General features: G+C 41.5%; 2 protein-coding genes across 3 annotated transcripts; one reads left to right on the top strand and one right to left on the bottom strand.

Annotated features, from left to right (window-relative positions):
• The first annotated feature begins 89,369 nt into the window (after nt 1-89,369).
• myocd (myocardin) lies at nt 89,370-118,831 on the top strand. Its single transcript, XM_063003398.1, has 13 exons — nt 89,370-89,424; nt 95,064-95,129; nt 107,849-107,904; nt 108,340-108,415; nt 109,373-109,537; nt 112,952-113,130; nt 114,262-114,363; nt 115,137-115,420; nt 115,502-115,655; nt 115,772-116,710; nt 116,796-116,939; nt 118,114-118,207; nt 118,245-118,831. The coding sequence occupies exons 1-13, from the start codon at nt 89,370-89,372 to the stop codon at nt 118,778-118,780; spliced, it is 2,850 nt and encodes a 949-aa protein (XP_062859468.1). The 3' UTR covers nt 118,781-118,831.
• Nucleotides 118,832-124,272: 5,441 nt separating this feature from the next.
• On the bottom strand, nt 124,273-143,820 carry map2k4b (mitogen-activated protein kinase kinase 4b). 2 transcript variants are annotated; one of them, XM_063002784.1, is made up of 13 exons: nt 143,531-143,820; nt 140,745-140,780; nt 139,261-139,293; nt 137,218-137,320; nt 136,955-137,129; nt 136,741-136,860; nt 133,026-133,145; nt 132,890-132,941; nt 131,898-132,025; nt 131,279-131,356; nt 131,020-131,168; nt 129,830-129,875; nt 124,273-126,838 (listed from the first exon to the last, which is right to left on the bottom strand). In XM_063002784.1, exons 1-13 carry the CDS (start codon nt 143,643-143,645, stop codon nt 126,725-126,727), a joined length of 1,269 nt encoding a protein of 422 aa, XP_062858854.1. In that variant the 5' UTR covers nt 143,646-143,820; the 3' UTR covers nt 124,273-126,724. The 2 variants fall into 2 exon arrangements, with proteins under 2 accessions (XP_062858854.1, XP_062858855.1); XM_063002785.1 differs by lacking the exon at nt 139,261-139,293.
• Nucleotides 143,821-144,179: the final 359 nt, after the last annotated feature.

Genomic DNA, 144,179 nt, shown 5'->3' with positions numbered 1-144,179 from the left:
TGAGAGGTAACCCCATTTAGGACGAGGAGAACTGCCAAATTACCATGTGAATTTAAATCTTGAGGTCATGAACGTAGCTGAATTTAACACTGACATTTTTTTCTCTAGCTAACGCTATGTCATCCATCCCCTTCGCTCCAGAGACACGCAGGTCTTAATTCACCACGAACAGCGTGTTAGCTTTGCTGTCACTGAGCCTGGAGATGAAGCCTGTCATGGGCATGCAGCCAACATCAGACACTTTAACCGAAACAGAGATCTGTGTTAAACAATAATATACTTCCCTCCCACCGGCTGTTGGTGAACCATTGCTAAACTAGCTACTCTAAATGATTAAAGACTTTGCACGGGTGACAATGAAATCATACAAGAAGCCCATAGTCCTAATATATATATCATCTGAAGCAGTGGTTCTCAACCAGGGGCCTAAAGGGGGGTCCCGTTGCATGTAATTGAGTCAAATAAGAGGAATCACATGTTTTGGGATGGGAAAATCAATAAGCTATTGGCGTATAAGGGATTACTTAAGCTGTCATGGGTCTATTTTGGATGGAATATATTAAAAATATATGAAAAATAGAATATATAAAATAAAATATATAAAATAGAATATAATAAAAATAGAACATATAAAAGGAAACATAAAATAGAATATATTAAATAGAATATATTAAAAATAAAATATATTAAAAATATATATTAAAAATAGAATATATATTATAGAACATATTAAAAATATATTTAAATGAGATTATATAAAAAAGAATATGAATTAAAAATATATAAAAACTAAAATATATACAATAAAATACATTAAAACATTAAAAATAGAATATACAAAATAGAATATATTAAATATTTATAACAATATAATAAAATAAAATAGAATATATTAAACATATATAAAAAATAGAATATATATATATAAAACATTAAAAATATATGAAAAATAAAATATATAAAAAATGTAGAATATATTAAATAGAATATATTAAAAATATATAAAATAAATTATAATAAAAATAGAATGAATAAAATAGAATACATAAAGATATATTAAATATATATTAACAATTGAACATATTTAATATAATATATTAAACATATATTAACAATAGAATATATAAAATAGAATGTATTAAAAATTGAATATATAAAATAGAATATATAAAATAGAATATATTAAAACTATATTAAAAATGTAATATATTAAAAATATATTAAAAATAAAATATATAAAAAGAATATATTAAAATATATTTAAATAAAATATACTAAAAATATATGATAAATATATAAAAATATATTTTAAAAACAGAATAAATAAAATAGAATATATAAAATAGAATATATAAAGTAGAATATATAAATAAGTAAATGAAATAAATAGCATAGCATAAACTTTTGTGCAAACCCTATTTCTAGAAAAGCTGGGACATTTTTAATGCAAAAAAAAAAAAATCTTTTTATAGAAATGTAAAATGTTAAATAAATGATTTAATATGGTAATAAATGTACATACAACAGTACTACAACTTATGAGTGAGTTTAGAATGGCCTATAATGAATAGTAAAATCTTTCAGTAGGCATTGCATTCCTCTTTTTTTCTCTTTCATTAGCTTTTAAATAACATTCCTTCACTTTGGGTTCAACTGTTCTTACAAACGTCTCAGGAATTCAGCTATAAAATCTGATTCAATCATTTTATCTTCACTATCTACATTCAGATCCTGCTGTTTTGAAACTGGTAACGTACTGGTCGCTGTACTGTGTAAGCCGCTGGCAGATCTATACCGAGGCCATGAGTCATAACCGATCGAGTCGAGAACACGAAGAACAGAAGAACAGAAAAACAGAACGCATTCCTCTCTTACATGCACCGCTGCGTCCAACAGAAACAACCCGCAGGAATAGGTTTAGCGCTATTTCGGGTCTGCTTATTTTTGGAAATAAAAGTGGTATTAAATTGTAGAATGATCAGCTCACTGGCTTTTTAAACCTGAAGTATGTGGTGACGTTACTGGTGTTTTTGTTCTGTACTTAATAAGGATTAACGTTGCTTCCATTTTTTATCGATTGATAATTTATTTCTAAATGTGATGATTTTGGGCGGCTCGGTGGCTCGGTGGGTAGCACTATCGTGTCACAGCGAGAAGGTCCTGGGTTCGATCCCAGGTGCGGCGGTCCGGGTCCTTTCTGTGCGGAGTTTGCATCTTCTCCCTGTGACCGCATGGGTTTCCTCCTGGTGCTCCGGTTTCCTCCCACAGTCCCAGAACATGCAGTCAGGTTCATTGGAGACACTGAATTGCCCTATAGGTGAATGTGTGTCTGCACTGCAATGGACTGGCGCCCCACCCAGGCTCAGAGAATTTCATGTTATTTAACTTTGTGTATGGCCTAAGTATGTCTATGTATGGGAATTTGTACACACACCACTGAAGTTGGTCAAGAAAGCCTCAATTGATGTTCCAGTTCATTCCAAAGCTGTTCAGTAAGGTTGAGGTCAGGGCTCTGTGCCAGCTTCTTGAAACTGAGCTTTTCTTCATGTCTTTTCTTCAATATATTAAAAAATAGAATATATTACATAGAATATATTAAAAATATATAAAATAGAATATATAAAATAGAATGTATCAAATAGAATATATTAAAAATATATAAAAATAGAATATATAAATTAGATAATAATTAAAATACATTAAAAATAGAATATCTAAAATAGAATATATTCAAAATATATTACCAAAAGAATATCTTCAATTTCGTTGTGCAAGTGTACAAGTACAATGTGCAATGACAATAAATGATTCATTCATATATTTAAAATATATAAAAATAGAATATATAAAATAGAATATAATAAAAATTTATTAAAAATAGAATATATATAATATAATATTAAAAATATATAAAATAAAATATATAAAATAGATTACAATAAAAATATATAAAAATAAAATATATAAAATAGATTATATATAATATATTAAAAATATATAAAATAGATTCTAATAAAAATATATTAAAAATAGAATATATAAAATATAATATATTAAAAATATTTAAAAATAAAATATATAAAATAGAATATATATGATATAATATATTAAAAATATTTAAAATAGAATATATAAAATAGATTGTAATAAAAATATATATTAAAAATAGAATATTGCAAAATAGAATATATTAAAAATATATAAAAATAAAAAAATAAAATAGACTATAATAAAAATGTGTTAAAAATAGAATATATGAGCCGCTCAGGTGGCGCAGCGGTAAAAGACACACGCTGCAACCAGAGCTGGATTTCGAAGGAGCGTCACGGTCGAGGCTGGGCGGCTATGGACAACGATTGGCCTGTTGTCCGGGTGGGGGGCGGGACTTGAGACCGTAGGGGATGCTCTCTCAGGAACGGGGCGGTTGCGCCCTCTGCTGGCTGGTTGGTGGCGCCTGTATGGAGACGGGAGGGGGTGTGGCGGAGTGTGTGATCCTCCGTGCACGGTGCTCTGCCACGCTACACTCGTCAAGTGTGGGTGATAAGACGGTCGATTGGCTGTGCACGTTTCGGAGGAGGCGTGGAACGGCCTCGTCAGCCCCAATCAGAAGCAGGAATCCGCACTACTGAGAGGATGATAGATGGGACGAAATTGGACGTGCTAAATTAAAAAAAATAATAATAATAAAAAAAAAATAGAATATATAAAATACATTATAATAAAAATATATAAAAAAATAGAATATATACAATAAAATATATAAAAAAATATATTAAAATAGAATATCATAAATAAATAAAATAAATAGCATAAACTTTTGTGCAAATGCTATTTCTAGAAGAGCCGGGACATTTTTAATGCAAAAATAATGTTAATAAATGTAATTTACTAACATTAATAAATGTTATTAAATTTACTAACATTTAATAAATGTAATTTACTAAATTTGTTAAATTTCAGTTAATAAATGTAATTTACAGTACTACACCTTATGAGTGAGTTCAGAATTACTTATAATAAATAGTAAAATCTAAGTATCATGTCTTTGTACATCTTGCTTTGTTCACAGGGTCACAGTCATACTGGAACCAGAAAGGGCCTTCCCTAAACTGAAGGGAAGTTGAAAGCGTATAATTTCCTTTATATAACTGACCTGTTGTGGAGTAATTGTGATTGAAACACATAAGTTCAATAATTACAAGGGGTGTCCCAGTACTTTTGTCCATACAGTGGTCAGCGTGTGAACGCCGGCGTCACTCCAGTCCAGGACACGTGCGATGCTCATACACCAGCGCCGGCTTGTTTGCCGCTCTATCTGTGTTTTGCATTCCCTCCAGTGGTCTCGGAGATCCTCCAGGGGTTTGTTTTTTTCACATATTGGCCATAAATTCTTCCGTGTTGAAGTAACGATATTGTTTTGTCTCGGGTTTCTCTGGCTGAGATCGAGGCTGAGAAAGCTCTGATCCTGGATTCATAGTGTTGGAAAGTACAACCGTTAGAACAGAACAGTGGTTTCGTGTTCCAGCTATTCTGGGACCGAAATGACCCACTCAGTTGCCCTAGTAAAAGAAGTTAAAGCAAAGGATCTTAATGAGGTGACGGGTCATTTAGATACAGTGTACCGATGACTTCAGCTACTCCTTCCAGTTCAGCGGGAGTCCAAGCGTAGAATTTCTCGAATGCCAGTTGCAGCCATGTTGCTAAGTTCACTCTATCTCTTGTAATCGGGAGTCATTTTACAGAATATAGGTTCGAATCTCGGCTGTGCTACAGGCCGGTCGGGCGTCTGCATGGACACGATTGGCTAATGTACCGGGAGAAGGAATGGATACTATAGTTTTTGGTTCATTAATTGTGTTTTTTACTTCATGTTTAATAAAGTTGGCGAATTAGATGATCATACAGCCTATTACCTAGTTGACTAGTTTAATAGTTCTTTGTCTGGTTAGTTCGTTGACCTGGTTTGCTTTCTATTATTAATTGAATGCTCGATTGGTTAGTTGTTTGGTCTGTTTATTTATTAATGTTTAATGAAGTTGGCGGATTAGATGATTATCCAGTCTATTACCTAGTTGACTTGAAAGTTGGTTGACTGGTTAGTTTAATAGCTGTTTGTCTGGTTAGTTAGTTGGCCAGTTGACTTGGATGTTGGTGGGTTAATTATCTGGCTAGTTATTGTTGTATTTGATGCTCCATTGATTAGTTGTTTGGTCTGTTGATTGGATAGTAGGTTGGTTACCTGGTCAGCTGATTATTCTGTTCGGTAAGATAAGTTTGCACATTGGGTTAATTGTTTGACTAGTTATTGTTGGTACACTTTTATTAATTGGATGCTCAATTGGTTAGTTGTTTAGTCTGTTGATTGTATAGTTGATTGGTTACTTGTTTAGCAGGTAAACCCTATTATCTAGTTGACTTGATAGTTGGTTGACTTGATGGCTGACTGGGAAGTCGGTGGGTTAATTGTTTGGCTAGTTATTGTTGGTTTGCTTTATGTTATGTATTTGATGCTCAACTGGTTAGTTCTTTTGTCTGTTGATTGAATAGTTGGTTGGTTGGTTACTTGGTCAGCAGATTATTCCAATAGTTGAGATATCAACAGCCTATTACCTAGTTGACTTGATGGTTGACTGGTTAGTTTAACAGTTGTTTGTCTGGTTAGTTGGTTGGCCAATTGGCTGGTTGATTAACTGGATGGTTGACTAGGAAGTCGGTGGGTTAATTGTTTGGCTAGTTATTGTTGGTTTGCTTTCTGTTATTTATTTGATGCTCGATTGGTTAGTTGTTCGGTCTGTTGATTGGGTAGTTGGTTGGTTACTTGGTCAGCAGGTTATTCCAATAGATGAGATATCAGATAAAGCCTATTACCTAGTTGACTTGGTGGCTGACTGGTTAGTTTAACAGGTGTTTGTCTGGCTAGTTGGTTGGCCAATTGTCTGATTGATTAACTGAATGGTTGACTAGGAAGTTGGTTGGTTGGCTTTATGTTATTAATTTGATGCTAGATTGGTTAGTTGCTTGGTCTGTTGATTGGATAGTTGGTTGGTCACTTGGTCAGCAGGTTAGGTTGATTGGATTTCATCTTATTTTTGGTTGTATTTGTCTTAGAGAAACTTGTCAGTCTGATTATTCAGCTCGATGAGGTTCAGGTGGCCGGGCGTGACATTCTATCACACACAGGACAACTTACGTGCAAACCATGTGCAAAAATGCATCAATTATCAGTTAGCTTGCCCCATGCTTCAGTTGAAGACGTTCTCTGACAGCGACGGATTCTTATTTTACCACTTCCTTTGGCGTACTGTCAAATGCAGCAATGACATTTCCTCTTTATCATTGTTTTTAAATGCAAACGCAGACGTACATCCTCATACACCAGTTGGCAAGCCAAGATAAGGAAGACTTTGGGACTTTGGGACTTTCTTGCAAGTCGGGCTCTATTTGTAAGCTGACTGCTATGGTTTATTAACATAGTATAAAGAAAAAACATACTTAAAATGGTTTGGTTTACCAGTTTATATTTTAGTTGTGCAAAAACGTTCTTCATTAATTCAGCATGATGATACGGGATCTGTGATGACGTAACTGTAGTCCTTAAGAGACGGTTGTTGAAAAGCTTTGGCGAATCAAATTTTAGTAAAGAAAGAGCATTGGAGTGGATATCCGTCCCCCAAGTGACGACCCTCGGTTCAACAGAGTTTCCATGAGTTCTCCCAGGTAGGACTTTCACTTCATAACTTCCTCTTACTGTTGTCTAAAAGGCTTCTTTAGATTGGTGTGTTGGGGTAATTGTGCCAACAGGGTGTTAAAATTATACAATAATAATTGTATTGTGTGGCAGGACCATGACAGGCATGAAAAATAGCATATATATACTGTATATACACACACAAAATAAAGTTAATCAGTAAGAATAAACAGATCACAGATTTTTCATTTTATTGGATTTAACAAAATGTCCCAACTTTTCTGGAAACCGAGTTTGTATTAAACTAAATTCTTTGCAGGTTAAACTTTCCAGTACAGAAGGTGCTTTCTTTGATTGTTTCTTTCTACAGCAGATGTTCTCTATCTCATGATCCTGCTATAAAAGAAGTTACTCTGTTAATTGCATTTGCATAACGTCTATATTTCTTCCACATTTATTTCAAATTTGTTCTTGATAAAAATATGTTCTTCATACCGAGCCTCGATCCGGTGGCCGCGGAGTACAAACACTTGCGGCTTTCTTGGCCGGACTCCTCGCATATTTACGAAATTAGCTCCCGACTGCGCAGAAACGAAAACACACGTGCAGTCGTGCAGTGTTTAGATCTTCTGATGGCCAAAGAAAACGCACAGTAATTAACAATTATACGAAACTTTTAGCTGTGATGGACATTTACTAAACTATGTAGTTACAATACAGTGAATATGCAGTAGTGGACTGTGTTTGTGTTCTACCCTCACTGTCCATTTTATCAGCTCCACTTACCATATAGAAGCATTGTAGTTCTACAATTACTGACTGTAGTCCAGCTATTTCTCTACATGCTTTGTTACCCCCCTTTCATGCTGTTCTTCACTGGTCAGGACTCCCTGGTGGTGGATCATTCTCAGTACTGCAGTGACACTGACATGGTGGTGGTGTGTTAGTGTGTGTTGTGCTAGTATGAGTGGATCAGACACAGCAGCGTTCCTGGAGTTTTTAAACACCGTGTCCACTCACTGTCCACTCTATTAGACACTCCTACCTAGTTGGTCCACCTTGTAGACGTAAAGTCAGAGACGAACGCTCATCTATTGCTGCTGTTTGAGTTGGTCTTGTAGACCTTCATCAGTGGTCACAGGATGCTGCCCACTGGGTGCTGTTGGCTGGATATTTTCGGTTGGTGGACTATTCTCAGTCCAGCAATGACAGTGAGGTGTTCACTCATACCAGCACAACACACACTAACACACCACCACCATGTCAGTGTCAGTGTCAGTGCAGTGCTGAAAAATGATCCACTACCTAAATAATACCTGCTCTGTGGTGGTCCTGTGGGGGTCCTGACCATTGAAGACCAGCATGAAGGGGGGCTTACAAAGCATGCCGAGAAACAGATGGACTACAGTCAGTAATTGTAGAACTACAAAGTGCTGTGTCTGATCCACTCATACTAGCTCAACACACACTGACACACCACCACCATGTCAGTGTCACTGCAGTGCTGAGAATGATCCACCACCTAAATAATACCTGCTCTGTGGTGGATCTGACCATTGAAGAACAGGGTGAAAGCAGGTTAAAAAAGTATGTAAAAAACAGATGGACTACAGTCAGTAATTGTAGAACTAGTACAAAGTGCTTTTATATGGTAAGTGGAGCTAATACAATGGACAAGGAGGTGGTTTTAATGTTATGATCGGTGTATTTGTTGTACAGAAGAGTTGTTATGGTATTAATCACCCTGACTGGGTGGTCATTCCTGCATTCTTCTCACTGGTTACATCTCCATCTTTCTCATTACTAATCTCTGTGACATCTCTGTATCCTCATCAGATCCCTTCCAAAGAGAAAGGACTGAAGATCCTCATAAAACATCACATTGTGCAAATACTACTTTTATTACCCTGACCTCTGTCTGACCCATTATTCCCATTAATCTTTGGTAATTTCTGCTCTGCTTAAGTGCAACGTCCATTCGTTTGCTGCTGTTGCGGCAACAAACGACCTCGTGGTTCAGTGCCTGCATTTCCTTTCAGCCTTGTGTCTGTAGCTATGGTAGCGACCGGACCGGACCTGACCGGACCGGGCATGATTATTACATAACGGGTTTCTGACTCCGGTCAGTGATTGTCATATGTCCGGGACGGAGATTAAGACTTGATTAGAAGTAGTTGTTATGGGTTTTATCTTTGATTTAGTTTTATTAAAGGCATCTAATGTAAGTTAATATAGAAACATTGGGCAAGAATGGGTTGCCATCTGTGAGGATTTGGCACAGAAGCTGATATCCAGGATGCCAGGTCTTGAAAAAAAAGGGTCAACACTGTAAATATTGAGTACGAGTTTAAATACGAGTCTGAGTCGAGTCACGAGTCTTTAGGCTAAAGTCCGAGTCGAGTCACGAGTCTTTAGGCTAGAGTCCGAGTCAAGTCACAAGTCTTTAGGCTAAAGTCCGAGTCAGGTCACGAGTCTTTAGGCTAGAGTCCAAGGCGAGTCACGAGTCTTTAGGCTAGAGTCCGAGGCAAGTCACGAGTCTTTAGGCTACAGTCCGAGTCAAGTCACGAGTCTTTAGGCTAGAATCCGAGTCAAGTCATGAGTCTTTATGCTAGAGTCCGAGTCGAGTCACGAGTCTTTAGGCTACAGTCCGAGTCAAGTCAAGAGTCTTTAGGTTAGAGTCCAAGTCAAATCACGAGTCTTCAGGCTAGAGTCCGAGTCAAATCACGAGTCTTTAGGCTAGAGTCCGAGTCAAGTCACGAGTCTTTAGGCTACAGTCTGAGTCAAGTCACGAGTCTTTAGGCTAGAGTCCGAGTCGAGTCACAAGTCTTTAGGCTAGAGTTCGAGTCAAGTCACGAGTCTTTAGGCTAGAGTTCGAGTCGAGTCACGAGTCTTTAGGCTAGAGTTCGAGTCAAGTCACGAGTCTTTAGGCTAGAGTTCGAGTCGAGTCACGAGTCTTTAGGCTAGAGTCCGAGTCAAGTCACGAATCTTTAAAGTTAAAGATGTATGAAATGCTTATAATGAATGCAAATACCTTTATACCTTCATAAATAAGTGGACACTTCTGATTTAAAGACATTCTCCAATGCTTTTCACTCACACACTTAGTCCATATCGATCAGACAGCTGGACGAAGCAAATTATAGAGTAGATTAGCATAAACGAGTCTAAGCTTGTGATATTTTGCATACTGGGCCAATATTTTGGAGCCTCTGTCTGTTCTGTGACTCCATCTCTAAGATGAATGAAGATTCATTTATGTTGGCTTGCAGCTCGATTGACAGCAGCTATGCAAACACGTCCATATCATTTGTGCTAACGTCCTTATCACACTGATTATCTTAATAACACGTTAATAGCACGTTGTTGCATATCCATGGTAACCGGTTCCAGTTAGAGAAACAAAGCTGAACTGGCTCAGAGGCCCAAAGTGAATTAATATCTGGTTCTTTATGATCTTTTAAATTGGGTTTCTGTGTTTAAGCTTTTCACGTCATAACAGGAGTTGTGAAAAATGACATTTTACATTCCAGATTTCTGCTGGGATTTCTCAGTTCATCCCTCAAGTCCTCATTAGGATTAGGACGCTTGTTCCATGTTGAAATTTAAATGGGGGCTGTGATTGCAAAGCACGAAGAGGTTTGTAACACTGATTTAAGGACGTAATCACAATATATAAATATAGGTGTGATGCATGTCTTTTAATATTCTGATATGATCAAAATGCCCCTCCCTTCCAGTGATTAGATAGATAGACAGACAGACAGACAGACAGATACATAGATAGACAGACAGATAGATAAATCAATAGATAGGCAGGCAGACAGATAGATAGATAAATAGGTAGATAGGTAGGCATACAGACAGGCAGATAGATAGGTAGACAGACAGATAGATAAATAAACAGATAGACAGATATACAGACAGACAGATAGACGGATGGACAGACAGATAGATGAACAGACAGACAGACAAGCAGGCAGACAGACAGATAGATAGAGAGAGACAGATAGACAGGCAGACAGACAGATTGATAGACGAACAGATGATGGATAGAAAGATGGACAAACAGACAGACGGATAGATAGGTAGGTAAACATATAGATAGACGGACAGACAGATAGATAGACAGACAGACAAATAGATAAATAGACAGACAGACAGATAGATTTGGCAATATATGGCACAGACAAAACAAAAGCAAAAAAAAAAAAATAGAAGTAATAAAATATAGCTTCTTATAAAGAGTATATAAAATATATAAGTATAGATATAAACTATATATTGACCATATTGTATTGAGTCCGTCCTATAACATTAAATACACAGTACGCTGAATAAATTACAGATTTTTAACATTTTAATAATTTACTGTACAGATTGAGGTCCCGAAAGACGAGAGATCAGATGCAGAATCAGAGCGAGTACAAGAAAACATGTTCAGATTCCTCAAAACATTTCCAGTAGTCATAAAGAGCCTGACGCTAATGTAAACACACATACACAGTGTACGATATTCAGCGTTGTTTCACAGAGAAGAAAACCATTCCTCCACCGAGGTTTACAGTAGGAGAAACAGAGTGAGCCGACGGAACATTCCTCTCCGCTTAGCCGAAGACGGAGAGTGTCTTCGGACGTGTCAGGTAACGTCTACGCTGGATTTAACAGCCGCGTGATTTGTGCCTTTGAGGTGCTTTGATGGAATTTGGAGCTTTTATGATTTATGGACGAAGTGGCAGTTTGAGACAGTTGTGTCAGACTTGTCAGGTTTAATGTCGCCTAGTGATGTAAACTCCAAAATGTAAAGTGTTATAGCACAGAACGTCAGGGTTAATGACTAGACATTAAAATTAACATTAAAATTAAAAAACAAAAGCACAAAAAGGGCAAAGATTCACAGCTGGAAAGCGTCTGATTGGGAACGGTTCTATTTTTTAGCATGATGATAATCAAATCCGGGGAGAAAACCAGCAGATAAAACAGTGGCACTCATGGGCTGACCTGTACAGACAGACATACAGGCAGATAGATAAATAGATACACAGACAGACGGAGAGACAGACGGACAGACAGACAGACAGACAGACAGACAGACAGACAGACAGATAGATAGACAGGTGAATAGATAAATAGTCAGAAAAACGGACGGACGGACGGACAGACAGACAGACATGGACGGAAAGATAAAAAGATGAACAAACAGACAGACGGATAGAGAGCTAGATAGACATACAGACAGACAGATAGATAGATAGATAGACAGACAGACAGACAGACAGACAGATGACGGACGGAAGGACGGACAGATAGATAGATGATAGACAGACAGACGGATAGATAGATAGATAGATAGATAGATAGATAGATAGATAGATAGATAGATAGATAGATAGATAGATAGATAGATAGATGATAGATAGATAGATGATAGACAGACAGACGGATAGATAGATAGATAGATAGATAGATAGATAGATAGATAGATAGATAGATAGACAGACAGACAGACAGACAGACAGACAGACAGACAGACAGATGACGGACAGAAGGACGGACAGATAGATAGATGATAGACAGATAGACAGACAGACGGATAGATAGATAGATAGATAGATAGATAGACAGACAGACAGACAGACAGACAGACAGACAGACAGACAGACAGATGACGGACAGAAGGACGGACAGATAGATAGATGATAGACAGATAGACAGACAGACGGATAGATAGATAGATAGATAGATAGATAGATAGATAGATAGATAGATAGATAGATAGATAGATAGATAGATAGATAGATAGATAGACAGACAGACGGATAGATGATAGACAGACAGACGGAGACTGACTGAATTGGCACTCATAGACTGACTGAATTGGCACCACACACTCCCGCATTCGCATGTTTTGGAAGGATGGAGGGGGCCCACAAGGGTGACCCATGCAGACATTGGGCTAGGGGCGAGTTTTGAACCCTTTTCCAGGAACCCGGTGCTGTCCGACAGCCACGATACCTCGTCCGCCTGGATGATCCTGTACAATACAGCACTTTATCAGCTGTATAGGAAATATTTGGGGTGCGGGGAGGCAGTGTACGTCCTCTTCGCTTTAGTAAAATCAGACCATTCCTGAAGTAGATTACATTAGTATTCTTATGTTTTATGAATTATCTAGCGCAGGTCCATTTTTCAATTCTAATCTCCCGTACGAAGACGTGAAAATAAAACCTCTCAGGGTTAAAAGCCTGCCTGACCGTTAGAAAGAAGATCTGGCACGAATTCTGTCAAAATCGTCCCATTTTATCAGTTCTCTTTCATAAGCCTGTGTAGATGTGGGCAACGCCTGCCCACCCAAGTTGCCTCACAAGCGGTTGTAGCAGTGACAATCTGGGACTCTTGTCTCTGTACATATCTCCAGCGACCTTAAAGTAAATACACTCCCTTTCTGGGGGGAACATGGAAACTTATTATTGCTCCAGATGCCTGGTCCATGTACTTTTTTTTGCGTACACAGATTTAGAATCCGCATGAGCGGCGGAACAGTGAATTATTGGATGATCATAACTAAGCTTGACGTGGAAAAAGGAGGCCGTCTGCAAACCGATATAGCTTCATCCTAACTGGTAAACATTAGTTTGAATAGAATAGAATAGAATGCCGTTATTCATCATATACACCGATCAGCCATAACATTAAAACCACCTCCTTGTTTCTACACTCACTGTCCATTTTATCAGAATTAATGATTGTAGTCCATCTGTTTCTCTGCATGCTTTGTTAGCCCCCTTTCATGCTGTTCTTCAACGGTCAGGACCCCCACAGGACCACCACAGAGCAGGTATTATTTGGGTAGTGGAACATACTCAGCACTGCACTGGCACTGACATGGCGGTGGCGTGTTAGTGTGTGTTGTGCTGGTATGAGTGGATAAGACCCAGCAATGCTGATGCAGTTTTTAAACACCTCACTGTCACTGCTGGACTGAGAATAGTCCACCAACCAAAAACATCCAGCCAAAAGCACCCTGTGAGCAGCGTCCTGTGACCACTGATGAAGGTCTAGAAGGAGGAGTGTCTAATAGAGTGATCCACCACCTAAATAATTCCTACTCTGTGGTGGTCCTGGGAGAGTCCTGACCATTGAAGAACAGCATGAAAGGGGGCTAACGAAGCATGCAGAGAAACAGATGGACTACAGTCAGTAATTGTAGAACTACAAAGTGCTTCTATATGGTAAGTGGAGCTGATAAAACGGACAGTGAATGTAATCTACTTTTCTATCTATTGCCATGGAAGACTGGTAACCTTCGACTCAAATTTTCTGCCTTTCCCCGAGCTATAAATCACAACCTCAGACAAGTATTAATCTGAAAACAAAACCCACTCATCAGGGCCGCAGCAAACAACTCACTGTCACATGGGTTTGCGTGGGAAAAACAAAAAGGGGCAGGGATCGTCACATGGGTCAGCCAGCTCCCAGAGGCTCTCTCTATCTCTCTCTGCGTTCACTCATTCAGTTACCCCCTTTCTCCTGACACATGGTCTGTCTGGGGCATCGAACGTGTTGCGTAAGATGTTGTGCTGAAAATGCTGCCCCTCCTTAAGTAATGGTAGAGAAAGGAAATAACCACAAGCTGTACTGGTTTGATGATCGTGATGGAGAGGTCTGTCTAACACGGTCATCTGAAATCAGTCATGGTGTTCAGTGAGGTGGAGATCTGATGACCAAAGCATGTGATTTACATCAGCAGTTCTAAACCTTTATAGCCCCCCTGGTTAAAAAATGTATGATATGATATTGTTCTCACACTTTGATCAAGGATGACTGTGGATAGCTTGGTATTGTTTGATTTTGGTTGATGTATTGGGTTTATTTCTGGTCAACCGGTGGTGGGAGCTTCCTCACCGGGGTCTGCTTCAGCAGGATCCGCATCAACAACTGAATCTGAATCATTTGTATGCCATCCATTGACCTTTGCACTTTAGAGGTGGGCGAATCAAACATTATATAATATCCTAATAGGCCACACGTATGCTAATAGCCTATTGATTTTACCGTCCCATCACTAATGATTTTTTTTAACCCTTGACAGTAAAATTCTACAGGACCGCTCTTATGGGCTTACTGAGGTCCCTTAGTGAGAAACACTGTTTTACTTTGTTGTCATACTGTACTGTACTGTGGACAGTGATACTGTGGAAGGGACAGTGGTACAGTGGTAGGGACAATGATACAGTGGTAGGGACAATGATACAGTGGAAGGGACAATGATACAGTGGAAGGGACAGTGGTACAATGGAAAGGTCAGTGATAAAGTGGAAGGGACAGTGGTACAGTTGTAGGGACAGTAGTACAGTAGTACAGACAGTGGTAACAGTGGTAGGGACAGTGGTACAGTGGTGGGGACAATGATACAGTGAAAGGGACAGTGGTACAGTTATAGAGACAGTGGTACAGTGGAGGGGACGCTGGTACAGTGAAAGGGGCAGTGATACAGTGGAATGGACAGTGGTACAGTGGAAGGGACAGTGATACAGTTGTAGAGACAGTGGTACAGTAGTAGGGACAGTGGTAACAGTGGTAGGGACAGTGGTACAGTGGTAGGGACAATGATATAGTAAAAGGGACAGTGGTACAGTTATAGAGACAGTGGTACAGTGGAGGGGACACTGGTACAGTGGAAGGGGTGGTGATACAGTGGAATGGACAGTGGTACAGTGGAAGGGACGGTGGTAACAGTGATACAGTGGTAGGGACAGTGGTACAGTGGTAGGGACAGTGGTCACAGAGGGACTGTGGTAGGGACAGTGGTAACAGATGGACAGTTGTAACAGAGGGACTGTGGTAGGGACAGTGGTAACAGATGGACAGTTGTAACAGAGGGACTGTGGTAGGGACAGTGGTAACAGAGGGACTGTGGTAGGGACAGTGGTACAGTGGTAGGTACACTCTTCACTGAGCCCTTGTCTTTTCTTTTTCTCCCAATTTGGCGTAGGCAGGGACCCCGGTTGCATCCGACACACGCCCCCTTTGATGCGTGCATGGTCCACCGACCCCTTACTTCAATGGATTTGCACGTAAGACCAGTCTCACCCATGGAGAGTCACTCGCTGATCTCCACGTTCCTCCACTAACCAGGGTCCTAACAAAGCGTCGAATACCCCACCCCCTTTTTTTAGTCTGATCTTTCCCCACCCAGCAGACTAGTGGCCAATTTCTGCCGTCTGCTGCAGGCACTGCCAGTAGTGTCTGCTAGAGGGTGCCCAAATGTCAAAAACAACCCCATTATTTTACATTAGCCTAAAATATATGCAGATCCACGGGACTATGGAACTGGGGACCATTAGCAAGTTTCCCATACACCCTTATGGGAAAAAATACCTTGAAACTCAACGTCTTTTAAACTCGATGCCACTCCCAGAACCCATGGACGTCGTGTGTTAAGGTACCACTGTAAATGTTTTGTATTTATCGCAATTAAACTTTCACTTTAAGGGGGAAATTAGACCCAGTGGAGAAGCCTGGCATTCAGGCCTGTACACACAGTTGCTGACACTATGGTGAAGCGAGGCTCATCTGACCATCTGACCTCTTTCTTCATTCCTGTAGACCAGCGCTCAGGGTTTCGCAGCGTCCAGATCACTTAAATCTTTTTCTCATGACATCCTAATCCGAAATGAATATACATGCCGCCGAGCATGGCAGGATGTTAGGTGATTAATTGTATAACGCAGGGCACAGATCATGTACAACGGGGTGCAGAAGTAATGAACTAGATCAATTAAGACTGAAATACGTTTTGTAATTATGTATCCCAAAGTGTGTGGACACCTGACCTTAACCTTGCTGGACATTCCATTCAATATAGAATCTCTCTTCTCACAGCAATAATAGCTATTACTCATTGGGGGGGTACAGTGACATTTATGCACAGTGACATTGGCATTCCGGAACAGGAAAGGGCCTTTCCAAAACTGTTGACCCTAAATTTATTTTGTACATATATTTTGTACACTTGTGAGCAATGTATGTAGAGGCAGGTAACATAATTAATAAGAAAAGTGTCCACAGTTGGAGCTGGAGAAGGAAGTGGGACAATGGTACAGTGGTAGGGACAGTGGTACAGTGGAAGAGACAGTGGTACAGTTGTAGAGACAGTGGTAACAGAGGAACAGTGGTGGGTACAGTGGTAACAGAGGGACAGTGGTACAGTGGTAGGAACAGTGGTACAGTTGTACTAGAGACAGTGGTACAGTGGAAGAGACAGTGGTACAGTGGTAGGGACAGTGGTAACAGAGGGATAGTGGTAGGGTCAGTGGTAACAGTGGTAATGACAGTGGTAACAGAGGGATAGTGGTAGAGTCAGTGGTAACAGTGGTAGGGACAGTGGTACTGTGGCAGGGACCAGTGTAACAAAGGGACAGTGGTAGGGACAGTGGTTACAGTTGTAGAGACAGTGGTAACAGAGGAACAGTGGAAAGGACAGCGGTCCATGGTAGGGACAGTGGTAGGCACAATGGTACAGTGGTAGGGACAGTGATACAGTTGTACAGACAGTGGTAACAGAGGAACAGTGGAAGGAACAGTGGTAGGGACAGTGGTCCATGGTAGGAACAGTGTAGAGTTCAGAGTTCAGGTACAGTGGTACAGTGGAAGGGACAGTGATACAGTTGTAGGGACACTGGTACAGTGTTAAGGACAGTGGTAGGCACAGTGGTAATAATGGTACAGTGGTAACAGAGGGACAATGGTTGGGACAGTGGTAATGATGGTGCAGTGGTAACAAAGGGACAATGGTTGGGACAGTGGTAATAATGGTACAGTGGTAACAGTGGGACAATGGTAGGAACAGTGGTAACAGTGGTACAGTGGTTGGGACAGTGGTAACCAACTGAAAGGTTGTGGATTCAAATTCCCAGCCACTGTTGGACCATTGAACGAGACCCTTAACCCTGTTTGCTTACAAACGGCTGCCCCTGCACTTAGAGCCCAGCTTCCAAAGGCGCTGGGACGCAATTGTAGCCTAGTGGTTAAGGTACTAGACTTGTAATCTAGGATAGGTTCAAGGTTGTCCTTGATGGGTCCTTGATCAAGGCCCTTAATTCTATTCTGTCCAAAATTATTCTGAACAGGAAATATGGCCTTTCATTTCCCTGAGAATGTCAATGTGTGGATTATTATCCCCTCTAGACTGTAAATATTACTCACATTTCAGATCTCAGGCCCGGTCCGATGCACCAAGCCTGGCATTCACCCTAGTGAAGAGCCCATCTGGGCCTGAGCTCCCAAAGGAGAACCAGAGAACGCTGGTCTTGCTTGTTTCCCAGCTGCCATTTCACTTAGTCGCAGTGAAATGCGAAGGATCTTTGCTTATTACAGCCTTTAAACCACCGGGTCCTGTTTGGAAGCTGAAGGGGGTTTCCCCCTGGTTCAATCCTCCAGAGGTTGCTCTGGTCAGCGTCCAGTTGTTTGTTTGTTTTCCAGCCCAGTTTTGATTCGTAGTGGCCAAAAATAAGTCGACACATTGTGTGACAGACTAAAAATGAACCACACCGAAGTTTTATATTTTGAATTGATTTAAACTTGATATGTTAACCCCGTGCTCACTAATTCTCATGGTTTTGTCCTCCCGGTTAAAAATAATGACGGGAATTCATCCCATACATTTAAAAATAAGACCTCCTGGAAGATCGCTATATTCCAGAAGTGTGTCTATTGTCACGAATATTCCTCAAATGATGGATAGCTCAGTATGACATGCTAAAAAAAATGGGGTTTTGTGGGATTATTTGCCTTACTTAAGCATAGATTTAACCCCAGATGGCTGATACGGCCATAAATACAGTCCCTGCGATAAGAAAAGCCTGCAAAATAAATCTCCACCAATGGCTCATCGAGTCATAACAATCAGGCTAAAATAAAATCAGACCGCAAAATTCCGCTTGGCCCGGGATCCTCGGCAGGCACGTTGGTACAGAACGGCGGGTCATTCGTCTCCGGGCTGTAGAACAGAGCAGGAGAGTGTTTCCACTCTTGTGTTTCCACTCTTCCACGCATGGAAGATTCTAGTTCCAGAAGAAGCAAAGCAGCCCCAAAACATTATCAAGAACCACATGAACTAAAGCATCAGATCAACTTTAAAGATTCTAGTTCCAAAGGAAGCAAAGCAGCCCCAAAACATTATCAAGAACCACATGAACCCCAGATTCAGATCAACTTTAAAGATTGTAGTTCCAGAGGAAGCAAAGCAGCCCCAAAACATTATCAAGAACCACGCGAACCACAGCATCAGATCAACTTTAAAGATTGTATTCCGCCGCTCAGGTGGCGCAGCGGTAAAAAGACACGCTGCGACCAGAGCTGGATTCTGAGTACATCGTATCGAATCCAGCTCTGCCTTACCGGTTCGAGGCCGAGTGGCTGTATGAGCAACGATTGGCCGGTTGCTCAGTTGGGGGGCAGGACAAAGAACCGGATGTGGGTCTCTCTCTGTCAGAATGCGATTACGACCTCTGCCGGCTGATTAGAGGCGCCTGCACAGAGATGAGGAAGAGTGCCCTTAGGGTGTGTCTCTCCGCATGCAACGCTAGGTGGCGCCACACTCATCAATGTGTGGGTGGCAAAAATGCATCCAGCTGCCGCACCATGTTTCGGAGGGCATATGGGTTAGCTTTGATCTTCTCGGTCAGGGCATGGTTCGGCATAGACAGAGAGGAAGCACGATGCAAATTAAACAATTAGATGCGCTGAAAGGGGGAGAAAAAGGGGAGATATAAAAAAAAAAAAAAAAGATTATCAAGAACCACATGAACCCCAGAATCAGATCAACTTTAAAGATTCTAGTTCTAAAGGAAGCAAAGCAGCCCCAAAATGTTGCTCTATTCCAGAAGTGTGTCCGTCGTCCCGAATATTCCTCAAATGATGGATAACTCAGTAAGACTGCGTTTTGTGGGATTATTTGCCTTACTTAAGCCTAGATTTAACCCCAGATGGCTGATAGTGTTTTAAATACGGCCATAAATACAGTCCCGGCGATGAACCGGCGAAAACCCTGCAAAATAAATCTCCACCCATGGCTCATCAAGTCAAAACAATCAGGCTACTCGACAAGAAAAAAAAAAGCCAGACTCCCGAAATCCGACCACAAAATTCCGCTTGGCCCGGGATCCTCGGATCCTCGGCAGGCGTGTTGGTACAGAGCGGCGGGGTCATTCGTCTCCGGGCTGTAGAACAGAGCAGTAGAGTGTTCCCACTCAGAATCGGGCGGGCGGAAGGAAGCCTCCCCTGCATTTCTTGGCGGTCTCACGTTGACCCTCGCGGAGCGGCGAACGCCGCCAGACTCGGGCAGCTGGGACTGACCTGGATGCTGCTTTCGCTCCGTATGAGTGAAAGTGCGACCGCGGGCTCGCTACCAGCACGCCGGAAAGGTAGCCAGTGTGTTCATCCGTCTAAAAATCCCCAGACCTGATGATCTCACTAGGGTTTTATAGTCGATAAGCTGAAAGTGGATTAGATTTAAGATAAAAGACCAATGACTAACATTTATTTTAAATAAACTACTAAAATTCTTAAGAAACAAGGTCATCCAGCACCCGGCCAATACGTAAACTTTCATTTCTAAGCTACGTAAGCGGATTTCATCAACTTCTAATGAAATATAAATATATAAACCTTTTTAATCCTGAACCCCAGCATTAGATCAACTTTAAAGATTCTAGTTCCAGAGGAAGCAAAGCAGCCCCAAAACATGATCAAGAACCACACGAACCCCAAAATCAGATACACTTTAAAGATTCTAGTTCCAGAGGAAGCAAAGCAGCCCCAAAACATGATCAAGAACCACACGAACCCCAGCATCAGATCAACTTTAATGATTCTAGTTTCAGAGGAAGCAAAGCAGCCCCCAAACATTATCAAGAACCACACGAACCCCAAAATCAGATACACTTTAAAGATTCTAGTTCCAGAGGAAGCAAAGCAGCCCCAAAACATGATCAAGAACCACACAAACCCCAAAATCAGATACACTTTAAAGATTCTAGTTCCAGAGGAAGCAAAGCAGCCCCAAAACATGATCAAGAACCACACGAACCCCAAAATCAGATACACTTTAAAGATTCTAGTTCCAGAGGAAGCAAAGCAGCCCCAAAACATGATCAAGAACCACACGAACCCCAGCATCAGATCAACTTTAATGATTCTAGTTTCAGAGGAAGCAAAGCAGCCCCAAAACATTATCAAAGTTGATCATGAACCACACAAACCCCAAAATCAGATCAACTTTAAAGATTCTAGTTCCAGAGGAAGCAAAGCAGCCCCCAAACATTATCAAGAACCACACAAACCCCAGAATCAGATCAACTTTAAAGATTTAACAGGAGTGCCTGGAGAGATTTCAGTCCAGGTTGATCCTGGAAATTGTTACAAAGCCAAACCTAAGACGTTAGGACTCCACCGAACCACAGTGGATGCATTATTTTTTTATCAAATTAAAGGAAACTTAAAACAGTCTACTAGGAATCGCTGACCCTCAGTAAGGAAAGAAGTTGCAGCCCATTGGGTTGAATGGTCTGAGGCTAACTCTGTTAGCTCAGTAAGCTAAACCTGTGGCCGTGGGCAGGAACAGACATAGACGTAATTGCTGTCTAACTAGAGCATCTAAATAATCTGCCTTTTAAAGAAGTTCAATGTCGGGTAGAATCCTGTCTGCTTAAGCAGCTGTCTAGGTAGGCAGTAGGCAGCAAGGCAGCTCACTAGGATTTGAGACAGACCCAGTTATTAAAGTAAATAAAATTTCATCTGTTTGTGAGCTGAAGCTGAGGCATGACTTACACTGGAGTTTAAATGATCAGCCATAACATTAAAACCACCTCCTTGTTTCTACACGCACTGTCCATTGTATCAGCTCCACTTACCATATGGAAGCACTTTGTAGTTCTACAATTACTGACTGTAGTCCATCTGTTTTTCTGCATGCTTTGTTAGCCCCCTTTCATTCTGTTCTTCAATGGTCAGGACTCCCACAGGACCCCCACAGAGCAGGTATTATTTAGGTAGTAGATCATTCTCAGCACTGCAGTGACACTGACATGGTGGTGGTGTGTTAGTGTGTGTTGTGCTGGTATGAGTGGATCAGACACAGCAGTGCTGCTGAAGTCGGAGACGATCGCTCATCTATTGCTGCTGTTTGAGTTGGTCATCTTCTAGACCTTCATCAGTGGTCACAGGACGCTGCCCACAGGGCGCTGTTGTCTGGATATTTTTGGTTGGTGGACTATTCTCAGTTCAGCAGTGACAGTGAGGTGTTTAAAAACTCCAGCAGCGCTGCTGTGTCTGATCCACTCATACCAGCACAACACACACTAACACACCACCACCATGTCAGTGTCAATGCAGTGCTGAGAATGATCCACCACCTAAATAATACCTGCTCTGTAGTGGTCCTGGGAGAGTCCTGACCATTGATGAACAGCATGAAAGTGAGCTAACAAAGCATGTAGATAAACAGATGGACTACAGTCAGTAATTGTAGAACTACAAAGTGCTTCTTAATGGTAAGTAGAGCTGATAAAATGGACAGTGAGTGTAGAAACAAGGAGGTGGTTTTAATGCTGGGAATGCAGCATCTCTATGTAACCAGTTTGTCCATTTATTCCTCTGGGCCTCTGATGGGGGAGTGAGGATGGGGAGCAGAACCGTACGTTTAAGAATCATGGGGGCATGGATGGGATTAGCATAAGAGTTTCTGGTCAGTACGTGCTGCATAATTGAATTTCATGCTTGGGCCTTTACTCTGAAGTCGTGTACCAAAGCGGTCATTTGAAAAGAAGGAAATTAGTCGAGGCCGTGGTAAAGGTGGAGCTTTATCTGATGTGAGGTAGAGATTATGATGCAACAGCATAACAAAGCATTCTCATAAAGTTCTCATAAAGCATAACAAATATCCAAAGCACGGATGGCTAGCATGTATTGTCAGAGACACTGACCACGTCTTTGTACAGAAGCACTAGCAGCCACTTAAAATAAATATCTTCCACTACACCCAGAGATTAAAGCCGCAAATGGCTTTATTATTATTAAATCTTTACATTTCCTGATGAACACTTTTCCTTTGTGTCTTTAGGAGCCTGTATAAGTGACGATTAGGATCTGATATACTAACTAAGTAAAGGATGGACAGTGTTGTGTTTTTTTACCACATAAACACAAAAATCTCGACCTGTAAAGCATGCTGGAGGGTGCATCATGCTTTAAGCTAAGCTGTACTTCCAGGCAGGGTGTAAATTATACAGTAACAACTGGGAGGGTAAGACCCTACTGAATACTGATTAAATCCTGATGCTTGATTAAATCCATTCAGGTTTCCAGGTTATTTTGTCATAATTGATGGGTTCTGTTCTGATCTATCAGAACCTTTGAAGGTATCAGAAGGTTTGAACCTTGCTTCAGGTCTTTGTCTGTGAGCAGTATAGAGTGTTTTGTTTTCTGTAGCTAAATATGCGGAAGGTGCTGGTATGAGTGGATAAGACACAGCAGCGCTGCTGGACTGAGAATAGTCCATCAACCAAAATTATCCAGCCAACAGCGCCCCGTGGGCAGCATCCTGTGACCACTGATGAAGGTCTAGAAGATGACCGACTCAAACAGCAGCAATAGATGAGCGATCGTCTCTGACCTTACATCTACAAGGTGGACCAACTAGGTAGGAGTGTCTAATAGAGTGGACAGTGAGTGGACACGGTATTTAAAAACTCCAGCAGCATTGCTGTGTCTGATCCACTCATACCAGCACAACACACACTAACACACCACCACCATGTCAGTGTCACTGCAGTGCTGAGAATGATCCACCACCTAAATAATACCTACTCTGTGGTGGTCCTGTGGGGGTCCTGACCATTGAAGAACAGCATGAAAGGGGGCTAACAAAGTATGCAGAGAAACAGATGGACTACAGTAGAGCTGATAAAATGGACAGTGAGTGTAGAAACAAGAAGGTGGTCATAATGTTATGGCTGATTGATGTTTCACCAGCGATCCTTTACAATCCAATACAAACATTTATGTTATTCTTGACTTGATTTAACATTTTTAAAAATAAGATTACTGTAATCAGCGTTATCATAATTGTCTTATCGAGCTAATTTAGCAAAAGTAGTGTTTTAAGTTATTGTTTTGGCTCGGGAATGACGTTGCCGTTTAAAACGCTTCCTCAAAATTCCTGATAGCATTCATTATCGAATACAGATGTACCACATTATCGGATCTGCACCAGAGCCAGGACGGTGATTGATCTTTATTCAGCTCTGCTTTTTGTTTTGGGCCAAAAACACAGTAATTGTGTTTGTTGAGTTTTTCGGACCTCTGTATGTTTTCCAGTAAATTTGGCAGATTTTGAGAAAACTGCGGACACGGGGAGAACGTGCGAACCCCACACTGAAAGGATCCTGGCCGCCCGGCTGGGGAATCGACCCCAGGCCCTTCTCGATGTAAGGTGACGGCACTACTAGCACTACGTGGGCAGCAGCCGTATGCATCTTATCACCTACACTTTGATGAGTGCAGTGCAGCTCAGCATTGTGTACGGAGAGACACACCCTGACAGCACTCTTTTCTCATCTCTGTACAGGCGCCATCAATCAGTCAGCAGAGAGAAACCGTATTCGGCTTAATCCCACCCCTATCTGAACAACAGGCTAATCGTTGTTCATGTGGCTGCTCAGCCTCAGCCGGCAGGCAGAGCTGAGATTCGATACGATGTATTCGAGATCCCAGCTCTGGTTCCGGCGTGAGTTTTTACCGCTGCGCCACCTGAGCGGCCAAGACGGACCCAATTATTAAAGTGCTACTCACTGAAACAACGTGCTGCCTCCAAACAAATGCAATTTTGTGTAGATTAAATGTGACGTGTCATTCTGGAGGACCTGGACGACTTGACATAATTTATGGGTTCTGTTCTGGTCTATGGAATCGGGGTCCTGGGAATTTGGGTTTGAATTTGATTTGAGTGTTTTGTTCCAGTTCTTGTAGGTTTTCTCTAGCTATTGTGCCTTGGCTTCTTCAAATTACCCCGTTGCGAGCGGGTAAACCCCCGGTGATCCCCGGAATTTTGCCCAGATTATTACCTAGAGTGATAATAATTGTGATGTGTCTATTTTTAGGGTGGAGCAGCGGGATATTCCGCTTGCTCCGCGAGTTCGAATCTCAGCTCTGCTACCGGTCAACTGGGCGCCCCGTAGCAGGCACGATTGACAGCTAGTCTGCTGGGTGAGAAAGGACTGGACTAAAAAAGTGGGTGGGTGTGGTCTTCGGTGCTGTATAAGGGCCCTGGTTAGTAGTCCGAGGCGTCTGTACGGAAGTGGACGAACGCGGACATCAGCGAAGTATGGGCGAATAAGTAAGGGTTGTGGAAAGTGCAAACCTCGGATGCGGTCAGGGTCCCTAGCAGTGAGAGACTAATTGACTATGCTAAATTTGGGAGACAAAGATAAAAAATGCATTAATTAAATAGTAAAAATTCTGTTTGTAATAGAATTAATCTTCTTTAATTAAATGATAAATTTGTAGAATATATTTTTATGTTTTCATCTTTTTTTAATATTAATATTTTAATATTTTTTAATAACAATATATATTTTTTATATTTTCTTTATGCATTTTCTCCCCTTTTTCTCCCTTTTTAGCGTGTCCAATTGCCCGATTGCGTCATGCTTCCTCTCCACCAATGCCAATCCCTGCTCTGATTGAGGAGAACGAAGCTAACCCATGCCCCCTACAAACACGTGGGCAGCAGCCGTATGCATATTATCACCTACACTTTGATGAGTGCAGTGCAGTGCAGCTCAGCACTGTGTACGGAGAGACACACCCTGAGAGCACTCTTTTCTCATCTCTGTGCATCCGGCTTAGTCCCGCCCATATCTGAACAACAGGCCAACCGATATGATGTATTCAAGATCCCAACTCTGGTTCCAGCGTGTGTTTTTACCGCTGCGCCATCTGAGCGGCCTTTTAATAATAATATTGATATTTTTTAATATTTTTATCTTTGATTTATTTACTATTGTTTTCTGGTAAAATATCCATTATTTTTAAATCTAGTGAATCGTACAATCAAAAATATAAAGTTTGTTAAATTTCGTGAATCCTCCCATGAGAATTATAAACAGCGGTGCCCTGACTGGCATCCACTGCGTTAACAAGTCATTTATAGAAGCTTTAGCTACGTCAAATAACTCGACTCAAAATTTAAAAGTAAATAAGACAAAACTAATATTTATAAAACGTGCTCTCGCTCAGATTCTCTCCTCTTTGTTGGCTGTACATTATGAGGTGGGAATAAAACATTTAAAAGACTAATTTACGCCGCGGAGTTCGACCACGAAAGTCATAACACGTAACGGTGTATAAAAATGAAACTTTTAAAGAAAACAGACTTTGATAGGGGCCCGGCAGGAGGACGTCGTGGGTCAGCTGTCACCTCCTCTGTTTGTTGAATGTGGAATAACGAAATAAATCAGCGTGCCGAGCGGCCTCGCGCTGGCCTTTTAGCTCACGCTACAGAGATCCCGTAAAAAAAAAAAAAAAATTTTACAAGTTCATCAGGAGTGATCCAGCCGAAAATAATGATCCTTCCAGGTCTTACGTTTGTTTAAATTAGGTGCCCTGTGTAAACCTCTGCTGGGCCACACAGGGTGGGGTGGATTTGAATTGATGTTGCGGAGCGCTCGATTTTTCATTTAATGTATTAAAAAAAGGATTCAAAAACTTATATATTAAATAATTACACTACTGTGAAAAATACTTGCCCCTTAAGCCTAACCTTAACCCTAACCTTAAACTTAATTCAAACTCTAACCTTAACCGTTACCTTAACCCTAACCTTAAGCTTAACCTTAACACTACCCTTACACTTAACCCAAACCCTAATCTTAACCCTAACCTAACCCTTATTCTTACCTAATGCTAACCTTAACCCTAACCTTAACCCTAACCTAACCCTAATCCTTACCTAACTCTAACCTTAACCTAACCCTAATCCTTACCTAACTCTAACCTTAACTCTAACCTAACCCTTAGCCTTACCTAACCCTAATCTTAACTCTAACCTTAAGCTTAACCTTAACACTACCCTTACACTTAACCCAAACCCTAATCTTAACCCTAACCTAACCCTTATTCTTACCTAATGCTAACCTTAACCCTAACCTAACCCTTATCCTTACCTAACTCTAACCTTAACCTAACCCTAATCCTTACCTAACTCTAACCTTAACTCTAACCTAACCCTTAGCCTTACCTAACCCTAATCTTAACTCTAACCTTAAGCTTAACCTTAACACTACCCTTACACTTAACCCAAACTCTAACCTTAACCCTAACCTAACCCTTATTCTTACCTAATGCTAACCTTAACCCTAACCTAACCCTTATCCTTACCTAACCCTTAGCTAACCTTAACCCTATCCGAACCCTAACCTTACCCTTATCCTTATCTAACCCTTACCTAACCCTAACCTTAAACCTATCCAAACCCTAACCTTAACCCTAACCTAACCCTTATCCTTACCTAACTCTAAGCTTAACCTAACCCTAATCCTTACCTAACTCTAACCTTAACCCTAACCTTAACCCCAACCCTAACACCTTACCCTAACCCCTAAACCTAATCCTAACCCAAATTAAACCCCCTTCCTTTAACCCTAACCCCAATCTAACCCTGATCCCAACCCCCAACCTATCCCCATCCCCAACCTAAAACCAAACTACACCTCTCAATCCAGTATCAATCAAGTCCCACTTACCTCCATGGCAGAACTACTACCTTGAGAAGGCTCCTTGGATCCTGATGATCTGTATCCTTATAGTCTATCTGGATACAACACCCTGAAAAAAAGAAACTATTTAGAACACGTACCTTTATGTTTGAATTCCGCTCTGCAGTCTTCAGGGTCTGCCTTGATCCTACTCCCTGTAAAAAGAGGGGAAAAAATGACAAGTTGTGCCCAATGAGCCCGTGCACAAAAAGAAATATATTTCCCCTTAAAAACATTTTTGTTTTAAACAAAAGATATTTTAATCCTAATCCTAACCTTAACACTAGTTAATGCCGGTTCTATGAACATTAGTGTTGGACAACTGCTTTATCAATTTAAACTGTAACAAAATTCAGTACTAGGTTTACTTTAAGTAAGAGCTTTACTTCCTCAATTGCCTTAACTGTAACCTAACCCTAACCGTAATCCTAACCTTAACCTAGTACCCAAAATATGCCAGTCCTACTAACATCAGGGTTAGACACCTGCTTTATCAATCTAAACCATAACAAAATTCAGTGCTAGGTTTACCAAAAGCTCAAGTGAGAGCACTTTGTCTTCAAGCTGACACCCTAACCCTAATCTTAACCTAACCTCAATCTTAACCCTTACCCTAATCTTAACCTTAACCCCAACCCTAACCTTAACTCCAACCCTAACCTTAACCCTAGTACCCAAAATATGTCAGTCCTACGAACATCACTGTTGGACACCTGCTTTATTATTCAGAACTGTAATAAAATTCAGTACTAGGTTTACCAAAAGCTCAAGTGAGAGAACTTTGTCTTCAATCTGGCACCTTAACCCTAATCTTAATCTTACCTCAATCTTAAATCTAACCCTAATCTTAACCTTAACCCCAACCCTAACCTTAACTCCAACCCTAACCTTAACCCTAGTACCCAAAATATGTCGGTCCTAAAAACATCAGTGTTGGACACCTGCTTTATCAGTCTAAACCAGAACAAAATTCAGTATTAGGTTTACCGAAAGCTCAGGTGTAAGCACATTGTCCTTTATCTGACACCTTAACCCCAACCCTAACCTTAACCCTATCCTTAACCTTAAGCCTAGTACCCAAAATGCCGGTCCTACTAACATCAGTGTTGGACATCTGCTTTATCAATCTAAACCAGAACAAAATTCAGAACTAGGTTTACATAAGGCTCAAGTAAGAGCACTTCATCTTTAATCTGACAACTTAACCCTAACTTTAACCTTAACCCTAGTTCCCAAAATGCCGGGCCTACGGACATCAGTGTTGGACACCTGCTTTATCTATTTAAACCGTAACAAAATTCAGTACTAGGTTTACCAAAAGCTCAAGTGACAGCACATCGTCCTTGATCTGACACCTTAACCCTAACCCTAACCTTAATCTTAACCCTAGTACCCAAAATATGCTGGTCCTATGAACATCAGTGTTGGACACCTGCTTTATCAATCTAAACCATAACAAGATTCAGTACTAGGTTTACCAAACGCTCAAATAGGAGCACATCGTCATTAATCTGATGCCCTAACCCCAACCCTAACCTTAACCTAGTACCCAAAATGCCGGTCCTACGAACATCAGTGTTTGAAGACACCTGCTTTATCTACTGGTTTACTGAAAGCTCAAGTGAGAGCACTTCGTCCCCAATCTGACATGTTAAACCTCAGTTCTCAAATCCATGATGGGTTCTAGGGTGTTAAATCTCCAGAGACTTCATGTTTGACTAAATTCCACTGGCGAACGCTTTGCTTGTGTTGGAGGTTGAGTACAAATCAAGCAAGAAGACCGGGGACAGATAAGCTGACTCTACACACGTCAGAATGTTCTTTAATTTCCACTAAGGGAAGGCCAAATGTGTGCGACAGGCGTTCTTTATTAGTCTGCGTGTCTTTAACTACAGACACGTACAAAATACAGTCTAGATGGCGTTCCTAGGTCACTCTCGGACTCCGTGTTCTCTGTTTGTTTGACTCAGCTCGAATGATAAGAGGCGTCGAGGAATACGGAAATCTATAAGGCTTTATGCTTATAAGGAAGTCCTTTTTCACGAGCGTTGTTCTACAACTAGCCTGCTTACTATCAAACTAAAGAATAATCTGGGTTTAAAACCTCTTTAGCGTAATGTTTAACAAAACAAGATGACGATGACCTTGCTCTTGCCAGTTCTTAACTGGAATGCTAGTTTTTTTTCACTGTTTACTAATCACAGCCTTTTGCCAATTAGACAAACACAAACTGACCATATTAGTCCCGAACTATGTAGACCTTTCTAAATTTACATTATTTAATCCCTTGGAAATGAGGGTCGTTCTGTTCATATGATTCACTTGAAACAACATGCTCGTATTATTCACGAAGCCGATATGAGAGCACGAGCAAAACATTCCACAAGCGAGTAGTACGATGAGTAATGCGATGAAAAAAAATAGAAGTTCATTTATTTATTCGTTCGTTTATTTATTGTCTGTTTTAAAACCACCGTTTTATCCTGGTCAGGTTCACAGGGTGTCTAAATTGCAGTGTGGCAGAAATTCTACTTTTATTCTCTCTGAGTGCTTTGGTTTCCCCCACCCTCGAAATTGCCCCTAGGTTTAAGTAAGTGAGTAGGCATGGTGCCCTGCAGTAGACCAGCAGGCAAGTCTTTTAATCTCCTCCCTGTTTTTCCATGTGGTCCAAATTTCAGGTTAACCTAATCTAACCTTAACCCTAACCCTAACCCTAACCCCAACCACATCCTTAATCCTAATCTAAACCTTAACCTAACCCAGCCCCGGTTCTGGACTGCTTTGCTTGGGGGGGCAGTAAAACCTAATGAGGGGGCATGTTGATAGTCATGTTTTTGAAGCCAGAAATATATTCAAGGCTTGATTTGTGCATGAATGATGACAGCCAAGCTATTGATACTGGCTTAAAGTGATGTATGAGGTAAAGAAATAAAAATGCATGTTTTCGAACTTAAACTTAAAACCCAATGATTAAAAAATACATGTTGATTATGTAAATGGAGAAAAAAGATTATCTAATTGTATTTCATTTTAATACGCCCCCTTAATTAAATTGCCATTACTAATAGAACAACTCTATTTCTTGAAAGGCTTTAATACAAATTTAAGTCAAAGCTGACAAATGTACCTACACACAGACTGAGAATATTCAAACGTGGAAATAGGAATGAGTGAGAATATTTATATTATTGGGAAATTAAAATATAAAGAAAACAAAAGAATACTAATTCTGTAAAAAAAAAGTGTTTACCAGTATACCTGCCTCTCGCTCACACTAACAGAACATATACTGCCGAACTGAACTGTTTGGGGCAGTCTGCCGATTTTTATATGACTCAAAGAGCCAATCAGGAATAAGCAAGGAAATATCTTCACACTGTAAAACAAAATGCATTTTTGTGATTGGTTCAGAGATAATTTTAAAAATAGCCGTTGCTTGCATTGTGCTTGGGGGGGCAAAGACACAATTTGGGGGGGCAATGCCCCCCTCAGCCCCCCCCCTAGCGCCGGCCCTGACCTAACCCTAGCCGAACCCTAACCTTAAACTTAACCTTAACCCAAACCCTAACCCTACCATTAACCCTAGTACACGTGTACCCTGATTAGGATGTGCTTATTAATCTATATCCATCCAATTCAAATTGTTCCTGCCCACAAAAATCCCAAATAAGTACCAAAAGAAAGTCTATAAATAGCCACAGGGAGAACACACTTTGCGTTATTGATCGACATAAGCCAATAGGAATGACCTGTGGATTAATACATAGGGATTGTAGGGGTGCTACTACAGTCATGCCTTGTAACTTGACATCCCCTAAACTCGGAATCTTTGAAACTCAATGCTCTTCGTTAAAAAATTTGTACCCTTAAACTCATCTTTTCTCCTAAACTCGAGGGGTAAGCGAGTCATATCTAATTACCCTGGATGCATTACTCTTCACCTCTACCGATACAACCCTCCACTGCTGACTGAGGAGCTTTGCAACTGACACACGCCCCCTCCGACACGTGAGCAATACCGACTGCATCTTTTCACCTGCACGAGCCGAGTTTACATGCGGAGAGCCACACCCTGATCAGCATTATTCCACAACTCTGAGCAGGCACCATCGATCAATCATCCAACAGAGGTCGTAATTGCACCAGTTTGTCAGTTTTTTGGGACTAGCAGAACTTCAGTAGCTAGAAGGTCCTGGGTTCGATCCCCAGGTGGAGCGGTCCCGGTCCTTCCAGTGTAGAGTGGGTTTCCTCCGGGAGCTCCGAACATTAAAAGACCTGAACTGATTAATCTTGTGTAACCGGTAACTACCTGTTTTCCATCCGACCTTTGCAAGACGCAGATGTTCCATGTGTTTTGTAATAGATCCGTCAAATTAATTCTATTTATAAGGGCACAGAGAAGTCGTAAGCTGAGGAATTAGCTATAAAACTAAATAATACTGTATTACTGAGGTAAGCCTGTTTGGGACAACAGGCCTTTCAAAGCTCGGCGGCGCCTTTGTTCCCCATTTCGGTCACCCTGGCATTTATTGATATTTACACCGAGAAGCTGATAGTGAAATTTCACTGTCGTTTTTCAGTAATGGTCCTCGTCAGACGTCCACAGAGATGCGCTCCTGTATTGTGTCATATAAATGTTTGTCTGTTGGAATGCGCTGCCGTGCATCACCGCCTTGCCTCTGCTTTTCCATTTACTCCGCTACCGAAAGGTCATCCCATGCATGCGGTTTCTCACCGCTGGCAATTTACTTTATCCGGCTAATTACGGCGCTCACGGAAAAACGCTCGTGTATACAACTCAACCACACATGTACTCGCTCCGATACGGCTTTCTAGCAGGTGTTAATTTGTTTAAATGTCTGTCAGATGCAAGTTCTTACGACAAACTGTTTTCAATTAAGTCCGTTTGGGATGTAAATACAACAAAAGATCACAAATCTGAAACGCTTCATAAATATGGCCATGATTCGCTTTAGCTCGTTCTGATCTGTGACTTCAGTCTGAACTGTCAGATTTATTAAAGTCAATACAGCCAGTAAAAAATAACAAATATTTTTTTTTGTAATTACCAAACACTTTAGGGATGGATTTGGACTTTTTCTCCAGTGCTATTTGTGCCAAAACATTTTGCACTACAGAGCAGAAGTTTATATGTGGACGTCTTTTTGTATCCCCTGGTCACAAAAATGTATCTTCTATTATTAACATACAGTTTGGTGTATGCATCTGAATATCTACCTGTAAATCTATCTATATCTATGTGTCTATCTTCTTTCTCTATCTATCTATTTGTCTGCCTGCCTGTCTGTCTGTCTGTCCGTCTGTCTTTATCTATCTATCTACCTATCTATCTCTGTCTGTCTGTCTGTCTGTCTATCTATCTATTTGTCTGCCTGTTTGTCTATCTATCTATCTGTCTGTCTGTCTGTCTGTCTGTCTGTATGAATATCTATCTATCTGTCTATCTATCTGTCTGTCTGTCTGTCTATTTATCTACCTATCTATCTATCTTTCTATCTGTCTGTCTATTTATATCTGTCTGTCCGTCCGTCCGTCCGTCCGTCCGTGTCTGTCTGTCTGTCTGTCTGTCTGTCTATCTATCTATCTATCTATCTATCTATCTATCTGTCTGTCTGTCTGTCTGTCTGTCTGTATGTTTATCTATCTATCTGTCTGTCTGTCTGTCTGTCTGTCTGTATGTTTATCTATCTATCTATCTGTCTGTCTGTCTGTCTGTCTGTATGTTTATCTATCTATCTATCTATCTATCTATCTATCTGTCTGTCTGTCTGTCTGTCTGTCTGTCTGTCTGTCTGTCTGTCTGTATGTTTATCTATCTATCTATCTATCTATCTATCTATCTGTCTGTCTGTCTGTCTGTCTGTCTGTCTGTCTGTCTGTATGTCTGTCTGTCTGTCTATCTATCTATCTATCTATCTATCTATCTATCTATCTATCTGTCTACCTGTCTGTCTGTCTGTCTGTCTGTCTGTCTGTCTATTTGCTTGCCTGTCTTCTGATTACCTATCTGTCTGTCTGTTTATCTCTCTGTCCGTCTGTCTGTCTACTGTATTTATTGGTCTATCAAAGACTGTCTGTCTGTCTGTCTGTCTAGATGGATGGATGGATGGATGGATGGATGGATGGATGGATGGATGGATGGATGGATGGATGGATGGATGGATGGATGGATGGATAGATAGATAGATAGATAGATAGATAGATAGATAGATAGATAGATAGATAGATAGATAGATAGATAGATAGATAGATAGACGGTTCACTACGGTTAATCCAATATCCTGTTTATCCTGTTTAATACATGTTGGCCCTGTTTGGCCCTCGACATAGTCCCATTATTTTTTTATGATTATTTTGGCCCTCTCTGTGATTAAGTTTGACACCTCTGGCCTAGATTATAACATTTTTACTATTGTTATTTAAGCTTTTTTACAGGGTTGATAACAGGGGTTGTATTTCGCACTATAGAAAAGTTCCAAACATTTAAACACATACTTGGCTAGTCTAATATAGCGCACTTCTTTAAATCTCTAAAAATCTCGACTGAATTAAGTGCTCTTTTGTACTTGGGAATTTAAATCTCAGTGCTTGTTCGGGTTACTTTATTTATAATCTGTTAAGAGTTGATGTGATGATGGAACAACCGTGGCAGCTAAATAGGCTTCGGATTTGCTCCAGACAGAAATGATCCTTCGGTGACGGCTAAAGGCAGGGAATGTTCTTGTTTGCCGGTTAGCATTACAATGACATTACTGCTGTTCACTTAGCCAAGTACATGAGTACTACGGGAGGATTACTTCACCAGTCGTAGATAGAGTCTGAGGGCTTTGTGATTCAGAGACGGTGATCATCCATGAGTCACTCAATTACAACACTTAGTAGTGAAGTATTTATAACTCTCTGTGACAAGGAGATTAAATATAGCTCTGAATAGAGGTGGGTTCTACAGAATCACTGGTTATGTTGTGCGGAATTGTATTTAAAGATGTCGAGTAATATTTAACCTTTTAACTATTGTTAAAACACCTCGGACCAAATACATGTTCGCACACACACAATCACTAATCTAAGCAAATGTATTCACATGCAGACCAAATACATGCTCACACACACACACACAATCACTCATCTAAGCAACCGTATTCATACCCAGACCAAATACATGCTCGCACACACACAATCACATGTCTAAGCAAAAGTATTCACACGAGGACCAAATACCTGCTCGCACACACATAATCACTTATCTAAGCAAAAGTATTTACACCCCGACCAAATACATGCTCGCACACACACAATCACTTATCTAAGCAAACATATTCAACCCCCACATACTCTACCACTGCTGAGCTGCAATCTCACTCACATGTATTTATTGATTTATTTATTCATTCTAATTCTAATTTATTTCCAATGTAATACAATTTCAGCCAAAAATCACTTGAAGAGATTTACAGGCTAACTTGTCTCCACTAGACAGATTTCCTTTCAGTTTGTTAATGGACAAAAGGGACTTTCTACTGACAAATTAAGCCTGTTTCACTTTAAAACAGTTTGAGAATTGTTACTTTTAGAGCTTCCCACGTGCAAAGTCTGGTCGATATAAATTGTTTAATCAGGTGTTTAGATTTTCCCTAGACTTTGCAGGTGTGCTGTATCAAATACCACTACAGCTCAGACTAGGGTGGAGAGGCAGGCTGTGGTAAAAAAAGAGTGAACTTCCTGTGAAAGAAGACACTTAGCCATGTGTATGGATTAGCACTTGTCCTGATATCAGGGTTATAAGAGTTAGCTACTACAATCCCAAATCAGAAAAAGTTGGGACGGTATGGAAAATGCAAGTAATAAATAAAACATTTACTTTGACTTTTATTTGATTGCAGACAGGATGAACCTGAGATAGTTCATGTTCTGTCTGCTCAACATCCATTCCTGCATTTCAGGCCTGCAACACATTCCAAAAAATTGGGACAGTAAAGCATAAATTGGAGATCCTCTGGCTATCTTTGCTCATCAAGGACTCAGCCTTTCCTGTGCAAAAAAGAAGCCTTATGTTAACCATGTCCAGAAGCGGCGTCGACTTCTCTGGGCTCGGAGGCATCTAGGATGGGCCTTCACACACTGGAAACGTGTATTGTGGTCAGATGAATCAGCATTCCAGGTCTTTTTTTGGAAAAAATGGACGCCGTTTGCTCCGGACCAAAGACGACAAGGACCATCCAGACTGTTATCAGGAACAAGTCCAAAAGCCAGGGTGTGACATGGTATGGGGCTGTGTCAGTGCCCTTGGCAAAGGTCATTTACACTCCTGTGATGGGAGCATTAATGCAACATATGCTGCCTTCAAGACGTCATCTTTTCCAGGGATGTTCATGCATTTTTCAACAAGATGATGCAAAACCACATGCCTGCAGTCCTGACCTCTCCCCAATAGAGAATTTTGAACGGAAAAATGTGACAACGACGACCCCGACAAAATAAAAGCTACATTACAAAGTGGTAAATGCTCTACTGTCCCAACTTTTTTTGGAATGTGTTGCAGACCAGAAACTTTTTCCATGCCGTCTCAACTTTTTCTGATTTGGGGTTGTATTAAGCTGATATTGATGCACCATAAAGCCTTTATTACTCACTATGCTGCTTCTAGATGGTTCCACATACAAGCCTCTAGATGGTGCAGAACTTGTGACCTTGCCATTGTATGAAACGTCAAATAAGGTCATTAAGTTCCTCAGTATGACCAATTTTATTCTATATCGTAAAACGTATGTAGACATCTGACCTACTCCAAAACCATGAGTCTTAATTTGCCCCACCTGATCTGAACTTTTTTTTTTATCCCAAAGGTGTTCAGTTGGGGTTAAGAGGGCCGCTTTATCCAATTCAGGGTAATGGTGGGTACAATTCACTGGGCAAAGGGTAGGAAAAACAGGTCACCAGTCCATTACAGGGCAAACACACACACACACCTAGGTGAAGGTGGCACTGTTCAAGGTAAAGCAAGCTTTACACTGCAATTCTGGAGTTCCTGCTCTAGAATCAGTTTGACTTAAGCTTACTGCTGATCACATGGACTGAATGGACATGGACACAGCAATGTGTAAATCATGGCAGACCTTTTTCCTAACGTACATCTCGTACACACGTACGGAAACTTTCGACTTCGATAATGCTTTTGAACCTGTTGCAGATGTTTGGTTTGTAACACACTTATCAGTGCAATCAAGCTCACATAGCTGAAACGCATGATTGAAAATCTCACATATTTACTGATTTGCTCTTTAGCACTTGAGTTTCCATCTCAGTCCAGAGGAGAAGCTTCCAACTGGCCACGTAAGTGATCGAGGCTCTGTGATGCCTTTAATTAGTCCGAGGACTTCAACAAGGTTCAACAGGGTTGTTGAGGTCATGCCAGCGAGCCCATCAAGCCCGGTATGTTTGCCTCCATTTCTAATAACGCTCGCTGGTAGTAGTGTGTGTAGTGTGTGTAGTGTGATTCTCAGTGTGTGGTAAGATCTACACAGTGGTGGGGCTTCTGACCGTGGCCTCCACAACCTTGAGCAGCACACCATGTGTTTAACTGTGCAGATTTTAAGCCTTAGATTTATATCAACCATCAGTACATATTTTATCCTTTTAGTTGGCTGTTCTGCATCTCCTATTATGTATCAGAAAGTACTGTGTGAAAGTCTCGCACTGGATTCATGCATAGTACTGCCTCTAAAGCTCTAAAGTGTGATAAATAGCTACAAGGATTGACAACACTATAATTAGTAAATCTATGTATAAGTAGAAGCATTTTCGTAGTTAAGCAAAGTAACATCATACATACATCAACAATATCCAGAAGTGCAACTGAGTTTTCTGGGCTCAAGCTTGACTTATGCAAAGTATATATGAAAGCGATGGTCTGTCGATTTAGAAGTAGCATATTATTATTATTATTATTATTATTATTATTTTATATTAATAATAACATTAATTAATTAATAATAATAATATTAAATAACAATAATATTATTTTATATATATTTACAAACAAATTTAGTAAAATATTATTGTTATTATTAAATTATTTTACATATTATGCAATTTATACAATACAATCTATAACATTATATTATACATTACATTACACAATATTATCATAATTTAGTGGCACTTTATTATTATTATTATTATATTAATAGTAATTACATAATTAAGTGGCACATTATTATTATTATTAATATTATTATTACTATTATTATATTAATAGTAATTACATAATTTAGTGGCACATTATTATTATTATTATTATTATTATTATTATTATTATTATTATTATTATTATATTAATAATAACTACCTAATTTAGTGGCACATTATTATTATTATTTATTTTATTATCATTATTATTATTAATATTATTATTATTATTATTATTATTATTATTATTATTATATTAATAGTAATTACATAATTTAGTAGCACAATATTATTATTATTATGATTATTATTATTACATTAATAGTAATTACATAATTTAGTGGCACATTATTATTATTATTATTGTTATTATTGTCATAATTAATATTATTATTATTAGTAGTAGTAGTAGTAGTAGTAATTACATAATTTAGTGGCACATTATTATTATTATCATTATTATTATTATTATTATATTAATAGTAACTACCTAATTTAGTGGCACATTATTATTATTATTTATTTTATTATTATTATTATTATTATTATTATTTTTATTATTATTATTATATTAATAGTAATTACATAATTTAGTGGCACATTATTATTATTATTATTAATATTATTATTATTATTATTATTACATTAATAGTAATTACATAATTTAGTGGCACATTATTATCATTATTATTATTATATTAATAGTAATTACATAATTTAGTGGCACATTATTATTATTATTATTATTATATTACTAGAAATTACGTAATTAGTGACTATTATTATTATTATTATTATTATATTAATAGTAATTACATAATTTAGTGGCACATTATTATTATTATTATGATATTAATAGTAATTACATAATTTAGTGGCACATTATTATTATTATTATTATTATATTAATAGTAATTACATAATTAAGTGGCATATTATTATTATATTGACAGTATACCCGGAGGAAACCCACACAGACCTAGGCCACCGTACCACCCTGGCTTTAATTAATTTTATTAAATAAGTTATGTCCACACCTTATATATATAATAACTGGCATCTCTAATGCTTATTATGATGAAGCATCAGTCTATACCACCTTGCTGTAAGTAATGATGTGTTTTGACTTGCACCATAAGGCTCGTAGCGGTCACACTCCGGTGCCCTGATAACGACTCGTCCCTTTTCAATCTCGGCTATCGTGACCGGCTGGCGTCGAGCGCCCACCAATCATCCTGGTACACTACAGGTCTCCCTCCAGCCCCGTGTAGAACGCTGCGTGTGTTTAACTTGGAAAATAAAGAGAAGTCGTGTAATCTAAATACATAAGGTAATATAAATAAAAAGAAACCGTATAATCTCCTGCAAAGCTGGCAGCCAGCATGCGAAGGATGGGGTGGGGGTGCATGACATTTTTGCTGAGGCTCTCTGCTTCGGCTCTGGCTCTCCGGGCTGGCACAGGCAGTGTTTAAAAAGCTCCCGGAAAGTTTACAGTGGGTGTACTTCTCCTCAGGTTTGTGTGACAAGCTTTAACGCACCATACCCGTCACAAGAAAAACACAGGGGACCTCCCTGGAATCGTTCGTTATGAATTTCCATTCATGCATTTCCACGTTATTTCATGTTGAACGTGATTATACTCTTGTAATTAGTGGTTTCCTGGTTATAGCAACAAACTATCAACACATTTTCCATCATATAAAGGCTACATTTGATCCCGAATCTTGTCAGTAACTAAATAAGCCTTTAAATGTTGCTCAGATGGCATTAAACAAGTTAAACTTTCTAACATTTTCCCTAAGGAAATAATGAAACCAATTATGGAACATCTGTATGTATTTACCCTCATTAAAATACAGTAATATATGATGATTAATGTACAACGCCAAATCAAAAAAAAGTTGGGACAGCATGGAAAATGCATATACTAAAAAAAACACAGTTTCTTACATTTACTTTGACTTTTATTTGATTGCAGACAGGATAAACCTGAGATATTTCATGTTTGTATATGTATACGGTAGATGTACACTATATTACCAAAAAAAAATATTCGCTCATCTGCCTTCACACGCATATGACCTTGAGTGACGTCCCATTCTTAATCCATAGGGTTTAATATGATGTCGGCCCACCCTTTGCAGCTATAACAGCTTCAACTCTTCTGGGAAGGCTTTCCACAAGGTTTAGGAGTGTGTTTATGGGAATTTTTGACCATTCTTCCAAAAGCGCATTTGTGAGGTCAGGCACTGATGTTGGACGAGAAGGCCTGGCTCACAGTCTCCGCTCTAATTCATCCCAAAGGTGTTCTATCGGGTTGAGGCCAGGACTCTGTGCAGGCCGGTCACGTTTGCTTTGTGCACTGGTGCGTAGTCATGTTGAAACAGGAAGGGGCCATCCCCAAACTGTTCCTACAAAGTTGGAAGCATAAAATTGTCCAAAATCTTTTGGTATGCTGAAGAATTAAGAGTTTCCTTCACGAGCCCAACTCCTGAAAAACACACCCACACCATAATTCCCCCTCCACCAAACTTTACACTCGGCACAATGCAGTCAGACGAGTACCGTTCTCCTGGCAACCGCCAAACCCAGACTCGTCCATCGGATTGACGGATGAAAAAGCGTGATTTGTCACTCCAGAGAACACGTCTCCGCTGCTCTAGAGTCCAGTGGCGGCGTGCTTTACACCACTGCATCCGACGCTTTGCATTGCGCTTGGTGATGTAAGGCTTGGATGCAGCTCCTCGGCCATGGAAACCCATTCCATGAAGCTGTCTACACGTTGTTCTTGAGCTAATCTGAAGGCCACATGAAGTTTGGAGGTCTGTAGCGATCGACTCTGCAGAAAGTTGGCGACCTCTGCGCACTATGCACCTCAGCATCCGCCGACCCCGCTCTGTCATTTTACGTGGCTACCACTTGGTGGCTGAGACGCTGTCGTTCCCAATCGCTTCCACTTTGTTATAATAGCACTGACAGTCGACTGTGGAATATTTAGTAGTGAGGAAATTTCACGACTGGACTTGTTGCACAGGTGGCATCCTATCACGGTACCACGCTGGAATTCACTGAGCTCCTGAGAGCGACCCATTCTTTCACTAATGTTTGTGGAAGCAGTCTGCATGTTTAGGTTCTTGGTTTTATACACCTGTGGCCATGGAAGTGATTGGAACACCTGAAGTCAATGATTTGGATGGGTGAGTGAATACTTATATAGTGCAATATAGTGTATATTAATAAATGAAATTAATTTGACCAGACAAAACATGAAATATCTCAGGTTCATCCTGTCTGCAATGAAATAAAAGTCAAACTAAATGTAAGAAACTCTGTGTTTTTATTTTATGTGCATTTTCCATGCTGTCCCAACTTTTTCTGATTTGGGGTTGTACAAAAAGTCCCGAAAACATTACTAAACAACAACTACTGATAGTGTGTTTGAACCTCACAAGTTCGATGTCTTTAGGTTTCCACACACATACACACACACATAGAAACTCTATATAGTGTATTAATAATGATTTTTGGTTGAACCATTAATTTAATGCTCGTGGGCTTTGTAATCTGCTTTGGCATCCATGCTCAGACAAGTGTCATGTCTTTTTTTTTTCGCTACTTTGGGGAATTCAAGTTATTTTTCTGTTGAACTTAAGCACAAGAAGAGCTGGAATTTAGTCGTTCCGGCCAAGTGTTGATTAAGCGCCTAAGTTCACTGACTCGCTTTAGAGGATGTGGGTGCCGATTATTCAATAGCGTTAAATATTTTTGTCAAGCGTAAGTGCTTCAGCTGTGTTTTTAAACCCGTATTTGCTTAAGAATACTCTAACGCCTGCATGACGTCAATCACTGAGGGAAAACCGAACCGCTAGAAAAATGTATTATTCATTTAATCACTTCATTTCACTTCAAATCTGAGCACTCTTGTAATAACTGAACTGAATAGAGATAGAGATTCATCTTAATGTATGCAGGGTTCTGTGCAGGCCACTACATTTATATGCCTTAATGGACCTTAGGCGGTCTAGAACACAGACACCTTACTGTAATACATGCTTGCACACACACAATCACCTATCTGAGCAAAAGTATTCACACGCGCAATCACCTGTCTGATCAAAATGTCCCAACTTTTCCAGGAATGGGTGTAGACGTTGGAATAATTAGTGTGACCTTACACTGTATGTACAGTTAGTGCTGTCAATCTTTGTAGCTATATATATATATATACAGTATATACTGTATATACAGTGGGGCCAAAAAGTATTTAGTCAGCCACTGATTGTGCAGGTTCTCCTACTTAGAAAGATGAGAGAGGTCTGTAATTTTCATCATAGGTACACTTCAACTATGAGAGACAAAATGAGAAAAAAAAATCCAGGAAATCACGTTGTAGGATTTTTAAAGAATTTATTTGTAAATTATGGTGGAAAACAAGTATTTGGTCACCCACAAACAAGCAAGATTTCTGGCTCTCACAGACCTGTAACTTCTTCTTTAAGAAGCTCTTCTGTCCTCCACTCGTTACCTGTATTAATGGCACCAGTTTGACCTCGTTATCTGTATAAAAGACACCTGTCCACAGCCTCAAACAGTCAACCATGGCCAAGACCAAAGAGCTGTCAAAGGACACCAGGAAGAAAATTGTAGACCTGCACCAGGCTGGGAAGAGTGAATCTACAATAGGCAAGCAGGTTGGTGTGAATAAATCAACTGTGGGAGCAATTGTAAGAAAATGGAAGACATACAAGACCATTGATAATCTCCCTCGATCCCGTGGGGTCAAAATGATCATGAGAACGGTGAGCAAAATATCCCAGAACTACACGGAGCTACAGGGACCTGATGAATGACCTGCAGGGAGCTGGGACCAAAGTAAGAAAGGGACCATCAGTAACACACTACGCCGAGAGGGACTCAAATCCTGCAGTGCCAGGCGTGTCCCCCTGCTTAAGCCAGTACATGTCCAGGCCCGTCTGAAGTTTGCCAGAGAGCTTATGGATGATCCAGAAGAGGATTGGGAGAATATCATGTGGTCAGATGAAACCAAAATTGAAATTTTTGGTAAAAACTCAACTCGTCGTGTTTGGAGGAAGAAGAATGCTGAGTAAACACCATACCTACTGTGAAGCATGGGGGTGGAAACATCATGCTTTGGGGCTGTTTTTCTGCAAAGGGGACAGGACGACTGATCCGTGTTAAGGCAAGAATGAATGGGGCCATGTATCGTGAGATTTTAAGCCAAAACCTCCTTCCATCAGTGAGAGCATTGAAGATGGAACGTGGCTGGGTCTTCCAGCATGACAATGATCCCAAACACACCGCTCAGGCAACGAAGGAGTGGCTCCGTAAAAAGCATTTCAAGGTCCTGGAGTGGCCTAGCCAGTCTCCAGACCTCAACCCCATAGAAAATTTGTGGAGTCCGTGTTGCCCAGCGACAGCCCCAAAACATCACTGCTCAAGAGGAGATCTGCATGGAGGAATGGGCCAAAATACCAGCTACAGTGTGTGCAAACCTGGTGAAGACTTACAGGAAACGTTTGACCTCTGTCATTGCCAACAAAGGTTATGTTACAAAGTATTGAGTTGAACTTTTGTTATTGACCAAATACTTATTTTCCACCATAATTTACAAATAAATTCTTTAAAAATCCTACAATGTGATTTCCTGGATTTTTTTTTTCTCATTTTGTCTCTCATAGTTGAAGTGTACCTATGATGAAAATTACAGACCTCTCTCATCTTTCTAAGTAGGAGAACTTGCACAATCAGTGGCTGACTAAATACTTTTTGGCCCCACTGTATATATACAGTATATATATTAAGAGAGAGTAAAACCTATGCTATGTAAAACCGTCATTCATTCACTGTCTGTTTTACCACCGCTTAATCCTCTTCAGGGTCATGGTGGGTCAGATTCACTGGACGAGAGGTATGAAACACCCTGGACAAACACACTCACACACATCTGGGGTGATTTCATATCCCCAGTTTACCTGACTGCATGTCTTTGGACTGTGGGAGGAAACCGGAGAACCTGGAGGAAACCCACGCAGACACATGCAGAGAAGAACATGCAAACTCCACACAGAAAGGACACGGACCTGAGGCAGAGAACAAACCTGGGCCCTTAGATCCCCAGGTTTCAGTTTTACCTCACAATTACCTCCTTACACCGGCGAGGCATAACATTATGACCACTGACAGGTTAAGTGAATAACACTGATCATCTCTTCATCACGGCACCTGTTAGCGGGTGGGATATATTAGGCAGCAGGTGAACATTTGATCCTCAAAGTTGATGTTAGAAGCAGGAAAAATGGGCGAGTGTGAGGATTTGAGCGAGTTTCACGAGGGCCAAATTGTGATGGCTAGACGACTGGGTCAGAGCATCTCCAAAACTGCAGCTCTTGTGGGGTGTTCCCGGTCTGCAGTGGGTCAGTATCAATTAAAAGTGGGCCTAGGAAGGAACAGTGGTAAACCGGCGACAGGGTCATGGGTGGCCAAGGCTCGTTGATGTACATGGGGAGAGAAGGCTGGCAGACGAGCTACTGTAGCTCAAACTGCTGAAGAAGTTCATGCTGGTTCTGATAGAAAGGTGTCATAATACACAGTGCATCACAGTTGCTGGGCTGTTTTGGCAGCAAAAGGGGGACTAAGACAATATTAGGAAGGTGGTCATAATGTTATGCCTGATCGGTGTGTACACACAAGTAAAAACGCCATTCCAACCCCAAAACTGACCTTTTATCCCCTAAAAATGTATTGGCCGTGGTCGCAGGGTAGATCTATCTATCTATCTATCTATCTATCTATCTATCTATCTATCTATCTATCTATCTATCTATCTATCTGTCTGTCTGTCTGTCTGTCTGTCTGTCTGTCTGTCTGTCTGTCTGTCTGTCTGTCTATCTATCTATCTATCTATCTATCTATCTATCTATCTATCTATCTATCTATCTATCTGTCTGTCTGTCTGTCTGTCTGTCTGTCTATCTATCTATCTGTCTATCTATCTATCTATCTGTCTATCTGTCTGTCTATCTGTCCGTCTATCTATCTGTCTGTCTGTCTGTCTGTCTGTCCGTCTGTCCATCTATCCGTCTGTCTGTCTATCTGTCCGTCTGTCTGTCTATCTATCTGTCTGTCTGTCCGTCCGTCCGTCTATCTGTCTGTCTGTCCGTCTGTTCGTCTTTCTATCTGTCCGTCCGTCCATCTATCTATCTATCTGTCTGTCTGTCTGTCTGTCCGTCCGTCCTTCTGTCTATCTATCCATCCATCTGTCTATCTGTCTATCTAATTATCTATCTATTTATCTGTCTGTCCATCCGTCCGTCCGTCTATCTATCTGTCTGTCTCTGTCTGTCTGTCCATCTGTCCGTACGTCCATTTGTCTATCTATCCATCCGTCTGTCTCCATCTATCTGTCTATCTGTCTCTTTGTTTGTTCGTCCATCTATCTATCTGTCCGTCTTTCTGTCTATCTATCTGTCTGTTTGTCTGTCTGTCTGTCCATCCATCCATCTATCTATCTTTTCATCTGTCCGTCTATCCATTTATTTATCTGTCTATCTATCTGTCCGTCCGTCCGTCTATCTATCTTTCTATCTGTCTGTCTGTGTATCTATCTGTCTATCTATCGATCAATCAATCTATCTATCTGTCTGTCTGTCTGTCTGTCTGTCTGTCTGTCTGTCTGTCTACGTACCCACCCACCCACCCATGTAGCATTTAAACTTGCAAAAAGGCAATAAGATAACAAGATACAGACAGTGTAACTGACAGTCCCATTGATAGCACCATCCAGTTACTAACAGTACCCCCTAGAAACCAGGTACCATCAAGCCCACCAGTGCAGAACCAGCCTTGTAATGGAAAATGAGCTAAAATAATGCCACAGGTGAAGTATTCATTCTGAAGCTATTTACTAGGCATGAAAAAGCCTCTGACCTTTGAATCTGGAGCCTGTAGTCTTTTACAACGTCCTCCTGCCTGTCGCTTGACAGTCGACTGCTGGAGTCCTCTCGACATAGTTCCAGTTTAGCAAACACTTGTGTTATATTTTCCATTAGAAAAACCTGGGGTCACTGGTATGTCTGCCTCTGCTAGCCAAAACCAGATGGGGTTTTCCTATAAACAAGTGCACAGAGAATATTTATACAGTCTGTGGCACCTGACGCCATAACACTCATGACATTCTGTTTAGTAGCCAATGTTGCCATAAGTCACTTTAGAGAATTAAGTAAATATTTCTAATATAGCCATGCTATTGTTTATTATAGAATGGCAAAAGCTTTAAATCTTGCCAAATCCCGTGTTAAAAAATGTCATTTAATAACAACCTGTCCCGTCGTGTGGACTGTTTTTCAGTGTCGGCACCTTTTGTCGTGGAGGGGGGGTCTGTTTACTGGAAGGTAGAAAGCGCTACAGCTTTATCACTTCTAACGCAAACGCAATGCGTTTGGAACTTATTACACAAACCATTACAGACAAGCTTTCAAATGTCACCCCCTGCTACTCGTAAAACCAATGATTAGTGCGTTTGCACCTCGTTTGTTAAACACGTCACCTTACAAAATTTCGGGTTTACATTCCATCTGATTATTACCTGTCGTCAGGCTAAGTTAAAACAGTTCCTTCGTTTCGGAGGACGTTTGTTGGGTTATGACGGCGTTTCTTGCTACATTTACGCACCTAACCGAATGAAGTCCTACAGGTTTTGTATAATAGCAAATCTGGAGATACATACGGTGCATATACACTGGTGTAAAAATATCTCCAGCTGTCCTGTTCTTTTACCATGAAACACTTTCTGTTACCCTTGTTATTTGTAACCCCACTTAATTGCATGATGCAACACTTATTGCAAAGGAATAAATGTCGTAATTTGATATTAGTCTCTCACGTCTCTATCTTTCATAAATTTAGTCTAAAGAAATCATTTATTCATTCATTCATTCATTCATTCATTCATTTTCTTATCCACTTATCCAATTAGGGTTGGGACAGGGGGTGCTGGAGCCTATGCCAGCTTTTCAATGGGCGCAAGACACACAGTCACACCCTGGACGGGGCACCACACATACACACACACACATACACATACCCATTCACCTATAGGGCAATTCAGTGTCTTCAGGTAACCTGACTGCATGTTTATAGACTGTGGGAGGAAACCCACGCACAGAAAGGACCTGGACCACCCCACCTGGGGATCGAACCCAGGACCTTCTTGCTGTGATTACTGCGACAGTGCTACCCACTGAGCCACCTAGTAAAAAAGAATTCATTTCAATTTTTAATATTTATGTTTTATATACCAGCTGATTAGAAACCTTTAGATTTGTATGCGATTTTATATCAGGACTAACGATCCTGGCCGCTCAGGTGGCGCAGCGGTAAAAACACACGCTGGAACACCAGAGCTGGGATCTCGAAAAGTCGTATCGGATCTCAGCTCTGCCTGCCAGCCACATGAACAACGATTGGCCTGTTGTTCAGAAATGGGTGGGAGGGTGTGTCTCTGCGTACACAGTGCTGAGCTGCACTGCACTCGTCAAAGTGTAGGTGATAAGATGCATACGGCTGCTGCCCACGTGTCGGAGGGGGCGTGGGTTAGCTTCGTTCTCCTCAATTACAGCAGGGATCGACATTGGTGGAGAGGAAGCATGACACAAATGGGCAATTGGACGCCCTTAAAAAATGGGAGAAAATGCATAAATAAAAAATAAATAAATAAATAAATATTTGTATATATACAGTATATATATATATATATATATATATATGTACAGTGTATATATATATATATATATATATATATATATATATATATATATATATATATATATATATATATATACTGTATATATATATCAATCCTGGAATGGTTATAAAGGGTTATACTGTGCATGTTTAATGTAAGGTTTACTGCTTCTAAATAGTAAAGCAAGAAAAGTGCCCCAGTGTTAATTCACTCTTTGTCTTGCATACGGCTGCTGCCCACGTGTCGGAGGGGGCGTGGGTTAGCTTCGTTCTCCTCAATCAGAGCAGGGATCGGCATTGGTGGAGAGGAAGCATGACACAAACGGGCAATTGGACGCCCTAAAAAAGTGGAGAAATTGCATAAATAAATACAAAAAATAAATAAACAAATTATATATATATATAAAGGGTTATACTGTACATGTTTAATGCAAGAAAAGTGCCCCAGTGCTAATTCACTCTTCGTTTTATCCTGGACGCCCTGGAATAGCCCAAACATAAATAAGGACAGCAATAAAAACCTCCCAAAAATCTGGCCACGTCTCAACTCAACTGGTGGTCAGAAGGAAAAAAAAAGTGTGCACAGAAATGACAGAAGGTATAAAAATGACAGAAGGAAAGAAAACACGGTACACGAAGCCTGTCCTGAAATAATTCATCAATGAACACGCGCGGTCTCCTGCTGACCACAGCTGTTTGGAGCAGCTTTGTTGTAAACTTAATGACTTTTTACTATTATTTATAGAGCAGGACCACCCGGGTAACAAACAGTGTGATTAAATCAGCCGGGCTTTTATAATACTGACCTTTAAAAACGAAGAAACCGAACTATCTAGTACACTAGCTGTGTGTTAATAATGATATCAAGGCCGACGTGCTTGTCAGTAAGGACGGTATGAAGAATCTACACTGATAAACATGACATAGAGACTTAAATGCTGAAGCTTTGAAGATGCTGTGATATCTGGATGGCATTGTCATTAGGGAATAAATCTTTCTAATGCACAGGATAGAACTGGCATGCTTTTACAACAATGCTGGCGTTCCGAACCTCACCAGCAGATAAACGTCCAGGGTTCCATCTGAGAAAAAGGTTTCAAGTCCTGCCCATCAGTTAAGCTTTCATTACCCAAGTCCTCTCTAGTTTCTTACATTTACTTTGACCTATTTCATTGCAGACAGGATGAACCTGAGATACTTCATTTCATTTATTAATAAACATCCATTCCTGCATTTCAGACCGAAAAAAGTTGGGACAGTAAAGCATTTACCAATTTGTAATGTCGTCGTTCCTTTTCACCACACTTAAAAGACGTTTTGGCACCGAGTAGACCAAGTGATTGTGTTTCAGCTTTTATTTTGTCTCGTTCTTCCTGCAAACACGTCTTAAGATGTGCAACAGTACGGGGTCGTCGTTGTAGCATTTTTCTTTTCAAAATTCTCCACACGTTCTCTATTGGGGGCAGGTCAGGACTGCAGGCAGGCCAGTCCAGTACCCGTACTCTCTGTGTTCAGCATGTGGTTTTGCATCATCTTGTTGAGAAATGCATGGACGTCCCTGGAAAAGACGACGTCTTCAAGGCAGCACATGTTGCTCTAAGATCTCGATGTACTTTTCTGCATTAATGCTGCATCACAGAAGTGTAAATGACCTTTACCAAGGGCACTGACACACCCCCATACTACAGTATGTTACTGATAACGGTCTGGATGGTCCTTTTCGTCTTTGGGCCAGAGCACACCCTGGAGTGCTGATTCATCTGACCACAATACACGTTTCTACTGTGTGATGGTCCATCCTAGATGCCTCTGAGCCCAGAGAAGTCGACGCCGCTTCTGGACATATTTAACATAAGGCTTCTTTTTTGCACAGTAAAGTTTGAAGTGGCATTTGTGCATGTAACTCTGTATTGTAGTGCTTGATAAAGGTTTGCCAAACTAATCCCTCACCCATGTGGTTACATCAGCTGTTGTTGAGTGGTGGTACTTGATGCAGTGCCGTCTGAGGGATCGAAGATCTCGGGCGTTCAGATTAAGCTTGCGCCCTTGTCCTTCACACACTGAAATTCCTCCTGATTCCTTGAATGGTTTAATGATATTATGCACTGTAGAGGGAGAAACATGCAAATCCCTTCTAATCTTTCTTTAACGTTCATTGTTTTTAAACATTTCAACAATTTTCTCACGCATTTGTGGACAAACTGGAGATCATCTGAGTATCTTTGCTCATCAAAGACTCATTACTAGCCCTAAATCGCCCCCGTCCCAACGTTTTTTGGAATGTGTTGCAGGCCTGAAATGCAAGAATGGATGTTTATTAACAAATAAAATATCTGAGGTTCAAACTGTCTGAAATCAAATAAAAGTCAAAGTAAATGTAAGGAGCACTGCATTTTTATTTTATTTGCATTTTCCATACTGTCCCAACTTTTTCTGATATGGGATTGTAGTTAACTTAGCTTTTTTCTTGCTTTTTTTTTTTATAACATTCAAAACATGAGATTTAACTATTTGGTATGTTTATAAAAGAGAAGAGTGGAATAGCTGTAGGAAACTACAAGCCCCATGATGCACTGCACACCACATCACACCACATCACATGACCATCCTCTCATCACTTGATTATCCCCACCTGAAACGTATCATCCAACTGATTCCTGTCACTACAAATAGGTTTCCCCACACCATAAAGACTCTGTTCATTTCTTTGTGTTTATCCTCAGAATTAGCCTTTAGCTTAGCATATAGCTTTACATCCATTAGCTTAGTGTTTTTCTTAGCACTTGTTCTGGTGGTGTGTTCTCATTCACTGTGTATTTGTGCACACAACAACTTAATTTAAATAAAAAATATGATATACGTAAAACATTAGCATAATATTTTTCCACTTTGAACCAAGCTTGTTTTCTTTTATTAGCTTGATATGCTATGATAGATCTTACCTTAATCTGGTATTAATTAGCATTAGTAGCACACTTAAACTTTGCTTATGCGACAGCTAAACCCTTTAAAATAGATACGTGTGTAAATGTTTCTTATATACACTTATAAACACAGCCTATAGATATAGAAAACTTAATTTTTAGATATTTATATTATTATTCTATTAATTGTTGTTTCAGACAACAAGCTTACACTATATATTTCCTTTAGCTTAGCATTTAGCTTTCCATTAGCACAGTATTTTTCTTAGTGCTTGTTCTATTGGTGCGTTCTCATTCACTGTATATTTGTGTACACGATACCTTTATTTAAATAAAAATATGATATAAAACATCAGCACAAGTGTTTTACAACCTGTTGTACTTTAAATATCTATGCTACAGTAGGTAGTGCGATACTTTTTAACCAAGAATCAGAAGAAGTAAACAATGTGCCTGTTGTACTTTAAATATCTATGCTACAGTAGGTTGTGCGATACTTTTTAAGCAAGGATCAGCGATCACCGCAGACTGAAGTGAAATATCTAGCATGTTAAATATCTGAATCAGTCGGCCGACCGGCAGCGAATGCGGCGTCGAACTACAGCCAATGAGAACGCAAGATAGAGGAGATGTAAAACGTGGGACAGGGGCATAATATACTATAGAATACATCGGCAGTATTTGTAACCTCATCGTCCACGCCAAACCATAATACCAAATACCAAACAATACCGAATAAAATATGTATTAACCTCCAACGCACTACAGAACAGACAATCCATGCTGGTCGTGTTGCCAGATCCACTCAGATTCATTTCTTTTTCCTCTTTGCTTTTACGCTGCACATCAGCGCACGAACAACTTTGATTGCTCGTTTATTGTTGACGTGCATTTCTGGACACGGTTTTATTAAACCCCTCGTCACTTCTCGCGTGTGTTTTCGTGACAAGACGTAGTTTGGGAGACCAGGCCGACACATCTCGGTGATAGATGGTGTAGTGTATGACCTCATGTACCCATGCTTTTGAGTTTAATACATTGTAAATAGCATGTTAGCATTATTCAGTGTCTAAATATTGCCAAGCCTTTCAGATGTTTACCTTTATTGCTAATGGATAGGCCTGACATTGTGTATTAAATGTCTATGTAAATTAATATTGTATTTCATGTTAATGCACTGTACTTTATTTTTGATTAACCTAAAATACTTTGGACACCCTTCTAGCAGTACTTGTTAGGCCTTCATTGACTCTATATGGACTTGTTGGCCAAGTAAAAATTGGTGCTGGTGACATGTCCAGAGCGTAATCAATTCTCTGGCTCTTTAAATCTTGTAATAGGGTTCTCTAAACAGCTGACACGTAAATTAAGGTAAAACTTCTTGTCAAAGCAGGGAGTGAAAATAAAAACATGTCAAAGTTCTTCCAGCTTACAGTTTCCACTGTCCAAAATCAGTTAAGGTGAACTCTGGAATTCAAGGCAATATTGCTTATATGGTGCCAAGACAAGCAAAGCAAAACTCCTATAAGAACCTACAGCGAGGTTTAGCTTAAATGATGGTGCATAGTTAGACTGCAGTGTAGAGTAGTGTGCTTGGTCTAATACACTGGTCCACCACTAGCTGTGCAGTAGAGCTCAAGCTCAGTGGTTCTATAGACCTGGCTAGGCGTATAACCAGCACGATTGGCCGTGTCTGAGGGAGGAACGGTTTGACAGGTTTTCTTCTTATTGTCACTGCAGAAATGCTTTTGTCTGGTCGATGTGTCTGCAATAATGGTAGATGATTCAAGGATGGCATAGCTCTTTATGGATGGATGGATGGATGGATGGATGGTCAGATGGATGGAAGAAACTGAAGCTGAAATGAGGTTCAGCCATAACATTAAAACCACCTGCTTGTTTCTACACTCACTGTCCATTTGATCAGCTCCACTTACCATATAGAAGCACTTCGTAGTTCTACAATTACTGACTGTAGTCCATCTGTTTCTCTGCATGCTTTGTTAACCCCCTTTCATGCTGTTTTTCAATGGTCAGGACCACCACAGAGCAGGTATTATTTAGGTGGTGGATCATTCTCAGCACTGTAGTGACACTGACATGACATGGTGGTAGTGTGTTAGTGTGTGTTGTGCTGGTATGAGTGGATAAATACCTCACTGTCACTGCTGGACTGAGAATAGTTCACCAACCATAAACATCCAGCCAACAGCGCCCCATAGGCAGCGTCCTGTGACCACTGATGAAGGTCTAGAAGATGACCAACTCAAACAGCAGCAATAGATGAGCGATCGTCTCTGAGTAGGTAGTAGTGTTTAATAGAGTGGACACGGTATTTAAAAACTCTAAATAATACCTGCTCTGTGGGGGTCCTGACCATTAAAGAACAGGTTGAAAGCAGGTTAAAAAGTATGCAAAGAAAAGGATGGACTACAGAAGAATATAATAATACGATATGATAAGTAATGTGTTGATGTCATGAGTATTTTACACCTTTTTTAATGTTTGTAGTGCCAAAAAAAATAGGAAAACGCCTCTATTTTCATAGCAGCACATTAACGGACCTTCTGAATCCTGAACCCGTGTGTGTGCGTACTGCTAGAGGTGAGGGTCCAGAAAACGTCCGCGCTTTGTAAATATTCTAAATTAATAAGTTGGCTGGCACACCGGTTTAGAGATACGTTTGTGAATATAAGAGCTGGCGCTCGGTAAATAAACATACCCGCTCACGTTGCTGCTAAATGTCTTCTGGCTTAAATGGATTTCATCAGAATTAACACAAAGATCCCCCACGGTCGAGCCACATGGTCTGACGTGACCAGAAACGAGGACTCTATAAAAGCGTTCTGGGTTCGGTTCAGCCAGAAACGTTTAATGTTTGCGCAGTCGAAATTTATTACTCCGGGTTTACTGACTAGCTGTCATCGGGCGAATGAAAAGCGACGCACTGCTGCCACTGCAGCTATTCAAAACATGACCGCTGTATCCTGACAAGTATGTTTTGGCAGGGCGACGTACTGAAGTACAGCGTGACTGGGGCGAAGAACGCTGTAAAGACGACCGAGCGGAGGCCCGGACGGATTTCTATCGACGGTAAACCACGAAGACAAGCAACTCTAGACCCGAGGCTGTGGAAAGCTGCATGAGTGGAGGTAACACGGGGTCCTGGAACATGGGAAACCACAGCGACAGCACTAATCAGGGCTCTAGGAACATCAGCAAACTCAACAAGACTCAACAAGGGTCCAGGACTATGGCAAACTACAATGTATATGCTGAGAAAGGGTCCAGGAACATTGTGAACCCCAACAGACCGACTTCTACAAAAGGGTCAACCCAGGCGCAGAGGAAGAATGGTGAGTCTCAACATTTAATAACTAACTGGTATATAAGTTAACCAACTAGTATATAAGTAGTAAATGCAGTTAGCATTGCACAGTGCTGGGAAATTAAAGAAGCATAATGGTGTTGTAATGGAGTTTTGCCTCCCAATTTCACTGTAAAATATAATCACAATCTGACACAAGATTAAGAATTATAAGGGGGTTTTAAGGGTGTTTTAAGGGGGTTTTAGGACCTCCCGATCGCTATCAAACCTGCTGTTCTTAAGATATTTTGGTGACTCCTATATGCACCAACTACACCCATAGGGTACAAGTAAGGGCAATGCTCTGTGACCAGTGTTGCCAACTTAGCTATATTTAGCGAGTTTTCAGACCCCTCTAGCGACTTTTTTTTAAAAAAAAGCGACAAATCTAGCGACTTTTTCTGGTGTTATTGGAGACTGATGCAATCGGGCAATTGGATGTGCTAAAAGGGAGAAAAAGGGGAGAAAATGCATAAAAAATTAATAAATAAATAAAAATAAATGCTGATAATTGATGATCATTGATGTCCGACCAGCTAATTGTCAGCCATCCATTTATTTTCAATCACATATTGTAAACTTGTAGTATTATACCAACATCTCCCTGGGGTTTTAGGATTATTTTAGTTTATTTATAAAGCCTTTGTTGGCGTAACGTGATGTAATTCATACCTAGAAGCCGTATTGTAATCACTGTAATCCTACCTCAAGCTATAACGCATTCTCTTTAAGAAATGCGCTGTTTGGCCAGGTAAACAGGTAAGTATGCGATGCTCCGTTTCGCCAAGCAACTCCCTCGGTACGGATAAAGCCAGACTGTTTGAACATTTTATAAAGAACAGCTGATGATTAATCCACGCTGAAGTCTGGGCCTGTGCTGCTTTTCCACCGAGTCTAATCAAAGCGGCTCAAATGCCACTCGGATCACAAGGTTTTTTTTTGTGTTGTTGTTTCTGTTTTTAAGGGGGGGGGGGGAGTATTTGTGGAATCCTGCGATGAAACTGTATTTTTAGAATGACAGATCTCTGGACTCTCGGCCTAACGGTGAGAGAAATACAGCATTTCCCACTTTAGTCTAAGAGCCGCTTCAGTTTTCCATGATGTCATGTGAGATGCTTGGGTAAAAGGAACTGGCACAGAGAGAAAGCTTCGAGCTTCGGGGTGATTTTCATTCAGGTTTTTTTTTTCTATTTGATTCGGTATGGATTTTATTCTGAAAAACAGAACAAACAAGCTTAATATCATAAGAACTGGATCATGTCATCTTGTGCTGTTGCCAAAACTCTAAAGGCTTGATGTAAGTTGAAGATAAAGTCCATGTGGTCACCAGTCTGACTTTGATGCCTTTGTGTCTTTCTGGTCGCGAGGTGCCTTGGACGAACCCCATTCCCAAGAAAAGTTGGGAACCTTTATATTAAATAGACAGAAGGACACAGATTTTAGAAACTGATGCCTGCAACACCCTTAAAAAGCTACCCATAGGCATGTTTACCACAGGTCACATGACCTTTTCTTTCAATTACACTTTTCAATGTTTCGCCTCACAGCAGGAAGGTCCTACACTGATCAGCCATAACATTAAAACCACCTCCTTGTTTCTACACTCACTGTCCATTTTATCAGCTCCACTTACCATATAGGAGCACTTTGTAGTTCTACAATTACTGACTGTAGTCTATCTGTTTCTCTACATACTTTGTTAGCCTGCTTTTACTCTGTTCTTTAATGGTCAGGACCCCCACAGGACCATTACAGAGCAGGTATTATTTAGGTGGTGGGTCATTCTCAGCACTGCAGTGACACTGACATGGTGGTGGTGGTGTGTTAGTGTGTGGATCAGACACAGCAGCGCTGCTGGAGTTTTTAAACACCTCACTGTCACTGCTGGACTGAGAATAGTCCACCAACCAAAAATATCACCCAACAGCGCCCCGTGGGCAGCGTCCTGTGACCACTGATGAAGGTCTAGAAGATGACCGACTCAAACAGCAGCAATAGATGAGCGATCGTCTCTGACTTTACATCTACAAGGTGAACCAACTAGGTAGGAGCGTCTAATAGAGTGGACAGTGAGTGGACACTGTATTTAAAAACTCCAGCAGCGCTGCTGTGTCTGATCTACTCATACCAGCACAACACACACTAACACACCTTAAGCACTCGAATCTCTGGGTGGTGTTTATATACCACATCAGAGCTGAAGCGAATTAAAGGTGGTTATTGAGTCCCAGTGGTTTAATCATGTTGTAAACCCAACTTAAGGTCCTTACAATCTAGCTGTATGCTTTGAGATCTGTATTATCATGTAGGGGTTGATTAATTGTGACATAACTAGTACAAAATATATACCAAAATGATATTCAGTAACAGAGATGACTGTACAGGGTCTTACAAAAGGAAGAAAATAACATAGACGTATATCCATATCTGTTGGACGAGTCCACATGATGGCATCGTTCACACAACAGATGCCTCCGATCCTCTTATTCATGTCAGTGTTTATATGACGTCTATCAGGCCGTAGAAAACGACCTAAATTAGCTTCAGCGTTGGCATCCAGAGTTCCAGTCTCGTTTCTCCTACAGGAGTCGGGAGGCCGTTCATCTGATTTAAATCTTGTTTAGTCAGTGAGCATTGAACATGTGGTTCAGATCAAAACCAAGTGCCCCTGTCTTCTGGTGCGCTACTGTTTATCAAAATATGCAGCAGAGCTCATTTTAGGCCTGGTTCGACAAAAATGGACAGTGAGTGTAGAAACAAGGAGGTGGTTTTAATGTTATGGCTCACTGACCATTTTATCAGCACCACTTACCATATAGGAGCACCTTGTAGTTCTACAATTACTGACTGTAGTCCATCTGTTTCTCTGCATACTTTGTTAGCCCCCATTCATGATGTTCTTCAATGGTCAGGACTCCCACAGAGCAGGTATTATTTAGGTGGTGGATGATCTCAGCACTGCACTGACACTGACACAGCAGTGCTGCTGGAGTTTTTAAACACCATGTCCACTCACTGTCCACTCTATTAGACACTCCTACCTAGTTGGTCCACCTTGTAGATGTAAAGTCAGAAACGATCGCTCATCTATTGCACCTTTATCGGTGCTGTTGGCTGGATATATTTTTGGTTGGTGGACTATTCTCAGTCCAGCAGTGACGGTGAGGTGTTTGGATCAGACACAGCAGCGTTGCTGGAGTTTTTAAACACCTCACTGTCACTGCTGGACTGAGAACAGTCCACCAACTAAAAATATCCAGCCAACAGCGCCCCGTGAGCAGCGTCCTGTGACCACTGATGAAGGTCTACAAGATGACCGACTCAAACAGCAGCAATAGATGAGCGATCGTCTCCGACTTTACGTCTACAAGGTGGACCAACTAGGTAGGAGCGTCTAATAGAGTGGACAGTGAGTGGACACGGTATTTAAAAACTCATACCAGCACAACACACACTAACACACCATCGCCATGTCAGTGTCACTACAGTGCTGAGAATGATCCACTACCTAAATAATACCTGCTCTGTGGTGGTCCTGGGAGAGTCCTGACCATTGAAGAACAGGGTGAAAGCAGGTTAAAAAGGTATCTAGAGAAACAGATGGACTACAGTCAGTAATTGTAGAACTACAAAGTGCTTCTATATGGTGAGCATAAAATCAGTATAGTTTCCTTGGCCTCAAATATGTTCTGGTGTTGAGCTACATATCCTAGAAATCAGTAATACTGTATAATTCATGTAATTTTCTCTTTGTTTCTAAGCCATTGTCTAAAAAAGCAAGCCGTTATCTGAGTCTATATTAAAACTGAAAAGACGGGAAGGTGGAGGAGCTGACGGACGATCTTTTGGCTCTGACGTTAAAACCAACACCTTCCTTTGAACGGTTTTTATTGCTACAGTTTGGCAGGTGCGGTTTCTGCGCGGGCTTCTTTCATGTGAGCTCCATGCTGGCTTTCTGGTGACTATGGGTGAGAGATTGCTTAGTAAGACGGGCTAAACAGAGGATCACATGATGTTCTGGATCATGAGAAGCTAAACTACATTAGAGAATCACATATTTGGGAAGGGGGGGTTATTAGCATAGCATAAATGTATATTCAGTGTCAGGAAAGACAGACTAGCGGCTAACGTTAGCATTTCATCCAGGAAGATGCATTGTTTGATCACATGATGTTACGTTAGAGACTGAATTGAGCAACTGTGGTAAAAAATGGGTAAAATTACATATTTGGGAAGGGTGCGGGGGTTATTAGCATAGCATAAATGTATATTCAGTATCAGGAAAGAAAGACTAGTGGCTAACGTTAGCATTTCATCCAGGAAAATGCACTGTTTGATCACATGATGCTACATTAGAGACTAAATTGAGCAACTGTGGTAAAAAATAAGTAAAATCACAAATTTCGGAAGGGGTCGGGGGTTATTAGCATAGCATAAATGTATTTTCAGTATCAGGAAAGACAGGCTAGCGGCTAACGTTAGCATTTCATCCAGGAAAATGCACTGTTTGATCACATGATGCTACATTAGAGACTAAATTGAGCAACTGTGGTAAAAAATAAGTAAAATCACAAATTTCGGAAGGGGTCGGGGGTTATTAGCATAGCATAAATGTATATTCAGTATCAGGAAAGACAGACTAGTGGCTAACGTTAGCAATTTATCCAGGAAGATGCATTGTTTGATCACATGATGTTACGTTAGAGACTGAATTGAGCAACTGTGGTAAAAAATGGGTAAAATCACAAATTTCGGAAGGGGGCGGGGATTATTAGCATAGCATAAATGTGTATTCAGTGTCAGGAAAGACAGACTAGCGGCTAACGTTAGCATTTCATCCAGGAAGATGCATTGTTTGATCACATGATGTTACGTTAGAGACTAAATTGAGCAACTGTGGTAAAAAATTTGTAAAATTACATATTTGGGAAGGGTGCGGGGGTTATTAGCATAGCATAAATGTATATTCAGTGTCAGGAACGAAAGACTAGTGGCTAACGTTAGCATTTCATCCAGGAAGATGCATTGTTTGATCACATGATGTTACGTTAGAGACTAAATTGAGCAACTGTGGTAAAAAATTTGTAAAATTACATATTTGGGAAGGGGGCGGGGATTATTAGCATAGCATAAATGTATATTCAGTGTCAGGAACGAAAGACTAGTGGCTAACGTTAGCATGTCATCCAGGAAAATGCATTGTTTGATCACATGGTGCTACATTAGAGACTAAATTGAGCAACTGTGGTAAAAAATAAGTAAAATCACAAATTTCGGAAGGGGACGGGGGTTATTAGCATAGCATAAATGTATATTCAGTGTCAGGAAAGACAGACTAGCGGCTAACGTTAGCAATTTATCCAGGAAGATGCATTGTTTGATCACATGATGTTACGTTAGAGACTGAATTGAGCAACTGTGGTAAAAAATGGGTAAAATTACATATTTGGGAAGGGGGCGGGGGTTATTACCATAGCATAAATGTATATTCAGTGTCAGGAAAGACAGACTAGCGGCTAACGTTAGCATTTCATCCAGGAAGATGCATTGTTTGATCACATGATGTTACGTTAGAGACTAAATTGAGCAACTGTGGTAAAAAATAGGTAAAATCACAAATTTCGGAAGGGGTCGGGGGTTATTAGCATAGCATAAATGTATTTTCAGTATCAGGAAAGACAGACTAGCGGCTAACGTTAGCAATTTATCCAGGAAGATGCATTGTTTGATCACATGATGTTACGTTAGAGACTGAATTGAGCAACTGTGGTAAAAAATGGGTAAAATTACATATTTGGGAAGAGGCGGGGGTTATTAGCATAGCATAAATGTATATTCAGTGTCAGGAAAGACAGACTAGCGGCTAACGTTAGCATTTCATCCAGGAAGATGCATTGTTTGATCACATGATGTTACGTTAGAGACTAAATTGAGCAACTGTGGTAAAAAATAGGTAAAATCACAAATTTCGGAAGGGGTCGGGGGTTATTAGCATAGCATAAATGTATATTCAGTGTCAGGAACGAAAGACTAGTGGCTAACGTTAGCATTTCATCCAGGAAGATGCATTGTTTGATCACATGATGTTACGTTAGAGACTAAATTGAGCAACTGTGGTAAAAAATTTGTAAAATTACATATTTGGGAAGGGGGCGGGGATTATTAGCATAGCATAAATGTATATTCAGTGTCAGGAACGAAAGACTAGTGGCTAACGTTAGCATGTCATCCAGGAAAATGCATTGTTTGATCACATGGTGCTACATTAGAGACTAAATTGAGCAACTGTGGTAAAAAATAAGTAAAATCACAAATTTCGGAAGGGGTCGGGGGTTATTAGCATAGCATAAATGTATATTCAGTGTCAGGAAAGACAGACTAGCGGCTAACGTTAGCAATTTATCCAGGAAGATGCATTGTTTGATCACATGATGTTACGTTAGAGACTGAATTGAGCAACTGTGGTAAAAAATGGGTAAAATTACATATTTGGGAAGGGGGCGGGGGTTATTACCATAGCATAAATGTATATTCAGTGTCAGGAAAGACAGACTAGCGGCTAACGTTAGCATTTCATCCAGGAAGATGCATTGTTTGATCACATGATGTTACGTTAGAGACTAAATTGAGCAACTGTGGTAAAAAATAGGTAAAATCACAAATTTCGGAAGGGGTCGGGGGTTATTAGCATAGCATAAATGTATTTTCAGTATCAGGAAAGACAGACTAGCGGCTAACGTTAGCAATTTATCCAGGAAGATGCATTGTTTGATCACATGATGTTACGTTAGAGACTGAATTGAGCAACTGTGGTAAAAAATGGGTAAAATTACATATTTGGGAAGAGGCGGGGGTTATTAGCATAGCATAAATGTATATTCAGTGTCAGGAAAGACAGACTAGCGGCTAACGTTAGCATTTCATCCAGGAAGATGCATTGTTTGATCACATGATGTTACGTTAGAGACTAAATTGAGCAACTGTGGTAAAAAATAGGTAAAATCACAAATTTCGGAAGGGGTCGGGGGTTATTAGCATAGCATAAATGTATATTCAGTGTCAGGAAAGACAGACTAGCGGCTAACGTTAGCATTTCATCCAGGAAGATGCATTGTTTGATCACATGATGTTACGTTAGAGACTAAATTGAGCAACTGTGGTAAAAAATAGGTAAAATCACAAATTTCGGAAGGGGTCGGGGGTTATTAGCATAGCATAAATGTATTTTCAGTATCAGGAAAGACAGGCTAGCGGCTAACGTTAGCATTTCATCCAGGAAAATACATTATTTGATCACATGATGCTACATTAGAGACTAAATTGAGCAACTGTGGTAAAAAATAGATAAAATCACAAATTTCGGAAGGGGGCGGGGGTTATTAGCATAGCATAAATGTATATTCAGTGACAGGAAAGAAAGATTAGCGGCTAACGTTAGCATTTCATCCAGGAAGATGCATTGTTTGATCACATGATGTTACGTTAGAGACTGAATTAAGCAACTGTGGTAAAAAATGGGTAAAATCACAAATTTCGGAAGGGGGCGGGGATTATTAGCATAGCATAAATGTGTATTCAGTGTCAGGAAAGACAGACTAGCGGCTAACGTTAGCATTTCATCCAGGAAGATGCATTGTTTGATCACATGATGTTACGTTAGAGACTAAATTGAGCAACTGTGGTAAAAAATTTGTAAAATTACATATTTGGGAAGGGGGCGGGGATTATTAGCATAGCATAAATGTATATTCAGTGTCAGGAACGAAAGACTAGTGGCTAACGTTAGCATGTCATCCAGGAAAATGCATTGTTTGATCACATGATGCTACATTAGAGACTAAATTGAGCAACTGTGGTAAAAAATAGGTAAAATCACAAATTTCGAAAGGGGGCGGGGGTTATTAGCATAGCATAAATGTGTATTCAGTGTCAAGAAAAAACAGACTAGCGGCTAACATTAGCATTTCATCCAGGAAGATGCATTGTTTGATCACATGATGTTACGTTAGAGACTGAATTGAGCAACTGTGGTAAAAAATAGGTAAAATCACAAATTTCGGAAGGGGGCGGGGGTTATTATCATAGCATAAATGTATTTTCAGTATCAGGAAAGACAGGCTAGCGGCTAACGTTAGCATTTCATCCAGGAAAATACATTGTTTGATCACATGATGCTACATTAGAGACTGAATTGAGCAACTGTGGTAAAAAATGGGTAAAATGACATATTTCGGAAGGGGTCGGGGGTTATTAGCATAGCATAAATGTATATTCAGTATCAGGAAAGAAAGACTAGCGGCTAACGTTAGCATTTCATCCAGAAAAATACATTCTTTGATCACATGACGCTACATTAGCGACTGCATTGCGCAACTGTGGTAAAAAAATGGGTAAAATTACATATTTGGGAAGGGGGCGGGGGTTATTAGCATAGCATAAATGTATATTCAGTGTCAGGAAAGAAAGACTAGTGGCTAACGTTAGCATTTCATCCAGGAAAATGCACTGTTTGATCACATGACGCTACATTAGAGACTAAATTGAGCAACTGTTGTTACAAAATGGTTAAAAGAACATATTTGGGAAGAGGCGGGGGTTATTAGCATAGCATAAATGTATATTCAGTGTCAGGAAAGAAAGACTAGCGGCTAACGTTAGCATTTCATCCAGGAAAATACATTGTTTGATCACATGACGTTCCGTTAGAGACTGAATTGCGCAACTGTGGTAAAAAATGGGTAAAATGACATATTTCGGAAGGGGTGCAGCAGCAATAGATGAGCGATCGTCTCTGAATTTACATCTACAAGGTGGACCAACTAGGTAGGAGTGTCTAATAGAGTGGACAGTGAGTGGACACGGTATTTAAATACCAGCACTACACACACTAACACACCACCACCATGTCAGTGTCACTGCAGTGCTGAGAATGATCCACCACCTAAATAATACCTGCACTGTGGTGGTCCTGTGGGGGTCCTGACCACTGAAGAACAGGGTGAAAGCAGGCTAAAAAGGTATGTAGAGAAACAGATGGACTACAGTCAGTAATTGTAGAACTACAAAGTGCTTTTATATGGTAAGTGGAGCATAATGACTAGCGTCATACGTTTGTATGGTTCTTCGGATCTACTTTATGATACCGTGTATAAATGTTTGGACTTGATACCCGATCTCTCCACAGGCTCTTACCCCGAATCGCTCCAAAACTGCTTTGTTTACACCGAAAACTCTTACATCATTCATCACCTCAGAAAAAAAACCCGACGATACGTCGCCAAAGCACACTACCGATACAATCAGCAGAACGAAAATCAAAACAAACCCCCCCCCCCAGATCCAGAGTTCTCTCATTAACCAACAGGTGGAACCTGAAGTTATGAATTATGCTCGCTGTTGTTCCGTGAAATTGCTCACATGTCCGTCCAGCGTTTCGTTCGCGCTTTGAAACGGGCCCGGTAATGAGGATTAGTCCGCGGGTCGAGTGTTCTGGCCGCTGGTACCCGGCTCTCGTGCCTGTAAATACAAACAGGTATTTATGGCTCGGAACGACGAGGAATTAAATCAGATGAAAAGGAAAAATAAACCGATTTTGGACACGTTGACGGACGTATTTCTCGGTGCCCTGTGGGAGCTGCGTAATTGGTATCGTGTTGGGTCGTGTTATATTAGTGTTACCGAGATTTGAGCTCGGAGCATAAATAAGGCATCATTACTCTGGTTGCAGCACATATGGTGTATGTTCAGCGGACTGAACACTGATAGGTGATTTCATGCTACGCTTTGAAATATTTACCCCGTTCCACCGTCCAAGCTGTTGTTCACCTATAAGGAATGCACAATTTAAATAGATTTGCTGCTAACAGAACTAAAGCATGATGCATGTATGCAGTCAGGAAAACACTTTGCTATAACCTCCTCCCTATAACAATTACTTTTTAAATAGTTTATTCAACCAAAGATATATTTTGTGCAGTTTCTCAGCAATGATACACCGACCAGGCATAACATTATGACCGCTGACAGGTGAAGTGAATAACACTGATTATCTCTTAATCACGGCACCTGTTAGTGGGTGGGATATATTAAGCAGCAATTGAACATTTCAGACATCCCAAGTCTCCCGGGAGTTCCGGGAGTCTCCCCGCATATACAGTGTATCACAAAAGTGAGTACACCCCTCACATTTCTGCAAATATTTTATTATATCTTTTCATGGGACAACACTATAGACATGAAACTTGGATATAACTTAGAGTAGTCAGTGTACAGCTTGTATAGCAGTGTAGATTTACTGTCTTCTGAAAATAACTCAACACACAGCCATTAATGTCTAAATAGCTGGCAACATAAGTGAGTACACCCCACAGTGAACATGTCCAAATTGTGCCCAAATGTGTCGTTGTCCCTCCCTGGTGTCATGTGTCAAGGTCCCAGGTGTAAATGGGGAGCAGGGCTGTTAAATTTGGTGTTTTGGGTACAATTCTCTCATACTGGCCACTGGATATTCAACATGGCACCTCATGGCAAAGAACTCTCTGAGGATGTGAGAAATAGAATTGTTGCTCTCCACAAAGATGGCCTGGGCTATAAGAAGATTGCTAACACCCTGAAACTGAGCTACAGCATGGTGGCCAAGGTCATACAGCGGTTTTCCAGGACAGGTTCCACTCGGAACAGGCTTCGCCAGGGTCGACCAAAGAAGTTGAGTCCACGTGTTCGGCGTCATATCCAGAGGTTGGCTTTAAAAAATAGACACATGAGTGCTGCCAGCATTGCTGCAGAGGTTGAAGACGTGGGAGGTCAGCCTGTCAGTGCTCAGACCATACGCCGCACACTGCATCAACTCGGTCTGCATGGTCGTCATCCCAGAAGGAAGCTGACGCACAAGAAAGCCAGCAAACAGTTTGCTGAAAACAAGCAGTCCAAGAACATGGATTACTGGAATGCCCTGTGGTCTGACGAGACCAAGATAAACTTGTTTGGCTCAGATGGTGTCCAGCATGTGTGGCGGCGCCCTGGTGAGAAGTACCAAGACAACTGTATCTTGCCTACAGTCAAGCATGGTGGTGGTAGCATCATGGTCTTGGGCTGCATGAGTGTTGCTGGCACTGGGGAGCTGCGGTTCATTGAGGGAAACATGAATTCCAACATGTACTGTGACATTCTGAAACAGAGCATGATCCCCTCCCTTCGAAAACTGGGCCTCATGGCAGTTTTCCAACAGGATAACGACCCCAAACACAACCTCCAAGATGACAACTGCCTTGCTGAGGAAGCTGAAGGTAAAGGTGATGGACTAAACCCAATTGAGCACCTGTGGCGCATCCTCAAGTGGAAGGTGGAGGAGTTCAAGGTGTCTAACATCCACCAGCTCCGTGATGTCATCATGGAGGAGTGGAAGAGGATTCCAGTAGCAACCTGTGCAGCTCTGGTGAATTCCATGCCCAGGAGGGTTAAGGCAGTGCTGGATAATAATGGTGGTCACACAAAATATTGACACTTTGGGCACAATTTGGACATGTTCACTGTGGGGTGTACTCACTTATGTTGCCAGCTATTTAGACATTAATGGCTGTGTGTTGAGTTATTTTCAGAAGACAGTAAATCTACACTGCTATACAAGTTGTACACTGACTACTCTAAGTTATATCCAAGTTTCATGTCTATAGTGTTGTCCCATGAAAAGATATAATAAAATATTTGCAGAAATGTGAGGGGTGTACTCACTTTTGTGATACACTGTATATAGCGGCTCCCTGATGAGATAAAATCTCCCGGAATCTAGAACGAGCGGCCAAGAGCGACACACACGTACGCGTATTAAATCCGTTATCTGATATACAATCTAGCGCACTGTGTAGGGAACATGAATCAGTGGTCTAATATACTGTCTAGTGCACTATGTAGGGAACATGAATCCGTTATCTGATATACAATCTAATGCACCATGTAGGGAACATAATTAATTATGTAATACACTATCTAGTGCACTATGTAAGGAACACAAATCATCATCTAGCTATACTTTCTAGTGCACTATGTAGTGAACATGAATGCATTATCTAATACACTATCTAGTGCACTATGTAGGGAACGTAAATCCGTGATCTGATATACAATCTAGTGCACTGTGTAAGGAGCATAAACCAATTGTCTAATTCACCTATCTAGTGCACTACATAGGGAACATAAATTCATATCTAAAATACTGTCTAGTGCACTATGTATGGAACATAAATCCGTTATCTGATATACAATTTAGTGCACTATGTAGGGAACCTAAATCCGTTAACTAATACGCTACTTAAAGCATTATGTAAGAAACGTAAGTCTATTATCTAGTACACTATCTAGTGCACTAAGTAATGAACATAAATTCATTTCTAATATACAATCTAGTGCACTATGTAGGGAACATAAATCTATTATCTTTCACACTATCTAGTGCACTATGTAGTACACATTAATGTGTTTGTGACACGAACAGTTAGCTTTGTAGCTCAGTTAGCAGCTAGCAGTTAGCGGGAGGATCTTGTCAATGATCTCAAGGGAGCTGGGAGCACAGTCACAACACACTTCGCCGTAATGGATTGAGATCCTGCAGTGCCCGCAAAGTCCCTCTGCTTAAGAAGGCTCATGTACAGGCCCGTCTGAAGTTTGCCAATGAACACCTGAATGATTCCGAGAAAGCTTGGGAGAATGTGATATGGTCAGATGAGACCAAAATTGAGCTCTTTGGGATCAACTCCACTTGTCGTGTTTGGAGGCAGAGAAATGCCCAGTGGTGATGGTGTTCTTGGGGTCATATCCAGCATTTCTCTGCTCCCAGCTCCCTTGAGATCATTGACAAGATCCTCCCGTGTAATTCTGGACTGACCTCACCTTTCTCAGAATCATTCTTACCCCACCAGGTGAGATCTTGCATGGAGCTCCAGAGCGAGGGCGATTGACTGTGATCTTGTATTTCTTCAATTTTCGAATTATCGCGCCAACAGTGGTCTCTTTCTCACCAAGCTTCTTGCTGATGGTCTTGTAGCCCATTCCAACCTTGTGCATGTCTACAATCTTGTCCCTGACGTCCTTTGATAGCTCTTTGGTCTTGCCCATGGTGGTCGAGAGATTTGAACGGAAGAAACTGATTCTGTGACAGGAGTCTTTTATACAGGGACAGGACTAATTTGTGTTCCTCATGGGCACATAACCGGTCTGTGGGGGTCAGAATTCTTGCTGGTTGGTAGGGGATCAAATACTTATTTCCCTTAATTAAATACAAATTAATTTATAACTTTGATTTAATGTTTTTTTTCTGGATTTTTTGTTGATATTCTGTCTCTCTCTGGTAAAATAAACCTTCCTTAAAAATTATAGACTGTTCAAGTCGTTGTAAGGGGGTAAACTTACAAAATCAGCAGGGGATCAAATACTTATTTTCCTCACTGTATGTGTTATACACTAATTCTATTCCAATTCGCAGTGATGATGTTTGCAGTCATTATGACAAATATTGGTTTAGATGATTTATAAGGCTTTATAAGAAGCCATATTTACTTAATACACCTTAATAACCCCTCAATTAATGCATCACACCAGACGCTAGATGATAAGGAGCATCGACCACAAAACATCCCACAGCACTAAAGCAGTGCAACCGGAAAACATGAGCTCATCACACCGTCGTCTATTTATAGCGGTTTATTTAACGGCTGCGTATTAAACCAAGCATCCAGAGAGTCGATTAACAAAGCGCTCGGCCACAATGACCTGAAAACGATCCGCCCGGTTGTCCCGCAGCCCGGATACGTGTGGACGAGGAGCAACGAGACATAAAAGCGTGGATTTTAGCATGCCGAAGATTAACCAAGGCTTTCTTTTTCCAGGTGTTGTATTGTGGATACAAGAGATTTGGCTTGTGAATTTCACCAAGCGAGAAATCCTTGCTTTGGAAATGAAAACAGAAAGACAATATACAGGCCTGATCCAGCTCAACTGAGACATGAAGAAGCTACTGTACAGTCTTGCTTTAAAAACCTTTATCTTTAAATGTGTTACCCTTTAATATCACTGCGGACATGTTGTTACTCTATTTGCCCTTTTGGATAGTAAAATATGTTTGTTCCAGGTCAACCAAAATGTGATTTTTAATTAAAACAAATTATAACTTGAGGCTTTTACAGGATTTTAGAGAGAGTATGTGTAGATATCTGTACCTTGTGAGGTCAGGCAGGAAGGTTTGGCTCATAACTGATGTTCTGGTTTATCCTAAAGGCCAGCCTTCGCTCCCTACGTGCATCAATGAGCCTTGGCCCCCCATGACCCTGTCACCGGTTTACCACTGTTCCACATCAACTTTGAGAATATACTGTATATACAGTATATGTATAGTGGATTCTAGGTCTAGTGGGACCTGTGCTCAAACCCAGCACTGCGCAGGTCCATTGGCATTCATCAGAGAACACCAGAATTGGCAGGTCTGCCACTGATGCCCTGTTCTCTTCACAGATAAGAGCAGGTTCACACTGTCAAGTGCTTCCTCTCCACCAATGTGATCCCTGCTCTGATTGAGGAGAACTCAGCTAACCCACGCCCCCTCCGACACGTGGGCAGCAGCCGTATGCATCTCGTCACCTACACTTTGACGAGTGCAGTGCGGATCAGCACTGTGCACGGAGAGACACACCCTGACATCACTCTTTTCCCGTCCCTGTCCAGGTGCCACCAATCAGCCAGCAGAGGTCGTAATTGCATCAGTTATGAGAGAGAGTCCCTATCCCTATCAATCATCGTTCATGTGGCCGCTCAGCCCAGCCGACAGGCAGAGCCGAGATTCGATACGACGTATTCGAGATCCCAGCTCTGGTGTTCAGCGTGTGTTGTCCAAAATTCCATTGCTGGAACTAAAGTGATACAAAGTGCTATAATGGAAACCGGTTGTAGGATATTACTTCTTGTGTTCTTTATTATTGATTAAAATGCGAGCACTTATGACACTGGGACCACTGGGACTGGTTGTTTTAACCTTTCCCACTTCGGACTTGTCAAGTATAGCATTTCAATCCACTTTTAAAACCTCCGACCTTTCGCATGTTCTGAGAAATGTAACCAAAGCGCATTAATCCGAGCCTCCTCCGGCCGGCGACCCCGGGTATGTGTCATTCCGCCATGAGGGTGAGTTAGAACCACATGTTAATTCTGGTAGGAAGCACCTGGATATGATTAAAGGCTCGCCGTTGATGATTGGAATGCCACGAACACGATCGGTAGTGTGAGCCAGATAGGAAAACATACTTGTTTAAAGAAAATAAATGCACATTAATGCAGAACAGGTTCACATCAAGAGATATCCTGGATAACGCCGCATGCTTTGGTGCAACACTTGCCATGTTTGTTACTCAGGATCCTAATTCATCTCGGTGCCAACTCATGCGGTGTCGACACTTTATTAGCTCGTAAAATAATAATGTAATCCACTGTAATGAGTAAACCAGTATCTATAATATTTATATATATATATATATAAACTATATTGACAAAAGTATTCGCTCGTCTGCCTTCACACGCATATGAACTTGAGTGACGTCCCATTCTTAATCCATTGGATTTCAACTCTTCTGGGAAGGTGTGTTTATGGGAATTTTTGACCATTCTTCCAGAAGCGCATTTGTGAGGTCAGACGCTGATGTTGGACGAGGCTCGCAGTCTCCGCTCTAATTCATCCCAAAGGTGTTCTATCAGGTTGACGTCAGGACTCCAGGACACCAAATTTGCTCATCCACGTCTTTATGGACCTTGTGCTTTGTGCACTGGTATGCACTCATGTTTGGAACATCCCCAAACTGTTCCCACAAAGTTGGGAGCATGAAATTGTCCTAAAAAACAACCCCACACCATAATCCCCCCTCCACCAAACTTTACACTTGGCACAATTCAGTCAGACGAGTACCGTTCTCCTGGCAACCACCAAACCCAGACTCGTCCATCGGATTGCCAGACAGAGAAGCGTGATTCGTCTCTCCAGAGAACACGTCTGTACTGCTCTAGTCCAGTGGCGGCGTGCTTTACACCACTGCATCCGACGCTTGCATCGCTGCTCGGCCATGGAAACCCATTCCATGAAGCTCTCTACACACCGTTCTTGAGCTAATCTGAAGGTCACATGAAGTTTGGAGGTCTGTAGCGACCGACTCTGCAGAAAGTTGGCGACCTCTGCGCACTATGCGCCTCAGCATCCGCTGACCCCGCTCTGTCATTTTACGTGGCTAACACTTTGTTATAATAGCACTGACAGTTGACTGTGGAAATTATTATTTTTTTACCTCTTTTTCTCCCCTTTTAGCGCATCCAATTGTTCAATTAGCATCGCGCTTCCTCTCTGTCCATGCCGAACCCTGCCCCGACGGAGGTGATCGAAGCTAACCCGTATCCCCTCCGAAACACGAGCAGCAGCCAGATGCATCTTTGCCACCCACACATTGGCGAGTTTGGCGCCACCTAGCGTTGCATGCGGAGAGACACACCCTAAGGGCACCCTCTCCCATCTCTGTGTAAGCGCCTCCAATCAGCCGGCAGAGAACGCAATCGCATTCTGACAGAGAGAGACCCACATCCGGTTCTTTGTCCCACCCCCCATATGAGCAACCGGCCAATCGTTGCTCATATAGCCACTCAGCTTCGAACCGGTAAAGCAAGGCTGGATTCGATACCACGTTCTCAGAATCCAGCCCTGGTTGCAGCGCGTTTCTTTTTACCGCTGCGCCACCTGAGCGGCTGACTGTGGAATATTTAAGAGCGAGGAAATTTCACGACTGGACTTGTTGCACAGGTGGCATCCTATAACAGCACCACACTGGAATTCACTGAGCTCCTGAGAGTGACCCATTCTTTCACTAATGTTTGTAGAAGCAGTCTGCTTCTATGCCTTGGTGCTTGGTTTTATACACCTGTGGCCATGAAAGTGATTAGAACACCTGAATTCAATGATTTGGATGGGTGAGTGAATACTTATATAGGGCAATATAGTTTATTCTTGTCTTTAGATAAAATACCATGTATTGAATTAATTAAGAAGGAGTTTGTTCTCAGTTCTCATGTTTAAAGTTCTCATGTCCAGATTTAATGATAAATAATAGCGCAATGCTTCATTTAAAGCTTATACACGAGTTCCAAAAGCACTTCAGTAGAGCTGGGATAAACAGCACATCTAAATCAGCGGCTATAAATACTAACGGCGTGTAATTTATCTGGTATGTCATGACACGGTTCGGATCGGCCAATGGATACGTAGGTCTAGTGAACGACTCGCATGATGTAAGCATTTATGAATGCCTATGAAGTGTATACAAAGGTAACGTGTAACTTCTCAATGGAATTGCCTATGAAAGAACGGAGCTGGTTTGACTAACAATGGGGTTATTTTAAAGGTCAGGTGTAGCATTCTGTACTGATTGTTATATAATGTGTAGCTTATAGGCTGTACTGTGCCATTCTGACAGAAGTTATGATACTTTCAGGTCATAATAGCAGCTTTTCGAGCACCAAGAGATTCTAATCAGGATTATAAAGGGTCTAGAACCTGTCCCGGTTTTATTATATTAAAGACATGGACATACCTTGGACAGGGGGCAAATTCATGACAGGGCGTCACACTCACTCACACCTATCAACCATACAGAACGGCCTACTGGTATAAATTTAGGAAGTTGGGTGTTAAGATCCTTGCTCAAGGGCCCAACAGCAGCAACCTGGCAGTGGTGGAGCTTGAACCTCCAAAGGCAGTGACCTCAATTACTAGTCCAGTACCTTAACCACTAGACTAGAACTGCCTAGACACCAGTATATGTATACAAAGCAAGGACAACCAGACACTTGTACATCATTTCAGCCTCCATACTGACTGTACCAAAATACAAAGAATCAAAATTCCAGTGAGTGCTGTGCATCGGTCACTCACTGTCCACTCTATTAGACACCCCTACCTAGTTGGTCCACCTTGTAGATGTAAAGTCAGAGACGATCGCTCATCTATTGCTGCTGTTTGAGTTGGTCATCTTGTAGACCTTCATCAGTGGTCACATGACGCTGCCCACGCTGCTGTGTCTTATCCACTCATACCAGCACAACGCACACTAACACACCACCACCATGTCATGTCAGTGTCACTGCAGTGCCGAGAATGATCCACCACCTAAATAATACCTGCTCTGTGGTGGTCCTGTGTGGGTCCTGACCATTGAAGAACAGCATAAAAGGGGGGTAACAAAGGACGCAGAGAATTAGATGGACTACAGTCAGTAATTGTAGAACTGCAAAGTGCTTCTATATGGTAAGTGGAGCTGATAAAATGGACAGTGAGTGTAGAATCACCTGAGCAACTTAGTAATAAAGATCTTTGCCTGGGTCTTGGATTTTAGTGGCTTTATCTGTGCCAAGAGATTTCCGCACCTCGCGGGCAGGTGTGCCGCAACGATGTTTTCATTACCCCGGAATACGTTTTCATCTCCCGACTGCCTGATTAACGCAAGACCTACACGGGCTTTGAGCTGCCTCGTCTACCAGAAGCATCTCGGTACAGAGCATTCCACTTAGGATGCCCTGGATGTGATTTATTCTCTCTCATGTGGAAGTCTGAAGAAGAATGACTGCATTGTGGTAATCAGCCCCGTTTGTGAGCCAAGTCTTGTTGTACCGCTCGAAAACCACAAACCAGACCAGTCTTTTTCCATCACCGCCTAAGACATAGTGTCTTGAGAACAATGCCAGAAGTGTATTTGATACCCTGGGTATTTGGGTTTGTGAGTGAGTCAGTGTCAGGAATGGTATTATATGTAAAACAGCTTGCCAATAATCATGACGACATTTAACATACTTGTAGGGCTGTTTTTTATATGTATTATTACATATTTTACCTAAACGTGGCTTGACATGAGTCTTTCCTGCTGTGCAAATCTATCCTGAAATAATATTTAGCTTGTTTATTGGATTTAACAGTAATCACAAATCACTATTTCTATGTTTTGCCAAATACATTGTGTTAGATGCCCAGCATGTCAAGTATATATTCAGGCATTTGGTATTTGGACATTGTATCAGCTCTACTTACCATATAGAAGCACTTTGTAGTTCTACAATTACTGACTGTAGTCCATCTGTTTCTCTGCATGCTTTGTTAGCCCCGTTTCATGCTGTTCTTTAATGGTCAGGACCCTCACAGGATCACTACAGAGCAGGTATTATTTAGATGGTAGATCATTCTCAGCACTGCAGTGACACTGACATGGTGGTGGTGTGTTAGTGTGTGTTGTGCTGGTATGAGTGGATCAGACACATCAATGCTCTCTGTCACTGCTGGACTGAGAATAGTCCACCAACCAAAAATATCCAGCCAACAGCGCCCCGTGGGCAGCGTCCTGTGACCACTGATGAAGGTCTAGAACTCAAACAGCAGCAATAGATGAGCGTTCGTCTCTGACTTTACATCTGCAAGGTGGACCAACTAGGTAGGAGTGTCTAATAGAATGGACAGTGAGTGGACACGGTTTGTCTGATCCACTCATACCAGCACAACACACACTGACACACTAACCACCACCATGTCATTGTCATTGCAGTGCTGATAATGATTCACCACCTAAATAATACCTGCTCTGTGGGGGTCCTGACCATTGAAGAACAGCAGGAAAGAGGGCTAACAAAGCATGCAGAGAAACTACATAGATGGACTACAGTCAGTAATTGTAGAACTACAAAGTGCTGATAAAATGGACAGTGAGTGTAGAAACAAGGAGGTGGTTTTAATATTATGGCTGATCAGTGTACATCTCTACATACATTATTGATGAATCAAAGATTGAGTCATTTGGCCACAATGACCTGCTGCGTTGTAAAATTAGTTCATTGCACAAATGAACAAAGGCAGATATGTCTGCACGCCAGTGGATGCGTCGGTATCATGCTGAGCGTTCGGAGCCTTCACCACCTGGTAGGTTGAGACACAGAGGTGGCGGGAGGCCTTCGAAGGCCAGAGGTTAAACAAGCAGGTCGGTGTTAATGCAGATACCAGCGTTCAAGCTGTGGTGCTCGGTTGTATATTAGAGGAGGAAAAGTCAACGGATTTTGTGTTTCGACGTCTAAGCGGTGGAGAATATATCAGAATCAGGACGTAAATAGCGGTGTGGCTTTAAAGAGCATTGATTATTAACATTGATACACTATACGGCTGGGATTATATAGGAACCTCACATTATTATCTAGTGCAGGGGGTTTTAATCACACCCATTCCAAACAGGTATATAAATGTCATTTTATAAATTACATCATAATATAAATGTTTGCTTCCAACCCTGTTCTGTTCCAGCATGGCTATGCTCTTCTGCACAAAGCAAGGTCTATAAAGAAATGGTTTGATGAGTATGATTTGTATATGAGTATGTAGAAACTTCAGTGGCCACTTCATCCTGATTGGTATATTGGTTAAATGTTTATTACTTTTGTTTGCATTGGAACAACACAAAAATAAAGGAAAAATGCTATCTGATATTAATGCAAAAGCTAAGAAATAATTTAATCATGTGATGCTTTTTATTTGTAGCTAAACCTAACTGAGCCAAGTAACATGCTGTCGATATTCAAAATTACTCAGATAGATATATAGACAGATAGATGGATGAAAGGAGTTTGGATGGAATTTGGGTGGATGCATGGATTTTGTTTAGATGGATGAATTCGTTTAGAAAGATAGATAGATGGGTGAATTTTGTATAGATGGATGAATTTCATTTGGATGGATAGATGGATTTCGTTTAGATAGGTAGACGAATAGATTTTGTTTAGATAGATGGATGGAAGGATGGATTTCATTTAGATAGACGGATGGGTGGATTTTGTTTAGATGGATGAATGGCTGGATGGATTTTGTTTAGATGGATAAATGGATTTTATTTGGATGGATTGATGGATTTCGTTTAGATGGATGGATGGATTTCGTTTAGATGGATGGATCGATTTAGTTTAGATGAATGAATGGATGGATTTTGTTTAGATAGATGAATGGATTTCGTTTAGATGGATGGATGGATTTCGTTTAGATGAATGAATGGATTTCGTTTAGATAGATAGACAGATAGATTTTGTTTAGATGGTTAGATGGATGGATTTCGTTTAGATGGATGGAGGGATGGATTTTGTTTAGATGGATGGATGGACTTTGGATGGAAGTTGGATGGATGGATGGATTTTGTTTAGATAGATGGATGGATTTCGTTTAGATGGATGGATCGATTTAGTTTAGATGAATGAATGGATGGATTTTGTTTAGATAGATGAATGGATTTCGTTTAGATGGATGGATGGATTTCGTTTAGATGAATGAATGGATTTCGTTTAGATAGATAGACAGATAGATTTTGTTTAGATGGTTAGATGGATGGATTTCGTTTAGATGGATGGAGGGATGGATTTTGTTTAGATGGATGGATGGACTTTGGATGGAAGTTGGATGGATGGATGGATTTTGTTTAGATAGATGGATGGATGGATTTCGTTTAGATGGATATGGATGGATTTTGTTTAGATAGATGGATTTTGTTTAGATGGATGGATGGATTTTGTTTAGATGGATGGATAGACTTTGGATGGAAGTTGGATGGATGGATGGATGGATTGTGTTTAGATGGATGGATGGATGGATTTTGTTTAGATGGATGGATGGATTTTGTTTAGATAGATGGATTTTGTTTGGATGGATGGATGGATGGATGGATTTTGTTTAGATGGATGGATGGATGGATTTTGTTTAGATGGATGGATGGATTTTGTTTAGATAGATGGATTTTGTTTGGATGGATGGATGGATGGATGGATTTTGTTTAGATGGATGGATGGATTTCGTTTGGATGGATGGATTTTGTTTAGATGGATGGATGGATGGATTTTGTTTAGATGGATGGATGGATGGATTTTGTTTAGATAGATGGATTTCGTTTGGATGGATGGATGGATGGATTTTGTTTAGATGGATGGATGGATTTTGTTTGGATGGATGGATTTTGTTTGGATGGATGGATGGATGGATGGACTTCATTTAGATGGATGGATGATGGATGGATGGATTTCGTTTAGATTGATGGATGGATGGATTTCGTTTAGATGGATGGATGGATTTCGTTTAGATTGATGGATGGATGGATGGATTCGTTTAGATGGATGGATGGATGGATGGATAGATGGATTTTGTTTAGATGGATAGATGGATGGATGGATTTCGTTTAGATGGATGGATGGATGGATTTCGTTTAGATTGATGGATGGATGGATGGATGGATTCGTTTAGATGGATGGATGGATGGATAGATGGATTTCGTTTAGATGGATGGATGGATGGATGGATTTCATTTAGATGGATGGATGGATGGATGGATTTCGTTTAGATGGATGGATGGATTTTGTTTAGATGGATGGATGGATGGATTTTGTTTAGATGGATGGATAGATGGATTTTGTTTGGATTATAGATACTTATAGAGGACAAAGTGGTGTCGTATTAGTTATTTGATATTATTATATTGTGGTTTCCATTATTGTGTCCATCTATATGGTGCAAAAATGAAACAGCACATATTGACATGTTGGAATTCTTAACATAGAACTTGTTGCATCCAAAATCAAATAACAAAGTGTCACACTTACGCCTGATTGATTTTTCATTTCAAAGCTGAATCCTTTGACCTGAATCCCGGTATTTTATTTGTAAGCAGCATGAACGAGGAATTGAACTGTTCAGCGTCTCTTTGACACTTTCACAATACACGATCTCACAAACCCTCACAAAAGCTGCCAGGATTCGGCATCAGGTCGCGTTAAAAGCGAGCCTAAATGTTTCATTTTAGTTTCACGAGACTAAAATGACAATGACTTACACCAAACACGCTCCTTAACGTACACAGTAGTCCGTAGACTAAACAATGATGAGTGTTGCATGTGGTTCAGAGACGTTTGATCAAAACATACACAAACGCTTCTTTCCATACATAAATTGAAGTGAGAAAGCAGATCTCTGTTCACCTGACAGAAACCAATCAGTTCTGTTCTTCCAGAGCGAAGAAACGCAGATTTACACCGATCAGCCATAACATTAAAACCACCTCCTTGTTTCTACACACACTGTCCATTTTATCAGCTCCACTTACCATATAGAAGCACTTTGTAGTTCTACAATTACTGACTGTAGTCCATCTGTTTCTCTGCATGCTTTGTTACCCCCCTTTCATGCTGTTCTTCAATGGTAAGGACCACCACAGGACCACTACAGAGCAGGTATTATTTGGGTGGTGGATCATTCTCAGCACTGCAGTGACACTGACATAGTGGTGGTGTGTTAGTGTGTGTTGTGCTGGTATGAGTGGATCAGGCACAGCAGCACTGCTGGAGTTTTTAATTACCATGTCCACTCACTGTCCACTCTATTAGACACTCCTACCTAGTTGGTCCACCTTGTAGATGTAAAGTCAGAGACGATCGCTCATCTATTGCTGCTGTTTGAGTTTGACCTTCATCAGGTGGACTATTCTCAGTCCAGCAGTGACAGTGAGGTGTTTAAAAACTCCACCAGCGCTGCTGTGTCTGATCCACTCATACCAGCACAACACACACTAACACACCACCACCATGTCAGTGTCACTGCAGTGCTGAGAATGATCCACCACCCAAATAATACCTGCTCTGTAGTGGTCCTGTAGGGGTCCTGACTATTGAAGAACAGGGTGAAAGCAGGCTAAAAGAGTATGTAGAGAAACGGATACTACAGTCAGTAATTGTAGAACTACAAAGTGATTCTATATGGTAAGTGGAGCTGATATGTTATGGCTGATCAGTGTATCTTTCCCTACGATGGCTGGAACCCAGTATCTTCACTCGAAAATTGAAATCAGCCCCTGAAACCTAAACCACTAATGGCGTCGCCTTTCACAGAGCGCAATTCACATTCAGTACGGACGCCAGAATCTCTCGAAAACACGAATGCTTTTGTTTTGGATTCCAGGGACGTCGCCTCCTGCCAGTTCTGCGGAAACCTTACTCTTTTTGTACCAAAAATAAATTCTCCCCATGTCTCCTCAAACTTTGGAGACTTTGGTCCCTGGGCCTCGTTGTGTCACGTTCGATTTGGATCCTTCTGGCCCGTGGCGGCGTCTGATATAATTGTGGTGCTGCTTTGCTTTTCTTCTGAGCATGATGGGAAATTAATGAAAGGAGCTTTTATGAGGTTCCATTCTAAACCCATACGCATTGATATGGAGTAGATCTCTCGCTTTCTCTGGGAAGACTTTCTAGAAGGTTCATCTTCACAATCGATGCGTTGAGGTCATGTCATGATGTAAGAAAAGGGTCGTAACCAAACTATTCATTTACAGCTTCAGCATTAAGCAGCATTTCATCCAAAGCAACTTACAGCATCAAGTCTAAGCAACTGATGCTCAAGGGCCCAACAGTGGCAACCTGGCCGTGGTGGGGTTTGAACCAGCGACCTACATCTGCCCTATTCCCACAGAACTGGCACCATATATTTGTCCAAAATGTCTTGGTATGCTGAGGCATTAAGAATTCCCTTCAGTAGAACTAAGAAGCCAAGGCCAACCCTTAAAAATCAACCCCATAGCATTATCACTCCTCCACCACACTTTACAGTTGGCACATTGCAGTCAGGCATTCTCCAAACTCAGACTCATCCGTCGAATAAAGAAGCATGAGTCCAGTGGTGGCGTGCTTTACTCCACCCCATTCGACCATTGGCATTGTGTTTGGTGATGTATGGCTGGCATGAAGCCACTCAGCCATGGAACCCATACCATGAAGCTCCCGGCAGAGGAGGTTTGAAACTCAACTGAGTCTGTAGACCCTTGGTGACCTCAGCACTCGGCGACCCCGTTCTGTAATTGACATGGTCCGAGTTGCTGTGGTTCCTAAACGCTTCCACTTTTCAATAATACCACTCACAGTTGATTGTGGATTATCTTGCACTGTTGCACCAGTGGCATCCTATTACAGTACCATGCTTGAATCCAGTGAGCTCTTTAGAGCTTTTAGTTTTTAAGGCAGACTGCATGACTTGGTGCTTGATTTTATACTCCTACAGCAATGGGACATAATAAAACACCTGTTATGATGTTAATTGGTACCAATACTAGTGTTCATACTTGTAGCAATATTTGATTGTTTTATATAGGGCTGGCATCGGTATCGGTCCGATATTGGCCCGAATCACTGGATCATTAAAAAAAAAAATCATCTACTACTGCCACATCTAAAAAAACACTGTTTAATCACTTTATAAATTATGGGCGGCACGGTGGCTAAGTGGGTAGCACTGTCGCCTCACAGCAAGAGGGTCCAGGGTTCGATCCCCAGGCGGGGCGGTCCGGGTCCTTTCTGTGCGGAGTTTGCATGTTCTCCCCATGTCCGCGTGGGTTTCCTCCGGGTGCTCCGGTTTTCTCCCACAGTCCAAAAACATGCAGCCAGTCTAAATGGAGACACCGAATTGTCCTATAGGTACCTGGCCGCTGGGATGCACAGTGCCCTAAAAAATAGGGAGGGTCATGTCAGGAAGGGCATCCGGCGTAAACACTGTGGCAAGTCAATAATGCGGATCACGATCTGCCGGTGACCCCTAGCAGGAAGAAGCCGAGGAAATTGATTGATTGGATCACTTCATAAATGATAAATCGCTGACCTGAGATAAAGAAAACCTATCTTGAATACCATCCATATGGTGAAATATGGTAATGGCAGGATCATGCTGGGGGTTCTTCCTAGTGGCAAAGACAGGGAATGATTATTGCAGCCAAATACAGAAACAGCATACCGCCAAAACAACTCTAGAGTCTCTAGTGGCTGGAAGAAACCTGAAGATGGTGGTTCCCAGATGTTTACTATACTGGACAATTTAATGGTTCTTGAGAGGATCTGCCATGAAGAATGGGATCCATTTCACCTCGTCAGTCTCAGTTCCCCCCAGGACAAAGAGTCAGGTACATTTAGCATCTGTGCATCATGTTGTTCGAAACCATATTTTGGGAAACTCCTATTCAGGGTCATGGTTGGTCCAATTCCCTGGTAGGAAAGGTAGGAAACGCCCCGGACAGGTCGCCAGGCCACACACTCATACCCACTGCGATTTTAGTATCTCAAAGACGTCATTGAACTGTAGTTTCCTCTGGGTGCTCTACCAAGACATGAGAAGAACATCCTGGGAATCGAACCTTTCTTGCTGTGAGACAACGGTGACACTAACACTTCACCCTAAACCTAAACACCCTAGGTCCTAACACTAACAGTAAGCCCTAAACACTCTAAACCTAAACACCCTAAGCTCTAACCCCAACATTAACCCCTAAACCCTAACATTAAGCCCTTAACCTAAACACCCTAAGCCCTAAACCCTAAAACAACCGATCGTTGCTCATGTAGCCGTCCAGCCTGCCGGATGGCAGAGCTGAGTTTCGCACTAACGTTAAGCCCTAAATCTAAACACTCTAAACCCTAACACTTAGCACTAAACCCTAAACCTAAACACCCTAAGCCCTGACCCTAACATTAAGCCCTAAACCTAAATACCCTGAGCACTAACCCCAATCCTTAAGCCCTAAACCTAAACACTCTAAACCCTAACACTTAACCCTAAACCTAAACACCCTAGGTCCTAACACTAACAGTAAGCCCTAAACACTCTAAACCTAAACACCCTAAGCTCTAACCCCAACATTAACCCCTAAACCCTAACATTTAGCCCTTAACCTAAACACCCTAAGCCCTAAACCCTAAAACAACCGATCGTTGCTCATGTAGCCGTCCAGCCTGCCGGATGGCAGAGCTGAGTTTCGCACCAACGTTAAGCCCTAAACCTAAACACTCTAAACCCTAACACTTAGCACTAAACCCTAAACACCCTAAGCCCTGACCCTAACATTAAGCCCTAAACCTAAATACCCTGAGCACTAACCCTAAACCTTAAGCCCTAAACCTAAACACTCTAAACCCTAACACTTAGCACTAAACCCTAAACCTAAACACCCTAAGCCCTGACCCTAACATTAAGCCTTAAACCCTAAACCTAAATACCCTGAGCACTAACCCTAAACCTTAAGCCCTAAACCTAAATACTCTAAACCCTAACACTTAGCACTAAACCCTAAACCTAAACACCCTAAGCCCTGACCCTAACATTAAGCCTTAAACCCTAAACCTAAATACCCTGAGCACTAACCCTAAACCTTAAGCCCTAAACCTAAACACTCTAAACCCTAACATTTAGCACTAAACCCTAAACCTAAACACCCTAAGCCCTGACCCTAACATTAAGCCTTAAACCCTAAACCTAAATACCCTGAGCACTAACCGTAAACCTTAAGCCCTAAACCTTAACACTCTATACCCTAACACTAAAACCTAAACCTAAACACCCTAGGTCCTAACACTAACATTAAGCCCTTAACCTAAACACCCTTAGCCCTAACCCCAACATTAAGCCCTTAACCTAAACACCCTTAGCCCTAAACCCTAAAACAGCTGATCGTTGCTCATGTAGCCGTCCAGTGCCTCTTAATCTGACTAACACATTTATTTATTTGCTAATTTAAAGATCAGTATGGAATCATATTGCAAGTTCTTCCTAAAACAGGGGGTTGGCGTGGCCCTGATTGGGTCCTTTGCTTCAACTTATTTGCCTCCAAAATTCTGAGAAAGAGAAAAATAAATGCCTTATTCACACCTGTATCTTCAAATTCTATTACATCAACATTTCATTGTGACAGATGTTTAAAAAACAGATCTAAGAAAGACTGATTATACTCAGAATAATGAAGATCCATCAGGACTAATAAAAAAACTAGAAGAATGTAAAAGGATCTAAACACAAAGTTCTCCTGCACGTTTCTGAATGTACACAAATCTCCAGATCTTTTGGCCTTTCCTCAGGAGACGTGTTCCCGGAGCGCTCTGTTTGCGAGTGTTTAACTGTGTCTGTGGTCATCGCTTTAAGGCACAGGCAGCAGCGACAGTAAGCAGAGGACGCTCATTAAAGCTGTGTTGTAACGGAGGCCGGTGAGCTTTAGACAGAGAAGATCCAGCTGTTCCTGCTGGGCTTCAGGTTTTCCAGCAGGGCTGAATGTTGTTGAATGTCTTCACCACTCTCTCAATCATAAACCCTAACATTAATCCTTAAACCTAAATACCCTAAACCCTAACCCTAAACACCCTAAACCTTAACATCAATCCCTAAACCTAAATACCTTAAACACTAACCCTAAACCCTAACATTAAGCCCTAAACCTAAATACCCTAAGCCCTAACTTTAAACCCTAAACCCTAACATTAATCCCTAAACCTAAATACCCTAAACCCCAACCCTAAACATCCTAAACCTTAACATTAATCCCTAAACCTAAATACCTTAAACACTAACCCTAAACCCTAACATTAAGCCCTAAACTTAAATACCCTAAGCCCTAACTTTAAACCCTTAACCCTAACATTAATTCCTAAACCTAAATACCCTAAGCTCTAACCCTAAACCCTAACATTAAGCCCTGAAGCCTAAAACTAAACACCCTAAACCCTAACATTAATCCTTAAACCTAAATACCCTAAACCCTAAACACCCTAAAACCTAACATTAATCCCTAAACCTAAATACCCTAAACACTAACCCTAAACCCTAACATTAAGCCCTAAACTTAAATACCCTAAGCCCTAACTTTAAACCCTTAACCCTAACATTAATTCCTAAACCTAAATACCCTAAGCTCTAACCCTAAACCCTAACATTAAGCCCTGAAGCCTAAAACTAAACACCCTAAACCCTAACATTAATCCTTAAACCTAAATACCCTAAACCCTAAACACCCTAAAACCTAACATTAATCCCTAAACCTAAATACCCTAAACACTAACCCTAAACCCTAACATTAAGCCCTAAACCTAAATACCCTAAGCCCTAACTTTAAACCCTAACATTAAGCCCTAAACCTAAATACCCTAAGCTCTAACCCTAAACCCTTACATTAAGCCCTGAAGCCTAAAACTAAACACCCTAAACCCTAACCCTAAACCCCAACATTAATCCCTAAACCTAAACGTTCTAAGCCCTAACCCTAACATTAAGCCCTAAATCTAAACACCCTAAACCCTAACACTAAACCCAAAACCTAAACACACTAAGCACTAACCCTAAACCCTAACGTTAAACGCTAACCCTAAACCATAACATTAATTCCCACATCTAAACAACCTGAACACTCTAAGCCCTAATTCTAAACCCTAACATTAATCCCTGAATCTAAAAACCCTAAACCTAAACACCCTAAGCCCCAAACCCCAACATTTAGCCTTAAACCTAAACACCCTAAACTTTAACCCTAACGTTAAGCCTGAAACCTAACCACCGTAAACCCAAACCCTGACATTAAGCCAGAAACCTAAAGACCCTAGGCCCTAACCCTAACATTAATCCCGAAACCTAAACGCCCTAACCCTAAACCCTAACATAAAGCCCTAAACCTAAACACCATAAGCCCTAACCCTAAACCTTAAAATTAAGCCCTAAATCTAAACGCCCTAAACCTAAACACCCTAAGTTCTAACCCTAAATCCCAACATTAAGCCCTAAACTCTAAACCTAAACACCCTAAGCCATAACCCTAAACCTTAAGCCCTAAACCTAAACACTCTATACCCTAACACTTAGCACTAAATCCTAACACTAAACCCTAAACCTAAACACCCTAGGTCCAAACATTAACATTAAGCCCTAAACACACTAAACACCCTAAACTAAGCCCGAAACCCTAACCCTAAACCCCAACATTTAGCCATAAACCTAAACACCCTAAACTCTAACCCTAATTTTAAGCCCGAAACCTAAACACCCTAAGCCCTAACCCTAAACCCTAACACTAAACACACTAAGCTCTAACCCTGACCCTGCCTCAGTCTCCCTCTTTTGCTTTGTCTGACTTTCTGCCTCTCAGCAGCCCCTCTGGCTCCACTCAGGACTCGGCCGGCTGCAGCTCCTCCCTGGACTGTCTGTATGCGAGACGCTGTCTGCCTGATGTGTTCTGAGTTGTAGCCAAAAGCACGACGAGCCCCACTCCTCCACTCCTCCTCCACTCCTCCACTCCTCCTCCACTCCTCCACTCCTCCTCCACTCCAAAACATTTCAGCTCTGTCGTCACAGTCTGAGCCGGTCGTGACAGAGAAAGTTACACTGACGGGTCGGTGTACGTAACTGCACAGTGTAGAATGAAGCGGTCGCTGGTGATGCTCGTTCATGTTGTTGATTACAGTACTGTATGTATTTACTGTAACACAAGTTTAAAAGTGAAACAGGAGAAACACAGCCGAACACAGATACATGTGAACTTGACGGTTATTCCACACAAATGCAGATTCGTCTCATGTACACATGACGTTTTACCACACCGCTCAAGCACACACGTTGAGTTTAAGGGTACAAATTTCTCGACGAAGGCCGTTGAGTTTCAAAGATTTTGAGTTTAGGGGACGTTGAGTTACAAGGTATTAAATGTTGGTATATTGTACTTCTGGTAAAAAAAAAAAATCCTAATAATCCTAAGCCTTAACCCTAAACCCTAACATTTAGCCCTAAACCTAAACACCCTAAGCCCTAATTTTAAACCCTAAACCCTAACATTAAGCCCTGAAGCCTAAACCTAAACACCCTAAACCCTAACATTAAGCCCTAAACCTAAATTCCCTAAGCCCTAACTTTAAACCCTAAACCCTAACATTAAGCCCTGAAGCCTAAACCTAAACACCCTAAACCCTAACATTAAGCCCTGAACCTAAATTCCCTAAGCCCTAACTTTAAGCCCTGAAGCCTAACATTAAGCCCTGAAGCCTAAACCTAAACACCCTAAACCCTAACATTAAGCCCTAAACCTAAATTCCCTAAGCCCTAACTTTAAACCCTAAACCCTAACATTAAGCCCTGAAGCCTAAACCTAAACACCCTAAACCCTAACATTAAGCCCTAAACCTAAATACCCTAAGCCCTAACTTTAAACCCTAAACCCTAACATTAAGCCCTGAAGCCTAAACCTAAACACCCTAAACCCTAACATTAAGCCCTAAACCTAAATACCCTAAGCCCTAACTTTAAACCCTAAACCCTAACATTAAGCCCCGAAACCTAAACACCCTAAACCCTAACATTAAGCCCTGAACCTAAATTCCCTAAGCCCTAACTTTAAACCCTAAACCCTAACATTAAGCCCCGAAACCTAAACACCCTAAACCCTAACATTAAGCCCTAAGCCCTAACTTTAAACCCTAAACCCTAACATTAAGCCCCGAAACCTAAACACCCTAAACCCTAACATTAAGCCCCGAAACCTAAACACCCTAAACCCTAACATTAAGCCCTGAACCTAAATTCCCTAAGCCCTAACTTTAAACCCTAAACCCTAACATTAAGCCCCGAAACCTAAACACCCTAAACCCTAACATTAAGCCCTAAGCCCTAACTTTAAACCCTAAACCCTAACATTAAGCCCTAAAGCCTAAACCTAAACACCCTAAACCCTAACATTAAGCCCTGAACCTAAATTCCCTAAGCCCTAACTTTAAACCCTAAACCCTAACATTAAGCCCTGAAGCCTAAACCTAAACACCCTAAACCCTAACATTAAGCCCTAAACCTAAATTCCCTAAGCCCTAACTTTAAACCCTAAACCCTAACATTAAGCCCCGAAGCCTAAACCTAAACACCCTAAACCCTAACATTAAGCCCTAAACCTAAATTCCCTAAGCCCTAACTTTAAACCCTAAACCCTAACATTAAGCCCTGAAGCCTAAACCTAAACACCCTAAACCCTAACATTAAGCCCTAAACCTAAATTCCCTAAGCCCTAACTTTAAACCCTAAACCCTAACATTAAGCCCTGAAGCCTAAACCTAAACACCCTAAACCCTAACATTAAGCCCTAAACCTAAATTCCCTAAGCCCTAACTTTAAACCCTAAACCCTAACATTAAGCCCTGAAGCCTAAACCTAAACACCCTAAACCCTAACATTAAGCCCTAAACCTAAATACCCTAAGCCCTAACTTTAAACCCTAAACCCTAACATTAAGCCCTGAAGCCTAAACCTAAACACCCTAAACCCTAACATTAAGCCCTAAACCTAAATACCCTAAGCCCTAACTTTAAACCCTAAACCCTAACATTAAGCCCCGAAACCTAAACACCCTAAACCCTAACATTAAGCCCTAAACCTAAATACCCTAAGCCCTAACTTTAAACCCTAAACCCTAACATTAAGCCCCGAAACCTAAACACCCTAAACCCTAACATTAAGCCCTAAGCCCTAACTTTAAACCCTAAACCCTAACATTAAGCCCTGAAGCCTAAACCTAAACACCCTAAACCCTAACATTAAGCCCTAAACCTAAATTCCCTAAGCCCTAACTTTAAACCCTAAACCCTAACATTAAGCCCTGAAGCCTAAACCTAAACACCCTAAACCCTAACATTAAGCCCTAAACCTAAATTCCCTAAGCCCTAACTTTAAACCCTAACCCTAACCCATTTTAAATAAGATCCTTGTTGTATTTTTACGTCTGTCCATGAAGTGTCCCTTGGCCATAGCTGAGTCAGGAAATGTCTTGTAGTCCTTAAGATGTTTTGTTTTTTTTCCCCATGATCTTTTGAATGACTAAGCCATTGCAAATAAATTCTAGCCGCTAGCTTTTGTACATAATGGTTCTCACTGTGGTTTGGTGGAGTCTATAAGCCTTAAACGGTGCATTGAGCTTAATATGCCTAGTACATCCTAGTACATTTTGTCTTGTCCATATCTTGATCTTGACCAGAGGTGGGCAAATAAATTTACCAAGATGCTACATAAGAAACACACGCTGGAACACCAGAGCTGGGATCTCGAATACATCGTATCGAGTCTGCCGGCTGGGCTGAGCGACCGCGTGATCGACGATTGGCCTGTTGTTCAGATAGGGGTGGGATATTAAAGCCGGATAGGGACTCTCTCATAACTAATGCAATTACGACCCCTGCTGGCTGGTTGCGCAGAGACGGGGAAAGAGTGCTGTCAGGGTGTGTCTCTCCGTACACAGTGCTGATCCGCATCACACTCGTCAAACGGGGCAGCAATTTGTACGTTCATTAAAATGTATAATGTAAAATGAATGTACTAATTCTGAATCTCAATGCAGTTATAATAAGTGCAGATGTTTATCATACTCTTTAAGGAAATGTTTAAATAAAAACGTCTTTTTGGGGTTCTAATAAACACATCTTAAAAATTCTAACAGCGCTGACGAATTCAACATGATGTCAAACACAGATTCCTGAACAGCATTTTCCAGAAGCCATGAAGCCCCACCGTGCCGTCACCATAACATATTAATTCCACGCTGCAGAACATACTGTATGTCTGGCCGACCAGATACTATATGACTGTATACGTTCATCCATCGTGAACTCGGGGCTGTGATTCATGTCCCGCGCTGTCACAACAACCCCGTCCTCGAAGTCTGCCGGGATGGAACATTTCTCGTCGAGAGACACGAGGCCCAATTAAAGGGAGGGATTAGGACGGGACTCGGTGACCCTCTGAGGAATTTCGCAAGGATGCTGTGTGTTCGTTGTCAGACTGGGCTGCTGCCACAACCCCCCTTTAAGCACTTTCACCTGTTAATTAAGCCTTCCAGACTGCGGTCAAGGAGAACTGTGTGCGGCCAGGCGCTCTTTTCCTCCCCGAAAAAAAACACACGGCCCGCTCGCAACTCAAGATTTGCTAACGTAAATATTTGACCGCGCTTGTATATCGGAGCGTGGAGCTTTACCCGTGGTGAGGGGAGTGGACAGACTGTTTGGGTGCCATTAGCGAGTTTAAGCCCTTCGACTCGTTTAAGATCTGAAGTGCTTTAAAACGCCGAGCCGGGGCCAAAAAATTTCCGAAACGGTCAGATGTGAGGAACGCATCCGTGAGTAGAGCTACAACTACATTACCAGAATTCTATTTGTGTTTTAGCATCAGCGTGACAGATGCAATTAGCTGTAAATAGTCATTACGCCAAATGTATAGTCAATTTTTACAGACTCCAGGACCAACAGACCAAAAACCCCCAGTTGACCTGAGTGAGAGGCCGAACAACAGCAACCCGACATCCATGTGTATACATCATAAAGGGGTTATAAGTGCTGTTTTAGCGCCCCGAGCTGTATAACACAAGTTTAAAAGTAAAACCACCACACGGTGAAGGAAATACAGCTAAACATATATAAACACCGGTCAACCATAACATTAAAACCACCTCCTTGTTTTTACACTTACTGTCCAATTAATCAGCTCCACTTACCATATAGAAGCGCTTTGTAGTTCTACAATCACTGACTGTAGTCCATCTGTTTCTCTACTTACTTTGTTCCCCCCTTTCATGCTGTTCTTCAATGATCAGGACCCCCACAGGACCACCACAGAGCAGGTATTATTTGTTTGATGGGTCATTCTCAGCACTGCACTGACACTGACATGATGGTGGTGTGTTAGTGTGTGTTGTGCTGGTATGAGTGGAGTTTTTAAACACCTCACTGTCACTGCTGGACTGAGAATAGTCCACCAACCAAAAATGTCCAGCCAACAGCACCCCATGGGCAGCGTCCTGTGACCACTGATGAAGGTCTAGAAGATGACCGACTCAAACAGCAGCAATAGATGAGCGATCGTCTCTGACTTTACATCTACAAGGTGGACCAAGTAGGTAGGGGTGTCCAATAGAGTGGACAGTGAGTGGACACGGTGTTTGTGTCTGATCCATTCAGGTCCAGGGGTCTGCAAAGCTACTTTGAGACAATGTGTATTGTAAAAATCACTATACAAATAAATTTGACTTGACTTGACGTGACTTGGCGTGACCCAGATAACCCTACAGGTTTGTTGGAGGAAATGCTGTCAGTACTAAGTGGACAGTCCTGCTATTTAGATGTAGATAAGCCAAAACCCCACTGAGATAGTGAGATACCGAGACTTTCTTTTCCTGGTTGACGTCGTAAAGAACATATATAACCCAAGAATTTGTGAATGAACACTGGCTATGCTTAAGATACGTTCCAGAAGGATGGCATGTACCCTGTTGTATTAGGACCAGATGGGAATTTAAGGTGGAATGCTCCTTGAGGAAGCAGAAGATCTGGATTTGAAACGTCCACCTGCTGTTGCACGAAGCACGAGTGTGTGTGCCGGCGTACGGCAGGGGCAAACCCTGTCCCGTGTCTTGGGAGAGTTCAGTAGTGAAGCTGGAGGAGGGCTCCTCTGGTTTAAGACCCTCCCAGAAGCACAGCCCTATCAGTTTCCTACTCATGGAGTTGAGCCCCCACTGCTGCATGGAACCAAAAGCTCTCTGAAGAGTCGAGCAGGCTGCCCGACGCTCCTACTGACGCTCCTACTGACGCCGACTTAGATGTTCGGGGGGGATACGTCTCTTCCTCGCTCAGTCTCTCGGGGCCGCTCCGTCCATGACACTCGGGCTGAAGTGATCGCTGTGTTGATGCGTTGACACTGGAACCATACTGTGACCAGAATGACCCTGCTGGGATCTGAACACTCCGTACTGATTCGCAGCAAGTTCAGATCAGGTAAGATGCTTCACGTAAACCATTCAAATGGATTAAAAGCGGCTTTTTAATAGGGAACTATAGATTAAGTACATTTATTATTTATTAATGATGCTTTAGTGGTAGTGATCGTTCTCAGTATGTAGCACCTGTTGTACTTGGTTACAACAGCACTAACCACCAAGTACTCCTTCCGTTTGCTTGAATTGATGTGAGACCAGGTCAAAGGTTATCAGAAAGCAGAGTTGTAAGTTTACGAGTCGATAGGATGACCTAGTGAGCTTCGCTTTGCTTCGCTTCACCGGGCGGTCAGACGTCAACAGGCTGTATATTCACATCAGCACGGTGGAAGGATACGTCTGTCTGGATTGTGAACAACACTGCCATCTCTCTGACCAAACCAATACTGACATGTCAGCTTAGAAATAAAGGGAATTAAATATATAAACTATTATAACATCCTAATCTGTGCATTTATTTGACCATTTCGCTGTTTGGCATTGCTTTCAAAGTGGTTCGTGTCTTCTTTTAATGGCTTGCCCGCAGTCACAGGCAAAATTGAGCGTTTTCTTGGGTTGTTTAGACCACTGGTACGGAGGAAATGACCCACAGCCCAGAGGAAGGGCAGAAATGACTCCTTCGGATCATATACTGGTAGAGTTAGGATCGTTTTGAATACTATATTAGAATTTTAATAGCGGACAGATGTATAATAGTGTACATGATGTACATATTTTGGAGCTGTATGTTTTGCACATTGGTGTGTGTGTGTGTGTGAGTGTGTGTGTGTGTGTGTGAGGGAGAGAGAGAGAACGCTGCAGATATAGATCGTCCAGTACGTCCCTTGTGGAACGGTCATTCAGAGGCGTCATTAGAGGATGAAGGATATGGGCAGCCTGCTCCAATCACTGCAAAGTTACATAACTGTGCTTTTGGTTTACCAACAATACAAGTAAGATGTTTCTACACTCACTGTCCATTTTATCAGCTCCATTGACCACATAGGAGCAATTTGTAGCTCTACAATTACTGACTGTAGTCCATCTGTTCTATGCATGCCTCTTTCATGCTGTTCTTTAATGGTCAGGACTCTCCCAGGACCACTACAGAGCAGGTATTATTTAGGTGGTGGATCATTCTCAGACACAGCAGTGCTGCTGGAGTTTTTAAATATCGTGTCCACTCTATTAAATAGACACTCCTACCTAGTCGGTCCACCTTGTAGATGTAAAGTAAGAGACGATCGCTCATCTATTGCTGCTGTTTGAGTTGGTCATCTTCTAGATCTTCACCAGTGGCCACAGGACGCTGCCCACGGGGCGCTGTTGGCTGGATATTTTTGGTTGGTGGACTATTCTCAGTCCAGCAGTGACAGTGAGGTGTTTATCCACTCATACCAGCACAACACACACTAACACACCACCATCATGTCAGTGTCAGTGCAGTGCTGAGAATGATCCACCACCTAAATTATACCTGCTCTGTAGTGGTCCTGTGGGGGTCCTGACTATTGAAGAACAGCATGAAAGGGGCTTACAAAGCATGCAGAGAAACAGATGGACTACAGTCAGTAATTGTAGAACTACAAAGTGCTTCTTTCTATATGGTAAGTGGAGCTGATAAAATGGACAGTGAGTGTAGAAACAAGGAGGTGGTTTTAATGTTATGGCTGATCAGTGGTGGGGTTTGAACCAGCAACCTTCTGCTTACTAGTCCAGTACCGTAACCGCTAGGCTACAACTGTTTTTATGTATGACTTTCTGCGTAATACAGTTTCAGGCTGCGTTTCTTGATGCAGCGATGGACTGTGCTGAGTGACAACAGTTTTCTGAAGCACTCCCAAGCCCATGTGGCTATATTTATTGCACGAGCAAGACGGTTCTTTGTTATGTCTGAATCTTTTAACAATATTATGTACGGTAGATGGTAAAATACCTAAATTAATGTTCTTTTTGAATTGATTGACGATTCACTGACCGAACCTTTGGTGGATCCTCGTTTTATGCCCAGTCATGATTTCATTTCTTGGTGGAATTTGGACATTCTATAAACTTTTTACTCTTATTTTGACCCTGTAGCAACTTTTTTGCATTTTCTCCCCCTTTAGCACGTCCAATTGTCCAGTTTGCATCGAGCTTCCTCTCTGCCTATGCCGAACCCTGCCCTGACCGAGGAGATCGAAGCTAACCCACATCCCCTCCGACATATGAGCAGCAAGCCGTATGCATCTTGCCACCTACACATTGATGAGTGTTGTGCCACCTAGCATTGCATGCGGAGAGACACACCCTAAGAGGCTCCTCTAATCAGCCAGCAAAGGTCGTAATTGCACCATTCTGACAGAGAGGGACCCGCATCCGGCTTTTTGTCCCACCCCCCAACTGAACAACAGGCCAATCGTTGTTCATATTGCCACTCGGCCTCGAGCCGGTAAGGCAGAGCTGGATTCGATACCATGTATTCGAGATCCAGCTCTGGTTGCAGTGTGTGCTTTTTACCGCTGCGCCACCTGAGCGGCTTGTAGCAACTTTTTTAAGGTTGTTCCAGACACCAAATGGAGGAGGAGAAGTTGAGGAATTTAAAAAAATCACAGATTTATGTTTGTACCGCATTAAATATATAGTTTTTAATATACAGTAGTTTGTATATATTGCTTGGACACTAAAGACACCAGATTTTAAGCGCACTTGATGGGATGCAAAGACGAGCATGTGATTGGTGGTGTCGTAAATTGTACAGGCTGGAATTCAATCCAGAAGTGCGTCGATCACATGGATCTGAACATCTCCATGCCATCTGCATCGTGTCCCGATCAGCGCCTTATTGCTATTCACAGAAATGGCTCTTCACATCAAAGCCCACAGGATTTGTTTGTTCTTGCGCTGGTCCTGATGAAGACCGTGATGTTCCTTGACTGGAAAACAAAACAGATTTCATATTCTTGTACGACATGTAAAATATGGTTCTGAAAAATGGTGCGAGACCGTCACAGTAGGAACGGGAACAGTCTGTTTTTTTGCGAATATGTGCCTCAGAGACGACTGGTGCGGCTATTCTGGGCCATTAAGTCAGCTCATATGGTTCTTGTTGCTCAGAGCGTTATTCGATCCAGAGCGTCTGCGGAGCTGTGATTGTTCTTGTAGTGGGTAATTATTTAGGGCAATCAAGGGGCTTGGCTTTCCTTATCAGCCCCACCACCCCCACCAGCACCCAACGGGAGCGCTGCCAAATAGTCCTCGTGCTGCCAGGAAGTGATCTCGGCCTCACTAGACTCGCACTTTAAGATTTTTTTACCCAACTTTTGGCTTTCGTTAATTCACCTGTTGCTTAGTGTGTATGTTTAGTGCTTTATTACCCCTTCAAAGGGTAAGTCAGACCACAAAACGCTGCTTGTTTGCATCAAAGAAAGGCATTTAAACCAATGTAGAGTCTACTGGAAATACTGGGTGCCATGCAAGAATACACCTGGACAGGAAGGAAACCTATTAACCTCAAGGCAGAGATGTTCACAAGTCACAAAATACGAGTCCGAGTCGAGTCACGAGTCTTTAGGCTAGAGTCCGAGTCAAGTCACGAGTCTTTAGGCTAGAGTCCGAGTCAAGTCACGAGTCTTTAGGCTGGAGTCCGAGTCCAGTCACGAGTCTTTAGGCTAGAGTCCGAGTCAAGTCACGAGTTGTTAGGCTAGAGTCCGAGTCCAGTCACGAGTCTTTAGGCTAGAATCCGAGTCAAGTCACGAGTTGTTAGGCTTGAGTCAGAATCAAGTCACAAGTCTTTAGGCTAGAGTCCGAGTGAAGTCACAAGTCTTTAGACTAGAGTCCGAGTCAAGTCACGAGTCTTTAGGCTAGAGTCCGAGTCGAGTCACGAGTCTTTAAGCTAGAGTCCGAGTCCGAGTCTTTAGGCCAAAGTCCGAGTCAAGTCATGAGTCTTTAGGCTAGAGTCCGAGTCAAGTCACAAGTCTTTAGACTAGAGATTGAGTCAAGTCACAAGTCTTTAGGCTAGAGTCCGAGTCAAGTCACGAGTCTTTAGGCTAGAGTCCGAGTCAAGTCACAAGTCACAAAATACGAGTCTTTAGACTAGAGTCCAAGTCATGTCACAAGTCACAAAATACGTGTTTTAAGACTAGAGTCGAAGTCAGGTCACAAAATACAGTCCGAGTCAAGTCACAAGTCTTTAGGCTAGAGTCCGAGTCAAGTCACGAGTCTTTAGGCTAGAGTCCGAGTCAAGTCACGAGTCAATGTAATCTACACACAACATATATTGGAAATGTAGCGTAGAAATAAACAAATAATATGTAAGTTCAGATAAAAACAACAACAGATTAGCGACAGTATTTTGCCATTTTATTTAGTGTTTTTACTTTCCTAGTCATTGTGCAAATAAATGTAATTTCCGTAACAAGAAGGTACCAGTTAAAAGCTTAAACTGATACGTTTTGTTTTCATCGCAAAACAAAAGCACGTGATAAATCACGACACAGCGACCAAAATCCCGAACACAGCAAAAAAAATCCATAACCACTGCTTACCTTAGCTTCTGTTCTTCCAGATACTATTAAATTCTTAACCGTGTGTCCCATTGGGAATATAATCCGTTATTTTGTAAATGTGCTTATAATTGAAAACCTCCAAACTTTTCCCGGTTGTGAAGTAAAACACGGACTCGTTAGGAAGCCAATCGAGCGTTTCATTAACACATCATCTGTGTGACGCAAACTGAATAAATGCAAATTACAGCATTTCTTACTAACAATTAAATTCAGAAGGTCTGATTGGTTCAGAAAGAGCTCTTTCAACCATTATCCAATTCTGTAGGAGCGTTCCATTCACCCCGTTTGTTCCTGTGAAGTGCACTACGTAGGGTATTCCACCATTTGAAGTGAGATTCCAATCCAAAGGTAACGAAAATGTTCAAATGAAGTGAACTTCAAACTGTGTAGGGAGTAGGGAGCGACGCTTCATCACTACGCCGGAAGCTGGCTGGAACATTTACCCATTGCATGTGTTGCGGGTATATATGTATATACAGTACATATGTATATATAATTGTCACACGTAACTAATGTTAACACATGCTGACGCCAGGGACTCTTGTTGTTTCCGAGTCATTTTTTGCGAGTCATGAGTCATTTGAAACAAGTCGGAGTCGAGTCTCTGCCTCAGGGCAACTCAGACTGGTCCATTCACCTGCACTAAGGGGCGATTTAGAGCACTAACAGAGTGCCTTGAAGAACCCACATGGAGTCAAGACTGCAGATCCATGGACACAATAACGTCTCAAACTCTCATAATAATTTGTCAGGAGACGACCCGTGGTAAAGCAGAAGCCTACAAGCTGATAGTCCTCTATCCTGACGTAAGTCACGCCACCCAAAACAAAGACCCACAAATATTTCTTAAAACAGGATGTAGGTCTGCGATAAACACAGCTCCTGGCTTTTAAACAACTCTTTCTGCGGTGTGTGGTCCTCGTGGGCGTAAGGTCCAGTGAAGAGGAGGGTCATGAATCCAGAAGCTGCACTGTGTACGTCTGCGATTCTGTTCAGGACAGAGTGAAGACACTCCGCTATCTGTGCATGCTAACGGGGGATGATGTGTTCCCCCAGCTAGCGAGATTGACGAATCGTTTGCTCTCTCATTTATCTGTCTTTCTTTCGCTCACAGTCCTGCAGTTGAGACTCCAGCAGAGAAGGACACGAGAGCAGTTGGCAGACCAGGGCATCATGCCTCGTGAGTAACGTCCCTTTTCTTTCGCACTCATCACCGAGACTTTCCTACAGTCCATCCAGTCCAAAGAGGGTGGGGTGATGGGTTCCAAAAAGTCAATGCAATAGCTTGAATATAGGGGGTCGGACAGATCGGAAGTGAGGGTCAGCTTGGCCAGTTGGCTTGGGCAGTTGTAGTCAAGTGGAAACCTAGCAGTGGTGGGGTTTGAAAGAGCAACCTTGAGCTTACTAGTCCAGGGGGGGGCCTCATCATCACATGAAAATCTTCTTCCCCTTAAAGCTTCCTTGTGCGTCCAAACAGGTGGGAATCGGATGGCGCTCTATAGATCCAGACTATAAATATTAAAACCACCTCCTTGTTCCTTGCTCCACTTACCATATAGAAGCACTTTGTAGTTCTACAATTACTGACTGTAGTCCATCTGTTTCTCTGCATGCTTTGTTAGCCCCCTTTCATGCTGTTCTTTAATGGTCAGGACCACCACAGGACCACTACAGAGCAGGTATTATTTAGGTGGTGGTGGTGTGTTAGTGTGTGTTGTGCTGGTATGAGTGGATCAGACACAGCAGCGCTGCTGGAGTTTTTAAATACCGTGTCCACTCACTGTCCACTCTATTAGACACTCCTAGCTAGTTGGTCAACCTTGTAGATGTGAAGTCAGAGACGATCGCTCATCTATTGCTGGTCATCTTCTAGACCTTCATTGGTGGTCACGCTGCCCACGAAGCTCTGTTGGATGGATGTTTTTGGTTGGTGGACTATTCTCAGTCCAGCAGTGACAGTGAGGTGTTTATCCACTCATAGCAGCACAACACACACTAACACACCACCACCATGTCAGTGTCAGTGCAGTGCTGAGAATGACCCACCACCCAAATAATACCTGCTCTGTAGTGGTCCTGTGGGGGTCCTGACCATTGAAGAACAGCATCAAAGAGGGCTAACAATGCATGCAGAGAAACAGATGGACTACAGTCAGTAATTGTAGAACTGCAAAGTGCTTCTATTTGGTAAGTGGAGCTGATCAAATGGACAGTGAGTGTAATGAATCACCCACCTGCTAAAAATATCCAGTTATCACTTGTATTCAGTGTCACGTTTGGTCGTGAACTGGACGTTTCGGGACGTGCCGCCGGACGCTACGCCAGGCAGAAAGGCTCCGGCGGCGAGATAACTGGTGTAAGTGCGCACAGGAAAGGAATCCAGAGGCCTGCCCAGTCCTATCAACCTCTGGGAGTCTGCCAGAGATAAAACACCTCGGTAATCACGATGTCTGCAGTGCTTTTATTTCAGTCGAACGTTCGGTGGTGGGTCGTGTATTGATTATAGAGGGAAAGATAATAATGCAGACGTGCAAAATATATTTACACATGTATGGCAGCTAGTATTGCTTGTATTCTGTTGGTTTTTGGGACAATTTTATCAGAAGTATTGGGACAAAAGGTCGAGCCAGGTTAATAAGAGTGCAGCTCAATCAAAATGCACCTTACATTTTAAACGACCCAATAAAAAAGATAAAAAAAGATAAGAAGAAAGAATACTCTCATGAATCCAGCCTCTCTGTGCTCCTGGAGCGCTCCTATGTCTCAGTCTCGAGCCATACCCCTTTTGTGATTGGGCTCCTGTTAATGATCCACAGCTGCACCTTGTTTAGGTAGACTATGTTGGTTTGGTTTGGTTTGTTAGTTAGTCCATGCTCTTGTTAGTTAGTTCATGCTCTTGTTAGTTAGTTCATGCTCTTGTTAGTTAGTCCATACTCTTGTTAATTAGTCCATGCTCTTGATAATTAGTCCATGCTCTTGTTAGTTAGTTCATGCTCTTGTTAGTTAGTTCATGCTCGTTAGTTAGTTCATGCTCTTCTTAGTTAGTTAGTCCATGCTCTTGTTAGTTAGTCCATGCTCTTGTTAGTTAGTTCATGCTCTTGTTAGTTAGTTCATGCTCTTGTTAGTTAGTTCATGCTCTTGTTAGTTAGTTAGTCCATGCTCTTGTTAGTTAGTCCATGCTCTTGTTAGTTAGTCCATGCTCTTGTTAATTAGTCCATGCTCTTGTTGGTTAGTCCATGCTCTTGTTAGTTAGTCCATGCTCTTGTTAGTTAGTCCACGCTCTTGTTAGTTAGTTCATGCTCTTGTTAGTTAGTCCATGCTCTTGTTAGTTAGTTAGTCCATGCTCTTGTTAGTTAGTCCATGCTCTTGTTAGTTAGTCCATGCTCTTGTTAATTAGTCCATGCTCTTGTTGGTTAGTCCATGCTCTTGTTAGTTAGTCCATGCTCTTGTTAGTTAGTTCATGCTCTTGTTAGTTAGTTAATGATCTTGTTAGTTAGTTCATGGTCTTGTTAATTAGTCCATGCTCTTGTTAATTAGTTCATATTCTTGTTCATTAGTCCATGCTCTTGTTAGTTAGTCCATGCTCTTGTTAATTAGTTCATGCTGTTGTTAGTTAGTCCATGTTCTTTAGTTAGTCCATACTCTTGTTAATTAGTCCATGCTCTTGTTAATTAGTTCATGTTCTTGTTAGTTAGTCCATGCTGTTGTTAGTTAGTTCATGCCCTTGTTAATTAGTCCATCCTCTTGTTAGTTAGTCCACATTCTTGTTAGTTAGCCCATGCTCTTGTTAATTAGTTCATGTTCTTGTTAGTAAGTCCATGCTGTTGTTAGTTAGTCCATGCTCTTGTTAGTTAGTCCATGCCCTTTGTTAATTAGTCCATGTTCTTGTTAAATAGTCCATGCTCTTGTTAATTAGTTCATGTTCTTGTTAGTTAGTTCATGCTCTTAAGTTAGTCCATGTCCTTGTTAATTAGTCCATGCTCTTGTTAATTAGTTCATGTTCTTGTTAGTTAGTCCATGCTCTTGTTAATTAGTTCATGTTTTTGTTAGTTAGTCCATGCTCTCGTTGGTTAGTCCATGCTCTTCCATGCTCTTGTTAGTTAGTCCATGTACTTGTTAATTAGTCCATGCTCTTGTTAGTTAGTCCATGCTCTTGTTAGTTAGTCCATGTACTTGTTAATTATTCCATGCTCTTGTTAGTTAGTCTATGCCCTTGTTAACTAGTCAATGCTCTTGTTAATTAGTTCATGTTCTTGTTAGTTAGTCCATGCCCTTGTTAATTAGTCCATGTTCTTGTTAATTAGTCCATGCTCTTGTTAATTAGTTCATGTTCTTGTTAGTTAGTCCATGCTCTTGTTAGTTAGTCCATGCTCTTGTTAGTTAGTCCATGCTCTTGTTAATTAGTTCATGTTCTTGTTAATTAGTCCATGCTCTTAATAATTAGTCCATGCTCTTGTTAGTTAGTCCATGCTCTTGTTAATTAGTCCATGTCCTTGTTAATTAGTCCATGCTCTTGTTAGTTAGTTCATGCTCTTGTTAGTTAGTCCATGCTCTTGTTAGTTAGTTCATGCTCGTTAGTTAGTCCATGCTCTCGTTAGTTAGTAATTGCTCTCGTTAGTTAGTCTATGCTCTCGTTAGTTAGTCCATGCTCTCGTTAGTTAGTCCATGCTCTCGTTGATTAGTCCATGCTCTTAATAGTTAGTCCATGTATTGTTAGTTAGTTCATGCTCTTGTTAGTTAGTCCATGCTCTTGTTAGTTAGTCCATGCTCTTGTTAGTTAGTCCATGCCCTTGTTAATTAGTCCATGTTCTTGTTAATTAGTCCATGCTCTTGTTAATTAGTTCATGTTCTTGTTAGTTAGTCCATGCTCTTGTTAATTAGTCCATGCTCTTGTTAATTGGTTCATGTTCTTGTTAGTTAGTCCATGCTCTTGTTAGTTAGTCCATGCTCTTGTTAGTTAGTTCATACTCTTGTTAGTTAGTCCATGCTCTTGTTAGTTAGTTTATGCTCGTTAGTTAGTCCATGCTCTCGTTAGTTAGTCCATTCTCTCGTTGGTTAGTCCATGCTCTCGTTGGTTAGTCCATGCTCTTGTTGGTTAGTTCATGCTCTTGTTAGTTAGTCCATGTTCTTGTTAATTAGTCCATGCTCTTGTTAGTTAGTCCATGCTCTTGTTAGTTAGTCCATGCTCTTGTTAGTTAGTCCATGTTCTTGTTAATTAGTCCATGCTCTTGTTAGTTAGTCTATGCTCTTGTTAGTTAGTCCATGCTCTTGTTAGTAAGTCCATGCTGTTGTTAGTTAGTCCATGCTCTTGTTAGTTAGTCCATGCCCTTTGTTAATTAGTCCATGTTCTTGTTAAATAGTCCATGCTCTTGTTAATTAGTTCATGTTCTTGTTAGTTAGTTCATGCTCTTAAGTTAGTCCATGTCCTTGTTAATTAGTCCATGCTCTTGTTAATTAGTTCATGTTCTTGTTAGTTAGTTCATGCTCTTGTTAGTTAGTTCATTTTCTTGTTAGTTAGTCCATGCTCTTGTTAATTAGTTCATGTTCTTGTTAGTTAGTCCATGCTCTTGTTAGTTAGTCCATGCTCTTGTTAGTTAGTTCATGCTCTTGTTAGTTAGTCCATGTCCTTGTTAATTAGTCCATGCTCTTGTTAGTTGATTCATGTTCTTGTTAGTTAGTTCATGCTCTTGTTAGTTAGTTCATGCTCGTTAGTTAGTCCATGCTCTTGTTAGTTAGTCCATGCTCTTGTTGGTTAGTTCATGCTCTTGTTGGTTAGTCCATGTTCTTGTTAATTAGTCCATGCTCTTGTTAGTTAGTCCATGCTCTTGTTGGTTAGTTCATGCTCTTGTTGGTTAGTCCATGTTCTTATTAATTAGTCCATGCTTTTGTTAGTTAGTCCATGCTCTTGTTAGTTAGTCCACTCTCTTGTTAGTTAGTTCATGCTCTTGTTAATTAGTCCATGCTCTTGTTAGTTAGTTCATGCTCTTGTTAGTTAGTCCATGCTCTTGTTAGTTAGTCCATGCTCTTGTTAGTTAGTCCATGCTCTTGTTAGTTAGTTCATGCTCTTGTTATTCATGCTCTTGTTAGTTAGTCCATGCCCTTGTCAATTAGTCCATGTTCTTGGTTTTTAGTCCATGCTCTTTTTAATTAGTTCATGTTCTTGTTAGTTAGTCCATGCTCTTGTTAATTAGTTAATGTTCTTGTTAGTTAGTTCATGCTCTTGTTAGTTAGTCCATGCTCTTGTTAGTTAGTTCATGCTCTTGTTAATTAGTCCATGCTCTCGTTAGTTAGTCCATGCTCTCGTTAGTTAGTCTATGCTCTCGTTGGTTAGTCCATGCTCTTGTTGGTTAGTTCATGCTCTTGTTGGTTAGTCCATGTTCTTGTTAATTAGTCCATGCTTTTGTTAGTTAGTCCATGCTCTTGTTAGTTAGTCAATGCTCTTGTTGGTTAGTTCATGCTCTTGTTGGTTAGTCCATGTTCTTGTTAGTTACTCCATGCTCTTGTTAGTTAGTTTATGCTCTTGTTAGTTAGTCCATGCTCTTGTTAGTTAGTTCATGCTTTTGTTAGTTAGTCCGTGCTCTTGTTAATTAGTTCATGCTCTTGTTAGTTAGTTCATGCTCTTGTTGGTTAGTCCATGTTCTTGTTAGTTAGTCCATGCTCTTGTTGGTTAGTCCATGTTCTTGTTAATTAGTTCATGCTCTTGTTAGTTAGTTCATGCTCTTGTTGGTTAGTCCATGTTCTTGTTAGTTACTCCATGCTCTTGTTAGTTAGTTTATGCTCTTGTTAGTTAGTCCATGCTCTTGTTAGTTAGTTCATGCTTTTGTTAGTTAGTCCATGCTCTTGTTAGTTAGTTCATGCTCTTGTTAGTTAGTCCATGCTCTTGTTGGTTAGTCCATGCTCTTGTTAATTAGTCCATGCTCTTGTTAGTTAGTTCATGCTCTTGTTAGTTAGTCCATGCTCTTGTTAGTTAGTCCATGCTCTTGTTAGTTAGTCCATGCTCTTGTTAGTTAGTTCATGCTCTTGTTAGTTAGTCCATGCTCTTGTTAGTTAGTTCATGCTCTTGTTAGTTAGTCCATGCCCTTGTCAATTAGTCCATGTTCTTGGTTTTTAGTCCATGCTCTTTTTAATTAGTTCATGTTCTTGTTAGTTAGTCCATGCTCTTGTTAATTAGTTAATGTTCTTTATAGTTAGTTCATGCTCTTGTTAGTTAGTCCATGCTCTTGTTAGTTAGTTCATGCTCTTGTTAATTAGTCCATGCTCTCGTTAGTTAGTCCATGCTCTCGTTAGTTAGTCTATGCTCTCGTTGGTTAGTCAATGCTCTTGTTGGTTAGTTCATGCTCTTGTTGGTTAGTCCATGTTCTTGTTAATTAGTCCATGCTTTTGTTAGTTAGTCCATGCTCTTGTTAGTTAGTCCATGCTCTTGTTGGTTAGTTCATGCTCTTGTTGGTTAGTCCATGTTCTTGTTAGTTACTCCATGCTCTTGTTAGTTAGTTTATGCTCTTGTTAGTTAGTCCATGCTCTTGTTAGTTAGTTCATGCTTTTGTTAGTTAGTCCATGCTCTTGTTAGTTAGTCCATGCTCTTGTTAGTTAGTTCATGCTCTTGTTAGTTAGTCCATGCTCTTGTTAGTTAGTTCATGCTCTTGTTAGTTAGTCCATGCTCTTGTTAGTTACTCCATGCTCTTGTTAGTTAGTTTATGCTCTTGTTAGTTAGTCCATGCTCTTGTTAGTTAGTTTATGCTCTTGTTAGTTAGTCCATGCTCTTGTTAGTTAGTCCATGCTCTTGTTAGTTAGTTCATGCTCTTGTTAGTTAGTCCATGCTCTTGTTAGTTAGTTCATGCTCTTGTTAGTTAGTCCATGCTCTTGTTAGTTAGTTCATGCTCTTGTTAGTTAGTCCATGCTCTTGTTAGTTACTCCATGCTCTTGTTAGTTAGTTTATGCTCTTGTTAGTTACTCCATGCTCTTGTTAGTTAGTTTATGCTCTTGTTAGTTAGTCCATGCTCTTGTTAGTTAGTCCATGCTCTTGTTAGTTAGTTCATGCTCTTGTTAGTTAGTCCATGCTCTTGTTAGTTAGTTCATGCTCTTGTTAGTTAGTCCATGCTCTTGTTAGTTACTCCATGCTCTTGTTAGTTAGTTTATGCTCTTGTTAGTTAGTCCATGCTCTTGTTAGTTAGTCCATGCTCTTGTTAGTTAGTCCATGCTCTTGTTAGTTAGTTCATGCTCTTGTTAGTTAGTCCATGCTCTTGTTAGTTACTCCATGCTCTTGTTAGTTAGTTTATGCTCTTGTTAGTTAGTCCATGCTCTTGTTAGTTAGTTCATGCTCTTGTTAGTTAGTCCATGCTTTTGTTAGTTAGTCCATGCTCTTGTTAGTTAGTTCATGCTCTTGTTAGTTAGTTCATGCTCTTGTTAGTTACTTCATGCTCTTGTTAATTAGTCCATGCTCTTTTTAGTTCATGCTCTTGTTAATTAGTCCATGCTCTTGTTAATTAGTCCATGCTCTTGTTAGTTAGTCCATGCTCTTGTTAATTAGTCCATGCTCTTGTTAATTAGTCCATGCTCTTGTTAGTTAGTCCATGCTCTTGTTAATTAGTCCATGCTCTTGTTAATTAGTCCATGCTCTTGTTAGTTAGTCCATGCTCTTGTTAGTTAGTCCATGCTCTTGTTAGTTAGTTCATGCTCTTGTTAATTAGTCCATGCTCTTGTTAGTTAGTCCATGCTCTTGTTAGTTAGTTCATGCTCTTGTTAATTAGTCCATGCTCTTGTTAGTTAGTCCATGCTCTTGTTAGTTAGTTCATGCTCTTGTTAATTAGTCCATGCTCTTGATGTTAGTCCATGCTCTTGTTAGTTGGTCCATGCTCTTGTTAGTTAGTTCATGCTCTTGTTCATGCTCAGAAGTCTTGTTAAGTGTCGTTCATGCTTGGTGTTAGCTTAGCTTAGGGTCTAGTATGGATTATTTAGTTCATGTTTAGCATCAGCATTTAGATTAGCATAGTTCATGTGTGTTTAGTTTAGCATTTAGCTTAGCAGTTAGCATAGTTTGTGTAGTAGTGTGTCTGGTCTTGTCTTTCGTTATCATTAAACACATTGTTTAGCAGCATCTCTGCATGTGTGTCCGCCCCCTCTTGTCATGTCTTAGCCCAATCGTTACAAATATAGAGATATTAAATGTTTATACATGAATTCAAAATAAAAATACACCGATCAGCCATAACATTAAAACCACCTCCTTGTTTCTACACTCACTGTCCATTGTATCAGCTCCACTTACCATATAGAAGCACTTTGTAGTTCTACAATTACTGACTGTAGTCCATCTGTTTCTCTGCATGCTTTGTTAGCCCCCTTTCACCCTGTTCTTCTGGTCAGGACCCCCACAGGACCACTACAGAGCAGGTATTATTTGGCTGGTGGATCATTCTCAGCACTGCAGTGACACTGACATGGTGGTGGTGTGTTAGTGTGTGTTGTGCTGGTATGAGTGGATCAGACACAGCAGCGCTGCTGGAGTTTTTTAACACCTCACTGTCACTGCTGGACTGAGAATAGTCCACCAACCAAACATATCCAGCCAACAACGACCCGTGGGCAGCGTCCTGTGACCACTGATGAAGATCTAGAAGATGACCGACTCAAACAGCAGCAATAGATGCGCGATCGTCTCTGACTTTACATCTACAAGGTGTACCAACTAGGTAGGAGTGGACAGTGAGTGGACATGGTATTTAAAAACTCCAGCAGCTGCTGGACCATTGAAGAACAGGGTAAAAGGGGGCTAACAAAGCATGTAAAGAAACAGATTGACTACAGTCAAAATGCTTCTATGTGGTAAGTGGAGCTGATAAAATGGACAGTGAGTGTAGAAACAAGGAGGTGGTTTTAATGTTATGGCTGATCGGTGTAATAATCATAAATAAATTGCAAGGCCCGTCTAGTTTGTTTACCTCAGACATTCAAAAATGCTGCCTGGCCTTGATTTTCTTCACTTTATTATAAACCTCTGGAGCTTCAAGGTATGTCAGATGCTTTCAAGTCAGATGCCAAGTATTCGTTTTCAGATCTAGGCTTCACCATGGTAAGATCCCCGCACAATATAAAAGCAGTTTATGGGATGATGTTGTAAGGCGGCGTGTCATGTACTCTTGTGAATACAGATGAATCGTAGAGCTTTTTACACCGGAGCTACCGGAGAGTATTTGTTAGCACAACATCGGAGACTTCATTAAAAACAGCTGTACAATCTGCACCATTATGACTTTCTCCACATCTGCTTGAGGAGTATGTTTTCCAGCATGGTCTAACATTGGAACTGTAAGAATGGGAAGATTTACAATCAAATCTCTTCACTTTTTTTTTGATGTTTTAACTTCCCAGCTCGATCAAAGTGCACCTTACTTTTTAAAGGGCCCTATAAAAAGCTGACATGACGAGAATTTGTTGTCTGAGCAGGATGGCCGGCATGTGCGCCCCTTGTATACATCATCCCAGAAACATCTGGTGTTTATTAGACACTCAAAAGCAGCAGTCAGGCCTCTCAGGGCTGTTTGGCGTGTGGCCGGGATGTGCTCGTTGGCTTTTCATGACTGTTATTTCACCCTATCTTGTCCAGGAGAAGCTTGGAATATAGCTTTGTGTTAAGATATCACATAACTGTCCAACAAGGCTTTGTTTGGGTGGTGCAGCGGTCCATTACCCCGATCCACTACTCCTCTGTCAAGGGTTTTCCTGCCTTGCGCCCTGTGTTACGACGAGGATAAAACACTGTCCATTTTATCAGCTCCACTTACCATATAGTAGTAGTAGTAGTAGTAGAACTTTATTGTCACTATAAATTGCAACAAGTACAATTACAGCGAAATTAGCCATCCACCCGTCCAAACATTCAATATGACAAGAAGGGGGGGGGGGACACAGCAGCGCTGCTGGAGATTTTAAATACCGTGTCCACTCACTGTCCACTCTATTAGACTCATCTATTGCTGCTGTTTGAGTTGGTCATCTTCTAGGACGCTGCCCACGTGGCGGAGTTGGCTGGATATATTTGGTTGGTGGACTATTCTCAGTCCAGCAGGGACAATGAGGTGTTTAAAAACTCCAGCAGCGCTGCTGTGTCTGATCCACTCATACCAGCACAACACACACTAACACGCCACCACCATGTCAGTGTCACCGCAGTGCTGAGAATGATCCACCACCTAAATAATACCTGCTCTGTGGTGGTCCTGACCATTGAAGAACAGCATGAAAGGGGGCTAACAAAGCATGCGGAGAAACAGATGGACTACAGTCAGTAATTGTAGAACTACAAAGTGCTTCTATATGGTAAGTGGAGCTAATAAAATGGACAGTGAGTGTAAGTGCACCATAATAAGGCTTCAGAACATCTTATACCTCCACTTACTGTATATACGTACATATCATCATTATGAATCTATTCTCTCTGTGCTCCTATGTGCCACGCCCTTCTCTCTGGGAGCACTCTCAGTGTAGAGCCAACGCCCATTTTGTGATTGATCTCTGGCTAATTAGCCACAGCTGTACCTAATGAGCTCATGGGATTTAAGCTTGGCAACAACCTTTGGTGACTATTTTGCCTGTTTGCTCCTGTTAGTCAGCCCATGCTCTTTGTCATAGTCATAGTCATAGTCATGTTCTTGTTAGTTAGTGTTAGCTTAGCCTAGTGTTTAGGTTTCATGTGTTTAGCAAATTAGCATTAGTGTAGCTTAGCATTGTTTGTGTGTTAAGATTAGTGTGGCATTTGGCTTGGCATAGGTTTAGTCACATTATGTGCGTTTAGTTAGATAGCTAGTTAGTATTTAGCTTAGCATTTAGCATAGGTCATGCGTTTGGTCCTGTCTGTCTGTCTTGTCTTGTCTCCGCAAGTGTGTCCGTCCCCAGCGTTACAGTCTTGTCCTAGCCCAGCGTTACAGTCATGCACCCTTTATAACAAGTGTTATAAAGTTCTATTAATAAATATATACATTTTATTCCCTTTTTTCATAGAAGTATCTATTATGAAGTGGCTACCTATATACACACTTCATGTACCACACTAGTGTCACAATAGTGCTTCAGAACATCCTATAGAAGCATTAAAAAGTAATGTTAATAAACATATACATTTTATTTGTTCTATTAGAAGTATCCATTATGAAGTAGAGCCACCTATATACACTTCATGCACTGTAATAGTGTTTCAGAATATCTTATAGAAGTGTTATAAAGTTTTATTAGATGTGTTATGAAGTTATATTTATAAATATATAAATTATATTCATTTTATTTTATTATCTATTACAAAGTAGAACCACCTACAGTATATACACTTCATGCACCATAATGTCATAATAGTGTTTCAAAACATCCTATAAAGTTATGAGAGCATTATAAAGTTATATTTATAATACATAAATGATGTATATTATATACTTAATGATGATTTATAGATTTTTTTATTTTATATTTATAAAGTATCATTTATTAAGTAAAGCCACCTATATACACCTCATGCACCATAATAGTGTTTCAGAACATCCTATAAAAGTTGTAGAAGCATGCTGGCAATGTTTAAATCTAGTGGGAAAGGACGTTGGGGGGGTTAGGGTTAGGGTTAGGGTTAGGGGGGGGGGGGGGGGGGGTATTGGAAGTGCTTTATTTTAATCTTACATATTAAAATGTTAGTCTTTATTTTAAAAAGCCAATATTTGTCAAAAAAATCTCACTACAATCACTACAATTATTGACATTATGATTGATAATGTGACTTCACGTGGGTTCTCTAACAGAAATATCATGAAGACATTAACGTTTACTTTCCTGGTAACTGGTAGCTATGATAGCTATAGCAAACGTTACTAATGGTTGAATGATTAGCTCTCGCAAACTATATTAAGAAGATGTGTCCAACATATATTTGGGTTTCGACCTTGATTACCAGTGGTAGCCTGGTGAGTAGAGCTTTGGGCTATCAAACTAAAGTAAGGGTTGAGAGTTCGTATCCCAGCTCTGCCAGTCACCATTGAGCGTCTGAGCAAGGTCCTTAACCATCTTGGCTACTTGGGTTGCCGTACAATTTTGTCATACTGTAATACTCCTGTGATAGACAAGTACATGAATCGCTAACCGCTATATATATTTATCACATCTCGTGCATGGCAGCCAATTAAAACATGACGTCATTAGTTCTTACCAAACTGCATCATCAGTCATTTAGTGACTTTTTAGGTCGCCTGTAATTAACAGATCTCTGTGCCCCCCCCCCCCCCCCCCTCCTTTCTCAGAGGTTTAATGATAAGACAAGGAGTCTGGATGATGTCTTAGCCCGAAGCTTAAGAGAAATCGTACTTTTCTAATCTAATCAGCATCATTAGTGCTGCTAATCAGGCGGAGCTCCAGGAATAGGTTTGAACACATTTTACCGCATCGTACTTATCACCCGAGAGCGCATCCTTAAGGTATGAAGGGTGGGAAACACCGGATTTACACGACGCACCTCTGCAAGTGTATGTGATTTGCTTTCTAAGGGAGATCAACAACAAACCGTGAATTTTACTATTCGGCAAGATGAACGGCAGCAAAAACGAGCTAAGTTTTAAGTTATACACCGTTCAAGTTAAGTACCGTTCTCTTTCAATTTGTACCATTACATCTAATCACCGAACTCCAACTCTGTGAACTACCCAAATACTTGGCCCAAGAGATGTTGTTCTCACATTTATTAAAGCAATCAGACAAGCAATTCATTCTGGCCTGGAACTGAGCGCAGTGCAATCAACAAGGCAGAACCGGCCAGCAAAGGTGTTGCCAACTCTTATTTCTGTTATATATTGACTGCGAGCGCACAGACAGTCTCGCCGATAGGAATTCGTCACATTTATTAAGTTCCTTTCTATTTTTTTTTTTTAGCTCTGAAGAGTCCGGCCGCATTCCACGAGCAAAGAAAAAGTCTGGAACGCTCCCGGGTAAGAGCTAAACGTCACTTTGTTTGCCACTTGGCATGTTCTGTGTGTGTCAGAATGATATGCAGAGGCCTTGTGCCCACCAGCGCTTAGATGTCAGCTCTGATATTGTACTCAGATGCCTACGTTGGCACACATGCTGCAATTATGACCTCTACTGGCTGGTCGATGGCGCTCGCACAGAGACGGGGGATAATGGGAATTAGTGCGTTTCAGGAGTGGAGGTCTGCACCGGTAGAGCCAAATTATAATGGGGTAATTGGATACGACTAGATTGGAAGTCAGATTGAGGAGGAAATGCATAAAACAGAACATTTAACAGACATTTTACATGATTTACCGCCTTACACACAAAATATTTGATTATATACTAATATTCTGATTTGTAATTGTGCCAGTTATGTTTTAGATACTGTGCTAATTGTCAACATTTTGCAGACTGGAGATTATTTAAAGCATAAAATCCGAAGTAGACCAGAGAAGTCCGAGCTGGTCAGTATGCACATTCTACAAGGTGAGTTATTACCAGCGAAAATTAATGACACTTAATTGACACATTAAACACACTCACGCTGTTCTTCAATGGTCAGGACCCCCACAGGACCACTACAGAGCAGGTATCATTTAGGTGGTGGATCATTCTCAGCACTGCAGTGGCACTGACATGGCGGTGGTGTGTTAGTGTGTGTTGTGCTGGTATGAATGGAGTTTTTAAACACCTTACTGTCACTGCTGGACTGAGAATAGTCCACCAACCAAACATTTCCAGCCATAAGCGCCCCGTGGGCAGCGTCCTGTGACCACTGATGAAGGTCTAGAAGAGGACCGACTCAAACAGCAGCAATAGATGAGTGACCAACTGGGTAGGAGTGTCTAATAGAGTGGACAGTGAGTGGACACGGTATTTAAAAACTCCAGCAGCGCTGCTGTGTCTGACCCACTCACACCATGTCATTGTCACTGCAGTTCTGAGAATGATCCACCACCTAAATAATACCTGCTTTGCGGTGGTCCTGTGGGGGTCCTGACCATTGAAGAACAGCGTGAAAGCAGGTTAAAAAGCATGCAGAGAAACAGATGGACTACAGTCAGTAATTGTAGAACTACAAAGTGCTTCTATTTGGTAAGTGGAGCTGATAAAATGGACAGTGAGTGTAGAAACTCACCACATGCAGATATTTTAATACAAATATTGACATAAAAATCAATAAATATTGCTGCAATACAGTATTAAAAAAACATCTTTTGCTTACAGTCGTCTGTACAGCACGCCTGTTTACATTAGACAAACCTCGACAATGCAGTGTAAGCCCTCGTTATCCCCGATGAGTGATGAGCATTTTGGGTGTGTCTGGATTTGGACATCTAGACAATAACTGTTTACGCTACGAACGCTGCCTATACTGCGTCAACTGTGTATTGTTTTAGATCGGGATTAATATCGCTCACGACTGCTGTGTTTACTGTTCAGATCCGGCCAGCGAGGGGTCGGCTCAAGACTCCCGGAGCAAGCTGAAGCGTGCCCGGCTCGCCGACGACCTGAATGAGAAAATCGCCCTGAGACCGGGGCCGCTGGAACTGGTGGAGAAGAACATCATCCCTGTCGATTCGACTGTTAAAGAGGTGGCTTTGAAAGGTATCAGGAAAATAGGCCAAGTTCACCTTAAAATGTGACATATGTGCAGTTTATGTGTTTAATTGCATGTGTGGCATACACCAAGAGAACAGCACAGGTCTTAATAAGGTTCCGTTGGCTCTGCTGTTCAATGGGGGCATGGAATGGTTTGCTGGAATGGTCTGTAAACACTTGCACTCCTAGAAGATTAAGTAACTCCTAGCCTACCAATTTGAATCCCAGCTCTGCTATTGGTTAGCTGGGCGCCCCCTAGCAGGCACAATTGGCATTGCCTGCAGCAGACAAAACTGGCCACTAGTCTGCTCTGTGCGGAAAGTCCAGACTACGAAGGGTGGGGTCTTTGAGGGGTGCCTGTACAGAAGTGGAGGAACGTGGAGATCGGTGCATGACTCTCCATACGCTAGACTGGCCTTATGTGCAAATCCATTGAAGTATAGGCGAATATGAAGGGGTCAGTGGACTCTGCACATGTTGGAGGGAGCATGTGTCAGGCAAATATACCCTCCTCGTATGCGATCAGGGTCCCCAAGCAGCAGTAGATTCATTGGCTATGCTAAAATTGCATAAATAAAATAGTTCCTGACCATTCTTGTACCCTTCGCTTCGGAACACACCCTTGTTTACTATACTACCCAACCGCACTACACGGCCCCTGCAGATCACGCCAAATCCAATGTTTTTAGACATTCTTTGCAGTAAACACTACGTTTCCCTTAGGGCTCGTCTGTAAACGTATTGCATAAGTCTCCTATACCGCCAAGCATGTTTGTTTACGTTACCCCTCCATGTTTTATTGAGACAAACAGCAGCTGTATTTGGACCCACCCTTTTCTGGGGAAATCGGATCAGCGAGGCCTCTTGCCGCTCTGTTTTGACTCGGCGTGATTTATGTGGCTCCACCGAGCCACCTACAAAGGTGTCTGACGGGAGGGACAGCGACGCTCATGTGACCCGCTAGCCTTGTTTGATTATTAGACCTGCAGGCTTTTAAATAAGCAAAGGGGCTTGGAGATTTTACGACGGCCTTTGAAGCGTAAATGCGAGCTCGACGGAATCTGAAAAGGCTTCAGTGTTTGGATATACGATGGCTGGGGGGGGAAGCGAGATTTTTTTAAAGAATTACCTGGATTTAGATATTAATTAAGCATAATTGTGGCTTGATAGGCTTAATAATGGACCACAATATTACACCAAGAGGACAGGTCACAGCAAAAAACGTACATAAATCACCAAAACCTGCCAAAGGACTTTTTCTGGACAATATTTTGTGACAGAGACAAAAATGAAAAAATGAGTGCTACATTTGGATTAAAAAAAGATAAATAGACCTGCTGTAAAGCATGGTGGAGGGAGAATCACGGTTTGGGCAACTTTGCCGACTTATGGTTCATATTATATGATGTATGCATTTTTGTATATACGATTGCTAGGGGAAAAAAGTGACATTTTTAAGAAATACCTGGATTTAAGTATTAATTAAGCATAAATTGTGGCTTGACTGGTTAATAATGGAACAACAATAATACACCAAGAGGACAGGTCACAGCAAAAAACCTAGATTAATCTTTAAAACATACCAAAGGACTTTTTTGGGCACTGTTATGTGAAAATGAGTCAAAAATGAAAAATGAGTGCTATATTAAGGTGAAAAAAGACCTGCTGTAAAGCATGGTGGAGGGAGTATCACAGTTTTAGCAATTTTGCTGACTCAATGTTTATATTATACGAGGTATTCATTTTTGTATATACGATGGCTGGGGGGAAAAAAGCAAGATTTTTAGGAATTACCAGGATTTGAGTATTAATTAAGCATAATTGTGGCTTGATAGGCTTAATAATGGACAAACAATGTTACACCAAGAGGACAGCATTAAAGGTATCTCTAAAACCTGCCAAAGGTTTAAGCAGCATAGACTGAGGACCTTTCAACAGGTGGGTCAATATACACCGATCAGCCATAACATTAAAACCACCTCCTTGTTTCTACACCCACTGTCTATTTTATCAGCTCCACTTACCATATAGAAGCACTTTGTAGTTCTACAATTACTGACTGTAGTCCATCTGTTTCTCTCCATACATTTTTAACCTGCTTTCACCCTGTTTTTCAATGGTCAGGACCCCCACAGAGCAGGTATTATTTAGGTGGTGGATGATTCTCAGCACTGCAGTGACACTGACACGGTGGTGGTGTGTTAGTGTGTGTTGTGCTGGTATGAGTGGATCAGACACAGCAGCGCTGATGGAGTTTACCGTGTCCACTCACTGTCCACTCTATTAGACACTCCTACCTAGTTGATTCACCTTGTAGATGTAAAGTCAGAGACAATCGCTCATCTATTGCTGCTGTTTGAGTCGGTCATCTTCTAGACTCTCATCAGTGGTCACAGGACGCTGCCCACGGGACGCTGTTGTCTGGATATTTTTGGTTGGTGGACTATTCTCAGTCCAGCAGTGACAGTGAGGTGTTTAAAAACTCCAGCCGCGCTGCTGTGTCTGATCCACTCATACCAGCACAACACACACTAACACACCACCACCATGTCAGTGTCACTGCAGTGCTGAGAATGATCCACCACCTAAATAATACTTACTCTGTGGTGGTCCTGTGGGGGTCCTGACCATTGAAGAACAGCATACAGATGGACTACAGTCAGTAATTGTAGAACTACAAAGTGCTTCTATATGGTAAGTGGAGCTAATAAAATGGACAGTGAGTGTAGAGGGGAGGGAACACATGCACCCATGCCCGGTACAATGACGGCAGTGCGCCTGTCATGATTAAAACCAGGGCTCACACACTTGGCAAGTCACATGCACAGATACCGAACGAGTCACACAAACCTACACACACACACACACACACACACACTATTCTTTTCCAAGAACACACTCTTAGTACACACTGTCCCCCTCATGGCCCCTAGCATGACCCTTACTGATAGGACAGAGCTGCCTGGCATTATCAAGGTCCTGTTAGCTTAAAGTGGTCCTGTCAGTCTATCCCTCTCCACATCACGGCACCTCCGGGCCAAGTGCTTCGACTAGAAAGAAAGAAAGGAAGAAAAAAAAAGAACAGCAAGTGTCTGTAACACAAACGGCAGACGGAGCGAGATTCTGGCACAGACACAGAGAATACGCATTCCCCGCTGGACGCGCACTCATAATCAAACGCGAGACGGGTGCGCATAAACCCAAAAAGACAGTTTCACAAATATTTACACAGACGCACGCTTTACAGTCGTGCGCTGACTGATGATGTTAATCAGATTTGTTTTACTTCAATCAGAACCGCAATCCAAAGCTCTTATTAAACAGTATTAAACAGATTCCCTCTCTGTGCATCATGTTTTTGACTCATTTTGTAGCACTTACAATATTCTGATACAGTGCTGTCCATTTTTATCTGTTCAGTGAATCATAGGAAGTTTCCCAAGCAGGAGGACTCGTATGCGTTTGAGGAGGACAGCAGCAGTGACGGCCTGTCTCCTGAGCACCCTCTCAATGACGAGTCCCAGAGCTTACCCGGACCCTTAGCGGAGACCAAGGTCAGCGACGTTCCCTCCCCCTTACTGACCACAAACCCCACACAGGTGATAAAATGAACTGATTTACCAGAATACACTTAAACTTTACTTAAACTGAATTAGTCGTGCATTTATGCAGTGCTGATTTGAAAAATTCTGATTTTAATTGATGAGCACCAAACACGTCAGCAATCTTTCTGGGTTTTTATTGGTTTAAAAAAAAAAATCATTATTACTACTAATTATTATAATAATTATACCAGTAATAATTACTGTTAATATGATGATGAGCATTAATTTTAATATTATTATTAGTAGTAGTATTTTTATTATTATTATTGCTGTTATAATTATTATTATCATTATTAATTATGATTACTATTATTATTATTACTACTATTATTATTATTATTATTGCTGTTATTATAATTTGTATTATTATTATTTCTGATATTATTATTGCTGATATTATTGTTATTATTATTATTATTACTGCTATTATTATATTTATTATTGTTGATATTATTATTATTATTATTATTATTATTGCTGATATTATTATTATTATTAATGCCGATATTATTATTATTATTATTATTATTATTATTATTATTATTATTGCTGATATTATTATTATTATTGCTAATATTATTATTATTGCTGATATTATTATTATTGCTGATATTATTATATTGCTAATATATTATTATTATTGCTGATATTATTATTAATATTATTATTATTATTGCTGATATTATTATTAATATTATTATTATTATTATTATTGCTGATATTATTATTATTTTTTTTTTTTTTTATTATTATTAAATCTGTCATCTTATCAATCTTATCATCTTGAACCTTTATTTAACAGATAAAAGTACAAAGCACAGATTTCTAATGTTTTCACTGACAAAATATATTCAAATATAAATAAACATATATTTTGATGCCTGTAACACACTCAGAAAAAGTTGAGACAGAAGCATGTTTACCACTGTGTTAATATCACTTTTCATATTAATGACACTTAAATATTAATTGTTGCAGTTACTTCGCACCAAGACATCATTAAATAAATGTATCAGGTTAATTTGACTCCTGTGATGACGTTCTACAATTCAAACATTAAAGCTCCAGTATAAAATCACTGCATACAGTTCTAAAAATACTAAACTGTCAAACTTTACTTTCAAGGAATCACAGATGGGAGAAACGACGACTCAAAACCAAGAAGAAAATGCATCTGTGACAAACAGCCAGGCTACTCCACCCATCGCTGTCCCTGCAATAATGAAGGTCTGTAATGTGTAAATATACAGTACGTTCACTGGCCACTTTTTAGGAATACATGTACACCTGGAAATTCATGTAATTATCCAATTTGGTGTTGTGGCAGAGGCATAACTTATTAAACCATAGTCAGGACACTGTGTGATGGTCCATCCTAGATGCCTCCATGCCCAGAGAACTCGACGCCGCTTCTGGACATGGTTAACATAAGGCTTTGTCCTATATTAACAAATGAAATGAAGTTGAGCAGACAAAACATAAAATATCTTGGGTTCAAACTGTCTGCAATCAAATAAAAGGAACTCTGCATTTTATATTATTTGCATTTTCCATACTGTCCCAACTTTTTCTGATTTGGGGTTGGAGTAATTAGGGACAAAAACAGGCAGCATATGTTGATTACTGAGAATCAGAGGTCTTCCAGTATCGGGCACTAAGACAGCTCTCATAGAAAGGCTAAGGCCATATAGAGACGCCAAGCCCTGTTCTCCTTCCACCCACTGGCTCTCTTTCTTCCTACCAGTCCCCAAGTTCCTGTGGTGCCATGTCCCATGCAGGTGGATACTACCCGTTTTGCAGTACCACCTTCTCCCCACCCTCCTCAGATCTCTCTGTCAGTAACTCCCTGCCTGATAGCTTTAGAGACGTCACCATGTCCTCCACACAGTTTGGCCTGCGACCCTCGCCATCCCACCTGAGCACAGCATCTTCAGATAATCATTCAGATTAGTAGTGCTATTAATGTAACACTAATTTAGCTTCTCCTCTCCACAAACCAGTCCAAGGCATCAGACAAGAACCGTCACAAGAAGCCCAAGGAGGTAAAGCCGAAGGTAAAGAAGCTGAAGTACCACCAGTACATTCCACCGGATCAGAAAGCCGAGAAGTCCCCTCCTCCGATGGATTCGGCCTACGCTCGGCTGTTGCAGCAGCAGCAGCTCTTCCTGCAACTTCAGATCCTCAGCCAGCAGAAGCACCAGCAGCAGAATCATTCGCACCAGTCCCAGTGTCCTCAGAGCCAGAGTTTCAGCTATCAGCCCATGCACCAGCATCCGTCCATAAAGTAAGCAATCGACTCCGCAGTTAAAACCTCAAGACACGAACAGTTGAACAGCTGTCTAAGATTTGTCTGAATTTACTTTAGGCAGATGGAACAGAATACACCGTGCAGTTCTGGTTCTGCCTCCGGCACCGAGAGCAGCTTCTCCTCATCTCCAGTGAAGACCACGTACTGCAGCCCATCCAGCATGACTCCAGTCAGACTAGGACCTCTGCCTGCTAACCTGGATGATCTGAAGGTAAGACGTTCACAAATGTTGAGGCATTTTAGTTGGTTATTGGTATGTTGCAACCCAAGATCTGCTTGACTGTACCCTAAGTAGAGACCACTATTGACCACTTGTCTCTGCAACAGGTCTCGGAACTTCGCCAGCAGCTGCGAATCAGAGGTCTTCCAGTATCAGGCACTAAGACAGCTCTCATAGAAAGGCTAAGGCCATATAGAGACGCCAACCCATGTTCTCCATACAGCTCTAGAGATATCACCACTGTGACCTTCCCAGTGACACCCACTGGCTCTCTGTCTTCCTACCAGTCTCCAAGTTCCTCCGGTGCTATGTCCCATGCTGGTGGATACTACCCGTTTTGCAGTACCACATCCACCCCACCTATCTCGCCTGCCTCCTCAGATCTCTCTGTCAGTAACTCCCTGCCTGACAGCTTTAGCGATGTCACCATGTCCTCCCCACAGTTTGGCCTGCAACCCTCGCCGTCCCAGCTGAGCACAGAGGATGGCCAAAGCTTGGGGAACTGCTTGCACGGAGAAGCAGGACCGGACACAGAGAAGGACAAGATGCTGGTAGAGAAGCAGAAGGTGATTGAAGAGCTAACGTGGAAGTTACATCAAGAACAAAGGCAGGTGGAGGAACTGCGGATGCAGTTGCACAAGCGAAAGCACAACCATGGCCTGCAGGACACGCTGCACATGCAACCCCCAGGCCAGATGCAGAACTTCTACGGTGTTTCCATAAAACAAGAACCTGTTGTCTCGAGCTGTCCGGTGGCCTGCAAGCAGCTGAAAAATGGGCCCCCGAATAGCTGCATGGAAGCAATAAGGCACTGTAGCCTGGGTACTGGACTTCAGAGCCTAGACGTACCCAATTCCAGAAGCCCCTCTGGTTTGCCAGCATATTTAAGCCCTCAGTGCTCTCCTCAGGACTCGACAGTGACCAAGAACGCAAGCAGCCCTCAACCAAACAGCCTGCCATCCTCTCCCAGCCACTCTTATTTGCTGACGAATCACAGCTGCCCTCACCCGGTGCCTTACAATGGTGTCAGACAACATGGCATGCAGGTACTAAGCACTATTTACAGATTTAAAGTTGCTTGCCCTTTGAAAGCTAGACTGTCCCCTGACTAAATACTGTCCCCTGTTACAGCTCCAGAAGAATGTCGGTCAGTCTGTGAGCTGTTCCTATGCACCTGACCAAAGAAGCATGCCACCGGTATATCCATGCGGTGCTGCTGATAGCCTCAACCCAAGAAGGTCTTCCAAGTCCAAGAGCCCAAACATTCAGCATAAGGTTAGTAAGATCACACAATTCTAGCTATGACACAAAAACTGACCCCTGTTCATTGGCCCTCTGTCCATTAAGATACCTGATAGAGTATTCCATGTCGGTTTAGGGATTTGATTTATTAATTTGTTGTAGCTTTTTATATTCTGGGTCAGAAATATACATTCAGTAACACAGACTAGCAATTTATTGGTGCTTGTGAACAGACCTGTTGGGTCATGATCTAATGGAACAGGGGTGACATGGTCCATAGTCAAGCAATCTCCAGCCAAGAACTGGGATCTGGGGCTGTTTTATTTTCTTTTAAGGAAGGTTGTACGGTGTTAAGTGTTAAATGCAGGGATGAAGACCCTAACCCTAACCCTAACCCTAACCCTAGCCCTAGATTTTTTTTTTAAATAAATTTACTTCAATTAAAAGTTGTTGTTTTTTTTAATTTAATGTCAGTTTGAGGGGCTTAATAATTATATATGTCATAAATTATTTAATAATTACATTAAAGGGTTGTGAGTTGATTGTTTTAGGTCACTGCATTATTAATGGTAGGGGTAAATAGGTTGGATGGTTCAACCTCAAGACAGGCAATTCTCACTCACTCTCTTAACCGAGGAGGGGGGGGGGGGGTGCTGGAGCCTATCCCAGCTTTCCAATGGGCACAAGGCACACAGTAACACCCTGGACGGGGCACCAGTCCATACACATTCACCTATAGGGCAATTCAGTGTCTCCAAAGTAAAAGGGAAAGGCCTGCTGTGTTATATGGCTTGGACGTGGTGGCACAGACTATAAGACAGGAGAGGGACCTGTAGGTTGCAGAAATGAAGATGCTGAGATTCTTGTCAAGAGTGACGACGATGGACGAGATTAGGAACGAGTTTATTACAGGGACAGCGCATGTAGGATGAGAGATTGAGATGGTATGGGCATGTCCAGAGGAAGGGTGAGTAATACTGGGGGAAAGAAGCTGAGGATTAACCCGCCAGGCCAAAGACGAGGTTTATGTATGAGGTGAAGGAGAACATGCAGGTGGTTGGTGTGAAAGACAAGGATGCTCAGGACAGGGCAGGATGAAGACGAATGATTGGCGACCCCTGTCAGGTCTTCTTGACAGACCAAATTTTTGTATTTCTGTATCAAGACTCAATTTCTATGTATTTAAAAAACAAAACTCTACTTACAGCAGATGACCAGAAGCCAGGAAATGGATGAACTCCTCGATGTTCTTATTGAAAGTGGAGGTGAGCATACAAACTTGCATACAGGTCTCAAAAACAACCTGAACCCTATGCTAGTCCTGATAAATCACTGGCTGTGCTGTTACAACCTACGTTGTCCTTTATGTTACAGTCTCTCCCAGCAACCCTGGCCCAGGTGCCACAGCCTTGCCAAGATTTTACCACCACTACAGCCACACGACGCTCTCCGAGGTACAATACGAGCACGCCGCGGGGCACAGCGAGTACCAGCTGGAGGTGCTTCTCAGCCCCATAGGCCGCCACGGCAACATCATCCCGCTCAAACTGGGAGCCGAAGAGGTCCAGCTGGAAGAATTAAGTGACGCTTTTTCAAGCCACCACCACAGTGACACGCCCCTGTCTCCGATGGCCACCAAAGTCTCGCCGGTACCCGCTGACAGCCAGGGCTTCGGCATGACCTTCTCGGAGTCGCCGTGGGAGAGCATGGAATGGCTGGACTTGACGCCTCCGAGCTCAGCCACAGCGTTCAGTAGCAGCAGCAACAGCAGCAGCGTAGCGCCATCTGTACCCAGCATCTTCAACACGGAGTTCCTGGACATGAACGACATCGGGCTGAACTCTGCCATGGACCTGCATCTTGAGCACTGGTGAAATTAAGATATCCAGCTAGCTAGGTAGAGCAATCGTAAAGCAGTAAGCACTTCACGTTCAGAATTGAGGATCCTATTCCACGGTCTTCCATAAAACAAAAGCTTTTCGGTTGATTGGTTTTCCAAAAAACGATCACAGCCAAGAGGATAAAATGATTCTATTTTTTATAGCATCTCTTTGACTGCAATCCTTAATAGCTTGCGCTAGTCCAAAAACTTGACAAGGCTTTGGACTGTTATCATGGGAACGAATGTTTAAATTACTGGAAATAAGAAAAAGCTACAAACCAAAGTGAATTCAAATCCAATAGCATTTATCAATCCATTTGTAAATATTACACTGTACTGCTTGTTTATAGTGTGGAAAACACTCCTTAAGCGTTCACAAATGATATATTTTAATGTGCTACTGTAAATATTCAATAATGCCCACACTGCACCTTCGGTAGTCTAGAGTTTTGTCACAGAATTGCTTTGCAGATAGTTTTGGATACTGTGTAATTTTTATCTCCTACTTTTTCCACCCCTTTAATCATTTTAATTTATTTAGACTGACATTCAGTAGTTCTGTCAAGGTTTTATATCTACCTGGAGAACCTACCTAGGTCCAAATACATATGAAAAATATGTGCCCAGTTATAGGATCATCTGAGATCAGTTAAGCCAGTCAGGACATCAACATTAACTTCTTCAGCAATTTAAGCTACAGAAGCTCGTCTGTAGCTTCACGCACATCAATGAGCCTTGGCCGCCCATGACCCTGTCGCCGGTTTACCACTGTTTTGATAGATACTGACCACTGCAGACCAGGAACACCCCACAAGAGCTGCAGTTTTGGAGATGCTCTGAGTCAGTCGTCTAGCCATGACAATTTGGCCCTCGTCAAACTCGCTCAAATCCTCACGCTCGCCCATTTTTCTTTTTCTTTACTTGCTGCCTAATACATCCCACCCACTAACAGGTGCCGTGATGAAGAGATGATCAGTGTTATTCACTTCACCTGTCAGTGGTCATAATGTTATGCCTTTTAATGAGGCTCTGCAAAGGTGCTCTTTGTTGATGAATGGAATCAGGACCAGGCCATACCGTGACACCCATTCTATTGATTTTTACAGACATTTACATTAACAGCACTTAGCAGACGCTTTTATCCAATTGTGAGCATATACTGTACAATCCAAGCGATTGAGGGTTTGGCAGTGGTGACTTGGCAGTGGTTGGTTTTAAACTAGCAACCTTCAGATTACTAGTCCAGTAGGCAAACATCTAAGCTACCACTGCCCCCCATGTCATGTAACAATGACCATGATCCCAGTCCAAAATTCTCATTTATGTCTCCATTTGCAAAACATATAGACAATGAACAATACGGTTGTGTTCATTGGTGGATTTTATTCTCTATCCTGAAGGCTTATAACACTTTATGATCATCTTTTACACAGTCAACGTGTGTTTTTATAAAACATCATAGAAAGACTTAGCATTCGCCCCTATCTGCTGGATTCCATTACGGCTGTGTTTAAATGACTAATACTATTGACGTGTGACTCATTCGGTATCTCGGAAGACGTCACGTCTCAGATGTATTTATTCAGACGTTTGGATATTTTCATAACGATATTTATACGAAAGATATTTATCAGACATTCCTTTGTTTAGGAACAGGATTTAGTAGATGCAAATCCTCACTCGAGATAATAATATAAACTTTATTCTAAGCTTTAAAATTGAGGCCAAAACGCTAACGTTTGTCTTACAAGAACGAGCTAAAATATTCCAAAAGAACACTTTCGGATGTACGATCGGTCGGTCTTTTATTTAATATGTCAACCAGCTCTAATTCCGTAAAACTGTATAAACCGAAAGACATTACCAGGTGCTCGTAACTCCATAGTCACCTTATGGATGGTAACCCCAAAGATTCAGTCATTCCTGCATTTCAGGCCTGCAACACATTCCTAAAAAAAGTTGGGACGGTAAAGCGTTTACCACTTTGTAATATTCCTGTTCCTTCACAACACTTAATAGTTGTTTTGGCCCCTGAGGATACCGAGCAGTTAGATTACAAAAATAATAATAATTTAATAAGGTTGTATGCAAACGGGGCGGCACGGTGGCTAAGTGGGTAGCACTGTCGCCTCACAGCAAGAAGGTCCTGGGTTCGGTCCCCAGGTGGTGCGTTCCGGGTCCTTTCTGTTTGCATGTTCTCCCCGTGTCTGCGTGGGTTTCCTCCGGGTGAATTGGAGACACTGAACTGCCCTATAGGTGAATGGGTGTGTGTGTGCCTTGCGATGGACTGGCGCCCCGTCCAGGGTGTTACTGTGTGCCTTGCACCCATTGAAAAGCTGGGATAGGCTGCAGCACCCCAACCCCGCGACCCTTGATTGGATAAGCAGTTAAGAAAGCGAGTGAGTATATGCAAACACCCCCTTGCGGAGGCTTTATGCTACATCTTTAACCACAGAGGGACCAGATTGTTCATAGAAAGTAAGCTTTGCTTGCGTTGCCTGGGTTGCGTAAACAAAATTGAAAATCCCTGCTCTAGTGGAGACAGGTCAGGACTGCAGGCAGGCCGGTCCAGTACCCGTACCCTTCTCCTTCCACAGCCATCCCTTTGTAATGTGTGCAGCATTGTCTTCTGATTTGTGGTTGACTACAGTCAGCTACAATCACAAAACACCAAAGAAAACCAAACGACAAAGAAATTCCCTCAAGCTAAGTGTAAAATGATGGTTTTTAAGATGTTTATTTGTCCTAGATCTGGCATTGAAGAAGACAAACTGTGTGTGCGCCCAGTTTTGTCCAACCTATGCACAAAAGATGGACCTGACAATGAACAAAATGAGAGGCCTTGAGCCCTTGAAAACGTCTTAATGTGCGTTTGTGTGGTATGTTAAAATGAAACCCCTTATTAAGCTAACTTCTCATTTTAAATAAAAGAGCAATAATTTCCATACACGACGTGAACAACAGAGGTTCCCTGTTCTTCTCAGCATTGTTCAATATATAAAATGCATTATACAGTATTGTATTGTTTTACTGTGAACGAAGGCGCCCGCGGCGGGGCCGTCGATACGATAGGTTTCAGACCTGTGGACGTTTCTTTATAAATGTAGTAGTATTGTGTATGTGCGTGCTAAAAGCACATGTTGCGTATTGCCGAACGGCATTGAGGACAACTCACCGCGTGTAGGACGATCCAGTTCGCCGACTCAAAACTGTGAAGAGCTAGATCTAATGTGTGTGTTATGAGATTAAATGCTCTAAGAAGTAAGACAATAGGACGCCGCTTGTATTGTAATCACGTTTTAGCTTGTAGTGCTAGACGTGTCTAGATCATTCTGATTTAATTGTTTTCTATTAGGGTTCCAAACATTCCAGCGTACTATGAGATTTCTCATCTGTGTTACCAGTTGATTGCAGAAGTAAAATACGACAATGGAAAGCGTCGAGTAAAGTGTGCGAACTATGCATTAGAATTGTAGAGTGAAACAAATTCCAGACATTACAGATCAAACATGGTCTGATTAGGCCCAGATTCTCCTGCACACGTTTTTAAACACATTTAAAGCAACATGAATCTACGCCAACGTGTCCGACCAATTAGTTTGCACCTTCTTTTCTTCTCATTCCAAAATTCCTTTTGTACATGTGACATAACGCCAGTATCCCAAACTCGTAATCAGGCACAGCCAAGCTTGCTCGACTATGTTTACCTTTTTACTTACGTTTATATAGCGATGGAACGCTCACTATGCATACGTTTCCGGTCCTAAGAAGCACTACTTTTAGCCGATGTGACCATCAACCAAACCCTATCAGTCTCTTGATGCATGCTCAGTAATCCAGATACACAAATCCACAAAGTTGAATCAGTTCATCTGGACACAAGTTTGTTGTAGAGACACGTTTCATCACTCATCCGAAAGGGACTTCTTCGGTCTGAGCTGGCGGTGAATACCCCAACCTTATATGAGACGGATATTCTCCAAACACCGTGTTTCAGTTGCTTTCAAACCCCAAAACACGCTACGCCAGAAATTAGTTCACCCCAAGGACCGGGTCCCTCGACACAAACAGAGTAACGTAGTGTATGCTGTTAGGTGCTGTGGAAACTAAACAGCCACTGGCGAAACGGATGGCCCAACATAGAAGATCGACCTCTTCTGGCCAGGACTCCGCGGTTTACGCTCACCTGCAAGCCAGTGGCCACTCATTTAATGATGATGTGCAGATCCTTGACAAGGAGGAACGTGGTTTGAACGGGGAGTCAAAGAAGGAACGACCATCCCTGAACCGAGGAGGGGGCCTGAGAGTACATCTCTCACCATCTTACAACGCCGTAACAGGAGCTATACCCCAATCATGTGTGAAAGGCACACGTGGCCATTGTAATTAACGGTCATTGTGATTTGCATATGGACCTGATCACCGGTTCCATTGTTATGCAGTGGGCAGTGATCGGTCGTTATGCAAATCACCTGCATATAAGGTTGGGGTATTCACCACCAGCTCAGACTTAAGAAGTCACTTGGACGAGTGACGAAACGTATCTCTACAACAAACTTGTGTCCAGATGAACTGATTTAACTTTGTGAACCCTATCAGTCTTGGTATAGCAAACGTGTCCATGTTTTTGTCTTAATTGTTATTTTTTTTTATAATTATAGATAGGTATTTGGACAAAAAGCTTTTGTACTGCTTGGCCACTGAACAGCATTACAATGTAAACCGTCTCAGTATGTCTCCACCACTGTACTACTTTTTAAAGAATTTAATAAACACAAACCATTTAAAAAGTTCAAAATTATTGTGTTGTACTTACTTGGTTATGAACTTTGGTTATCCACCGATCAGCCATAACATTAAAACCACCTCCTTGTCCATTTTATCAGCTTCACTTACCATATAGGAGCTCTTTGTAGTTCTACAATTATTGACTGTAGTCCATCTGTTTCTCTACATACATACATGCTGGAGTTTTTAAATACTGTGTCCACTCACTGTCCACTCTATTAGACACTCCTACCTAGTCGGTCCACCTTGTAGATGTAAAGTCAGAGACGATCTCTCATCTATTGCTGCTGTTTGACTTGGTCATCTTCTAGACCTTCATCAGTGGTCACAGGACGCTGCCCACGGGGCGCTGTTGGTTGGATATTTTTGGTTGGTGGACTATTCTTAGTCCAGCAGTGACAGCAATGCTGATGGAGTTTTAAATACCTCACTGTGTCTAATCCACTCATACCAGCACAACGCACAAATAATACCTGCTCTGTGGTGGTCCTGGGAGAGTCCTGACCATTGAAGAACAGCATTAAAGGGGGCTAACAAAGCATGCATAGAAAGAGATGGACTACAGTCAGTAATTGTAGAACTACAAAGTGCTTCTATATGGTAAGTGGAGCTGATAAAATGGACAGTGAGTGTAGGAACAAGGCTGATTAATGTATACACACAGACAGAACATAAAGAAACAGCCAGTACACCATCAGAGGTTATTCGATTGGATTTATTCTAGCATTCAGTCCATACGTGTTTGCAGACCTTACAGAAATATACGAGAATAAGGTCACAGTCACGTCCTAACCTCATCACAACTGACCTGCAGGAAGTTACGTAGATCTCGTTACTATGTGAACGCCAAGATTTCCATGATATCCTTTAAATAGGTGAAGTGAAGCAGACACACAGCCCGAAGTGATCCCTGCAGATCCTCTCATCACAGTTTCTACAGATTCGTGTTCACGACGTATACGCTTAATATTTTCCCAGTGTGAACGTTTATTATTTAAGATATATTCCACTCTTAAAGGTGATGTATTATAACGATACATAGACTCCATAAATTCCCTTCTAATGTTAAATATTCTAAATTTTGTACAACGCTTACTCTTTCGAAGACTTTATTCTTGGAAAATTATTTATTATTGAACCTCCACAAAAAAAACAAGAAAAAACAAACAACATATAGTTAGTTAAGCATTCTTAGTGTCGTGCTTGAGTCGGATTATCTTAAAAAAAATAATAAAACCTATAATAGCAGTATTTCGATGAGATCTGGTGCTGATGTTTGTCCTATTAAATCGGTTAGTAAATGATCGCTTTGGCTTTGGCAAAGTGTATATTCGCTTTAAAGAGCGGCCTCAGCTAGACATTCGGACGCGGTTTACGTCCCACGCGCAAGCCCGGTACGACGTGACGTCGGAAGAAGAAGCGTATTATCACGGTATTTGTATGGTAAATGGTCGCTTTGCTTCACACACATGTAATAATAAAGAGGGGTGAGTTTTCGACATTTAGTGGACGCTTTTATCCAGAGCGACTTACAGTTGTGACAGTATGCTGTGTAATCTGAGTGATTTAGGGTTAAGGGTCTGGCTCAAGGGCCCTACAATGGCAACCTGGCAGTGGTGGGGCTTGAACCGGCCAGTACCTTAACCACTAAGCTACAACTAAGCTACGACTGCCAATTGAAAATGAATACAAATGACGTAAGGCTACTTTGTGGCTTCATCATGTAGTCTGTAGGCTTTCAGACACTGTGTCAAAATATGTGGTGCGAAACCAATTAAAGAACGGACTGCAAATTAAAACTGTAATTGGCGCCCGTCAGGTGGCGCAGCGATAAAAACACACGCTGGAACACCAGAGCTGGGATCTAGAATACATCGTATCGAGTCTCGGCTCTGCCTGCCGGCTGGGCCGAGCGGCCGCGTGAGCGATGATTGGCCTGTTGTTCAGACGGGGGTGGGATATTAAAAAGCCGGATAGCTGGCTGATTGATGGCGCCTGCACCGAGATGGGAAGAGAGTGCTCTCGGGGTGCGTCTCTCCGTACACACTGCTGATCCGCATCGCACTCGTCGAAGGGTAGGTGACGGAATGCATACGGCTGCTGCCCACGTGTCGGAGGGGGCGTGGGTTAGCTTCGTTCTCCTCGATCAGAGCGGGGGATCGGCATCGGTGGAGAGGAAGGATAAAATTGGCATTGTACCAATACACTGTCAGGTCACATTATTATGACCATCAGCTCATATCCAGAGTGACCACCGTGTGCAGCATGGACAGCAGCTAGACGGACTTGATGTGACTCAATAACCTACCAACCCAATATAGGTTGGCACAGGTATCTGGAGCCATGCTGACACGACCATCAAGGCGGTCCCACAGACGCTCAATTGGGGGCCAGGGTAGTACCTGGAAGTCTTGGTCATGCTCTTCCAACCAATGTGGGACATTTCTAGCCAAAACTGCAGCTCTTGTGGGGGTGTTCCCGGTCTGCAGTGGTCAGTACCTATCGGAACAGTGGTAAACCGGCGACAGGGTCCTTGATGCACGTGGGGAGCGAAGGCTGGAGCTCAGACGAGCTACTGGAGCTCAAATTGCTGATGAAGTCAATGCTGGTTCTGATAGAAAGGTGTCAGAATACACAGTGCATCACAGTTGCAGGGCTTTTTTTGGCAGCAAAAGGGGGACCAACACAATATTAGGAAGGTGGTCATAATGCCTGATGGGTGTATATACACACCAAGCCAGCTCACGCAGCGTGACTTCCTTTATGAGCTAGAAAGTGGTCGTAATAATGTGACTCCACAGTGTATTACTTTCAATGCCATCCTAATGCAGAAATATTTCCATATCAGTGTGTGTGGATTTCTAATTTTCTGATTCACCTAAACATTTACACCTAAACAGTCTCATTAAAATAAATATCACACCCCAGATAAACGCACTACTGTTCTTCTCCTAAAGTTAACAGAGCTTGCTTGTTTCGCAGACCGATACTCTACTCTGTTCGCGATGAAATCCGATCCTTATCGCACACGACGGATTGGGATTCTGAGCGTCGATGCTTAAAAGCGGGGTGGAACCGTGAAGCAGGGACGATTCTGTGTACCGGACGGTCGCCGTGACGTGACGCTTTCGGGTGGCCTGCCGCGGGGTCAGTCGACGTACATGGGAGAGCTGGGGGAGGAAGGGATTTCGTCCAGGATTTTGCACACGTAGCCGGCGACGTCCGCCACTCGCTCCTCGTACATCAGAATGAAAGGGTGCTTCTGCAACGAAACAACAAAACAAAGTTCAATAATTGCACAGACCCCACCCACATAGTCCGGTCATCCCGCCCTAGCAGATACGTGTCTGCTGCAGTCACTGATGGCGCCCAGACGACCGGTGGCAATGCCAAGTTTCGAACCGAGGAGTTCAGGATCTAGTGGAATATCCCGCTAATGCACACTCCTGTTTAAATGCATTTATATTATGGCAGGGTTTCTTAGCCACTGGGGCTATAAAACACCCAACAGTGGTCCCTAGACCTAACCTTAAGAAAGCCTGTGGACCTAACCAAGCCAGGTCCACATCCTACATTAATACAATATTCATGTTTGCTATTTTTTTATTTTATTTTATTCTTACTGAAGTCTGAGGCAAAGCAATGTATCATAGCACTGTTTAGCACACCAGAGCTGGATTCCTCATAACTGGTGCAGTTACGACCCCTACTGGCTGATTGATGGCGCCTGCACATAGACGAGGGATAATGGGATCAGGGTGTGTCTCTCCGTTCACGAAGCTGATCCACATATGAATGCGCCTCGTGCAGGTGGAAAGATGCACTCGGCTACTGCGCACGTGTCGGAGGGGGCGTGTGTTACTCACGGCTCTCCTCGGTCACGAAAGGAAGTCAGCATCAGTAGAGAGGAAACGAAATGCAATCGGGTAATTGGATACGCCTAGATTGGGAGGAAAATTGGGACGTAAACACAGTTCTACAGTAGTATTCAGCAGACGTTCTCACCAGAGCTGCAAATGTGCTTAAAAAAAGAAGAGCATCACATTTCAGTTCTTTGTAATGAACATGCTGCTAATGCCAGTTATGACTAGGGGCAGGATATGACAACGCTCACGTAAAATACAAAATCACAAATCATAACGCACTCAGGTACACTCAACAGGTACAGGGTGACATTTTTATAGTCAAGAACAACATGATTTAAGGTGCATAAGGGTCCCAGGATACAATTCCTATGACACACATCCAAAGTATCATAAAATTATGTCAATTTGGCAAAGAGTCTGCCCTGTTTTCCTTTTATTAACAGCACAGGCCTACATTTTAGAAGAGTGAAAGACTACAAGGGCGTGTCTTTACTGCTACTTGTCAAAAGACTTTAAACAAACCAGCTCGGCTCTGTGTTTATGATGCTTTAGCTTTGCGATACTGAGGACAAATAAATATTGACCAGTGCACCTCTTAATTTGGGCTTTGTGTATACTTTGTTGTATGGAGTTTCTCCGTGCTGGTCTGGCTCGCGTGTCCTCTATTTGAACTGTTAGTAATCGTCTAGCAATAAATGATTATTTAACTTAACTTACTTACTAGAGGGTAATCAGAAGGTATCACGATACGTTATGTTTACAGCATTTATCAGACACTTTAATCCAAAGCCAGTTACAAACAGGTTTGAACAAGTACAGTGCAAGCAATTGAGGGTCTTAAAGGTCTTGCTCTGGGGGCGGGGCTTAAACTAGCAACCTTCTGATCACTAGTTTGAGCTACCACTGCCCTATTCGCTGACCTACTTCATCTACGCCTGAATGATCACAGCAGGAGAAATTAATCTGGCCTTTGCTTCCTTTAAAGTTTAAAGAAGAGGTTTATTCAGGTCATCTAATGAAGTGCTATGTAGGGAGGGGATGTCCGAGTACTCTGTCATGCTCAAATAATGTAAAAATCTGATGTGTGACTTGATGTTGTGGATCTTACAGGCTGAAATGTCACGAATCAGGTTATTTAAAATGCAAAATGTACCTTTTGTCTTTCAGAGTTCATCCAGACTTATGAATGTGACATGTGAACGTTCGAACATCCGAGTCTCTCACTGTCTTCAAAAGACGATTAAAGACCCTCACCGCCTCTTTACTAAGAATTTAGGATGAGCAATAACGTGCACTTACCGTCTATAGCATCTTATAGAGTGGTACCTGATTCTGGGAGTGGCGTTGAACCTGTCAATGAGTTCCATGGTCCCATGGAACTGCATATATTTTAGGCTAATGTAAAATAAAGGGATTGTTTTTGACACCTATACACTTTAAAATAATAATATATAATGTGTCTACGTCGTTCTTTTAATACATTAAGTCACATTAAGCTGTTTAGACTCTCGGAAAAGTTGATTCTCACAATTTCTCAGCACCCCGAGCACTAACACAAGTTTAAAAGTGAAACAGTGAGGAAAATCCAGATAAACACGGATACATGTGGTGTTGTCAGAGGGAATCTGAATCTGTTATTCCACACAAATACAGATTCGTCTCGTATTCGCACTTCCATGACGTTTTACCGCACCGCTCAAGCACACGTCGAGTTTAAAAGTGCAAATTTCTTGACGAGGGGTGTTCGGTTTCAAAGATTTTGAGTTTAGGGGACGCTGGGTTACAAGGTACCACTGTACATGTACTGTATAAACAGACTTGTAGCCTTGCACTGTTGTCTACTTAAACTAGAGTACTGATCAGGCTAACATTACGACCACCTTCCTAATATTGTGTTGGTCCCCCTTTTGCTTCTGAAACGGCCCTGCAACTGTGATGCACCGTGTATTCTGACACCTTTCTAACAGAACCAGGATGAACTTCTTCAGCAATCTGAGCTACAGTAGCTCGTCTGTGCCGTGGCCGCCCATGACCCTGTCGCCGGTTTACCGCTGTTCCTTCCTTGGATCACTTTTGATAGATACCGACCACTGCAGATCGGGAACACCCCACAAGAGCTGCAGTTTTGGAGATGCTCTGACCCAGTCGTCTAGCCATCACGATTTGGCCCTTGCTCAAATCCTCACGCTCGGCCATTTTTCCTGCTTCTAACACATCAACTTTGAGGATAAAATGTTCACTTGCTGCCTAATATATCCCACCTACTAACAGGCCGTGATGAAGAGATAATCAGTGTTATTCACTTCACCTCAGAGGTCAGTGGTCATAATGTTATGTCTGGTTGGTGTATATTGCATTAATTAAAAAACTAGTCAGAAGACACCTACCAGAAGCTCCCTATACTTTGGCCTTTTTGACTCGTCCTTTGTAAGGCTGAAAAAAAAAGAAAACATTGTTATTAGAGATGCATGAGTACGGATACTAGTATCGGGTATTAGCCCGATACCGCGCTCATTAACTCGTACTCGTACTCGCAAACGAGCCTCCGATACTAAACATCCGATACCTTGTGCCTAGTGCGCGTTGCTGCGTTAACGCAGGGATTTTCAACCTGTGGGGCGCGAGTGCCTGACCGGGGGGCGTGACGTTGCGAGATTTTTTTACTTCTAAAACGAAAGCAATTCATTTTTCACCCACGGGAGACAGACTGAATTATTCTCACTGACCACGCTCACACGCACGTTTAATGTTATTTAGTTTCGTCTGGAAAAAAAACAACACCTTCAAAATAGAGCTAACAGCGAAGATAACCGGTTACAAAAGCAGCGACCGCCGTTATAGGACGTGTTTGTGTCTTTAATACTCTGTTCACAGTGTCGATACAAGTGATTCAGGAGTCGACTCATTTTAAGCTTCTTTTCTCAGTCATCTCTCCGTGTTTACTGTTATAATGAACGATGCGGTTGTAAATAAACACCAACTACTACAGAACATTCTGTGTGACTCGCTTACATTATAAAGCTCAGGCTTAATTATACTGGTTATTACCACAGAGCGGGAGCCGACTCAGAGTCGTTTACGATTTACCGAGGTGAACCACGAATGTACTGTATGTGCTGATAGAATCGGCTCAGATGGGATCGGACTGTATGATCCTTTTAGAGTAAATATTTCGAATCAGCAGAATCGCATCGCATGTATGATGTGCACAGCGTTAATTACGTGCGTTTATTGATGAACGTTAACGTTAGCTTGTCAGAAGCTTTCTCAATGATGTCTGTGCGGTGTGTTTTTTTTTTTTTTTACAATTAGTGATGGCAACCCAAGCAACCGTTCCACAGCACTATCTTACACTAAACACTTCACTATTCCATAATGCTCCAGATTGCATCATTCTAAATAGGTATCGGTATCGGCGAGTACAAAAATACATGTACTTGTACTCGTACTCGGTTGGGAAAAAATTGTATCGATGCATCCCTACTTGTTATTATTAGTATTACAAGTTAGATGTCAAATGTCTTATACATAAACCTATAAACAACCTATAAACAACACAGCAAGCTGTCAGATTTACCATAGATTGACAAAGTTGATGAATTTGGGAGAAAACTGCCTCTCCTCTGAATTGCTCAGTTGTGGAGGATCTCCCTTTACCACCTGTGTCAGCTGATCGAACACACTGTTCCACTTGGGGTAAGGAAACCGTCCTGTCGCCAGTTCATACTAATAAATGGGAAGGAAGGGAAACAAATAAACCCTAAAATATTCTGTTATGTAATGATTTGAACCGCATCTGGGGTTACGATTGAATATAGCAGAATATAGTCACGCACCAGCGTAATTCCTAAACTCCATACGTCCGAGCGCACGTCGTAGCCTTGCCGAGAAGCGCTAGGGTCTATCCTTTCAGGCTATTAGAAGAAAGAAATAATGATATTTTATATATATAATTCCATGACAGTATATTCGACTCATGTATATGTATGTATATACACCGATCAGGTATAACATTATGACTACTGACAGGTGAAGTTGATAACACTGATTATCTCTTCATCACGGCACCTGTTAGTAGGTGGGATATATTAGGCAACAATTGTGATGGCTAGACGACTGGGTCCGAGCATCTCCGAAACTGCAGCTCTTGTGGGGTGTTCCCGGTCTGCACTGGTCGGTATCTATCAAAAGTGGTCCAAGGAAAGGACGGTGGTAAACCGGCGACAGGGTCATGGGCGGCCAGGGCTCATTGAGGCACGTGGGGAGCGAAGGCTGGCGAGCTACTGTAGCTCAAACTGCTGAAGAAGTTACATCACAGTCGCAGGGACCAACACAATATTAGGAGGGTGGTCATAATGTTATGCCTGATCAGTGTATAATAATTTTCAGTCATTATTTTTTCATCTGTTTTAAGCTTCATTAAGGGACGAATCGAACGAACATGAGGTGACTCACAGCCATGTAAGGTCTGCATCCAGCATCCCGAGTCTTAGCTATGGAGTCAACCAGCTGGCCGCTGATTCCGAAATCGCAGAGCTTAATGTTGCCGTTTCTGTCCAGGAGAATGTTGGAAGGTTTGATGTCTACAATAAAACACACACACACACACACACACACACACACACACACAAGTACATTCTATTAGGCATGTCTGGATTGCAGCATGTGAGTTAAGTAATGTGGTGGCTCCACCTAGTGGCTGTTTGGGAAAACGTTGTTAAATATAAGCTGGTCTGACTGGTCACACTGTCGCCTCACAGCAAGGAGGTCCTGGGTTCGATCCCCAGGCGGGGCGGTCCGGGTCCTTTCTGTGCGGAGTTTGCATGTTCTCCCCGTGTCTGCGTGGGTTTCCTCCCACAGTCCAAAAACATGCAGTCAGGTTAATTGGAGACACTGAATTGCCCTATAGGTGAACGGGTGTGTGTATACGTGTCTGCCCTGCGATGGACTGGCGCCCCGTCCAGGGTGTCACTGCGTGCCTTGCGCCCATTGAAAAGCCGGGCTAGGCTCCAGCTCCCCGACACGTGCGCAAGGAGCCAAACGCATCTTTTCATATGTGGATCGGCTTTGTGTACGGAGAGACACACCCTGATCACGCGTTATCCATCGTGTCTGTGCAGAGGTCGTAATTGTATCAGATGCGACAAATCCTTCCTTGAACAACAAGCCAGACGTTGTCCATGTAGGCGCCCGGCAGAGCCGAGGTTCGAACCAACGAGTTCGAGATGAGATGTCAGCACTGGTGTGCTAGCGTGTTTTATCGCTGCGCCACCTGAGCAGCCTAGAGTGTTAAACGCGGCATCTTGTGTATGCCGCCTGATCTTCACGTCTGTTAAGGTGATGTTTTCCTGTGAGTGTGTGATACTGTGATGGGTCTGATGTCTGAGGGCGGGGTCTTTTCCTGGCTAGTTGGTCAGTCATTGTTCAAAGTCATGTGATAAACTCACCTCTGTGGATAATTTTCAAGTTTTCTTTCAAGTGATTCAGTGCTTTCACAGTCTGCAATAAACAGGAGAGGGAAAATAAGGATCATCAGAGCAATGACAAGTTAGTACATGACAAGACCCATAATGCAACACTTACCGCTAATGTAATTTTGCCCAATATTTCCTCAGGAATGACATCATCTAATGAGCAATATACATATTTATAGAATTTGTCGAACGAGGTAGACATGAGCTCCATACAAATCCAACAGTCACCCTGTAAAAGACACAACGAATGAAAATCAGGTTTTCTGTTCGGGGTTTGCATGTTCTCCCCGTGTCTGTGTGGGTTTCCTTTGGGAGCTCCGGTTTCCTCCAACAGTCAGGTTAATTGGAGACACCGAATTGCCCGATAGGTGAATGAGTGTGTGTATGTGTGTCAGCCCAGGGTGTTACTAAGTGCCTTGCTCCCATTGAAAAGCTGGGATAGGCTCCCCTTTTTACCACAGTCGTCCCCCAATTTAGTCATATCCAGTTACCCGATCGTATCTTGCCTCTACTGCTGCAGACCTCCACTCCTTTCCGAGGAGGGCTCTGACACGCCCTCTACATGCGCCCCCTGCGACATGTGCGCAGTAGCCGAGTGCTTTTTTTCTCCTGCAGCAAGTGGATTCATATAGAGAGGGCAGCAGTGGCTCAGTGGTTAAGGCACTAGTCTAGTAATCTAAAGGATGCTGGTTCAAGCCTCACCACTGTCAGCTTGCCACTGTTGGGCCCCTGAATTGCTTAACCCTAAATTGCTTAAACTGTGTTCAGTCGTAATTGTAGGTCACTGTGAGTCACGCGCCGTAAAGACCTGACTGATTGTGATAAGAGCCAAAACGTTACAACCAGACGACTGGGTTGAGGGATCTCTGAAACAGCAACGGATGCTCACAGACTCACAGATTCATTGATGCCAGGGGACATGTTTGCTATGGGGTCTGGTACATACCAACATAGGGGCTGCTGTGGCTCAAATTGCAGATAATTTTAATACTAGTGATGGTGCGTATGTGTCAACATCAGACATCCCAAGTTGCAAAAACTCATTTCAGGGAGGTACCCCCGGACCCGGACACCGAAATACAAAAAAGCTAAAAAACCTCTCGCACACACCAAAAGATATGGGTGATAACAGAACTTTTAGGAGCTGCTAACTGAGCTACTACGCTAACTGTTGACGTCACAAACACATTAATGTGTACTACATAGTGCACTAGATAATGTGAAAGATAATAGATTTATGTTCCCTACATAGTGCACAAGATTGTATATTAGAAAAGAATTTATGTTCCTTACTTAGTGCACTAGATAGTGTACTAGATAATAGACTTATGTTTCTTACATAATGCTTTAGGTAGCGTATTAGTTAACGGATTTAGGTTCCCTACATAGTGCACTACATTGTATATCAGATCACGGCTTTATGTTCCCTACATAGTGCACTAGATAGTGTATTAGATAACGCATTCATGTTCACTACATAGTGCACTAGAAAGTATAACTAAATGATGATTTGTGTTCCCTACATAGTGCACTAGATTGGATATTAGAAAAGAATTTATGTTCCTTACTTAGTGCACTAGATAGTGTACTAGATAATAGACTTATGTTTTTTACATAATGCTTTAGGTAGCGTATTAGTTACTACATAGTGCACTAAATTGTATATCACATAACGGATTTATGTTCCCTACATAGTGCACTAGATAGTATTTTAGATATGAATTTATGTTCCCTACATAGTGCACTAGATAGTATTTTAGATATGAATTTATGTTCCCTACATAGTGCACTAGATAGTATTTTAGATATGAATTTATGTTCCCTACATAGTGCACTAGATAGTATATTTGATCATAGATTTATGTTCCCTACTTAGTGCACTAGACAGTATATTAGACAACCGATTTATGTTCCCTACACAGTGCGCTAGATTGTATATCAGGTAACGGATTTAATACGCGATGGGGAATAAAGTCTGTGTCGCCTCTGTGTGTGTGTGTCGCTCTCGGCCGCTCGTTCTAGATTCCGGGAGATTTGATCTGACTTGCGGGCATCAGGGAGCCGCTATGTATATGCGGGAGACTCCCGGAACTTCCGGGACACTTGGGATGTCTGCAACATACAGTACAAACCCTTGATGTATGGTGCTGAGTAATCGCAGACCAGTCTAAGTGGCCATGCTACTGTCAATAGCACACAGGCATCAGAACTGGACATCAGGGAAACTAAAGAAGGTCGACCGGTCCAAGGAATTCCGTTTCCTTCAAGACCACTATAGGGAAATGTGCAAAAGTTAAAGAACCTGCTGGTAATGTCCTGGTAGTAGATATTACATGACTCCTTGGGTCTGTTAAAAAATCTAGTGAGCTGCCTTGCTGCCTAGTGCCTACCTGGGCAGCTGCCTAAGTAGAGAGGATTCTAATAAAACATCAAACTAATTAGGCAGGTTATTTAGACGCACCACTTAGACAGTGGTTTTTCTCACTAAGCTAACTAGAGATGGACCGATCGGGGTTTTTGGCACCGATTCCGATCTCCGATCTCCTTTCAGGGACATCGGCCGATAGCCGATTCCGATGGGGGGGGGGGGGGGGGGATTAGCAGTAAATAAACTTAAAAAGAGCCTCACAGTAAAGATAAACCGGAGCAGCGCACGTGTGTGTGTGTGTGTGTGTTTGACGCAGTTACAGAGTTACAGAGACGCAGAGTTCACAGTATCGCTATAAGTGATTCATTGATTCATGAGTTGATTCGTTTTTATGTGAAGCGTAAGTTTCTCTTCTCGGTTATCTCTCCGTGTTTACTGTTATTAATTAAATGTCGTGGTTTTAAATAAACACCAGCTACTACAGAACATTCTGTGTGACTCTCTTACATTAAAAAGCTTCATTAAAAAGCTTCATTAAACTGCTATTACCACAGATCTGTAACCGAGTCAGACTCGTTCCGTCTAAGCAGCTAAAAGTTTTCTAAAAGTTCAGCAGATGATCCTGAACTAACGAATTTGGTAATGAATAAACTTTTGCCTCGGATTGGCTCTGTAACGTCTTCTGTTCTCATCTACATCACAAGTAAGAACCGCTCACGATTTACCAAAATGAACCAGGAGTTTATATAACGTGCTGATAGAATCGACTCAGATGTGACCGGGTTGAATTATCTTTTTAAAGTAAATATTACAATCAGCAAAATTACATCGTAAGAGCTTTCACGATGGTTTCTGCACGATGGTTGACGAATGGTGATGTGATGGTTGGTGCTTCGTAGCTCAAAGTCTGGATCAATCCACTGAGCTGTTAACTTAACATGGTCTTTATATATCACACGATCGGATCGGCTACTTTTAGGAAATATCGCCGATCGCCGATAGCATATTTTGATTAAAAATCGGCCGATACCGATTCGTAGCCGATCGATCGTCCCATCTCTAAAGCTAACAGTTAGCCTCAGGCTATTTCAATCAATGGGCTGAGGTGACACAACAGCTAACTTTACACAAATTAAACATCGATGAGAATTTATTTACATTTGAAAAGAACTCTGTTGGTTGCTCCGCATCCGTCCACCATATCTGTATTTCTGGGGGAGAAAAGTTGTGCCTCACCGAATGCCGGGATTGCCTTTATCGGATGCTCCCTCATTATTCAGTCGGATTATCGCTCAGAATTAAGGCACCTCAGTAGGCAGCATTTGAACGTATCTAAGCGTCTATGTAGAGAGATCACCAGGTTCTCGGACAGACCCCTTCCCTTGTTAGGAGGAAGCCTTGGCTCGTCAGTGTAAAACCTACAGGGTTCAGCGACCTTTAGTAATGACGAGCTCACCTCTCGGAACAGAGCCCCGTAAAACTGGACGATATAGGGACAGTCGCTACTCCTCATGACGACGTCTAAATCCATGAGCAGCTGCTTCTGTTCTTTCTCATCGACGGTGGAGCGAATCCTCTGCGACACAGATATATCATATGGACACAAACACATACAGGTCATCAAAAGTGCATCAGATGAGATTAATTCATACTTTTTATTATTGTCATACCTTAACCGCCATGATCTGACCACTGGGCTTATGAACCATCTTGTTGACGGAGCCGTAGGCCCCTCGGCCGATCTCGCCCAGATCCTTCAGGTCCTCGGCGGTGAAGTCCCAGTGCTGCTCGGGAGAAATCTTCAGCTTCCCACACGACTCGATACTGTGGTTGCGCAGTCGCTCTCTAAAAGTCATAACGTATACAAGTACACACAGGTTAACAACTTTCCACAAACAGTGCTGAAGTATACACACTTGGGTCGCTTACTTACATGTGTGGGTTCTGGAAAGGAGGGGTGGCTGAAGCGATGGGAAGTCTTGCACTGGGTTTAACGGAGGGATTGGCGAAGTTTAGCTTAAGTGCTCTGCGGTTATCTGGGAAAAAGAAAGAACGTTTTAAAACCTTGGATTAACACTCACATAGTCACTCACTTTCTTAACCGCTTATCCAATTAGGGTCGCGGGGGGTGGGGGGGGGGTGCTGGAGCCTATCCCAGCTTTCCAATGGGCGCAAGGCACACAGGAACACCCTGGACGGGGCGCCAGTCCATCGCAGGGCACACACACATACACACACCCATTCGCCTATAGGGCGATTCAGTGTCTCCAATTAACCTGAATGCATGTTTTTGGACTGTAGGGGGAAACCCACGCAGACACGGGGAGAAAGTGCGGACTCCGCACAGAACGGACCCGGACCGCCCCGTCCGGGGATCGGACCCAGGACCTTCTTGCTGTGAGGCCACAGTGCTACCCACCGAGCCACCGTGCCGCCCACCTTGGATTAACATGCAGTTAAAATCCAGACATACTCTTGCAGGTACAGCACTAGGGATGTCCCGATCACGTTTTTTTGTTCCCGATACCGATCCCGATTATTAATTTTGATCCCGATCCGATACCGATTCTCAAACCGATACTTGTATTTTCTAGATATTGTCTAGATAAGAACTAGATAATACTGTTCACACGGTGCACACTTCAAGTACATTACAGTTATTCAGATTAATCCAGTGTATATGTTTAACAACTAAATAGCTCTGCAGTGCTGAAGGGAAAAATGCTGCATCCAAGTTATTGGCTTAATGTTTTTGTATTTTTACAAAATCAATCAAAATGATTGAGATAATTACAGTTTTACTTTAAACTTTACATTCAAAGAAAAAAAATGTTTAATGCAGTGATGCACAAAAAATGACCAGAAATCTGTGTAGCAGCTTAACTTGAATATAAGAAAAAAAGTTACTTAAAAGCATTACAGTAAAACCTGAATACCAAAATAAAATGGAAAGGCTCTTTTGTTATGAAGGAAAGCCAGTTCTTAAAGTGCTTGTATTGTGTCGGTGGTTTGATGGACGTTTGTACACGAAGTGAGTGTGTTTTGACCCTTTAGGCCTTCCATAGTGCATGGGATAGCGTGCTTGACTCAACTGTCGGCTATTCGGTACCGTAACGGAAGAAGTTAATAAAGTGTTCTGCTCCCGACAATATGTGAATATACCGTGCATTTATTTCTTTATTAAACGAGTGCATCACTACGTTGTTTTGTAAACCGGTGTGATCCTTAACTCCCACACTCTCACACATGAACGCGGCTCTGCTCCCACCGCCTCGTGAAACGCTCACACTGCAGACGTTACACTTCACTGCTGGACTTGTTTTACTTTTCAATTTAAAGTATTTCCACACAGCGGACATGCTGACGTAACACAAAAGATCGGGATTAAGATCGGGTTTAATGAAGCCGATTCCGATCAACTAAAAAATGCCTTGATCGGCCCCGATCCCGATCTTTGAGATCGGTTCGGGACATCCCTATACAGCACACATTCAAACTTATTATAAATTGTCTAAACATTTCCTATTTAAGGTGCATTTGTCATTATTTTATTGTTTGTACTACTGATAATAAGGTCAAAATATCTGGAGAACACGAGAAAACCTTGTTTGTTAAAATAAGGTGCTCAAAACAGCTGGATTTACTATACTATTTAATAATTAGTGTTCATCTGGTATCTTGTGTAAATACTGCTGACTATACTAAATAAAGACATCTTGATCCTTAAACAGCAGATGAAAAACAGTCCACTAGCATCTTAACGCAGATGCTTTTATACAAAGTGATTCGCAGTTGTGACTGTATAAGGTTAAGCGCCTTGCTCAAGTGTCCAAATGTGGCAACCTAGCATTGGTGGGACTATGTACGTCCAGTATATTTACCACTGACCTACTACTGGCCTCAAATAAGAGGGAAAACTACAGTATTTGCAACCACTAGATCTAAAATTCTACCAATCATTGAAAAAGTCACTCACTTTGAGGGGCGCCGGACAGATTTATCTGAAACCCTGCAGCAGCAAAGAAAAAAACAAAAGAAACATAAAGTGTGCACAAAGCTGTGAAACTGAAAATATTTAACACAAAAAAAAATTTAAGTGAGAAAAGCAGCGTATTAGGAACTTATTGTTCATGCTGTACAAAAGCATTTACAATGAAACATTCCATACAGCAAGGACATGATGTTTAACGTTCGTGGCTAAGCAGAGGTCTAATGTATGTTTGCTAGGGTCAGAAAAGACAAACTGCCCGGAAACTGCCCTCAGTGATATAAGGGAAATGATATGCTTCCAACTTTGCAGCAACAGGTTCAGCATGACCCTGTGCCCCTGTGCCCCAAAAATGGCCTATAAAGTCATGAAGATAAGCTTGGTTTAAAGAAACTCCAGTGGCCAGCACAGAGCCCTGACCTCACTGATTCAATATATATATGTGTGTGTGTGTGTGATTCAATAATTGATCAAAACCTATAATTATTTATTTATTTAATTATTTTTTAATTAATTAATTCCTGTGATTCAATTTAGTATTGTTAGATTATATTTTACTGTCTGTCTGCCTGCCTTTCTGTCTACCTATCTATATGTTTTTCTATCTGTCTGCCCATCTATCTATTTATCTGTATGTTTGTCTGTCTATCTACATATCGAGCTGTCTGTTTATCTATCTATCTATCTGTCTGTCTGTCTGTCTGTCTGTCTGTCTGTCTATCTATCTATCTATCTATCTATCTATCTATCTATCTATCTATCTATCTATCTATCTATCTATCTATCTATCTATCTATCTATCTATCTATCTATCTATCTATCTGTTTTTCTATCTGTCTGCCCGTTTATCTATTTATCTGTCTTTAGTCTGTCTGTCTATCTATCTATCTATCTTTATGTCTGTATGACTATCTATATGTTGGTCTGTCTGTGTGTCTATCTATCTATATGTCTGTCTGTATATATGTCTGTCTGTCAGTCTATCTATTTATCTGTATGTTTGTCTATCTACATATGGAGCTGTCTTTAATCTGTCTGTCTATCTATCTATCTATCTATCTATCTATCTATCTATCTATCTATCTATCTATCTATCTATCTATCTATCTATCTATATGTTTGTCTGTCTGTCTGTCTATCTGTCTATATGTCTGTATGACTATCTATATGTTGGTCTGTCTGTCTGTCTATCTATCTGTCTGTCTGTCTATCTATGTATGTGTGGCTGCTGTTACAGCTCACAAAGAAGTCACTATATTTTAATACCATTTGTTTGTAAAATGATAACCAATCAGTCACAGGTACAGTGCACTGTTTCAAAATAAGTACTGGTTTGTATATATGACATTATAATCAGGTTGTGACTTTAAAATAAGATGAAAAATGCAACACTGGCAGTGATACTAAAGCAGCTGCATTTTCCAAGCAGGACATCTGCACTTTCATATCCTCTAAGAGAGTGAAGAAGGTACCTGTTTCATTCTGACACCTCCAGCATGTGTTGGAATCTGTGAGGGCGACATAATTCACAGTTAGAAATCGGGACTACAGAACAGAATCTACAATATTTAGCTTTTACTGTAACACTGAACATTTCTAGACCAATGAGGAAAAATGACATCTTGCCTTGTGTGATTCTGCTTTGGTACTTAGTGACACAAGAATTTAAGATTGATGGTAATTTATATTATATGATATTACTTAATGTATAAATGTGTTTAATCAGGCACATATGGCTTATAACTTCAATATAGGCCAGCCACATTTTTTATATTGCCACATATTCGATTATATTGTTTGGACAATGCTACTTCCCCTTTTTCTTTGCATGGTACCCTGCAGAACAATACACATCCAAAGCCATAACTAGTCATTCCGTACCTAATGTGTTACTGTTCGTTTCCGTTTGCACAAGGGAAACCGCCAAAGTAGGAGTTTTTGTAGCGCTATTGCAAAACGATTGCGGCTGGGTTTTAAATATGGTGCCTGTATTGTCACTAATGTCACGCCTGCTTCGGTATGCTTGGTCCCTGGCCGAGAAGGGTATCCAAATTTAGCACAGGTACTGAGGCTGAGTTCTGGTGACTTGGCAATGGAAAGAATGACTGAATGTGAAATCAAAGCACTATACAATTAACCAGATGTTACCTGGGTGGTGGACCATTCTACGCACTGCAGTGACACTAACAAGGTAAATAGGAATAATTAACCAAATAAGTCGCTGTTTGATTAATTCTGTCGGTTAGTACTTAACAGGCACAGGCTCAAGTAGCTGCGTCTGAGGGAGGGTAGGCCAAATAGGGAATTGTTAAAAAGGTGAGTCTAATCCACACTATATTTTTCCCATTTATTAGCATCCCTAGTTGCTGTATTACTTCTTAGAAGGGCATCCCATGTTATTCAGGAACTTCCTTTCATTATGCCAATGTAATTGTGTGACAGGTGACATAACAGCGCAATCGCAGGTCTGTCCCTAAAGAACCTGATCGAATAATCAGACTCAGAGTATGCTGTCATATATGATTGGACAATCTATTTTTGAATTCTAATCTCATATAGTGTGACGAATAATGACCTATAAAGCCACATAATTCAAACCTGTATCCGAACGCATATAAATCCGAATTAGGTTTTTACTTCTCTGTTAGATTCAATTCATTTAACTGCAGAATTTGTTCCAAATTGCATGTTTTATATACACTACTATGTCTCCTTATAGTTCTACGTTTCTTGTAGCTTAAAGAAAACCAATCTCTATTTTTTATCTGTGCAACTGCAGTTGAAAAATCCGACGTAAACAAAAGGACTCTGCAAACATGGTTCATTCGTGACAGTCGTGACGTCCATTCACAAACCTCAACAGAGAGAATAAACTATGTAATATTGTTAAACGTTATAACGTGACGTCCACTCCCAAACCCTATCAGAGAGAACAAACTATGTAATAACGTTAAATTCAGGTTGTTTGGGGCGGCACGGTGGGTAATAGCGATGTAACGATACACTCTACACACGATGCGATGCAATTCACGGTATTGGGTAAAATTAAAGACAAATTATGACAAAGTTTCCATTTATTATTTCTCTTAATAAAAAATTAAATAAATTACTGTATTTGTGATGGCACAAATACAGTGCTGTCACTTTTCTTTTTCAATCTTCTATTTATCTAAATAATGAATGTTTAGGGTAGGTACAAACTATGCAAAACAATTAGAATTAAGCCCAATTTGGCTGAAAACCCCCTAATCTGGCAACCAGGCATATAGCGCCAGTGACGTCAACCAGGCGAGGTGTATAGTGCCAGTGCCCTCTGCTGTTTAAAGTGAATATCGATTCATTTTACATGTCAAATCAATTTAAATCGTCTTGTGGTGCGTCGTTACATCCCTAGTGGGTAGCACCGTCGCCTCACAGCAAGGAGGTCCTGGGTTCGGATCCCAGGTGGAGCGGGTCGGGTCCTTTCTGTGTGGAGTTTGCATGTTCTCCCCGTGTCTGTGTGGGCTGTCCATGACTGTGTTTGACATTAGACTGATAAACCTCGTGTAACAAATAACTACCTGTCCTGTCATGAATGTAACCAAAGTGTGTAAAACATGAAGTTAAAATCCTAGCAAATAAAAAATAAATAAATTAGGGTTGTGAACTTTAGTTCTTTGCGATTTTATTCAAACAAACACTTAATTCGTGTTATTTATTCTGAATTAGTTGATTCATGGAAAGCTAAAGCTATGTTAAAGCAGTAAAGTACACAGTTCTCTGAGGTTGTCATAAACTAGTAATAACAGCATAGCAGCATTTATATTCAACACGTCTATTTTACAGATAATATTTAAAATTATAAACTAATAAACTAACCTAAATACGTGTTTGAAATATAAACAAAGATAATTATAGTGGAATTATGTACACGAACTGGTGTTTACACAGCTATTTAACCTTATTACCATGTAGCTAATGCGCAATAACAACAAAACGCACATTACTTATTATTATAACCACTTTATACATTATGTACTATTTTAAAAAATACAAAAAATAGCAAATAAAACAGAAAAAGTCGATTAGTTAGCTAGCGGAATGATAACGTTAATTAAGGCCTGTACAGTTAGCAAACAAGCTAACACTAGCAGCGCATCTAGTGACAGAAGCTAGCTGTTATTACGTTAGCATGTATGCTAGCGCAAAATGTAATTGTCTGACATAAAAGAATAAAGATGAATAAAGAATAATAAAGAATAACCCCGTGTATACTCACCCTGCCCCAAGCCCAGGTGTTGGGGCTGAACAAGGTGATGCTGCAGCGAGGACCCGGCCGCACTAATGCTGGTGCGTGCAGTTGGGGAGTTAGTGGTTGGACTGGGAGTCGCCATTGCCCTCTCAGTGTGTGTGTTATTAAACCAGAAATGCACGAACCCAGACGATCGAGGACTTAATAATATGACACACAGGAGTAGTGAAGAGAATCCTAAAGAAATCAGCACATTATTAGTCTTTATTAAAGAACAGAGGTTCAAACCAGATCCATTAGAGCTGCTCACTGTTACAGCTTATGGTGAATGTAGTGAGCAATGAGCGACCACATACTGTACATCCAAAACCTACAAACTTTTGTTTTCTTCAGAATAAAGGTCCCCTGCTGGCTAGATCAGGCAATATTATTTCACCTATGTCCTTATTTTGTAATCAACAATGTTATTTTATTATTACGATTTTAACATCTGCTTGTAACACTTTGGTTACATTCATGACAGGGTAGGAAGTTACAGGTTACACATCATCCTTCATTCACATTTACATTTGCAGCATTGAGCGGACGCCTTTATCCAAAGCGACTTACAGTTGAGAGTATACATTGCCTCGCTCAAGGGCCCAATAGTGGCAAGCTGTCAGATGTAGGTGGGGTG

Source organism: Trichomycterus rosablanca, chromosome 10, assembly GCF_030014385.1.
Source record: "Trichomycterus rosablanca isolate fTriRos1 chromosome 10, fTriRos1.hap1, whole genome shotgun sequence".
NCBI classification, from domain to species: domain Eukaryota; kingdom Metazoa; phylum Chordata; class Actinopteri; order Siluriformes; family Trichomycteridae; genus Trichomycterus; species Trichomycterus rosablanca.
The sequence above is the reverse complement of the archived record's forward strand: the minus strand, read 5'-3'. Positions and strand labels throughout refer to the sequence as shown.

Excerpts from the sequence above, each read along its gene's own strand:
- map2k4b (XM_063002784.1), bottom strand. The coding sequence starts at position 143,645 with ATGGCGACTCCCAGTCCAACCACTAACTCCCCAACTGCACGCACCAGC. Across the intron at positions 133,146-136,740 it reads ACGGGGCTCTGTTCCGAGAG|GGTGACTGTTGGATTTGTAT; the intron begins GTGAGCTCGTCA and ends TGTCTTTTACAG. Across the intron at positions 132,026-132,889 it reads CTTGAAAATTATCCACAGAG|ACATCAAACCTTCCAACATT; the intron begins GTGAGTTTATCA and ends GTTTTATTGTAG.
- myocd (XM_063003398.1), top strand. The coding sequence starts at position 89,370 with ATGACCCTGCTGGGATCTGAACACTCCGTACTGATTCGCAGCAAGTTC. Across the intron at positions 95,130-107,848 it reads AGACCAGGGCATCATGCCTC|CTCTGAAGAGTCCGGCCGCA; the intron begins GTGAGTAACGTC and ends TTTTTTTTTTAG. Across the intron at positions 113,131-114,261 it reads TGACCACAAACCCCACACAG|GAATCACAGATGGGAGAAAC; the intron begins GTGATAAAATGA and ends TTTACTTTCAAG.